Below are 144179 nucleotides of genomic sequence, written 5' to 3'. Positions count from 1 at the left end.
GACTGCCCCAGTAATCACAGGAAACTGGTAGCAGGAGTGCTTTGGTTCCAACAGGAAACACCCTCCATTGTTTTTTATGGCAGTTAACTCCTGGCCTCACATTAAAAAGCAATTTTGTTCTTCTGGGTTTTAAAGCCCACATCTCAACATATGCCCCCCTGTGTGATGTGTTGGGTATTTTTGGCCATATAAAAGGATTTTGAAACTTGTTTAATAGTTGCAGTTTTTTGTTTTTTTTACAAAATAAATAAAACAGATATTGAAATAGTCAAACACATCTGAAGGTTGTTGAAAGATGATAAAGCTTCAGGATGACAGCTACAAATTAGACGTGGGTCCAACTAAATTTATCATGCCTTGCCTAGATTCAGGCTCTAAAAGGTCAAGACTTGACTTAGACTAGTGGCGTAGGACTCTTATTATTAGGTCTTATTAACAATCTTTATCTCATGTAATCAAAGATGTCTCTTCAACAAACACTGTGTTGTAATTAATTCAATTCAATTCAGTTTATTTATATTGCGCCAATTCACAACACATGTTGTCTCAAGGCACTTCACAAAAGTCAGGTACATACATTCCAATTAATCCTAATCATTGAACAGTGCAGTCAGATTCAGTTATTTATTCAAATTGGATAAAAAAAATTTATATCTAAGGATTTACTTATAATTATGATTATATTATTCAATATTCAAAATTGTTGTTCGGTGAATACCAGCCCAATAAGGTGGTGGTATTAGGACAATAGAGAAAAGGGTGAATCACGCTCTGGCATTACTGAACAGCAAAACTCCACACACACTTGGAATAAATTCACACAATTTCGTAAAATACAAGAATATATTTACAAAAACTACTCAAAGTCTTTCTACTTCACTATGTTTGTGTTATGTTTTTCAAATATTTATCTTTGTCCAATCTCATCAAATATTTTGTGTATGTGTTTCTTTGATATATTCCTTATATGTTTCTGTTTTAGTAAAGAAATACTTTGAGACAACGAATTATCTTTTTTTTTTTTTTACCGTGTCCTGTCCGGCAGAGTATCGCTCAGAATTGTTGTCTGAGTGCCAAGAAATTGCCAACAGATTTACTTTCACAAGCAGAGCATCAGAGCTAATGCTTTAAAGCTCTGCTTGATATTTATAAAAGAAACTTTATTATAAACTTCTTTGGGAATATTTCAATTGTTACGGACATGGAGACTGAAATGAAAAGGAAAAAAGAAGCTCAAAAAAGAGAGAGATGGGGGGAAAAAGGGGAGAAAAGGAGGAAAGAGTGGAGGAGAGAAAGAAGGATGAAGAGAATACAAGATTACACCCTGCTTGACTACACCAGCAGCTGTTTTTTTTTTTTGGCTTTTTTTAACCAAATACAGGTCCTTCTCAAAAAATTAGCATATTGTGATAAAGTTCATTATTTTCCATAATGTCATGATGAAAATTTAACATTGATATATTTTAGATTCATTGCACACAAACTGAAATATTTCAGGTCTTTTATTGTCTGAATACGGATGATTTTGGCATACAGCTCATGAAAACCCAAAATTCCTATCTCACAAAATTAGCATATCATTAAAAGGGTCTCTAAACGAGCTATGAACCTAATCATCTGAATCAACGAGTTAACTCTAAACACCTGCAAAAGATTCCTGAGGCCTTTAAAACTCCCAGCCTGGTTCATCACTCAAAACCCCAATCATGGGTAAGACTGCCAACCTGACTGCTGTCCAGAAGGCCACTATTGACACCCTCAAGCAAGAGGGTAAGACACAGAAAGACATTTCTGAACGAAAAGGCTGTTCCCAGAGTGCTGTATCAAGGCACTTCAGTGGGAAGTCTGTGGGAAGGAAAAAGTGTGGCAGAAAACGCTGCACAACGAGAAGAGGTGACCGGACCCTAAGGAAGATTGTGGAGAAGGGCCGATTCCAGACCTTGGGGGACCTGCGGAAGCAGTGGACTGAGTCTGGAGTAGAAACATCCAGAGCCACCGTGCACAAGCGTGTGCAGGAAATGGGCTACAGGTGCTGCATTCCCCAGACCTGGGCTACAGAGAAGCAGCACTGGACTGTTGCTCAGTGGTCCAAAGTACTTTTTTCGGATGAAAGCAAATTCTGCATGTCATTCGGAAATCAAGGTGCCAGAGTCTGGAGGAAGACTGGGGAGAAGGAAATGCCAAAATGCCAGAAGTCCAGTGTCAAGTACCCACAGTCAGTGATGGTCTGGGGTGCCGTGTCAGCTGCTGGTGTTGGTCCAATGTGTTTTATCAAGGGCAGGGTCAATGCAGCTAGCTATCAGGAGATTTTGGAGCACTTCATGCTTCCATCTGCTGAAAAGCTTTATGGAGATGAAGATTTCATTTTTCAGCACGACCTGGCACCTGCTCACAGTGCCAAAACCACTGGTAAATGGTTTACTGACCATGGTATCACTGTGCTCAATTGGCCTGCCAACTCTCCTGACCTGAACCCCATAGAGAATCTGTGGGATATTGTGAAGAGAGCGTTGAGAGACTCAAGACCCAACACTCTGGATGAGCTAAAGGCCGCTATCGAAGCATCCTGGGCCTCCATAAGACCTCAGCAGTGCCACAGGCTGATTGCCTCCATGCCACGCCGCATTGAAGCAGTAATTTCTGCAAAAGGATTCCCGACCAAGTATTGAGTGCATAACTGTACATGATGGTTGACGTTTTTTGTATTAAAAACACTTTTCTTTTATTGGTCGGATGAAATATGCTAATTTTGTGAGATAGGAATTTTGGGTTTTCATGAGCTGTATGCCAAAATCATCCGTATTAAGACAATAAAAGACCTGAAATATTTCAGTTAGTGTGCAATGAATCTAAAATATATGAATGTTAAATTTTCATCATGACATTATGGAAAATAATGAACTTTATCACAATATGCTAATATTTTGAGAAGGACCTGTAGTACATGGTAATTCTGAATGTAAAATGTACTTAGTGAGAGGTGCAGCCCAATATAGAACATCTGTGTATCTGTCAACACCTGAAGCTTAACACCTGTGAGTATGAGTGTGGACGCGCTTTTGTATACAAGGTTTCTCCACAAAAATATGCAACAGCGAGTGTGGACCCACAGGCCTGCCCCATGGTCCCTGGACGGACACTGAGGAGGTCCGAGCCACAGACATCCAAAGGCCCCCCAAAGCACAGGAACCCTGGGAGAACCACCGCCGGGACTACCGCAACCCCCCCAGAGAAGAGCAGTGGAGAGTCCCAGGGGAACCACCCAGCAGTGCAGAAACCCCAGGGAGCCGCAGCGACGAGCCCACAGGCCCCGCCGGCAGCCGTCCATGCCCAAGCAGATCCAGCCATGGACCCAGAGGCCCAAGACCCCGGGACACACAACTCCCCAAGCAGAGGCCCAACAGAGCCCAGGGGGCCAGGCCCCGGCAAGCAGCCACCGGGAGAGAGCCAGCACACACCAAAACACCCGGTCCCGGACACCGAGAACCACAAGTACACCAGCGGGCAGAGACTCCAACCACCGGCAGGTAGTGTGGCGGGGAGGAAATAGGCCCCCCATAATATGGGGTGCCTATTTGATCCAGGAGAGGGAGCAGTCCAAGACCCAACCAGGAGAGGGAGCAGTCCAAGACCAAACCAGGAGAGGGAGCAGTCCAAAACCCAACCTGTCGCAAAAAAAAAAAAAAAACAGACACACACAGTCACAATCACCCACTCCCACCCTCATGCATGCACAAAAAATCACATCCAACGTAAAGATAAACAACAATGGACGTCATACACTCACTCACACTCCCCATGCATACTCTATACTCACAGGTCCAGGCGCTGGTACCCCCTAGGGGCAACCAGCCCCCGGACCCAGGAGGTGGTCCCCTTCCCTCCTGGGGCAGAGGCAGGCAGACAGCGCCGGCACCGCCCAGACCCGGCTGACCCCAGCCTGGCTCTCACCCCCCCGCCCCGAACCCAGTCCCCAACAACCCCCATCCACCTCCGGAGAGGGGGCTATGTATAAAAGAGGGGTCGACATGGCTCAAAGCAGCCCGCCAACCGGAGCAGCCCCAGGACGGAGCAGTCCCGACCCCCCGACGAGCTCCAATCCCAACCCCATGAGTCTCCCACCCCCAGTGAACCCCAACAAGATCCTCCCCACAGGGCTACCCCCAACAAGGACACCGATATCGAACACATCCCCCCGAACCCAAACGCCACGAATCCCCTCCCCCACAGGGGCACACCCCCACAGGTGAACTCCATGGCCGAGAAGCCGATGAAGCCACATCCACACAGCGCAAGCTCCACACACAGCCCCGCTCTAAGAATGGATTATCTTATTCTGCAAGAACTTCTATTTTATGAAACCAACAGTAAAAACAAGATAATTGGTGCACAATGGGTTTTAAAATCATTGCTATTGAAACTGTAGGGGTTGAAATATACAAATTATTTAATAATATATATCTTTAATTTTGTCATTCTCTATGAATTACTTTCAGATTACATTAGATTTAATTAAAAAGAGGACTCCAAAGCAGAACCTTCTTCTTATATAATTGTGAAGCTTAGTGATAGTAATAAAAGGGGGGTTTGGCAAGCAGTAGCAATTAAGCAAACGTATAGACTTGATATGTAACCTTTTTTTTTCAAACACAGATGCAATGCCATCCCTATTACCTTTGCCTTCTAGTATTTTGATTGCTTTCTGTTGCAAAAGAACAGTGCCACAATGTTATCATTGAAGACCAGTTTACCTGGCATAAAATTATGGTAGTTTATTGGTTATATCTCCTGATTAAACAGCACTAATCTCTGAGATAATATGTAGTCCAGAGCTTTTAGGTCAGCACCAAAATGGTTTCCCATAGCAGATTCCGACTTTACCGTTTTGTCTTGCATAGCTCTCTGTCATTCTATCAATATTTTACCAGGCTTCTGCTGTGGACAAATGATTTACAAAGTGAGGAGGGAGGGCATCAATGATTATGTAACTGATACTTCTTTGCTAAGCAGAATGTTCAACGACAGCAAGTGTCACACCTTGGAGCATCGTCCATTAAACAGAAGCTTGTTTAATAGAAAATAACATGGACGTCAAGATGATGCCACCTGTGAGCGGAGAATGTTACCATTAGAGAAAAATGAATTTACTGACATCTTTAAACATTTTTAGATTACCTGAGGTTTGTGCCATTGCGTGTGTTATTCTGCTGGAAGTAGCCATCAGAACATGGGTACACTGTGGAAAATGGTCATATTCAGCAACAATAGTTTTATTTCATCCCTGCTGACCGCCAGAGGGCGGTGATGAAAGCACTGAATGTTCCCTTCACGCATACGCAGTTTGAGTAATTATACCAACAGAGTCACACCTGTGACACCGGATGACCACAGAGGCTATATAAGCCTTCGTCATCCAAGGCTCTGTTCCTACAGAATTTTCTCACGGAAGCAAGGATTCTGAGTGACAGAGAATCTCTGGCGGTCATCCGGGATTCATAGAACCGTAGTTACATACGTAACTTTCGTTTTAGTTAGACTGTGTTCATTACATTTATTCTCTCTTGCTCTATGTTTAGTCATTCACTAATATTCCATAATCTGTATTGTGTTTAGTTGTTTTGTTTTGTAAAGTCAGTTCCATTGTACATACTTAAAACATATGTATAATGGGTTATATTAATGAAACATGTTCAGGACAAAATGAGTGTAAGCAAGAAAACTAACCAGATTTGAAGCACAGTCTCAAACAAGATAGCATGAGCACCCTGATTAGCAAAAAAACATGTTTTTCAAATCAATAGGAAAACATTTGCTGGGTGCTGAAGGTCCTGGAGGAAGGACTACACAGGTTGTGATAATTTTGTCTATAGAAGTCTTAGTTCTTAATCTCATGAAAGCCGAAGAGTGTCTGGTATCTGGTGCAGGAAAACATGGTCTATAGGGGTATAATGGGAGGTCTTGCTTTGACACCGTGGGATAGCTAACTTTGTTCTTACTTATCTCCCCACTCTGAAGCTAACCCCTACATGCTGCTCCCTTGTGATGTCTAGGTGTAAGATAGCAGACTATGAAAACACTGCTCATTTGAAATTGAAGCAACATGCTTCTCAAGGCCAGGCTTCTAAAAGCTGTGCAGCTTACCTGTAGTAGCTGCTGAGCTGTGAATTACTCTGACAGTCAATTAAATGTGTTCCCATAGAACAGGAAAAGATTTAACAGGTACTCTAGTCTGAGAAAAAACAATAGAATCAGAATCAGAATCAGAAAAGCTTTATTGCCAAGTACGTTTTTGGACATACAAGGAATTTGTTTTGGCGTAGTCGGTGCTATACAGTACAAATTAAACAGTATAAACATATCTACAATATAATATAAATATATGTGCACAGTTTTAAGTGAGTGAGAGTAAATATAGAGCACTATAAGATGCAAGAGCAATACAACAGTGCAGGTGATCATTGTGCAAGTAAAGCAGTGCAAGTAAAGCAGGAGTCCAAGCTGAGCGTTAATGTAACGCATAGAGTTGCAGGTTACAGGTGTCCTGTCAGCAAAAAAAGGGGGGGTGTGGGGGAAAGGGAGAGTGTCAAGGTGGTTTCCGGGCTTTGTTAACCAGGCTGGTGGCAGATGGGAAAAAACTGTTCTTGTGGCGTGAGGTTTTGGTCTGGATGGACCGCAGCCTCCTGCCAGAGGGGAGAGTTTCAAAGAGTCTGTGACCAGGGTGGGAGGGATCAGCCAGAATCTTCCCGGCCCGCTTCAGGGTCCTGGAGGTGTACAGTTCCTGGAGCGACAGTAGACTGCAGCCAATCACCTTCTCAGCAGACCGAATGAAACGCTGCAGCCTGCCCTTATCCTTGGCTGTAGCAGCGGCGTACCAGATGGTGATGGAGGAGGTGAGGATGGACTCAATGATGGCTGTGTAGAAGTGCACCATCATAGTCTTTGGCAGGTTGAATTTCTTCAGCTGCCGCAGGAAGAACATCCTCTGCTGGGCTTTCTTGATGAGGGAGCTGATGTTTGGCTCCCACTTGAGATCCTGGGAGATGATGGTTCCCAGGAAGCGGAAAGATTCCACAGTGTCAATTGTGGAGTCACAGAGGGTGATGGGGGCAGGTGGGGCTGGGTTCTGCCTGAAGTTCACAACCATCTCCACTGTCTTTAGAGCGTTGAGCTCAAGGTTGTTCTGGCTGCACCAGTCCAACAGATGGTCCACCTCCCATCTGTACGCAGACTCATCACCATCAGAGATGAGTCCGATCAGGGTGGTGTCGTCCGCAAACTTCAGAAGCTTGACAGACTGGTGACTGGAGGTGCAGCTGTTGGTGTACAGGGAGAAGAGCAGAGGAGAGAGAACACAGCCTTGGGGGGAACCGGTGCTGATGGTCAGGGAGTCAGAGACGTGCTTCCCCAGCCTCACGCGCTGCTTCCTGTCAGACAGGAAGTCAGTGATCCACCTGCAGGTGGAGTCGGGCACACTCAGCTGGGAGAGCTTCTCCTGTAGCAGAACTGGGACAATGGTGTTGAAGGCAGAGCTGAAATCCACAAACAGGATCCTGGCGTAGGTTCCTGTGGAGTCCAGGTGCCGGAGGATGAAGTGAAGGGCTAGGTTGACTGCATCATCTACAGACCTGTTGGCTCTGTAGGCAAACTGCAGGGGGTCCAGGAGGGGGTCGGTGATGTCTTTTAGGTGTGAGAGCACAAGGCGCTCAAAGGACTTCATCACCACAGAGGTCAGGGCGACGGGTCTGAAGTCATTAAGCCCTGTGGTCCTTGGCTTCTTGGGAACAGGGACGATGGTGGAGGACTTGAAGCAGGCTGGCACATGACATGTCTCCAGTGAGGTGTTAAAAATGTCTGTGAAGACTGGAGACAGCTGATCAGCGCAGTGCTTCAGGCTGGCTGGTGAGACAGAATCCGGACCAGCAGCTTTCCGGGGGTTCTGTCTCCTGAAGAGTTTGTTGACGTCCCTCTCCTGGATGGAAAGAGCCGTCCTCGGCGTGGGTAGGGGGCTGGTGGGGGGGAACTTCAGGGTGGGGGTTGGAGGTGCCAAGGCCCCTCTTGAGGTTGGAGAGATGGGGATGGTGGATTGTGGCTGCAGCTGTTGGGGGGCGTCGTGGGAGATGGTTGCAGGACTGTCCCTTTGTCTTTCAAAGCGGCAGTAGAACTCGTTCAGGTCGTTGGCGAGGCGTCGGTCGTTGATGGATAAGGTACAAATCCAACTTGTTAGAGATTTAACAGAGGTATATAAAACAAGTAAATAATAAATTCCATAGCTAAGAGTGAGTCTGACCCAGATAGTCAACAATGCATGCTATCCACATTCACATTTTGTCACATTGCAACATCAAATTACAATGTATTTTGGGAAGATTTTATGTCACAGATCAACACAACGTAGTATATAATTGGGAAGTTTCACAAATGTTGGTGTACATTTGTCATAGTGTGGTTTGCGGGCGGACCAAAGTGCAGACAAAAGCTGGGCAGCAACATGTTGTAAAAGGTTTTCAGCTTTATTTCCAGAGGTTTTCAAAGAAACCAAACAAGGCACTGCAGATACAAACAAAGTCCTGATCCAAAACTTACAAGAGGTTCTGCAGGCACATGGAAAAAACTCAGCACAAATATGTGGGTTGAGAACAGGGTATGACAAACACAAGGAACCAGCAACAAACAAAGACACAAAACCAACTTATATACTGTGAGATAACAAAGGCAGATAATCAACGGAACAGGGAACAGGTGCAACAAGGAGGCAGGGAAGCAGAAGGAACAGGTGAAACAAATACAAAGGCTGAGGATGGGCAAAGTAACTAATAAACAATAAACAGAAACACAGACCAAGCAAACCTATAGACAAAGATAAATAATCAAATGGGGAATAAGAAAACTAGAATAATCATGACTAAAGTAAACAGAGAAACTAGAGGGAACATAGGAACAACAATAATAACCTGAGAACAAACAAAGAACCCATAAAGAAAACCTGAATACAAACCTAACCACACTGACTGAATTAACTGGAAAGGAAACAGAAAATAAACTAGTAAACAAGAAGAGTGCAAAGGAACAAATAATAAAACACAATTAAACATAAAGATACTAAAGAGAAATAAAACTAGAGAATCCAGGGAAGACCAAGAACTATAATAATTACAATAATAACAATAATAATAATAATAATAAACCATACAAAGTAATAAGAAAACAACCATAAAAGAACTTAAGAAGTAAACACTAGGAGGCGGAAGAGGGAGAAAAGAAAACATGATACAAAAACCAAAATAGAAACATCTAAGCAAAAGGTAAACAAACACAAAGCCACAAACAAAGTCCAAAAATGTCACTCCGTGACAGCATTTCTGTTCAGCCACTTTACTCTGACAACCCTAAATATCCAGCATGATCAATTTACTTCAGAACTCACCTAATTAGTAAATACAGTCAACCTGAGTTCCATTTCAGTATTAATCCAAAAAAAAAAAGATTGTGATAGTTTATGCTAAGTTAGAATTTTTTTAATAAAAATGTTTAATTTTGGTTTGTGAAGTTTGTAATTCTTTAGAACAAAGTTGTCGAGCTAGATACATTTAACATGTTCCTTTGTCTTCCTCTGAGGAGTATCTGGAAGAAGCTCAGAACCTGTTTGATTTTTAATAAATCCCACTTGATCCATGCGGTCCATATTTTTATTTACAGCATAATGCAGTGATGATGTATTGCTTCAATACTGAAATTTTAAGACCTTGTACCTATCTATTACAGTCATTTCTGCCCAATTTTTGTTGCAAGGGTTCCCTCTTCCTTCTTATGGGCACCAAACAGTCCCGGGATGTATTATTTTGCAAAAAGCCCATGTGACTTTTTTAAGCAGAGCTCAAGATTGTATTTCAGCCCGCGGCTCTGGAGTAGCCATACATCTTAGGAGAGTGAGAATTGGCTTCACAGGGGAAAAGCCAAACAAGTAAACCACTGAGCAGTTCTGCTTCTAATCCTATTGAATAGCAAAAAGAGGTGAGAAACTCTATCGCACATAAAAAGAAAGAGGCTTCATTTTACACACACTGCTCTTAAATCCCAGCTTTACACACCAGTCTTTAACAGGAATTCACAGATTTGTAGCTTTCTGCATCATACTTCGGATCAGAGCTCTGCAAGCAATCCATAAGTGTTAAAGATGAAGAATTTCCAGCATCTTTTACTGACAGCACTTAGAAAAGGATTAGTTCCAAACCTGCAAGTTTGAGGATGTTTTTTGTACATAACTCACAGAGGGCACAATGCTTTTAAAGTGTTCCCCCACCATGATAGGTTCTTAGTTGCCTTACTCAGATTTTCCTCCTTTTTCCACAAAAGGACCACAAGACATTACTGTACAAAGCTATTAGTCAGGAGAAGAAAATTAAAAGCATTATTAAATAGTGTGGCGCAATGAAGACAGTCATCAATGATTGGAGAAAATATGGGTTAGCACTAAGATTATAAAAACTGCCAGTTTCTTAAAAATGAAAAGACAATATAGAAATTGAACAGGAAGGCTGGCAAGAAGCAACACTGAAGTATGAACAGGAAGTTCCAACAGGGACAGATTTTGTTCTAAATGTAACAACAAGCTCCTCTATTCTCCACATATCAAGGGTAGGGAGTACAGTTGTGAAATAGAAGTCTTTTTCTTTCAAAGACAACATCCTGGTCTGCCTGAAATATCCTAAAGCCATATAGAAGATTGTGTAATGGTCCAATGAAGCTAAACTTTAAGTGTCTGACCATAATTTCAAAATATGATATTTTGAAATGTTTGGCACCGCAGTAGGCTAAGCATTATCAAGAGATGGGCAAACCCAAAGTGAAACATGGTGGTAGAAGTGTCATGTTCTGGGGTTACTTTTCTTCAGAAGGAACTGGTGTTATTCTCAAATTCGATTAAATATGAACAGTTCCAAATAACAGTCAGTTTTGACCCAAATTCTTCAGGTGTCTGCTAGAAGATGAGTTGTGAACAAGAGATGTCCACACAACATGAAATATTTGAATAACTTTAGCAGGATTTATCATCACAACCTATCATTTTAACAAGGATGTGTACACTTTTGAAAGATTGTTTTCAATTGCACTAATTTGCCATGATTATCAGTCATTCTGCAGGAAATGTGGATGCTCCCCGGCAAGGAAATAAACTAATTATGGAAGAAGATAAGGTATCTCCAGGAACATCTCAGAAAGAAAAACTATTTATGGAACAGCTGTACTTTCTTTTTCTTAGGTCTTCATGGAGGCATATTTAGTCATCTTTGGGCCCATGGCAAAACACAAGCATGAGGCCCCCCAACTCCCCTTCATTGTTGTAATTTCTTAATTCTTATTAATTTAAGACCTACTTATACCGCATTATTGCTTGTTGGTAAAAATATCTGCTATATGTTTCATAGTTTATAGACTTCATATAAATGTTTAGTTTTCTAGTTGTTTGCTGCTTTTTTGAACAGCAAGACTACTTTTCTTCTTAGACAAAGCTGGAAGTGCATACCTGAGCTGAATGTTACATACAAATCTGTGTTTCACAATTATTAACTTTGCTCTTGAATGCATCTGCTTTTGAGTGCATTTGTCTAAACATAACATAACATAATATTCCTGCTAGTCATTTTTAATGGCATTTTAAGAACAAATTATTGAAATAGATATGTATTAACGATACTCAGAAGTTAATTCTGTTAAGTCAAAGGTATTCGTAAGAGGCACCAAAACATCTATAGAAGATGTATCCGTATTCAGTGTTTGAGATCACTCAAGCATCAACATTTTTCATGTCATGGGTTTTTAAACACTTGCCTTCTCAGGAATCTTGTGGCAGCTGTTGATTGGATCCTCTTTCTGCCACATCCAGGTGGTGAATTTTCTGACACCACATCTGGTTCACAGATGTAATCCGTCATGAAAAATTCTATTCAGGGGACTGAATATTATTGGGACAGCAGTAGTCAATGAAAGTAGAATTTAGTGTTAGATTTGGGTTAAATCGTTGCAACAGAATTAGTTTTATTACACTGTTTAAACTGTTTTTGTGTTATTTGTTTAGTGCAATCACCTGAACACTATTGAATTTTGCCATTAAATCAATAAATAATTTGTAGTGAACTCTACAGAGAAGCAGAAACAACTGACTTTGTCCATATATCTGTTATATTTGTTCACAGAACATTGCATCTTTCTGTTAAGTCATGTGTGTAATATAAGTCGTGAAATTGCCTAAGAGATGGTAGTTCTCCACTTTGATGAGTCGGTGCTACTCAAGGATATGAAAGCTTGATGCAGTGCGCCTTCATTATGCACGACTGGCACAATCAAACGGTACCCAGGAGCTTGTTACTTCTGGTTTATTAGCAACCTGAGAAAGTGCATGCAGTTCTTGTTCTAATAAATTGATACTAAGTGGTGGGATTAAGTCAACGCTATCGTGACAAATTAGTTTTGGCCTTGTCTTTTGTTCAACTGTGTTATCCACAAATAAACTTTGAAAAGCAGACAGTACGTTGAGTGAACATTTGAGGCAGATTTTTCCCATGAGGCACATGAACAGCTTTGTATGCTTCAACACGTGTTTTATCAATCAGGTTGGAATCAACCCAGGCAAATTAGAGCTGTGCATGTTGAGACAAAGTCATGATTCCTGATTTGCCTTTGGGGAGGAATCATTTTATGACCGATGCTAGCTAAGAGGGCGTTTCTTCACCTTCCTTCACAGCAGCTTTCAGGCCTTTAAAAGTTTACCTCACTCCTGAGTGCCAGGGGAGTAACGCAACTTTGCCAACACTTCATCGTCTAATCAACGTATGGTGTGCAGCTTTGCAGCCAAAAGGTGTTGTTTTCTCTCTGCAGAAGTATGTAATTTGTTGCAGCGCAAGGGCACTTTAAAAGACAGTGCTGGGAGCACTCAGCAAAAAAGGGTCCTCTAATAGTACGTTTCCACAACCTTTGCATTGTTCTTTGCTGTTACCCAAATGTTGTTTTCTCAATACATGCTTTAGATCCCATTGCTAAAAAAACCCCTAAAAACACATTTTCCCCCCTCTGTGGCAATTACCACAGTTTTTCTGGTTCTGAGATTGGCAAATTTGGGATCATCGAGAGACACACAAAGGACATAAATATGAAAACCCTACAGCTTTTAAGTCAGCCAAAAACAAGTTTCACCTAAACCCAACTGCACACCAGCAACCTCCTTGCCATCAATAATCTGATCATGTCCTGTGAACACATAGACAGAGATTCAAGCAGGTATTTAAGTATGCGTGACTTTATCTCACTGTTAAAATTACCTTGAGGCTTTCTATGCAGTAAATCCCTTCACATCTTAGTAGCCTTTTTTTTTCTCCCACATTATGAAAGAATATTTTAGTGGGTTTAGCTGACATTGGAGGAGTTTTTTTTCACACAAAGAATTTCTCATCTTGGTTTTGAGCAGCTGTTCAGATTTTTTCAAGATGTACCATATCAAGAATGTGTTGGGATTATGAATCAGAGAATATTATTTAATATTTAATATTAATATTTTAATATTTTATCAAATAATATTTCGGTCTGTTAAGGGTTATCCTGTGAATACCAGCCCAGTAAGGCGATGGTATTAGGACAAAATAGAAAGGTGTGAGATGAGCTCTGACATTATTGAACAGCATAAACTCTGCACACATGGAATGAATTCATACAATTTCTTAAAATACAAGAACTTATTTACAAAAATAAGCCAACTCAAAGTCAAAAATATTTCAATCAGCAAAACAATCCAATTAAACTACCAAGTAGAATTAAAGAATAGGGAAAACTAATGGCTATGTAAAATATAAACAAGTTGATTAAAGATGGTTGAAAATCATGACCAAAAGAGTGATGCAACCTTACCGTGCAATGTTTATGTTTGAAAACCAAGGATTATCTTGAAGAATCTGGAAGTGACGAGAAGTTAGTCTTGGAACCAACTTAGGCAATAATCAGCAACATTTAGACAATCCTTCACAATGCAAGATCAGATAAAATATCATTCTAATAAAATAATGTTTTAAGAATGATCTGCTGAATAAAACCAACCTTCTGGATGAAGAAATATTATTAAAGGAAATGGTAAAACATTTAAGGGAATATTTTGGAAAAGAGCCAAATCTTTCTGGAGAAATTGGGCTTAATGGTGTTTACTTATTTATCAAATTTAGTACAATGATATTAGGGACACATTATTTACTGGATTGAAAACTAAACCTTTCTGGGTAAATATTATTTGGCAGCAAAAACGTGTCCTTATCTGTTAGCAGTTGAAGCTAACAAAGGAAGCTGATAGCTTAGCACCAGAATCAAACACATACCTTTAAAAATACCATCAATAACAGGGTTAAAATGCATAAGCGCGGATGGCGCGTTATGGCCGATCTTCTGTGTTTAAAATCACCCTTTAAATAAAGTTTGTCTTAACTTTAAAAACACACAAACAAAGAACACAAGCTGAACATGTGTGCTGCAGATATTCTGCTAGCACCAAGATAGCTGAGTTCAACACAAACAAAACCAAACTTCATGAAATGAAAAACGTTTAGATCATTTTAATCTAAATCACCTCTATATTATTCTGCCCAAACACTTAACTTCATGAACTGTGGTGAGGAACGTTGTCCAGGGTGGCAAAGTTTGAAGAAACGTCCACAGTCTTTAAACGGTTAGCTACAGCTAACCTCCATAGCTGTGGGGAGTGGCGGCTGTTCTGTCGGACGGCCAAACTGCACTTTACCGTTACCACGGTGATGCGGCTCCTGTTGTCCTTCTCTCAGGCAGGGAAAACCGCTTCACTCAGCTTGTAGAGACAGTGTCTCTACTGGGGACTTCTCTGGGACAGTTTGCTTCTGCAGGTCTCAGAGAGAAAGTAAGCAATGCTTATACCTTCATTTCCCCTTTTTATGAATGAATAGATGATCGCGTGATCTTATGTCACCCTTGGATCCAGTTTGAAGAGTTTATGTCTTTTCGCCAGCAAAGAGACACTAGCGCGCTGTCTCTCCGGCCAGTCTCTCAGCGGAGTCCGGGTGATAGTGAAAGACTTGTGGGGGAAGTGGGGGTTTTGTGTGGACAGTGGCATCATGGGAAGTTCACTGTTACCCCCAATTCCTAAGTTATGCCAGAAGTAGGTTAATGCAATTTATTTTGAAAGTTCCAGAAAAGTCCATACCGCATTTTCGTTTTGTAACTCATGGCTGTTTGTCCCAACAAATGGCTGAAGAAAATGTGTAACAGTAAAGCAAATTTAGTAAGCCTTTCTTTGGCAGTATACAGCATAAAACATGATAGTCATGGAAACAATTAATTACCCCCGTGCAGCTCCCTTTAAGAGGGATCGTAACAGCCTGGTGCTGATAATCTAATTTACTTGATTAAGTGACCAAGTGTGACGACCTTTATAAAAGCAGGGTCCTGGAAACTTGCTGGTCAGCAGTTTATAGGTGTGTGACAGTGGCAATGTCGGCTCAGACATATAAGATTTAAACCAGCCTTGTGCTGTTCCCTTCATCCCCACAGCATGTTCCAGGCTTTCTAAGAGAATATTGTGATCGTCTGTATGAAATGCAGCACTGAGATCTAACAGGACAAGGATCATTAGTGACTTTCACTAGTGCTGTTTCAGTGCTATGATGAGCTCTGATCAGCTCTTGAAGGTTCAGATAAAGCTAATATTTTTGATAACTCAGGAAGCTCCACTGGATCAAAGCAGTCCAGACCCAGATCAGGTTCGACAGTTACTTCCAATGCTGTTTCACTTGCTGAAGATAAGGTAATCATGTTTGCGAGTACGCCAATAATTTTCCTTTTAACAGAATCAATTTCATTTATAAAGAATCTCATAAAGTAATTACTGCTAAGGGAATATATGGTTCAACAGAGCTATTACTTTGTCTAAGTTTGGCAACCGACTAAAAAGAGATAATAATATTAATGATAAAATATAGGCTGTTCAAGCTCGGTGAACAAGAGATTGTTTTTCCAGATTGAGAAGAATCCTCTATGTGGACCACCATTTTCTCTCCAGTTTCATAGTGTTGGGCTTTAAAATACACAGCTCTCAATTAAACTAGAGAACCTGCCTCCTATATCTAATAACTTTAAATCACTGAGTTAATCATTACCTGCTCCATCCAGCAGTGTATCACTAGAGTCGTATTTGAGGCAGTCTGTCCAACAGATGACCCATGGCTAATACATGTATATAAAACACAACAATGACCTTAAACAAAGCAAAAACTCTACAAAAATGCGTCACTGGTCTCACTTAATTGTCCTTAGGTGTGAATGAGTGTGTGCATGGTAGTTTGCCCTGATTGTCTCTGTGTTGCCCTGCAATGGACTGGCAACCTGTCCTGGGTGTATCCTGCCTCTTGACCATTCAGCACTGGAGATAGGCACCAGCTCCCCTAAAACCCTGTACAGAAAAAGTGGGTATAGAAAATGGATGGATGGAAGGGATGTTGCAATGGCCCAGTCAACCTAACAAAAACCTTGGCTAAACCTTAAAAGAAAATATCCACAAACTGAAGCAAAGTTGCAAAGAAGACTGGGCCAGAATTCGTTCAAGTGAGAGATTGATCATCATACAGTGGTTTTCCTCATCAAGTTACTGCTGCTAAATGAGATTCCACAACACATTAATTCAATGTACTTGCGAGCATTTTTTCTTTGTCACTGAATTGTTTCTTTCTACCAAGGTTTGTCTTCATATCTTATTTTATTGCATTTGCACTGTAACAATGTTGGAAAACAACTACATTTTACATATAGCAAGTCTACTGCAGCTTTATGTATTCATGGAGGCTTATTTCAGGTGAAACGATCCAGGTTCAGGCATAGTCTAAAGCCATTGAATGTTTGCATAAGCCTTTAAGTAGTAAGCATCTCCCAGTGAAAATTATTTTTAAATCACTATAAAAGATAATAAAATTCCATGTGTCATATAGTTCATTCTTGTAACGCAGGTGAGCTGGCAAGCAGTGCAGTGCATATTTTTGCTGAGTCCAGTTCCAGTTTAATCACTGCCTGGTTACATTGTTTTAACAAATCTAGTCCAATAATGACGTGGCATTGAGACAAAATGCTGATCATCACTCCTTGCAGGTGCATGTCCATCCTTATAAACGCTGTGATTACCTCTGAGCAGCAATCAGGCATTGTGTTTGGACAGATATTAGGTTAATTAAAGCACACAGATGTGGGTTATGCAACAGGTTTCTGCTAATCTGCTTAATTATTAGCTAGAGACCAGGCAGGAGAGGAAACACTTTATGTGATTACATTGTAATTCTCAGTGTGTGTCAGAGATGAAAGGGCATTAATTCACTATTTTGCCAGAGTCTCTGCAGGTGCTATTTGTGACATAAATTGCACCCATTGATAGATACTATTAAGAAACGCCCATTTAAAGGCTCAGCACAGGGGTAAAACACGCAGCCCATCGACGCAGCCCATCGCGGGTTTGACTCCCGGCCCAGGCAACCTTTGCTGCATGTCTTCTCCCTCTCTGCACCCCTTTCCTGTCAACTTACTTTCGAAGAACTGACAAAAATAAAGCCCACTAGTGCCACAAAAAACATTTTTTAAATAAAAACAAACAAAGGAGGTCCAATAATTAACTCGTTACTAATCTTGGTTTACCACACACTAAGTGTATTAGCCATTTGGGTTAGCTAGCTTAGTGCTAGGTGACAATGTTACTGTGCTGTTTTTGTGTATTTTGACCAAAAAGAAAATAGTAGAATGGTACATGGTCTGAACATGTCTGAACATATAGCAATTTATTAAGTCCCCAGAGACCCCAAAGTGCTTTACACTTCAATCAGTCATTCACCCGCTGAAAGTGGTAAGCTGTATTTTAGCCACAGCTGCCCTGTGGCAGACTGACAGAGGTGACGCAGCCATACTCACCACTGACCACCATCAGCAGGCAAGTCAGGTGAAGTGTCTTGGCCAAACACACACCAACTGAGACAGACAGAGCGGGGGTTCGAACCGGCAACCTACCAGTTACCCGAGATGTTGTTGTCTGGACACATGGGGTGGTGTATAAAAAAAGAAACTGGGAGATTGTGATGACTGAGGAGCTGACTGAGCAGCTGTCCTCTAGCAATTGGCGTTGTTTGTAATAATTTTGGTTATTATATGAGGTGAGATGAGATGAGATGAGATGAGCGTTTTTGCAGGGAAATGCATTTTCTGTGGTACCTTTATGTTTGGAGGCTTCATCATTGTTTTAATGCTAAGACTTGTGAATGTAAATATACAACACGTTCTCCACCGTAGTGGCAGTGGTATAGCATGTATGAACTTTTCTACACCTTTCAGTGTCACACTAACTTGTGCCTAACCAAGCCCAAGAAGAGGAGGAATCATAGATGACTCCCCGTGATGTCACTGTTTACATAAAAACGCAGTGTTCCAACATGGCGGCCCCTACCATACGGATTTCCAGCAGGAGAACCAGACGTAGCGACACAACGCGCAAATGTCTTATTCCAGCTGCAAACAGCAGCTAATGGAGGGACCAGACCACTCGTCAGCTGAAGTTGACTAGGTGCTCAGCTAATGGGAACAAATGGTTAATTGAAGCTAATTATGTGTTCTTTATTGTGGTTAAAGTTAAGACAACTTTATTTAAAGGATGGTTTTTAAAAACAGATCGGCCATAATGGGCCGTCAATCCTTATGCATTTTTATCCTTTTATTATTGGTATTTTAAAGGTACATGTATGACTTTAAAGGAATGGTATCAAGCTATAAGTTTCCTGTTAGCTCCAACCACTAACAGCTAAGGTAACATGTGACTCGCCGCCATCTTATGAGCCCGTAGGCTTTGTCATCACCAGGTTAAGAATCATTTATCCAGGAAGGTTGGTAGTTTCCAATATGAAGCTTCAGCAACAGGGACTACACACACCCTTGACTTCAATTCCCTTGGCTAATGTCTGCTCCCTTACTAACAAAATGGAAAAACTTCTACTGATAAACTTGGACATTCATGGATCTGCTCCCCACTATTTCACCAAACTTTGGTTTGGTGAGCACACCGCAGACTGTGCCTTACAGATGTCACAATTCCAGTTTTTCAGAACAAATCACTGCACGAAACTTTCAGGAAAAAAAGGATTTGGAATCTGCTTTTATGTAAACAAAGGTTGGTGTAATGATGTCCCAGTATTGCAGAAGACATGCAGTCCTCACCTGGAGTTCTTTGTTGTAAACAGTGAACCAAATGAGTTCTCCTCATTTGTTTTGCTGGTGTTTACATCCCAACACAAGCCTGGAATATCAGAAGCTGAAAAACAGATCGCTGTGCTAATAACAGATATGTAGACTCAGACTCTCTCATCACTATTTTTGGGCATTTTAGCAGCGGAAACCTTTCAGATAAACTTCCAAAATACAGACAACACATTAAGTATCCCACCAGGTGTAACAACACACTGGACCACTGCTACAAAATGCATATCAGGCTGTCACCGGTGCTGCATTTGAACTTTTTGATCCCTGTCTGCTTCATCTCATCCCAACCTACAGGCAGAAATTAAAAACATCTAAGTCTGTAGTTAGGTGTGTTAGGAAATGGACTTGTGAGTCAAAGCAGATATTACAGGGCTGCACTGATTGCACAAATTTAAGTCTTATTGAAGCATCATTCACTGATCTGAACAAACTTGCTGTCACTGTGACATCATTCATCAGTTTTTGTGAGAACATGTGTGTGCAGACTAATACCTTTTGCACACACAACAATGAACCATGGTTCACTTCAAATCTAAGGATGCTGTATAGGAACAAGGAAGAGGCTTACAGCAGTGGGGACAAGGTCCTGTGTAAACTGGCAAAGAACAAACTTATCAAGGAGATCAGGGCAGCTAAAAGAAGCTAAAGCGTGAAACTAAAAACAGCATCTCAGGTAATGACCAAGCAGCAGTTTGGATTAGTCTGCAAAACATCACCAACTACAGTAGCCCATGCCCCCACACTAAGCAAAACCCTTGTTTGAAAGACAAACGTAACAGCTCCTACTCTAGGTTTCACAAGCAGACATTTACAACTCCCGCCAATTTGTCCATATCTCACTCTGACACAAAAGCTCCCCATGCACCAACCACCCTCCTCTCCTCAGACCCCCTGCCTGCACTAAAGATCTCTGAGGAAGATGTAAATAGGCTCTTTTATCATCAGAAGACCAGGGAAGCTCCAGGACCTGATAATGTGTCCCCCTCCTTCCTGAGAGCTTGCACTGCCCAACTGTCCCCTGTCTTCACTTAGATCTTCAACGAGGCTCTTGGGGGTGTGCACTCTACCATCATCCTGGTCCCCAAGAAATGCACCATCACTGGATTAAATGACTACTGGCCTGCCACCCTGAAGTCTGTTGTCATATCTTTTGAGCGACTTGTGCTGAAGCATCTAAAGGACATCACACCCCTGCTGGACTCCTGGTAGTTTGCTTACCGGGCCAGCAGATGATCTACTTGAGACCTCACTTCATCCTGCACCATGTAAACTATCCAGGAAAGTATGCCATGGACTTCAGCTCTGACTTGGATTCCATCAACGCTCACATGCTGCACCAGAAGCTCAACCGACTCACAGTGCCAGCCTCCACCTGTTTATACAGGGGTTGGACAATGAAACTGAAACACCTTTCATTTTAGTGTGGGAGGTTTCATGGCTAAATTGGACCGGCCTGGTAGCCAGTCTTTATTGATTGCACATTGCACCAGTAAGAGCAGAGTGTGAAGGTTCAATTAGCAGGATAAGAGCACAGTTTTGCTCAAAATATTGAAATGCACACAACATTATGGGTGACATACCAGAGTTCAAAAGAGGACAAATTGTTGGTGCACGTCTTGCTGGCGCATCTGTGACCAAGACAGCAAGTCTTTGTGATGTATCAAGAGCCACGGTATCCAGGGTAATGTCAGCATACCACCAAGAAGGACGAACAACATCCAACAGGATTAACTGTGGACGCAAGAGGAAGCTGTCTGAAAGGGATGTTCGGGTGCTAACCCGGATTGTATCCAAAAAACATAAAACCACGGCTGCCCAAATTACACCAGAATTAAATGTGCACCTCAACTCTCCTGTTTCATCTAGAACTGTCCGTCGGGAGCTCCACAGGGTCAATATACATGGCCGGGCTGCTATAGCCAAACCTTTAGTCACTCATGCCAATGCCAAACGTCGGTTTCAATGGTGCAAGGAGCGCAAATCTTGAGCTGTGGACAATGTGAAACATGTATTGTTCTCTGATGAGTCCACCTTTACTGTTTTCCCCACATCCGGGAGAGTTACGGTGTGGAGAAGCCCCAAAGAAGCGTACCACCCAGACTGTTGCATGCCCAGAGTGAAGCATGGAGGTGGATCAGTGATGGTTTGGGCTGCCATATCATGGCATTCCTTTTGCCCAATACTTGTGCTAGATGGGCACGTCACTGCCAAGGACTACCGAACCATTCTTGAGGACCTTGTGCATCCAATGGTTCAAACATTGTATCCTGAAGGCGGTGCCGTGTATCAGGATGACAATGCACCAATACACACAGCAAGACTGGTGAAAGATTGGTTTGATGAACATGAAAGTGAAGTTGAACATCTCCCATGGCCTGCACAGTCACCAGATCTAAATATTATTGAGCCACTTTGGGGTGTTTTGGAGGAGCGAGTCAGGAAACGTTTTCCTCCACCAGTATCACGTAGTGACCTGGCCACTATCCTGCAAGAAGAATGGCTTAAAATCCCTCTGACCACTGTGCAGGACTTGTATATGTCATTCCCAAGACGAATTGACGCTGTATTGGCCACAAAAGGAGGCCCTACACCATACTAATAAATGATTCTGGTGTAAAACCAGGTGTTTCAGTTTCATTGTCCAACCCCTGTATATATCAGAGGAAAACAACAAAAAAGCTTAACATTTTAATTTCCCAACAATATTTTATATACTCATATTTAAAATGTCTATACATTAAGAGCAAAGTGGAACTAAAGTCAATTTCATTTTTTGTGAGCACATATATGGCCAATAAAGTTGATTCTATATCTCATTCTGGTATCTGCCTCAGAAGGTCAGTGGAAAGATTTGCTCTACCTTATAATCCAAGATGGCCCCCCTGTGTCAAAAAAACATTATTGCATTCATAAAGCATTTCTTAGCACTTGTGTAGGTTTGTTTCTCACTAAATTTGGCATACACAAATGTAAAATACTGCTATAGAGTTTTTAAATGCAAAATGCCCATTGGTCCAGCTGATGGGCATTCTTCCAGCCAACTTAGATTTGATATTTTCCTTAGCTTGACGTCAGCCATTTCAGGCAAATGAAATACAGTTTTCCAAAATTATAACTGACAGACAGCTTCAGCTTGTTTTCTTCTGTTTTGCTAGCATTCTATCCAAGTGGACAGCTGATGTACTGAAAAGCCATTGACTACATACAATTAGAGGGAAAACATAATTTGTCAGATAACTCAAATTGAATGAATCTAGAAGTAAATGTTCTTTTTTCTTTAAAATAGTGTGACCCTACAAGTTAATCCTCCATCTGTATCTCTGAGTATATATTGTTATTATGTGAATTTCTAAGAGGATTTAGCAAAAGTAGTGCAAGCTTTCCTTAGTAAGACAAATAAAAAGTTGCCTGACAGATTGGAAAAAATAAAAATAAAACAGCCGAGTTTTAAATTTGTCTACTCTTTGAACTGTAATATTTCAGCTCCAGTGACAGTTTAAAATGTTTAACCTTTTTATAAGTGCATGTCCTATGATTATAGCAGAAAATAAAAACATATTTAATCTGTGATCCTCATTTCAAACAGTGCTAACAAGTTGTGTGTTATAGAGTGTTACAGGCTTTACTGTCTCTGAATTTCTCTGCAGGTGTTTATAGATTTGTTTTGGCTGCACCTTTCAGTCCCTGAAATGCACCTCAGATGTCGTGGAATAACAAGGTCAGCCAGAGGACCCTGGGATGAGATATATATCACATAAACCACTTTTGCCCTCCTTTCCCATCACCACCTTCTCTTTCGCTCTGTCACTATGTTTCAATAGCTACCTCTGAACACTTTCCAAGAGGTTTATATAACAGCTCCATAAATCTGTCACAGACTGAAATGAAAGAGAGCTAGCAATTGGGCAACAATGTGCATATTTACAGAATATTGCTTTTTCTCTGTATATCATTTTTTGCCTGTCCACTTCTGCACAAAGGGAGCTACTAAATCTGTTTTCACTTTCTCCAATCTCTGTGCTATACTTTTGACTACCATTGTGAAGATATTACAATCACTAGAGTATATGATGTACAGTTTATTTGGGTAGCTAAACAGCACATATTTAAAGATCCAAATTAACACTCTTTCTCAACTAGTTTATAAATTCCTTTGTCCAAAATTTTGTCAGTGTGTTTATTTAAAAAAAGAAAAAGTTACGATACAACAAAAGATAAGTTGCTCATAGATGAAGAAAATTATGCATTCGTCTGACGACCAAAAGAAACTGATAAGTGAGCTTTACAGATACACCATTCAAGCTTTTACTGTCAGATTTCTGATTTTCGTTTGAGGTCAAACTTTCCAGTTCCAATTTTGATGACCACAAAAAACAATATTGTACTTCAGGTTCTTCGCTACAAGCAGTAGATTTGCTTTTAATACAAACTTAAGGGATTACAAGACTATTCTTCTTTATTTGCTGTGGTGTGAAAATGTTTTTGCCCCCTTCCTGATGTTTGTCTAACTTAAGTGTTTCTGATCATCAAAAAAATTTAAATATTGCTCAAAGGCAACACAAGTAAAAAACAAGTAAAATGCCAAACCTCCATGGCCTTGTGGAAAAAGGGATTTCCCCCTAAATCTAATAACTGGTTGGGCTGCACTATACTTGAATGATCAAAGCTGAACTGGAATAAGAACAAAACATTAAGATTCCTATTTTTTATTACAAACACCCTTGTCATGTGGATGTATTTTTACACTCCTTTGTCAAACAGTTTTACACAGATGCAACATGCATGGTCTTTTATTGTGGTTTGGTGAGTTGCAACTCATCAAACAGCACACAGATGATACTTTTTATGGTTCTACCACTTGGGACAGTACAGAATTTAGTTAACTTTGTGCTTTTGTTTGTAAATTTTAGGTGGAGACAATCCGTCAGCTGAAGGGATTTCTCTAAAGCCACAGCTGTCTGACTCAAGGTCTGAAATAATAGACTGAGACTGTTCTTGAATATGTATGAACCTTGTTACAAATGTAGTGTGCATAACATATTTTGATTGCCATGGTGCATTTAACAAAGATGAGCTGTATCATCTCTGCAGAATATCACCAGGAGCTTCCGATGAACCTACAAAGGCAACAAGAGTCATCAGTCACACAGTAAGTCATAGTTCAGCCACAAGTGATTTTTTGATACACTTTCACCAGAGAACCCTAATGAAACTTTGTTTTTCCTTTGTATTTACAGATTGTTTTTTAAAACGATATGATATAAGTTAGATAGACTGCAGGCATGTCTAGAAGACATAAAAACCTAATTCAATTCATTTCAATTTAGTTTTATTTAAATAGCACCAATTCACAACACATGTCATCTCAAGGCACTACATTCCAATTAATCCTAACTATCAAACAGTGCAGACAGATTCAGTTATTTATTCAAATTGGTTAAAAAGTTTTTCCATCTAAGGAAACCCAGCAGATTGCATCAAGCCAGTGACTTGCAGCATTCACTCCTCCTGGATGACCATGTAGTGACAGTAGACAGTCACTGGCGTTGACTTTGCAACAATCTCTCATACTGAGCATGCAAGTAGATGACTGTAAATTTTCTGCTTCTAAATTCAGACAAGACAGAAGTTGTCGTCTTTGAAAAAAAACTGCTTAATCATTCAATTAATGTGGACAGCAATAAATTGACCTCCGGTAATAAAGTAAAAAAAACTTTGGTGTTATTTTTGACCAGGACATGTCATTTAAATCCCATATTAAACAGGTTTCTAGGATTTCCTTCTTTCACCTCCGGAACATTGCCAAAAGTTAGAAAAATCCTATCCAGGAGTGACGCTGAAACACTAGTCCATGCATTTGTTACTTCAAGGCTGGACTATTGTAATTCTTTACTATCAGGATGTCCACAAAATGCAGTTAAAAGCCTTCATCTGATTCAAGTAAGAGTTCTGATGAAAATTAAAAAGAGAGATCATATTTCTCCTATTTTAGCTTCCCTTCATTGGCTCCCTGTTAAATCCAGAATAGAATTTAAAATTCTCCTCCTCACATATAAAGCCCTTAATGATCTAGCTCCATCATACATCAGAGATCTGATTGTTCCATAAGTTCCTAACAGAGCACTTCGTTCTCAGACTGCAGGTTTACTAGTGGTTTCTAGAGTCTCTAGAAGTAGAATGGGAGGCAGATCCTTTAGTTATCAGGCTCCTCTCCTGTGGAACCAGCTCCCAGTTTTAGTCCGTGAGGCAGACACCCTGTCTACTTTTAAGGCTAGGCTTAAAACTTTCCTTTTTGATAAAGCTTATAGCCAGAGTGGCTTAGGTTATCCTGCGCTATTCTCTGTAGTTATGCTGCTATAGGCTACTGGGGGACATAATGACCACTTTCACTCTCTCTGCTACATTCTCATACTACTCTCCAATTTTGCGATGTTTGCTGGTATTTCTTCTCTCTCCGTTTTTTCTCTTCCTAGAAGCTACATTTGACGTGGCTCTGTGTTTAGCTGTGGCACCTTCCTGGAGGGGGACATCGGCTGAGCTGCTGCTGTCAACAGCTTAATGCTTATCTTATACAGATGATACATTTGGCCCTGTCTTTCAGTGTTCTGCTAGACATAGATGCTGACTGAGCTTCTATTTTGACTAAATGTATGTGCTCTCTTTCATCCTCTAGACTTGAAAACTGGCTCAGAATTTATCTGCTTAGCTGTCTTTCTCTCATAGATGAAGCCGCTAAAGGAGCTATAACCATTAATGTTACACTTTTCTTTCCTATAGAAAGTACTCCTGGATCTGTGCTTCTGTGTTCTTTTTGTGTCTCTGTTCTGTTCTCTCAAACCCCCAGTCGGTCGTGGCAGATGGCCGCTCACACAGTGTGGTTCTGCTGGAGGTTTCTTCCTGTTAAAAGGGACTTTTCCTCTCCACTGTTGCTACATGCATGCTCAGTATGAGGGATTGCTACAAAGTCAACACCAGTGACTGTCCACTGTCTCTACATGCTCATCCAGGAGGAGTGAATGCTACAAGTCACTGACTCGATGCAATCTGCTGGGTTTCCTTGGATAGAAAAACTTTTAACCAATCTGAATAATAAACTAAATTCATCTGCACTGTATGATAGTTAGGATTAATTGGAATGTATGTACCTGACTTGAAATCTCTATGGTTCAAATGAATTAAATTTATAAAGTGTCTTGAGACGACATGTGTTGTGAATAAGCGCTATATAAATAAACTGAATTGAATTGAATTAAGTTACTGCCACAGTTTTTAGATATGCTCTGCCATCCGTTCAACAGCACATCCTGTGTTATGGAAATTTCATCATCTATACCCACTCACTGAGGGCCGGTAAAACTCTCTGCGAACGTCCGCATGTAGCCCAATTGTTCTGAGAGCAATGACTGTATGTCCCAACAGCATCAATAATACTCCCATTCAAAGGGTGGTACCACACACCTAGCAGTTATATGAAAATGACGAGTCAAATCACAAACAGAAAAAGAAAAGAAAAACAACATTGCTTTTTTTTAAGAAATGCAGTGAGGAGATATCTGATTATTTTTGATTTGTTTATTTGAATCATATATCTCTTAGGGCCAACAAAAGTATCTTCTTTATACCTTAGTACACATGGTGCACATTATCACTCTCTATACTGGTGTTAGTTCTGATTTTTGGAAGCCAACACGCACTTGTAGTTCATGGTCTTGCAAAACCTTTACTATGTTTAGGCTGATTTATGTTGGAATTTTGATAAAGAGATTAAATATTTTTGAAACAGTAAGTGAAATGATTCTGGTGCTTTTACACTTAGCAGAGAGATAATTTTAGCATCAAAGATTTTTTATACCTGCCTGGTGCAGTCATCACACAAGAGGCGAGGTACACCGTGGACAGGTCACCAGTCCATCACAAGGCAAGACAGAGATGAACAAAACAACCAAGCACACATACAAATACATGAGAACAATTTAGAAAGAAAAATTACCTAACATGCGTATTGTTGGATAATGGGAGAAAGCCAGTTTACATGGAGAGAACCCAACCTTGATGCAGAAAAGCCCTGGCTGGGATTCGAACCCAGGACCTTCTTACTACAGCACAACAATCGTAATAAGTGCACCACTGTACAAAGGTAAACTCCTCTAGTGTGTGGCTGTGACATGGGTGTGAGCTGCAGCACTCATGCAGTGTCATTTTTTGACATGCCAAGAAACATTTCGTTGTCAGTTTTCAAACTATGCAGAAAGTAGAAAAAAAGTATTTGGTTGTTTCCAGTTCTTAAGAGAAATTACTGTTGGTTAGGATTGGTGTCACATGACTTTATAAAATCAGAGTTCTGCCTCAAAATTCTTACTTACCAGCATTCAATTAAATTCAGTTTTATTTATATAGCACCAACTCACAACACATGTCATCTCAAGGCACTTTACAAAGTCAATTCAATCAAATCATACAGATTTCCATCCGTGTACATACATTCCAATTATTCTTATAGAACCTTATACACATGTTATATTGCGACATATATATATATTTATATATATATTACTGTCTGAAGCCCTTCTTTCCAACCCATTCTGTGCTTGCCATCCAAGCTCAAAACAAGGACACTTAATCTGTCACCTCACTTGAGTTTTCTGGTTCATGTATTGTTAGCTTTGGCATTCTTCACATTACTCAGACCTCAAAAGCCTCAGAAGTATTTACCTCTGGACCGCTTTTTGGCTATATATTACCTCACTTGGTTACCTTAAGTGTGCTTTTCAGTAGCCACCTTCACGGGCTAAACCTCCACAGTCGTGGAGCATTTCTGTTGACTGCAAGAGGAGAATATTTTTTGTTTCAACATCAAGGGTTGGCTGTCCTTGTATGCACTTTAGACAGATTCAGCACATCTATCTGCTTTTTGCCTCTCCTCAGTAGTATGAGAGCATTTAGTGGGTTTGAAGAGCGTATTCATCCCACCCCGAGGCGACAGACCTCATTCCTTACAAACTGAAAAGAAGCAGTGAAAGCAGAGGGTGAGTGTTCAAGCCTTCCTACCCACACAGTCTCCCCAAGGCTTCCTTACAGTTGTGGCTGTTAAATCTGTTTCAAAAAGCTTACATAACCCAAGCCCTGGCCAGGGTGCCAAGTCCCATCTAAGCTCCTGGGGTGTGAATAAAAGAAAGGAGATGGTGAATATGTTTGACCTTTAGCGAGGCGAATGGTGAGCCTGCCTCCTGAGTTCTCTGGGGCATTAACTTTATCTTAGAGTTGCATAATAGTCAATAGAATGATGCCCATATCTATTCTGCAGCTAAATGTTTAATGGCGGTTGTCTGTTTTGTTTCCATTGCAGCATGTAGCTCTGTACAGCTCCATAAAAGCAGAATAAGTGTCCAAACTTTGGTCCCTAAATCTGATACTGTGGATTTCATGAGGCCAAAAAAGGCTATTTTTATGCTTTACCTCTTCTGTTATGCTGCAGTGGCACCACCTGGAGGGGCATGGCTGCCCCTATGGAATTGACCTATCACCTAACAGCCCCCTTTACCACCAATGCATGCATTTCACAAAGGAAACAACAATGCTTAATTGTTGGGGCTCTATAGTGCCTCTGTTTGGCTCCACTTTTAAATATTACCACAATAACATATTTAGGTCAAAAACTGGGGGAGTTCATGTATTTTGAAATACTGGACACAACATTTTGCAGGGGCAAAAGAAAAAAGAGAACATACTGAATCAGTTCATTTTTGATATATAGGTAGTTAACAAACACAAATCTAATGAGGATCAACATTTTTTATTTGTTTGCTTGTTTTTTTTTAATTAGACCTAAATTTGTTAGACCTTAGGACCATTTAGTAATAATAATTTCCGGTTTTGTGGTGCTGCCATTCACACTACTAGTCTGGTCCAGGAATCAGTCTGAGAAGCGGTCCAGGTATTGGTAAAATTGAAAAGATTCTTATAACCCAAAGAGAACTACAGGAGGTTTGACTCTACTACAAAGGCTGATGATCGGCTGATGGCTGGTTGTCCAAAAGCTCTTTAAATCCCTGGCAGTCTGATGATGGCAATTGAAGAATCTCACAGAAACTCACAACCACACATCAGGATCATGACACAGTCAAGAGGAGGGATTGCTGCAAAGCCACTGACTCAATGCAGTTGGCTGGGTTTCCTTAGAGAGAAAATGCTTTACCAACTGTCATTATAAACTAACCCTGACTGCATTTAGTAACAGGATAGAACTGGAATATCTGTAAATTGGATTGAAATGTATGTTTCTGTATACAGTATGAAATTGATGTGTTTGTCTTGTAAAACGCTTTGAGAATTGGTGTTATATAAATAAATGTAATTGACTCGAATTTTAAGACTGTCCATGCCTTACTCGCCATTAGCTGCAGCCTTCAAACCAACTAATCTATACAAAATGAAGACGGTAAGAACGTTATCTACTGTGAATAAAATATGAACTGCTTATGATTCACTTCAAGAATCCTGAACTATTCCTTTTTTGAGACCAAGTTAAACAGAGTAAACTGTTTATGGACTGAACTAGGCTAGGCATTATTTTATGTTTTGCTTACTTGTTTTGAATTTGCTATTCTTTTAATATTGATTTCAAATTAAATTTTCTTTTTAGGGTCATTTTAGTATTTTACATGATGAATAGAAAACATCTAAAAACTGTTTAGGCAGTCCTGTTTTTCAAATTGAATCCATTAATCTGATTTGTGACCCAGCGCACAGTTATCACAAACAAATCCATACAGCTGGCATTAGACATACACCTTTTCTGGTAAAAACAAAAAAAAACACAAACCTCTTGTAAACAGTGAGACTAATGACAACTGTTGTGTTATTGACAAAACCAGGTCCAACCTTTCAGTTCATACATTTATTCACTTGAACTTTGTTCAAGTGAATAAATAATTTGTGTGTTTAATTTGTGTGTTTTTTTCAAAGTAATTGATGCATTGTCACTGATGCATATAAAATGAAAGTGTTAAGTATATTAAACCATCACTGATGATGAAACTGGCCATACACATGAATCTTTGCCAGACCTGTAGGACCCCAGCTGCAGCTCTGGTCTCTAGAGGGTTCTCTTGTGCGAACAGAAAGCAGTCCATTACAATTCAACTGGTGCTTCAGGAAATTATTGCAGGGCTCTTCTGATAAGGCAGAAACGAAGATTATCGAATCAGTAGTACAAATCATTTTTGAGAAAAATAGGATGTACATGACACAGATGTATGATTTATTAACATTTTCTTTATTGCTTATAACATGCAGGAAGAAATCATTATTGTCTTATAAATGCATGAATCAAATGTACATAACAGAAACTAAAAAACAAACTTTTTCAGCTTTTGTTGGACATTTAGGTTTTCCTTTTGAATTGTAACCTTTCAAGCTATAAAATCATATACAGCAATATTAGTATGTCTCCACTGCCATATTAATATCTGCATACTGCATATTTTAGATGTGTCGTTGCTCAAACAAACCTGATTCCTCCTCTTCCTCGTCTTCCACTTGATTTAAATGCCTAATTATCCCGAGTATGTCAACAAGTGCAGCAGAGGCCTGGCACTCATACTTGAATTTATTTGATTCAAGTGTGCCAGACCAACAAAACAACTAAAATATGCAAGACCACAAAATGATATTGAACACCACTGGCTTAAGAGATACCTGTCAGTCCATTGATCCTATTTAAAATGTGGTTTATTTGTATATCAGAATCATGCAGCTGTAATACTAAAGCAGGGGCCACAAAACATGATTTTCTTGCCTGATTTTACCCATGATTCCTAGTCAGGGAATGTCTGCGGCACTCTGCAGTAGTTGTGGTCAGCCGACAGGGCGAGATGGCATTAAAATCAGTTAATGTGAGATGGGGGAAGATTGGAGCTTGCAAGTGTGAGAGGGGAACCGATCTACTGTAGCCTCAGTCACAGTCAGATAAACATGTTTTAAATGAATTTGATCACAGAACAAACTGTTGCCATCAGCCAATGAAAAAGAGGTTGCAAGATGGCTGTTTTTAAACTTTATTTGTAACTATACAACATTATGAACATAAATGCACAACAGCACAGGGTATAATACAAACTATCCACTAACTAATTACAATCACGTAGAGATAATAAATTACCACAGAGAGATACCCAAATATTCAAGAATAAAACTCAGTAAATAATGAAGGGTTTTTCAGTCATGAAACAAAAACCAGTCAGTTAGTGTGAAAACCCGATCTTTACAAATCTGTGATGAGTGTTAAAGTTGTGCAATGTGGCCCAAGCTTAACACCTGCAGGGCCATACCCAACAGAGAGCTCACGAACCCTTTTGCAGTGAAGACCTAAGTCAGGCAAAGTTGTGTCATGTCATGACACACTTTCTTATCATTATGAAAAAGCAACTGTGAACCCCAAAATGGAAACTGAGTGGATCCTTACTCAGCAATGGGAGGATGTTGACTTTCCAGATAGCATCTGCTTTCTGTCCCACAAGCATCTTCAAGCAAAGGTGACAGGACTCTTTGTAGACAAAAAACATAAACCTAAGGGTCAGTACCAATAAAACACAGGTCATAAAAATTAATATGAACCAGGAAGTCTCATTAAAACTGAAAGGAGGGAAGATCAAAAAGATGAATTACGTTTCTTACCTTAGATTCTTAGTCAGTAAAATTGGTGACACAGAAAATGTGAGAAATGGTAAATGGACTGAATTTATATAGCACCTTTCCAGTCATACAGACCGCTCAAAGCGCTTTACACTAGAGCCACATTCACCCAATCGCACTCACTAACGCTGACACATTCATACACCAATACGCAGATCGGTAGGCAACTTGAGGTTAAGTGCCTTGCCCAGGGGCACATCGACACATGGCAGGAGGAAGCTGGAATCCACAACCTTCTGATTGCAAGACGACTACTCTTCCTACTGACCCACAGTCGCCTATCATCAGAAGAAGTCTTTTCATAGCAAATATATAAATCCTACACATCAATATGTAGCCAGTCCATTTGTTTGGATTTCAGACATTAAAAGTGACCAATACCATCACTAACAAGCACCAGATGTTAATCAGCAGATATCTTAACCACATCCTCCACATTGGGGGCTCCAAGAAGATCTGAAAAATTGACTTGCGGATGAGAACAAACCAGAACTTGATCAGCCAAGATGTGAAGAAGTAAAAGCTAAGCATGGATGATGCAGATCCTATATAAACCAAATAATATTACAGGACAAGTGCTGAATTAAACCCACAACGAAAAACAAAAGGCTGGGATGAAAAATTGGACCTGGAGACGACCTCTGAAGAAAGAGGCAAAGGAAGTCAATATGTGGGCCCAGCTCAAATGAGAAATCCCAGAATGCCCCAGAAAGTATGTGTGGTGGATGTATTTTAGCAGAAAATAAACTTCAGCGTACTGAGTTTTGTAGAAATCTCTTTATGGACACCATAAAATTTAAATGTTAATATCAAATGTATTTGTCTCATGCTGATTTGATTTATTAAGGGAAATAAAAGCTATCCAAACCAATCTGGCCCTGTGTGAAAACGTTTTTCTCCCATTTTAATCATTTATGACCAATCATTAATTACTTGTTCAACTACTATAATGACAACAGAAGAGAAACAAAGTTATTGACTGGAAATGGTTACAAAACCATTTCTATGACCTCAGGACTCTACCAACTACAGTGAGAGCCATTATCCACAAGTGTAGAACAGTGGTGAGCTTTCCTCAGAGTGAACCTTCCCAAAATTACTTCAAGACAACTCATCCAGGAGGCCACATAGACCCAGAACAACATCTAAAGCACTGCCTCAGTTTAGGTCAGTCTTCAGGATTTAATCAATGGACAAAAACGGCATCCATAGTAGGGTTCTAAGGCTGAAACCACTGTTGGCCAAAAAGTTATCCCATTTGCCAAAATCCATTGTGATTTTGGGAAAATGTTCTGAGGACTGGTGGATGTAATGTGATGGTCTGGGGCTGCTTTGCTGCTTCAGGACATGGTCAGCTTCCCAGAACTGATGGAAGCCTGGGTTCCATTTTGTCTTAAAGATCATCAAGAATTGTATCATCATAGCCATTTTGCCCAGTCCCTTTCTTGTTGTTTAATTATGAAAACTGACCCTAACAGAGGTAGGTGAGGCCTACAATACTTTAGATGTTCTGGGTGACCTCTTGGCAGAGTTGTCAGTGCATTCCTGAGTGATTTTGATATGTTGAACACACTGTTTACCACTGTTTACCACTGTTCCAGGTTTTCTTCATTTGTGGAAAATGGCTGTCAGTGTGGTTTGCTGGAATTCCAAAGCAATACAAAAGGCTTTGTAATTCTTTTCATGCAAAGAGTACTCTTAACAGATGAGAACTTCGTGGATTTTAACAAAAATATTCTAACATGACTTCTCAAATACTGGAACAGCTTTAAATTCATTTGATAATTTAATTGGTTATCATTACAACACAGGGATCACATCAGTCCCTTGAGTCTCGGGATATCAGACAGGGGCAATTTAAGAGTTAGCATCTTTCTCAATGCCATGTGGAGGGTTGCAAATGACACCAACCTATTAAAACTTCTCATTTTACTTAGTTCAAATAGTTTCTGTAGTTTCTGCCTATATTTCCTGTAAAATTGGTTTTCAATAACTTGGAATCCCCCATGACACCCCCCCCCCCCCCCCCCCCCCCCCCACACACACACACACTTTTCAAGCTTTCCTTGAATAAACATAAAAAATTATATTCATCAAATCATTTTGCTTCACTTCATTTTTCCTCCTTTTCCAGCACTCAGGCATTGCCCCCATTTTGTTCATCTGGCTTGAAGATCCACCATGAAAGTAACTCACCCAAGAACATTGGTGATTCATCTTAACCTATTTTCCTGTACATTACAGATACATACATTAAAGCTGGAGAACAAGAGTGCTATAAGGAGATGTCAAAGTAATTCAGTCAAATACGTCACATCATAAATGATCACATTACATTTCTTTCAGTTTCTTAGATTTTGTCTGATATGTGATCAACACTTAGATTTATTATTTTATTAGTTTTCAGTTTATTTAACAGCAAAAATCCATACCTTTTGGATATTATTATAAACAATGGAAGTGGCCTTTTTGGACAAAAAGAGCAACCAATTCATTGTAATGTATTTTAAAGTATTGCCACCTAACTAAGCTGGGCTCTTTGACCTAAAAGGTTGACACATCTTGGTTTAACAAGCTACAGGGATTGAACAATGAAACTGAAACACCTGTCATTTTAGTGTGGGAGGTTTCATGACTAAATTGGACCAGCCTGGTAGCCAGTCTTCATTGATTGCACATTGCACCAGTAAGAGCAGAGTGTGAAGGTTCAATTATCAGGGTAAGAGCACAGTTTTGCTCAAAATATTGAAATTCACACAACATTATGGGTGACATACTAGAGTTCAAAAGAGGACAAATTGTTGGTGCACGTCTTGCTGGCGCATCTGTGACCAAGACAGCAAGTCTTTGTGATGTATCAAGAGCCACGGTATCCAGGGTAATGTCAGCATACCACCAAGAAGGACCAACCACATCCAACAGGATTAACTGTGGACGCAAGAGGAAGCTGTCTGAAAGGGATGTTCGGGTGCTAACCTGGATTGTATCCAAAAAACAGTCCACCTTTACTGTTTTCCCCACATCCGGGAGAGTTACGGTGTGGAGAAACCCCAAAGAAGCGTACCACCCAGACTGTTGCATGCCCAGAGTGAAGCATGGGGGTGGATCAGTGATGGTTTGGGCTGCCATATCATGGCATTCCCTTGGCCCAATACTTGTGCTAGATGGGCGCGTCACTGCCAAGGACTACCGAACCATTCTTGAGGACCATGTGCATCCAATGGTTCAAACATTGTATCCCGAAGGCGGTGCCGTGTATCAGGATGACAATGCACCAATACACACAGCAAGACTGGTGAAAGATTGGTTTGATGAACATGAAAGTGAAGTTGAACATCTCCCATGGCCTGCACAGTCACCAGATCTAAATATTATTGAGCCACTTTGGGGTGTTTTGGAAGAGCGAGTCAGGAAACGTTTTCCTCCACCAGTATCACATAGTGACCTGGTCACTATCCTGCAAGAAGAATGGCTTAAAATCCCTCTGACCACTGTGCAGGACTTGTATATGTCATTCCCAAGACAAATTGATGCTGTATTGGCCGCAAAAGGAGGTCCTACACCATACTAATACATTATTGTGGTCTAAAACCAGGTGTTTCAGTTTCATTGTCCAACCCCTGTAGCATGCAAAACTACAAGCTTTCAGTCACTAGGCGCACACTGCTGCTGACGCCCTGGACATGATAGCAGAACAAGATGCAGTTAGGTGCTTGGGAGTCCTTAAACAAATCCTAGATGGTACAGGATACCTACAGGTTGCATACAGTCCTTTGCTTTCCCTTTTCTTTCAAGATACCCAAAGGGAAACCTATGGGTTATAAAAACTTTAAAGGTACTTACAGTTCATACTGGATTTTTATTGGGAAACTTTTGGGAATCTAGAAGATAGTTAGTGGAAACTATGATGTACCTGTGGTGTCTACGGAGTACCTACAAGGAGCTTAAGAGGCCAGAGAAATAGAATTGGGGAAAAAAAATAGTTATCACAGTTAATTCATGATTTAAAATGATCTGATAATTTAATTTTTCACATAGAACCAGGAAGGCTTGTTTCCCTCATTCAATAAAATTATTATTAGAAAACTGCTTTTTGTATTTACTCAGGTTATCTTTGTCTGGTATTAAGATTTGTTTCATGAGACATTAAAGCATGACAAAATAGCAAAAACAGAAAACAATATGTGAGTGACAATCGTAACCACAGTGCGAGGGTTTGCTCTGTTGGGTATTAGAGAAAAACAATTCAGCTAATTCAGCTATTTGTTTCCCATTTGTGGCAAAATAGTGTAAATCTCACCTTGTATACCTCTGTTTGAGTTGGTAAGTCAGAAGAAAATGTGATTTCTCACCATCCTTGGATCTCATCTTAGGTGTGGCCCACCTGACAGGCTGACTGATCTCTTTAATACTACTTCCTCATCTGTGCTTTACAGTTGGCCTGAGATTTTATTCCTAGGAATGCTTTATGTGGTTTAAGCCAAACATGTCCTCTGTTGGTGTCCAGACACTTTAGTTTAAAACTCTGAACCTGTCCAAAGAATATTATTCTAAAAGTTCTGGTTTTTCTCTGCATACAAAGATTGTTGTGGAGTGCTATTTTTTAATGACTTTATACTGTGTATGTAGAGTTACTAGCCATGTTCGCCAAAGTGAGGAGTCCATGTTGCAGTTCACTACCAGCTCTTTCTACAAACACCCAGCCATTACTGACACTCTTTGCCTTAGTTCTGATGATGACTCTGATTCGTCTTTCCTTTTATTCTCAGCTCCACTCCCTGAGCACTAATCATAACATGAGAGTTCTGTCATCTTCCATGTTCTCTGATGAAAGAATTGAGAGAGAATAGTGTTCAGCTCCACCTGGTACCTTTTCTTTTGCCTTTAAGTGCTTTTAGTGGTACCTGTGGCATGCTTGTTTCAGGGAGATTTCAGAGAAGAGAAAAGAAAAGAAATGGCAGAACACCTGCCCTCAAACTCAAGTGTTGTGAGTCTCTTCAGGATTACCAGAGTTCTAGGAAAAAAAATCATGGAATGGCAGATATTTTCAGGTACAATGTTGCTGTATACCTCCAAAACAGGACCTTCCTTTTGCTACATTCTGCTGTACTTAGAATGACAAAACATTGAGACTGTTCTCACAAAGATTGCTCTTTATGATTTAGCTATGTGCTACAGAAATGACCTTATTATTGACAAACATGGATCAAATACTAACTCTAGCTAATACCTTGCTCTGCCAGGTACTTGCCTGTTTTTTGTTTCTGTGTTATCACATGCTGCCATCTAGTGGAATCAATGCTAACTTCATCTGCACATTTCTGCACAAACTATGTTTTGACTATTTTACCCATGTTAATCCCATGTTACTCTCTAAATATATAATCACTCATTTATGATAAATTAACGGTTTAAAATTAACTGCACAGACAATTCAGCAAATAAACTTTGGAGCCAGGAATGACCCTGCACAGGCAGACCCTGCCTGTGCTTCCATATGTATTTATGGCATATGTGACCTACCTGCAGCTGTAAAGCAAACACAGTGGTGTCAGATATATGGGCCACTGTTGGGTTGCTGCCTAGCCTGGCTGCAGTTTGGTTTGGCTGCCACACAGCAGAAGCCATTTTCCTCCTGTCAGTTTTCATGTGGCGCACACATTCATCTGCATGGAGGCAACAGGATTACAGCCTGGTGAATGCCGTCTCTCTGTGGTCCGATCTAAACGAATGAAAAGTGCAGCTTTTTATTTTCCAGACTCTGCTTTTATGAAATTATTCTTTGATGTTTTGCCCCTGAAGAGATTGTGACACATAAAGTAAAACTGCTTCTTTGCCGGAGAGCAAAGCAGTTTTCTGACACATCAAATCAACACGCAGCCACAGGATGCTTTAGTTCATCTTTTTATAAAAGAAATATAAGCAAGTATAAATCACATCTAAACCAAGATAGCATCAAAGTATCTCGTCTCTAAGTAACAGGCCCATACAGTCCTAAATAAAAATATTTAAACCCTTCTTTCACCTTTTTTTTACTTTACAATATGGAACTTCAGTTTGTTTTATTACAATTTTATGTAATAAACCAGCTCAGAGTTGTGGATAATTGTGAGGTGGAAAGAAAAAGATACATGTTTTGTTCAAAATGATTGTAAATAAAAGTATAAAAAAGAGCTGTAGTTAGAGATGACTTCATTTTTCGTTTTTTTTTTCTGCTGAAACGTAAACCTCCTCCTCGGTCTCAAGTGTTTTGCAGCCTCTTACCGTCACAGTTCTGGGTTGTTCGGGTTTGTTGAGGTTTTGTTTCATGTTTCCCTCTCTCTTTGATGCTTCTGGGTGTGGTTTCCCTGCTAACTGCTATTTCATACCTGAGGATCATCTCCTCATCAGCTCACCTGCTTCAAAGACCTAAAGAGACATTATTTCTTTACTGAATAATCAGTGGTAATCCCTGTTTCTAGTGTTCCAAAACCTTTTCTTTAAAAAACTCAATTTCAAAATCTGACCAAGAACAAAGAAACCTGAAGTATTCACCTCCATGATGACCTTCTCCCAGCCTTACCTCTGGTACCTACCTGCTGCCTGTGGACCTTTTGCGCTGCTGTTCCCTGCACTACATGACTATCCACCCACTGCCACCTGGCAACCTCGGCTCCCCTCCAGCCAGCTAAAGATCGACCTCCCAGCAAGGGAGGTCGATGCAGACCTGTTCTCTTCCAGAATTTCTAGGTTTTTAGTTTTATCCAACTGTCCCATTAGCTCTGACCAGCTTTCCTGTCTCTGCTGAAGATCAGCATCCCCACAGCATGATCCTGCCGCCACAATGTTTCATGGTGGGGATGGTGTAGTTGGAGTGCTAGTTTTCTGCCACACAGCATTTTGTCTTCAGGAGACAGAGTTCGGTTTTGCTCAAATCTGACTAAACACCTTAAATGTTTGTTTTGTGGCTTTCATATTGACTCTATTCCATTAGGGCCTGATTTTTTGGAGTGCACAACTAAATGTTGAAACTACTTCGTTCACCCGAGCTCTAGGTCTCTGCTTCTCCTCTTGGCTGCTTCTCTGATTTTTCCTCTCCTTGCCTGGCCTGTCAGACTGCCATCTTGGTACATTTATACTTGTGCAATACTCTGTACATTTTCATACTTTCTGACTATTTTGTCTAAAAAATGTATCATCACTGTAGTAGGTTTTCTACTACTGGAGAGGATTAAACAGCTGCATGGCTATATGACAAACTGAATTACTGCTTGTATGCAAACCCAAGAGGGCGCCACATCCTACTGACCTGATGCAGAGTCCCTGTGCTACTAACTCTTTTGTATGATATTGAAATGGTTGCAACAGTCACATAAGCCATTGTAGTCTTTCTCAAGGAAACCTGTACGCTTCCCTTATGGAGATCAGTCTGATGAAATCAGCCTACCAGGTCATGCAAAAATGTGTTAATTTTTATTGATTCAGCTCCAGCAAATGATTCAGTTCTTATAAAAGTTAATTAACTCTCTTAAATCTTAAAAACCTGCTCAAAAAATACTTTGGGGGGCACACACTGACCAAGTCTTTCTCAACATCCAGAATGGTGTGAAGCTCATACAGAGAGAGACGTAGGTGAAGACACAGAGAAAGTGACTCAGTTAAAAAAATTGTCCCAACAAAGAAAACAGTCAAAGTAATCCCGCTTCAGGAGTCCAGAGGCAGTTTTCTGTGCAGCAGTAGCTGTGTGTCTCCATCAGTCCACTGTAACTACAAACCAGCTTTAACCACAGCCGGAGAGCAATGCTGCTGCTCCAGGAAGGCAAAGCATCAAGAGCCAAGACAAAATGAGAAAATACGTGAAAGGGTGAATTATTTTGACTGCTCAGATATCCACTACAATTTTCTTAAAAAAAGGAACATTAGATTTTTTTTTGTTTTATATCAACCAGTAAAAAGTGGTATCAGAGCACCACCTACATACAGTGCCTATTAAAACTGTTCATACTTGAACTATTCCACATTTTTCACATTAAAACAACAAACTTCAATGTATTTTATTAGGATTTTGTGTGACAGACCAACACAAAGTAGACCAAAATTGTAAAGTGCAAAAAAATGATACATGTTTTCCAAAATGTTTTTAGAAATAAATATCAGAAAATTGCATATTTAGCTTTCTTTCCTCTGATAACCCGAAATACCATTCAGTCCTACTTTCCTTCAGAAATCACCCATTTATTATAAGAATCTCAATATAAACCCTTCTGTTCTGTTCTGTTCTGTTCTGTGGTTTTTTTTAGAAAACTTTAGTGAACAGTTTTTGAAGACCAGGGAACACAGCAGAAAGGTCAGGAATAATGTGAAGAAGTTACAAGCAGGGTTAAGTTATAAACAATATCCCAAGTTTTGAACATCTCACAGAGCTCTGTTCAGTTTATCATCTGGAAATGGAAAGACTGTGTTAAACCTACCAAAAAATGGCCATCCATCTAAACTAACAGGTCAGGCGAGGAGAGGATTAATCACAGAAGCTGTCAGGAGGCCTTGGAAACTGGAGGAGCTGTAGGGTTTTACTGCTCAGGGGGAGAACATGTTGACTAGACAACTATTGAGCCTTTATGAAAGAGTGGTCCAAAAATAAACTATAATGTTGAATGTTAAAGTAACCCATAAGAAGATCCTTTCGCAGTTTTCCACAAGCAATTTAGGGGACACTGCAAAGATGGAAGAAGGTGCTTGGGTCAGCTGACACCAAAATGTAATGTTTTGGTCTTTATCCAAATTACTGTGAGCCATTAAAAAACTACACATCACCCTAAACACATGACTCACAAAGTGAAACAAGGTGGTGGCAGCATCATGTTGTGGGGAAACTTTTCCTAAGCAGGGAGAGGAAAGCTGGTTAAGGTTGATGGATGGAGCTAAATATATTACAATCCTAGAAGATTACCTGCTAGACGATGCAAAACACAATGATCTTAGACATACAGCCAGAGCTACGATGCATGTTTATGTTAGAATGACCCTATTAAAGTTCAGACCTGAATCCAAGCGAGAATTTGTGACAAGACGAAGACATTGTGCACAGACTTACTAAAGACGAATTGACGCTGTATTGGCCGTAAAAGGAGGCCCTACACCATACTAATAAATTATTGTGGTGTAAAATTTCAGTTTCATTGTCCAACCCCTGTATATTCTCACATGCTTTCATGAAAGCAACAACTGGCAAGGATGCACACTAAGTTCAGTTCCACCATCTCTGGTAACTGAACACCCCCTCTCCTTCCACGACTGACAGCCTGCAGTAGAAATCCAGATCCAGTCCCGGCTCTTCCTAATTGGATTTGTGAGGCATCCTGCCACAGGCCTCTAATAGGCCTTTTGTTAAACCCCCTCAGGCCTGTTGCGGACCACTTCCTCCACGCATGGGGACTAAGGGACACACTGAAAGGCATTTTTGGCTGCTTATACCCTGACTCCTTGGGGCTATTAGACACTTGTAGATTCTGAAGAGCTTTGACAACAACAGGACATGACCTTAAAGAGTGCAAAGAGATAAACGAAGTACGTGCAAGGGTTTATCATTTTAATGGCTGATCAACTGCACAGTCATGTTATATGTGTATGTATAAGGCCCCTCAACTTGTTGAAGCTAACTTTGACTTTACATTTAAACAAGGAATTGTAAAAACTGCTCTACCGAACTGGTAATGTAGTGCGCTGTGTAATGTTTCAAATGTTAAAGAGAGGAGTGAAAAAGGAAAAACAGCTTTGCAATGAAGAATGTTGCACAAACATTTGTGTTAAAACACTGACTGATCTGTTTTATATAATTACTGTTTCAAGGTGCAAGATCTCTGAGATCTGAGAAATACAGGAAATGAAAAGAGGATGGGAATATGATTAGCGGTCAAATGGCCAACTAAAACATTGTTGAAACAAGAGAAATTTACATAATTCGTAGCAATCACCCAAAGGTGAGGAGAGCCCTTCAAAACTTTGCCTACACAGTTCAAGAAAGATAAACCCCAAGTGTACAAAAACACATCACAGATTCCACCCTGTCAATATTCATTAAAAGATAATGAAGCCAAAATGGAAATGCAGCAGGGATTTCAAATACATATTTTATTTTTGTCTTGCAGCTGCCAAAACAGAAGAGGCTCATCACCTTTGCTGTTAAAGGTAAAACAGAACCCATAAGATTAATTTGGTTCTGATCCATGTTTGGCCCACCTGACTCATAGTAATTTTACTGCTGACAGGTATATTTTATGGGAGAAATAAAACAAAGAATAGAACAGTATGAGAAGACTACAGACTACAGTCATGGTGGGTCCAAATTGTCCCACTGGCTAACTGTGAACCTATTACACTAAAGCAGGTGCACTAAAGTTGGCACCTGCTTTAGAGCTTACAATTGGCACAAATGGACAGTTCACAGTTCTTTACATGAGTTTGGAGTTCATCTGATCATCTCTAGGTCAAAATATAACGGAAAACTTAAACTGGGTATTTCTACACCAAATGTAGCTTCTTTAATGTACAATTTAAGACTTTAAACCATTTAAAATCTTTATTCTGTTTGTGAGGACACCAAAAAGTGCACTATAAATGGTTTATTGGCATTAGGACCACAAGAGAAATAGACTAGCATGAAAACTGCAATATATGGACTCGTGATATATACTTGGACTGATCAGGGTCTTTATAAGAGGCTGTGATTTGTAAAAGCTCTATTCTGTTTTTGAAGACCAAAAAACAGGGATTCTTCCTTTAATCAAAATGCTGTTGAAATCTCTTCTTGTTCTCCTTAACACAAACGTTTTTCAGCTGAATGCATCATTACGCCCCCACTAATTGAATGTCTGACCCATGATAACTTAGCGTTTTACATCTAAATCCTCGGCATTCTGTGGGACCTCAGCATGTTTCAGCTTTTGGTTACATTCTCAACATCAATTCTCTAGTTTTGCGTACATAATTTAGTTTTTCTAAGCAAATAAAAGAGGATCCTAAATCTGATAGCTTATTTAGGTTTGTTGTTCATAAATTTGTCTTTGCCAAAGTGGAAAGAAGTCTGATAATAAATGGCTATTTAATAAAAGTGAAATGGTCGGGGAACAGAGAAAGGGAGAAGGCTTGTGAGAAATAGCTGCTTTCATAGCTGCAGGGCCCATTCCAGAGCAGAGGAAGAAGAGGAACATCAGTGTTGAATGATTAGAATAACAACAGTGGGCAGACGGCGAGTGTAGATCTCCTCTGTGGAACATACGTGACCGTCGACACCATTTTTCAGCCTCCTGCCAGCAGGACGTTTGATCTACCTCTATTTCTTCTTGCAAATGGCCATGTATGTGTGTGTGTGTGTGTGTGTGTGTGTGTGTGTGTGTGTGTGTGTGTGTGTGTGTGTGTGTGTGTGGGTGTGTGTGTATGTGCGTGTGTGTGTGTGCTTACTCAGAGGACTGTCCTCCCACACGTGAAGTTGTACTGGGAATAGGGAGGTAGAGGAGGGAATCTCTTGTATTAATGGCCACGGTTAACCTGGAGGGGTCAAACCCATTGGAGCTGTTGATGGATCTGGTCTGCAGGAGCTCTAACTCTTTGCCTTTCTCTTACACACAATCAAACACACACTGCAAACCTAGCTGTACAATCACTCTCTAACCAGTCGGACTGTGATGATCACCGCCTTGCAGAGATAAAGGATGATGCAGAGGGGCAAGGAGCAGAAATGAAGACATGATGCATTGAGTAGAAGATCAGGCTGGACTTTAAGATACAGGTCTGTTTTTTAGAAGGTCGAAGAGGAAGAAATGATATCGATGGAGTGTGTACATGTCTAAGGTTACCGTAGGGAAAATATAGCCAAGTTTTGCTGTTTTAGTTTGAGGTGCTTTGTGAGGAACCAGAACTAAATTCACAGACAGACGGACGGACGGAGGGATGGATAGATACCCTCTGATGTGCTAGTTGGAAAGAATTTTTTAGTCACCTCCTCATCCTTAACTGCACTCACAAATAACTCCTGCTGTACAGGTTACTGTCAACTGTGAAACCTCTTCAACAGGTTAACAAGAAATGTCTGATATTTCTTAGCTCTTTCTGGCATGTGCAGTTCATAAACAACTTTACTCACTTGTTTGGTGATCTCTTATGATCCATGCCATGTTGTCAGCAGCTTGTTATCGCTGGTTGGAAGTAGTAACAGTACCTTCTGCCCTGGAAGGAAGACCCTGTCTCTGGCCTTCTAATCATACCAGGTCTTTTGATGTCGTTGAGCTGCCTTCATGTTGTCCTGTGCAAATGACGCCATTTCCTGCAGTCTCTCCCTCATGTTGATGACATATGTTGCAATGTTTTCACCCTCTCGCTTGGGGTCTTCCCAGCAGTCCTTCAGCAGATCCAGTGGGTCTCTCACTTGGCACCCATACAATAGTTCAAAGGGTTAGAAGCCTGTGGAAACCTGCGGAACAAGCAAATAAGAGGTAAGGCAGCTGTTGTTCCCAGTCGGCCCCTGTGTCAGACACTTGCACAGCATATTTTTGGGAGTCTGGTTATATCTTTCCACTAGCTCATCCATTTGGGGGTGATAATGGGTGGTCATAAGTCCCTTAATCCCTAACAACTTGTACACCTGCTGTAATAATTTGAACAAAAAGATTGTCCCACAATCTGTAAGAATTTCTCTTAGTATTCCTACTCTAGAGAAAAACTGCAGGACACAGTTAGCAACATGGTGGGCTTTAATGGATCTAAGTGGAAAGGCCTCAGGGTACCGTGTAGCGTAATCACATATTACCAATATGTGATGATAACCTGTTAGAAAGCTAGAAATCTTGCTGGGATAAGAAGAGCAGGAGATTTACTTTACCGATGGAAGGCGTGTCTGTAGCGCATTACACTAGTAAGAGGTTTTCCAAGGAGACAATTTTTCCTCTGTTTTTGTTCCAGTCGACTGTCAACGGTTATTTTCCCCTTTTGTCGAAGTTGAACAAGTTGACCTTTCTTGAGTTTGTCACAGATGCGTGACAAACTGGTCCCAAGAAGACAACAACATAGTAATTTCATTTTATTTGTTTTTTTTGTTGGTACTGTAGAAATAGCCTGGACAGTAAAAAGTAGGATACTTCAGAGTGATTTAGAATCGCCATTCATTTAACCCAAGGTGTTTTTAAATTGTATGTTAAATGCAAAGTTTATGCCAAACTGTGATTGCTTTTGAATATTGTTGGACTGCGAAGCGCGGCTGCGCAGCGAAGTTGAGTGCTGGTGTGTGTACTGTGTTTTGATCAACTGAGCGCTGACTCAGTTGGAGTTAAAATGGACTTTAAAGCAGAATGGATGCGAACTGAGCCTCGTGTTCATCTCCATTGTTTCACAGTTTATGGCCTTTTGTGTTTTTCCACTGGGTTCCCGCCTCAGAGTTTTCGGACCCTTTCTTTCTGTACTAGTCCGCTATCAGCTGTTAGTGGCTAAGGGGCTGGCTGCTAGGTGCTTCGCCATGTCTGAACTGACCTGGCTCTACCGTATAACAGCTGACAGCCGCTATCTAGACACATCAACTGACCAAAGAGGACTTTACCGTTTATTATTTCTGCTCCACTTTCTGAGTCAACCCAAATTGTTATTTTATTCCCATTCTGTCCATAAACTGCTGGTTTGATCTTCATCTACACTTAGTACACATTTTCATTTTTGGTTTTTCATTTACTCCCTTATGTAGAATAGTGCAAGCTTGATTAGGTGAAGGTTGTTGGACCAGAATAGTGAATTGTAATAATGGACTATTGGTTTAATACATTTTCACATGGATAAAGAGACAGCGTTTGCATTTATTTTGTGCAAGAGCGATTTGTCTATCAACTAAGGTTAGTGTTCCACACCATTCAGTAAAACGGTTGATAACACAGTGACATTCAGCATGGTTTTGGTTAATAATTATTAATGACAATTAACTAATTGTCATTATTAAGTGCTGTGTGCCCAATAATCATAACACCAGAGTTTATCTCTGATTTCTATTCATAATAAATTATTTTTGGTTAGAATTTATTTCTTCTGAATTCTGATTTTTAATTACAATTTTTGATAAATATTTATCATCAATTATCATAATCCCTTACAACGCTCTGTAACAAAACAGGAATGGCATGGTTCTAGCGAGTCAGTCCCACCAATTCTGGACCCAGTTCAGCACAAAGATTCAAGAGCAATGCTCTAAGGAGTCTAAATCGACATATTAGCCATTCATTGTCATGGGCCAGGAAACGATGGTGATCCCTGAAAACACGTTCCCTCATAATTCTCCCATTTGCAAGGTCTTCCAGCAGTGCCAATGCATCCATCACACAGCATTATGTACGAGTGTCTCAATGGTTTTTTAAAGTTAACAGCAATCAGTGTTATTTCCTGACACCTTGTCACAATTTATGTGTTAATCTGTGGTCCACATCATCCGGGTGATCATCAGGGAGTGGAATGTGATGGTGAGAAAACGTTAATGAAATGTTGTGCAAACTTTGATTTAAGATTAAGTTGGCTTATGGGCTTTTTTATTTATTTATGTGAAAGGGCTTTATGTATAGTTATGACTCACCAGCGCAAGCATAAATAACCCTGCGGTTTTGCTTATGATCATGTCGCTCTATGATTAAAGTTTGCATCGCCAGTTTCCCCTGTCTCCAAAACGAGCGTGCATTTGGGTCAGAGTCTGCCTGAGGGACCGCACTTGCTCAACCAAGTTTGTTTTTTATAGATTACAACCTTTGCTTGGAAAGTGATGTACACCAGTTTCAGGTACCATTTTCTGCACATGCCACATTTATGAATGAGACCTCAGGTGATGTCCTAGGAGCTCTAAGCTAAAAACGTTTCATAAAGTAGGTGATTAACTGAATGATTATGCACCACTGAGGTCCTGTGCAAGTTCTTTGCTGGAAATATTTTTAATTACAGTGCCTTGAAATGTTTCACATTTTATTATGCTACAACCACAAACTGCTTGAGCTATCAACAGTAAAAGGAAAGTGAAAGGACAACTACAAAGGTCCTAGGACATGACAGGCCACCTAAACTGATAGGCTGGGCCAGGAGAGCATTAATTAGAGGCCAAGAGGCCCAGGGTAACTCAGGTGAGAGAATATGTTAACAGTGCAAATATTAGGTGTGCACACCTCAAAATCTGGCCTTTAAGAAGAGTGGCATGAAAAAAAACACAGATGAAAGGAAGCCAGAATGATCAAAAACATACAACCGGAGCTACAATGGATTCGTTTAAATCCGAGCATGTTCATGTGTTAGGGTGTCCCAGTCAAAGTCCATGCCTTAATTCAGTATAGATTTTGTGGAACAAATTATGTTCTCAGATGCTCCCCATCCAATGACTAAGCATAAGTTAACATTTTCTGTAGATGTGTAAAGACATATCCACAAAGACATTGGTTTTACAAAGTATAGACAAGTGGAACTGAATGCCACACTTTTCAGATGTGTATTTGTAAAAAAGTGCTCACAAAGAATTTGTAACAAACAGCGAGACACGTCATTCAGTTTCCTGATTATCTTCATGATTATTACTTTGTGTTGGTCTGCCACATCAACTCCTAATAAAATCCACCAAAGTCTGTGGTTGCAATGTGAAAAAATGTCACAAAATACTGTTGCAAGGTACTTAGAGACATTACTTTGGGACAGTGTTGTACCTAGTCCAATAAAGTAAAAAGCTCCTAGACCCTCAGGATATTTCCTACAAAAAGAAAACTGAGTAAAAGAACAAAAATGTTTTATTTTGTGTTGAAGACAAGACAGACAAGACAAGACAGAAGCATGACACTCAAAGCTTTTTGTTGCTCCAGAATGAAAAAAACACTCTTACACATGTACTATAGATACCTTTTGAAAATGATTTCCTTTAACATTTATCCTTTTCATAGATTTCAATAAACGTCTGTGCCTGAAAACCTGTATAAATTGCTCAGAATCAATTATGATTGAAAGAAATGTTAATAATGACTGGGAAAACTGAAGCTCAGTTCATGATGTCCATTGTAATACTCGGATTTCTGTTGCATTGGACTTCCAGCTCGTATTGAATATCCCTGTATAAAATACATCAGTATAAAACTTTCTGGCCGGTTTTCACAAAAACCTACCCATCAAAGCCTGAGTGTTTTGATGCGTGCAGATGGAGCGCCTAGTGTTGCAGTTTCAAATGGCAGCAAGCAGGAAGAACCTAAGGAAACAAGGTTGTTTCCAATCCAAAGCATCTGACCCGAGTTAGGGCACTAATTAAATCAAGCACACTGCTTCAGACAGGGTTTCCCTGATAGTGTTTTCCTCTAACTGAAACAAAAGTATGACGTCAGAGAAGAGAGAAAGGTAGACGTGCTCCAAACTATACGACAGTGTGATCAGCTAAAGAACCTCAAGAGCAGTTATTACAAGAAAGATAAAGAGAAGATGCCTCATGCTGTTCATAAGATTAACTGTTTCAATGAGCTGACCATATGGGGGATCTAGAGGGGTCAGTGGCATGGGTGACAACTACCACCATAAATCAATGCCCTCTCAGCTTCAAGCCTAGATGGAACCTTTAAATCTAATGATATTAACTTATTGCACATCTGGGGGAAGAAATCCCAGCCTCACTGTGTGTGAAAGTCATGTGACATGAAGCAGAACTGGTCCTCATACACTTGGTAAGATCTTTCACCTGTGGTCACACCGCTAGTGACCATAGGTGAGGGAGCGGCGCAGTGTAGATGTAGGAAAAGGCCAATTCTTTTTCCATTAAGAAACGTGAATGGTAAGCAAAGTAAAATGGAGCTGTGATGCTGACTTCCCACATCCTTAGAACATCAACTCCAATATGTCGGATTTATGATCCGTGTAACTTAGAACCTCTCATCGTTTCATCTGTGCTCATATGTTACAGGGGTTGGACAATGAAACTGAAACACCTGTCATTTTAGTGTGGGAGGTTTCATGGCTAAATTGGACCAGCCTGGTAGCCAGTCTTCATTGATTGCACATTGCACCAGTAAGAGCAGAGTGTGAAGGTTCAATTAGCAGGGTAAGAGCACAGTTTTGCTCAAAATATTGAAATGCACACAACATTATGGGTGACATACCAGAGTTCAAAAGAGGAAAATTGTTGGTGCACGTCTTGCTGGCGCATCTGTGACCAAGACAGCAAGTCTTTGTGATGTATCAAGAGCCACGGTATCCAGGGTAATGTCAGCATACCACCAAGAAGGACAAACACATCCAACAGGATTAACTGTGGACGCAAGAGGAAGCTGTCTGAAAGGGATGTTCGGGTGCTAACCCGGATTGTATCCAAAAAACATAAAACCACGGCTGCCCAAATCACAGCAGAATTAAACGTGCACCTCAACTCTCCTGTTTCCACCAGAACTGTCCGTCAGGAGCTCCACAGGGTCAATATACACGGCCGGGCTGCTATAGCCAAACCTTTGGTCACTCATGCCAATGCCAAACGTCGGTTTCAATGGTGCAAGGAGCTCAAATCTTGGGCTGTGGACAATGTGAAACATGTATTGTTCTCTGATGAGTCCACCTTTACTGTTTTCCCCACATCCGGGAGAGTTACGGTGTGGAGAAGCCCCAAAGAAGTGTACCACCCAGACTGTTGCATGCCCAGAGTGAAGCATGGGGGTGGATCAGTGATGGTTTGGGCTGCCATATCATGGCATTCCCTTAGCCCAATACTTGTGCTAGATGGGCGTATCACTGCCAAGGACTACCCAACCATTCTTGAGGACCATGTGCATCCAATTGTTCAAACATTGTATCCTGAAGGTGGTGCCGTGTATCAGGATGACAATGCACCAATACACACAGCAAGACTGGTGAAAGATTGGTTTGATGAACATGAAAGTGAAGTTGAACATCTCCCATGGCCTGCACAGTCACCAGATCTAAATATTATTGAGCCACTTTGGGGTGTTTTGGAGGAGCGAGTCAGGAAACGTTTTCCTTCATCAGTTTCATTGTCCAACCCCTGTAGGCACATCTTAAAAAATGTAAATATTGCGTTAAAGTGCAATATTTTTTGCCAGTCATCTCAGACAGTGAAACCCATCTATCATATAGAATCATTACACATAGAATGATAGATTCCAAGCCTTTGTTTCTTGTAATTTTGATAATTATGGCTTACAAGTAAAGTCTCGGGAAATTCTAATATTGTGAAATAATTCTTTATTGGAAACTCATAGTATCACAACCTGATCAGCTAATTAACTCAAAACACCTGCAAAGGTTTCCTGAGCCTTTAAACTGTTTCTCACTCTGAGTCGTAGGCTATAGAATCATGGGGAAGACTGCCGACTTGACAGATGTCCAGAAGACAGTCATCACCACCCTTCACAAGGAGAGTGAGCCACATAAGGTCATTGCTGAAGAAGCTGGTCTTTCACAGAGGTTTGTATCCAAGTATATCAACAGAAAACTGAGTGGAAGGAAGAAATGTTCAATGACCATGGTGTTACAGTGCTTGACTGGCCAGCAAACGGGTCTGACCTGAACTCCATAGAAAATGTATGGGCTGTTGTCAAGAGAAGGATGAGAGACCCCAGACCCAACAAGGCAGATGACCTGAAGGCAGCTATTAAAGACACCTGGGCTTCCATTACAGTGCAGATTCACAGGCTGATCGCCTCTTTGCTACGCTGCATTGATGCGATAGTTCATGCAAGAGGAGGTGCAACCAAGTATTGAGTGCATAGAAATGGGCATACCTTTTAGAAGCCTGGCATTGGTGCTTAAAACATACTTTTTTGATTGGCCTAATGTGACATTCTAATTTTCTGAGACACTTAATTTTGGGTTTTCTTTACCTGTAAGCCATAGTCATCAAAATGACAAGGAATAAAACCTTGAAAAATTTTGCTCTATGTGGAATGAATGAATCTAAAATTACTATCACTTTCTGAAATGACTGGTAGAAATATTGCACTTTCGCGCAATATTAAAATTTTTGGAGATGTACCTGTATGATGCCAATGAGATATTGGAAATAATTGATTTTTAACAGTAAACCAGGCATATTTTGGTTTCAGTAAACTTCACTGAGGTGGCTGGAATGCCTCAGTTTGAACAGAAACTCCAAACACTGGAAGTCTAATGTCATCTGTTTTAAAACGTTTAATGTGAGCCAATCATTCTGGCTGTTTAGCACAGAGAAAGACGTTGGGCTTATTTAGCCTTTTTTGTGTTGTGGATGTTTCATGAAACAGAATTTCTGGAGCTTGATCTTTCTCCTTGAAATAAATAAACAATTCCAGAATGAAGTGACATTCGTTTATTACACCTCCACAAACCTATTAAAACAAAAAAACACTTCCAGAACCTGCCTGCACAGCCTGCACTGTGTGATGCAGTTTGAAGGCAGACAATAGAGATTCAGAGCTTTGCTACAAAGCACACAGACATGTTAGTAAGTCAAGTCAGTTTGTTTTACTCTCAGTCCAGACCTTGGAGTGAAACACGAACAGCTTGGAACGTTTTTCAGTCCAGGACCCCTCCTTTTGGGATCCAAAAGCAGCCGCACTGTGCACAAATTCTTAAAAGAGCCTTTGGTTTTTACTGCCTCCTGTCGTCCTTCTTTACGTCTCAGTCACCAGGAAGTGGTGACTTCCTGACCTCCACAGAAGACTGAAGACTTCATTGCGGATCTCACCTCCACAGATAGTAAAAGGTCAAGAAATGTTTGTTCTGACTAGAGGGATGGGCAAGTCAAACATGCACATGTCATTAATATGAAAATCTAGCTGACATATATGGTTCCTTGCAAACATATTCATGCCTGTTGAACTCTTTCACATTTTGTCACAATGCATCCACAAATATCAACGTTTTTTACTGGGATTTTATGTGCTAGACCAACACAAAGTGGTTCGTTATTGTGAAGTGGAAAGAAAATGACGCATGGGTTTCCTAATGTTTTACAAATAAACATCTAAAAGGGTTTGTGTATTAAAATTCTGCCCCTTTAATCCGATACACCTAAATAAAATCTAGTGCAACCAACTGCATTCAGAAGGCATCTAATTAGTAAGGGGCATCCAATTGTGTTTATACTGAACTCAGTATAAGTCCAGCTGTTCTATGAAGGTCTCAGCGGTTTGTTTAGAGAACATTGGGGAATAAACAGCATCATGGAGAACAAGCAACACAGCAGACAGTTCAGGGATAAGGTAGTAGAAAAATTTAAAGCAGAGTTAGGTTAAGTCCATAATCTTAAATGGAAAGTGTATGGCACAAGTAGAAACCTACCAAAACATCACTGTTTATCTAAATGAACTGGCTGGGCAAAAAGAGCATTCATCAAAGAAGCACCCAAGAGAGCCTTAGTAACCCTGGAGGAGCTGCAGAGATCCCCAGCTCAGGTGAAAGGAATAGGTCTAACTATTAATTATTCATGCTATAAATCTGGCGTTAATGGAAGAGTGGCAAGAAGAAAGCTATAACAAGACCTGGTTGTAGTTTGCCACAAGCCTTGTAGGGGATGCAGTAATATGTGAAGGAGGGTGCTATGGTAAAATAAACCAAAAACGGACCTTTCTGGCCTACTTGCAAAACGTAAAAAACAGTGATCCTTGAAAGTTGCAACTAAGGCATTATTTGCAAAACGTTCTTTTCAACAACAAAGAATGTTTTCTAATATTATTTCAGACATTTTATCGTTTATGGCAGTATAGCTTTATAGACATAACTCAGCATGGTTCCCTTCTGGTCAGCTACATATCAGCCCAATGTTTTCATACCGTCAGAGCCCAGGTAGGCACAGTTCTCTCTGCCTTCGCCTGCCATGTTATCCTATGGATTTATCTGAGCTCAAGCAAACTGTTGATGTACAATAAAATGTACGCAAAAAGGCAACTTTTTCACACTGACCTGCTTTGTGATGTAAACGTTCAGGTAAAAAGTAGGTTTGCTAAAGAGGACGGACAGCTAAAGTTTTTTAAAGTTCAAGGACAGAATAGTGTTGACAGTACGGAGTTCATTTTTAAAGTAAGAAAAGCTCTTATATATCATGGCATCCCTCACAAAAAGCCCAGATTTACGTGGTTTAATGATACGTAAATGTTTTTGTTTGCTGATAGCTATGGCGAAATTATATATATATGTATATATATATATATGGCAGATATAAACACTCAGTGGCCCAACTTCACTTCTGTCACTGCTTTCCTGAACCCAGATCCCTGCTGAATACATATGCCTGCCAAATTTTGAAAATGATATTTTGACAAACCATGTATCCTTTTCTCTCCACAGAATGATGCATTATGATACAGAATCCAAGTAAAATACAGTGGAGTTTGAGGTTGCAAAGGCACAAAATGTGAAAAAGATCAGGAACTGTGATTAGATTTACAAGGCTGTGTTTTGATGACTTTGGCTCTGTCCAAAGCTGTCCTGTGAGCACGTTGCAGGACACTTTTTAATGACAGAACTGTTCTTCGGTCCTCTGCCAACAACCTTCCTGATTGTCACAAAGTTGAAGCCATTTTCTTTTGTCCAAGCTTGAGCTTAATTTTCTTCAGAAGATGTAGGGACCCATCAGTTAAGCCATACTTTTCACATTTACATACTCATCTTCTCCAGGAAACTGGAAGCTCTAGAGACATTTAGCATCCTGCCTCTCCAGACGTACAGACGCAGGATCCCTGATCACATGGCCCAGGATATGTTGGCCGTGTGCTCCTTGGCCTTCATGCGCAGCACAGCGATGCTGGATGAGCGCCTCTCAAACTCAGGCTTGGCCTCGAATGCCGGGTGGCTGTTGCCGGCTGGTGTGAGGAGGGAGTCGGCACTGAAGAAGTTGTTGAGGGAGACGTGGCCAAACTGGTTCTGCTGGCCAGGGAAGCCCACATAGCCGTGGTCAGCTGCAGAGGCAGCTGCGCGTGGGGAGTGTGAGTAGGAGGTAACGCATGGAGGGGAGCCTCGGGGCAGCATGCAGGAGGACATAACAGACCCGCCGGGAGCCGGGCTGGGCCACAGGTTGTTGGGGATCTGAGGAGAACATTTAAATTTGAATTTTAACAGACTAATCATTTCTCTTTTTCTAAGGAAAACTTACAAGCCTAATGTGGGAAATTTATAGCTTTTCAAACACTTAAAATCTCAAAGACACAAGAAAAATGTTTCTTTTAATTTGTGGTCTTTAAATAAAAAATCCATACTGCAATGAAAAGTGTCAAATGATGTAGTGTGTGTCTATTGTTGTAAATGCACCGTAAAAAACTGTAAAATAGGAATTCATTATGAGAGTGGCTTAAAGTAGAAAGGCTGCATTTTGAAAAATCTGCCTAAATCTGGTCGTTTCATCTAAGACATATGCTGACTTTCTTCAATTTTATTCGACATTTTTTCAATACAAAAAGGAAAATTATCAATAGATTTTAAGAATGATATTTGTTTATTTACTTTTTCCACGATAAATGTGTGAATTAACAAGAGCAATACTGTTTAAGGGGGGAAAAAACGTAAATAAAAAGGTTTTTTAAATATAGCTGTTAAGGACAAGGAGGATGAACTCTAAGAAGATGAGATCTCAAAACCTGAAAAGTTCAAACCAGTAAAAACAGATTTATTTGTTTATTTGCACATCCGTCAAAGATGTGCAAATAAATATAAAGATACCTCATCCCCTGAGGTATAAATATAACACTGAGGGCTGTTAGTACTAGCCACGCTTTAAAATGGGAAATATAGGAGAACATGCCACCAAAGACAGGAACATGAATACATTAATTTTGATCTTCATAAATCAGGAAACGGCTGTAAGGAAATAGCTACTCACCTGAATTTGAGGATATAGGAGCAGTGATTAAAAACAACTGGTAGATGTTCCCTGATTTGGCCATTTCTACTTTTACCAGAACAGAGAGGACAAAGAAGACATTTGGAAAGAGCTTAGCTTAGCTTTAAGGCAAGATCTTTGACTTTGCTGATATGGCTAGGATATAATTATATGACGTTACTCATTTTGGGACAGTTTACTCGGTCTGTTCTGCCAAGGTCAAAATGAGAAACAAGCATGCAGATTCATTTCTCCCCACTTACATACAGTCAAAATAAGTTCCTTTAAATTTGCATCATATTTTTTTACAGTGCAGATGAAAACTTGTAATAGTAATAGTCTTAAATAAAAGCAATCCCTACAAAAACAATGCCTGAAGGCCGGTATGTAGAAACTGAAGACTATCTGTTTAGCTCCTTCTTCCAAAGAGAATCTCTCTGAAAACAGAGGCAAAGAACACAAACTAACCATTGTTTGAGAAAGAACAAAAGTCCACTTTGACAGTGAAACAAACTTCTTTTTACAGCAAGAATATGTGTTTGCACCAGAAGAATAATCTAGGCAACTCAGACATCTTCTAAAGTGCCCTGTTTATAACATGTCACAGATGTTGACAACTTTAAATCGTACATAAAAAGTCCCAACAGCGAGCATCAGAAGGACAACCTAGTGTTTAGAGGCTACAAGAACCCGGTCCTCGTCCAGTGTGTTGAAACAGGCACGGTTCTTTAAAAGCAGATCCATAATTGGGTTCAGCTGTATGAACTGGTAAGCCTGGTATGTAAAAGAGCCCTTCAGGAACATTTACAAAGAAAATGCAAGGCAGCTCGAGCAGATTTCTGAGCAGGACATAGCAAAGCTCTGACTTGTCTTCTTTTTTTCTTTCATTTCAGAGCATCTCCTCCATTTAAAAACCTCAACACTGATCCATGCATGGAGCTTTTATCTCTTTCTTAGAAAAAAGGAAAGAAGCTCCACAACATTTGGCGACCTGGTGTCAGTTTGTGAGAGGGGAACGCCTAAGAAAAGGACAGAATGACATCCCGCATCTCCTCTCACCTCATCTTGTACCTGACCTTTGCTCAAACTGCAAGATTAATGGTCAGCCAAGATGAAATCTGATATAAGGTCATTCATTCCTACATGACACGTCACTGTGGCTCTAATCAGCGAGGTTCTTATCTGAAGATGGCTTTCACTGTAAATGATTCATGGCAAGCGGATTGTTAATGTAAGTTTTTTTGTAAAAGTGAGTATTTGAGAAAAAAAAAAAGGACTAATGAAAGATTGCAGGCCAACTTGGAGGGTTATACAAAAATAGGTCCAGTATGTACACTGAAAAAAAGAGTTTTGGAGGTTTTAACCATTACGTTTTTTTTTTTATTATTATTTTGATCAAGCATATTAGTTTGTATATTTAATGGTCACTAAAAACTGGAATTGTGTCTTTTTGCCTACATATCTAGATTTAATGAAAAATGTTGGCTCAGACAACCATCATATTCCTGCTCGCTGTCCAGCAGAGAACATAAACGTTAGAATATTTGGAATTGTTCTATTAGGAATTAATATATCAAGGTAAAAATGCTAAGAACTGTCATAAGTCTTGTGGTAAAGAACGTTTCTGAGCTGGAGCAAGAGTTTAGGTTTATACCCAGCTTTAGCTAATTTAAACTTGCTACTAAGCATAGTTTAAACCCCCGATGCAACTGATTAGGTTAACATGCCACCTTGTTAGGGTTAAATTTAAAAATTTTATCTGCATTTACTTTTATGCTCTTAATCACAAACAACTTCTCATTTTATTATTTTCTGAGCATGGGTGGACAAATCAAATAAGCGTAAGAGTAATACTTAGTTCAAATCCATCAAATTTTGTATATATTTACAAATTGGTTGGAATTTAAATCCTTTATTAAATGTATTTTAGCTGTTAAATTGTCAGATTAAAATCTACCCAGATAAAATGTTTGCAAATTCCTACTGCCGTTTTATTGGATAAATTCTGGAAGTTGGTTTTATCAAAGCAGCTGACAGTATTTCTTTCATTTTCAGTCTGATGGAGGAGATTCATTAAGAAAAAACCCATCTGAATTATGAGCGAGCTGCAGTAAAAAAAACTCGCCTGTGTGTAGCTGTCGGTCCGGGGTAACATTGATAAGTCGTAGGTGGCAGCGAAGTGACTTTTGGCCTGCTGGATCTGGCCATAGCGCTCTCTTTTCCTCCACTTTGCCCGTCTGTTCTGGAACCACACCTGGTTGGAAGAAACGAAATAGTTCAAATATAACGCAAATTAAATTAAACAACAAAACAGTCAGTTTAAAAAAAATGTGTGGTTGAAATTATACCTATAACTTCCATTTTTTTACGCGCCTAGCAGCATATCATAATTAAAAAAATATTGCTCATTATAAAATAGCTGAAAGCAAGATAGGTTGCACCGTACCTGGACCCTGGCCTCCGTTAGCTCCGTCCTCATGGCCAGCTGCTCCCTCACATAAACATCTGGATAGTGGGTTTTCTGGAACACCTTCTCCAGCTCCTCCAGCTGTGCGCTGGTGAAGGTAGTCCGGTGCCTCCTCTTCTTGCTGCTGGACACGTTGCTGTCGCACTTGTCCCCCACGTCGTCCAGCTCGGTCTTGTCCGGGCCGCTCGGCACCGGAGACCCCCGCAGAGAGCAACAGCTGTCGATGGACCTCGCGAGATCCGAGCGCAGAGAGTCCTCGTCCGTTTTCGGAACACCGTAACTGGCTGATAGGTGACAAATTCAAATTCTATTATATTATATGTTTAGTTTTTAAATGTTAGATGAATCCAATAATTAAATAAAAGCAAGAAAAATATGGACATTGAATCTTTGAAAGGGGAAATATATCACTCTAACATGCGCACAGATGCAGACCAAGCCGTTCACAGGAGCGCAAAAAAGTTGCGACTTACCGCTCTGATCTCCGCAGGGCGAGGAGCGGTGCTCGCCGCCCTGCAGTCCGAAGGCCTGCGCACACTTCGGGGACGGCTTGTTGAAGTACTGCGCGCTGTCCAGGCTCTCCATAACTTGGTCCATGTAGTACTCGCTGGCTTTCATCGCCTGGCTTTTCAAGGCAAACTTATCCTCTATGTACTCCATCATGATTGCAATAAAGTGTTCCCTCTAATTAAATGTCAGCATCTATAAATATAAAATGTGGAGAAAAAACGCAAACAGAGGAATGGAGAGATGTCCTGTAATGCAATAATGCGCCAATGGAGTTTTAATTTGCTGTGAGGTGAAGTCCCAACTCTTATTGCTCCAAAGAGTAGCTATGGGAGCCTTAAAGATCCTGAAGCTGCCCTCCTCCTTCTGGATACACTGATAAAACAAGCGGTTAGAATTTCACCAATAAATTTGGCCAACCAATTTGCAAACAACCAATCTGCAAACAATGCATTTGGATAGAGTTTAATCAGTATTTCTGAGCAGAAATTATAACAGTTTATCAGCTAAAAAGTACTTAATCAGTTAATTAAAAAACATTGCCAACCAAATTAGCTAAATTATAACATATTTTTGAGATTATTTTGCTCATCTGGTTGGTTCTCCCATGTTAAACAATAGAAGCTGTTTCTGAATAAGGCATAAAATAGAGAAATAGCGTTAAACTGTTTAAACATATTCTAACAAGGTGTCTTGTAAACTTTTTTCTTGACAACCATATCTACAACTGATTGCATTGTTAAAAAGCTCAGGTGGTTGGCAAGTTTGACTTTAGCATTGGTGCTATTAAGGCTGGATTCCAATTTTAAATACTTGTTCCAACACTGACATTTTCTCAATCACAAGTCTAGGGCAGTTCTTATGATTTTAAGTTGATATATTCACTCATCATACAACAGACCTAAACATATGAGCTGACTGGTTTATCCTCCAGTGACAAAAATATTGCAATCGAGATTGATTTAGCATTAGCGCTGTAGCTAACCTAGCTGAAGATGGGTCCAAGCTTAAATTCCTGTTTTACTATAGAAAACACCTCAACCCCAAGACTTCTGACAGTTCTTAACTTTTAATTAAGTTTATATAGTGGTTCATATTTCAGCTCATACAAACATATCAACCTTACTGCTCTCTGCTGGACAGCGAAAATGACAAATCAGAATAACAAAAACCTACATCTACTGTTAAGTGCTGATTTAAAATATCTAGCTCACAAACTGTTGTTTTAGAATTCAGACATTATTGAAGATTACATTTACAAATTATGCTTGATTAAAATTCTAATGACTAAAATTTACCACCCTCCAGAATTCCTTTTTGCAGTGTAGAAAACAGCAGGCAGCTCCTCCTACGGCCTGACTCCAAAGCAAACAGCAGTTTGATGTGACTGCAGACCCGCTCCGAGGAAGCAATCAAAAGTGACTTTAATTTACAACATGTTTAGACAACCGGAATGGGACAATAATTCATCCAACGCTACAAGTTGCGCTAGAAAATGAGGCTCAGTCTGGACCCAGCCGCCCAGGAGCTCGCTGATCCCTGCTATTAATTCGTTTCACGTCGGAGGATTGAAACTCAAATAAGTCTAGCCGTCAGGAAAATGTTCTGATTAATATGAAGATGTGTGGGACATAAGCCTGCATGTAGAGGCTGTTTTATCCTTGTCAGAGAGATTTATTAAGCCTTTTTTTTTTTTAAAAGGGGGGTGTCAAATGATAAAATAACTCCTGAAAAAAAATGTAATTTTACATTAACATCTGTCGAATAAATCCACTGTTTCAGTGCATGTTGTTTGCTTGAACTGTTGATCATTACATAAAATAAAGAATAAAAACGCGCTCTTCTTTTACTTGTTTTTAGCCCTGAACCTTAAAGTTTTTTTGTGTCACGACATAATCAAACCGCTTTAAATGAGGTCGGATTTAATGTAACGACCTTTATGTTATTTGTATTTACTGAAGCATTAGCAGCATTACATCCCGCCTGAAAACTGCGTTTCTGGGCTCCGGCCCGTTGCAGTTCAGCCTGAGCCACATTAGGTTTGTTTTCATTTTATTAAACTATGTTTTTTCCTGCTTGCTTTTAATGACTTTGTAACGCGTGTTGGCCGACCTCAGTGCTAATAGAAAAATACCTATTTTATACCAATCAACTAAAACAAAAATGACAATTATTTATAAAAAAAAAAAAGAAATCGTCCTGTGTGCTTTAAATATATAATTTATTGTGTACATCGAAAAGGATAGATCCAAACCACTTAATGTATTTCTTTTAATTAATTACAATAATAATGATTATCAATAAAGAGCAATTTACAAGAACGCAAAAGTTCTTATAATTTCCGCATTTAATTCAACTTCAACATAGCTACTTTTTTAATTTTGAATATATCTGTCTATCCATTACTTTTTTTTTTTTGGCTTTATGTATAAATCCTGCATTTTGAGTTTAATGACTACGATAATAAGCAGTGGCTGAGCGAATTGTGATAAGCCTAAAACAATTAAACAAAAGCACACTGCCAAATTTGCTCTGTGGAAAAGCTTTCTTTTCAGAGCAAAGTGCTGCACATGGCATCAAATTCAGATTAAACCTGAAATTCAACAGTTCCATAAATTAAAGAGCAAACATCCTCCTTACTGTTGCAGAAAAGTTGGATTCCACTGAACCCTGCAGGAGCAGACACTCTGGGTTCTGCAGGGAGTTGTTGAAAAAGAATCCATCTAAATTCTCTCCATATTAGAAGAGTTGTGTTACTGCTGCCCAAAGTCTATCTCCCAGCTCCATGTCTCCACCCTGAGCCTCACCACCTGCGAAGCACAGCGGGAGCAGCTTTGGTTCGCAGTGGGGTCAGTGGCAGTTACCTGGGGCTGCTTGGTGCCACAGAAGATTTCAAAATAAATAGAGGTGCTCTTAAGTAGCAGGAGGGATCTGTCATATTGGCCTTCTAAGGTGACCTGCACACTCACCCATGCTAAGGAGAAAATGTGAAAAGTTCATTGTGATTAGTTTGTTCAGACACAGGGTTCTTCAGTCCTGTGTCTGAAGAACCCAGCCATAATAGTGAGGAAGTCTGTGGTTGGCATGTGCATCACAGGTTTGACTAATTCTTTAGGTGCTTTATGTTCTGTGAGCCACCTGAGAAGTCCTCCAGCTGCACTTAAGCAAAAATAAAAACGACAACACTTGCTGAGTTCTGCAGCACTCATCATCATGCTCCAAATAATGACTGAACTGAACACTGTCAGTTCTGATATGACTGAACATAGTCCAGCACAACCAAACCCCAGCCTGAGAGACAGCTCAAACATGACATCACTGTGCCCAAATCCACTCTTAGGTCTAATTGAATCTTCTGAAATGTCTTCAAAGGTTGGCTCGCCACAAAAACACAAAAAGGAACCAGAGTTTTGTTTTGCCCAAAAGCCCAAACTGTGCAGAGTTTACAAATTCTGTTTGAGGCTGCAGAGCATTTGGCTCCAAGAGATGGATTTTAGAAAGTGAAAGCTTTGGTGCTTTGAACGCTTTCTTTTATTTTGTTTGTTTGTCTGCCGTTCTTCCAGGAAGCAAACATTCCAGAGCAGAGCCAAGATTTATCTCTTGGTCCTTTGCTCTCATGTCATCTGCGTTAGCGTTAACACACAGCACAGGTCACAGAAAACTGGCTAAACCCAGGGCAAAGGAGTCAGCAAGCCTATGATGACATCCTTTATGTTCACAAATTCTGGATGGAAATATTCAAAAGATCACCCATTAACAAAAATAAATGATTAGCGCTGCACTGGTTGGCATCATCCAATATTTCAATCAAATGCATGCAACTGAAGCATTTTTTTAAATCCGGTGATCAGAGAATCTTCGTTTCATTAGAAATCCATCACTTTCTGTTTCCCTTTGTGTATCCATTGACTTAGAAACTTAATTTTCTTCGCCACTATTCAAAATAGGAAAGACAAGGACACACAGCATTCAGGTAAGGCAGATGTGTGTTGATCCACGTAAGTCAGGAAAAGGCTGACGAAAATGAATACTTGACTAAACCTGCTCCCATCGACAGTCAGGGGAACAACTCAGACGTTTAAAACACCTGGAATTGTGACAGACGAGGCTAAATGAGGACCAATATATTTTCCATCCTGCACCCAGAGGAGGATGGTAAGGCAGGCAAGAGAAAGTTTGACTGTAAGAAAACTCTTCTAGCAGCTGCATCTTGGAGACAGTAAAGCTGGGCCTAACGTGAAACAATTGGATGAATATATGGAAATGAAACACACTCCCATGGTTAAGCATGGTGGAGGTTATGTGGTGCTGTGGGCCATTTTCTCTTCCAAAGGCCCTGGGAACCTTGTCACCACCATGACTTTTGAAATACCAGAAACCTTAAATCGGTCATGTTTACATCTGTCATCAGAATCATGGCCTAAAAAAGGAAAAGTCCCCCTTCTTCAATCTAAGTCCCCAAGACTAAATCCTTTAGAAAACCTGTGGTATGAGCTGAATTGGAGCGGGCATATGCTCCAACCTTGGAAAATATTATTAGGGTGCTCAGTGCTCTTCTATTGGCGACAGGGGGGTTTACAAAGCATTAGCAGGAGTGCCGATGGTGTTTCTATGAACGATTTCAAATAAAACACCACTGAATGAATGCGCTGAAATTAAAAGTAGGATAAAACATTAAAATGAATTACTTGTAAGGTTTATTACTCTTACTTTAGCCAATAAATGTGGAGGATGCTGTAAATCTCTTCACTCTAAAACATTCCTCAGCAAAGATCTGGTGCATTTATGTTAATTTTCTGAGCAGCAGAAAATTCTAGGCAGTAAGGAGCATACACTCATGTTAATGCATTTTATGTATGTGTAAATATGTTTTTTTTTTTTTGTTACTCTTTAGAGATACGTTAAATGCATGGAACATCTGCTGATGAGACTTTCATTGTAGGTTAATATTTCCAGAGTTGCATATTCCCCTCAATGTCCAATTTTTTATTCTTTTGATAAAGGACCAGATTCTGATGTCAAGAGCCAAAAATAATAAGAACACCTCCAAGTGAGTTACTTTTTGCATCAATAAGAGTCTTACCTTTTTAAAGCTTTCCTTGTTATTCTAAAACTAAATAAATCTGCAATAATAAAATGTAAAGAAAATATGCTGCATGAAAAGGTTTTATATCTATCCCTAATAATGAAACCATCCTTAATACTGAAATTATATATTCTTATGTCATGTGTAATTCTGTATGTACATAGAGTTGTCTATTTCTCAACACAATATACTTGTCATTCACCAACAGTGTGATTACATAAAATAGACGTGAACAGAATTACTTTAACATCTGTAAGTACATAAATTAGCAAGTTGTTTTGAAAGTCAAAAGATTTATTTCAGGGTTGTTTCTAAGAATTTCTGCCTTGGTTCATCAAAAACAGATTCGTATTAAAACGTATTAGCATACAAGGATAAAACACAGGTTTCAAATAAAAACATTGCAGTTCCCAGAACTATACGGCATCGCTAGAAATTCTTTGGGAGAGGAAAATTAAAGAAAACACTAATTTGCAACTCAGCTTGAGATCACACTGAGGGGTATTTATGCATTTAGAGGTGTAACTTTGAGTCAACAGGTCAGGGTTACGTTTTGTGGTGGATGATGGACTCAGGATATAATTCTGGGAGGAGAAATCACAGACAGAAACAGCAAAAACCATAGTAATTCTGAGCTGGCGCAAAACAAAATGTTTGAGACATGATGTTAACATAAACTAATTTTATATCTGCTCTCTTCTTTCACTAATCTGCTATGTTTTGTAGAAATATATCCAAAACCAGTACAACAACATGTGAAGACAGCTCAGGACTTCAATTCCATTCTCCCCCAGATAAAAGACATAGCTCTTATGTTTCAAAACAGGACCACCACATCTTTGACGTGCGCCGTCCTCCGAGATGAAAATCCCCTCCAGCTCACAGTCAACACCCACCCTGCAGACGCGAGTAAGTGAAAGATAGAAGGAAAATAAGCAGACAAGCACGCATTTCCTGCCAGGGAGCCACTCTGAAGAGCTCACTATTTGTTTTGACGTGCATTAACTTATGATTTTCAGACAGCGGGTCGGCGAGGAACCTGAACGCCTAAGGTGAGCCGCCTACAGCAGGGCAGCATGCGTTTGGAACAAACACACACACACAGACTGATTATGATCCACCAAAATTCATGTCCAAATAAAACACAGAGATAGTTTTATTAAAGTAAATTCTTCAGAGACTAAAGGGAAAAGCTTTCTTCTCTTCTGCAGTCTGTATTTATAAAACATCACGGGAACTACAAAATAATAATAATCCAGCATTCTGAAATGCATAAACCCACAGGTACTGAAGATCCTGGTTCCTATTTCCTGCCATCATCTGCATGTGAAGCGAGTAATTTCCCCAAGTTTTCTGGCTTTCCTCCATGTGTTTTGATGCGAGTTGGCTGCCATTGAGTCCAGGCACTGATAGTTCTGGAAATGCCTCAAGATATTTGGGCTGCTTCAGGTCCTGTCCGTCTTAATTTTTAAGAGGCCCCATTACTTTCTGTTTGAGTTAGGGAATAAAAAACTATTTTATAACAGCAGAATCTGAATGAACAGGCCATTTTCTACCAATTTATTCTAATGTAAAATGACATCATCTAAAATCTCAACATCTGTCAATCTTAGAGCATTAAATACATTTAAAAATGTGAGGGAGAAAGGGATATTTTATGCCATTTACCTGGGCAGTCTTTCCCTCTTCTTGCCTCCCCCCCAGCCACTACTTAGCTGGACGGGGTTGTCCCGGAAAGAGATGCCCTCCTTTTTTAACACAGGAGATGTGACTCGTTTACCTGAGGAAAAGTGGAAAAGGAATGCATCAACTTTTTCACAAGAAAAACAAGTAAAAAAAAAACATTTGATTTTAAAGGTATTTGAAAATAACTATTTGGTACCCAACATTTTTTTGTAACGAGTCATTTTGTAATTTATTTCCTCATCTTTGTGAAGAGGTGTGATCAATAAAATAATAGTCCTAAAAATGAATGATTAATAAAACAAAAAGTCACTAAAGGGAACTCTATAATTTACAGAAGCTTAAAAAACATTAGAGAACCTGACACCCCAGTGTGTGCAGGTAAGATTCAGTGTTTTTGTTCTTGGTCCTGCAGAAGCTCTGTAAAGCTGTATCAGAGGCCGTTCTATTTCAGCCCAAAGCTTTTCATACACACAGAACAAAGCAGAGATTCTTACAGCGTATGATGTGTTCCACGTGTAGAGCTCAGGCCCGAGGTCTCCACAGTTTCCCCACACAGGGAGACAAACATTTGGGGGGAATTGGGGTCATACTTAGGTGGGGGGCCTCAAAGGGATGCATTGCAAGAATTGATCCAACTCCAAAAGCAAGGAATGAAATATCCATCTGCTCACAAGTCAAACCCAGTAAAACCTCTTTGGTATGTTTGTGTCAGCTTGGTGTTCGAAGACTTCACACCTTGTTTAAAATAGTTTAAAGGAATACCACTCGTCTGAGCTGAGACCTGGCAACAGCAAGGCTGGCTGGGAATAACTTGTTAAAGACTCTCATTGCATTAAATAATGTCTAAAAATGTGGTTTCAATTAATACACATTGTTTCAATGAAACAAATCCTACTGTAGGTGTTCCTAAAAGTTAGCTTGGAAGGGGCCTGCCGCCCGAAACCCCATAAAGCCAATCAAACAGTATCCCACTCGGGGTGTTCGGATCAGCCCACACTACAGCCCACAACCCACATCTCCACTCCATGCAGAACTGGCTTACTGAACAAACCGGCGCGTATAAATTGGTCTTCTATTAAACGCACACAAATTAAATGACCAGTTTGACCAAACAAATTATTTTAAATATTAATGTCCCAATCCAGTCCCACGGACTGTCTGTCCAGGGTCTAGGTATTTTTTTAATAATCCACATCTGTGTCTGTGACAACACCTAACCCTTGATACCTGCTGTAAATCTACTGCATGTAATTTGTTCAGCTACACCCCAGTGAGCCCATTTTAAACAAGGCCTGTTTTAATTGCACATTACTTTGTTAATCTGACGAACTTGGGTCTATACAAGAACTGTGAAAAAACTAAAAGTGAAAGAGAGACTGTATTGGCAGAGGCTCCTTTTCTGTCTGTCATTTGACCTGCTGTACACTGTGCTCAGCTTTGTGTACTCCAGACAGTAAAGGAGAGAGAGTTTGGCAGATAACAGCTGAAACAGCTATCATTAAAATTTATAACATTCAAACCAAAACATTAAGTTTATGACGTTTTTCTGTAGGTTTTGGCCAAAGATAATGAAATATTTTGCCAACCAAATTATCAAAGAGTTTTATAAAAACAGAGTAAACATACTAGTATTCCCTCGCAGTAAAGCAAACTACTCTGCATGAAACATCGTCAGCTGGAGAAGGGCAGCAGTTCACAGAAGACAGTAGCTTTACACGTGTAAGAATTTATTTAGAAACAAAATATAAAACTGTATATTACATAAGCATTTACTTAGCTATTCTGGCATGTACATTTGAGTTGCAGGAGCATTCTGACGCTGGCCTACAGAAACTCCAGCTTGGACAAACTAGTTGTTGCTCTCAAGAAAAACAGATAGAAGAACGGCAGAATCCAAAATGCCATTGGTCAGTAAGTGTAACACAGATGAAGATAAGTAGTATTATTATTCTACACTTAACGGACTCAGTGCCTCATGTCAATGACTCAGATCTTTTTTTAAGCATTTGAGTGTAAAATGGGGGACAGAATGTAGCAAGACCAAAGCTGCAACCTAAATGGCTTCCTCTGTTTAAAATGAAGATATGTTGAGAGCCCCAAAAACCCATTTTTACGATACCGTCCCCGCAAGCAGAGGGGATCACATTGCAGCGAGCTACTGAGAAGGTTTCAGAGTATTTATGTAGTCTTTACCGCTCCAGCAAACTAGGTGAACCTTTTCAAGTTCACTAAGATTTTTGTTTGCAGCAACAGAGTGAAAAGGCCACATAAACATTTGGTAAGTAAAACGTCTTTACTTCAGTTTAGTGTTTCTTGAGCGTTCACATGAAAGAAGCTGCATTCTTATCATCTCCCTGATGTCTCTTAGGTTCACCCTGATATGAATGTTTACTGACACAATAAGTCCAAGTCATGCCCTTTTCAAAGTTTATGAAATAAGTAATTGGTTTTTAGAGAAATGCTATTTCCTTACACATACATTCATATTTCAATTTACCCTCGACAGTTTCTGTAAGGGCTTTTTTATCGGTTCGGACAAAGAGGCTTTCTTTCTTCCAGCTGCGCTCCTGCAGGGAACAACAGCTCTGTCTGCTTAGCACGCCGCTGCACCTCGTGGATATCATTCTGAAATCATCACCCCAATTCAATTTGGATTCGTTAAAGGGGACAAGGCTGTCCTTCACTTAAATTCCTGGGCTTGTTTAAAGTGGTCATCTGCTGTCAATCTGTCAGTAGCATCTTTGTCACTCCAGCTCCTGAGCCCTCACTTGTCTTGATATAAGGGCTAGTCATTTTTCACTGAAAGGACTGTTTTTTTCCTCTCTCTGCCCACTTCCTCTCAGGACAGATTTCACGGGACCCTGTCCCCAGCCCGACCCTGTGGCTTCCCCTCTCCAGCTGTAGCAGTCAACCATCGCAGTCACTTTACACTGAGCAAACCTAATCTGTAGTGCTTTATGCCTAGGTCTGTGGGATAAAAGATTCATGAGCGCAAGAATGCCAACTTAAAAACATCCCTACATATATGGAAAAACAGCAGAGCTGCAAGTTTCTATTTAGCTTCAATAAACCTGCCTTTATTAAACTAGCTTAAAATGGGTAATATGTATTTTTAAAAGAAAAAGCTCAGTTTATATAGTTTATTTTTGTCACTTTTAGCACACAAACCTGAATATCACTGGTTACAATTTATATAATCATGTCCCATCTGTTTATTTTTTAATTAACTATATGTCTTATGCTTCTACACAACCCACAGTCCCAAGATAAAAGCTCAGTAAATGGTCTACAGACTGAAATTCATCTAATCTTTTCTGTAGGTGAGTAGTTTAAAATGTAAAACCTGTCAGTGCACATGTGATGAATAGATATACACTAACTGTGGCCCTGTGTTAATAAGCTTATAAATGTTAATATGGCCAATGACTGAGTTTATATTGTTCAAATTTTTAATGACATTATTTTAAAAATAAATGTATCCCCTCATTTTCTTTTTCTGTTTGTTTCTTGTGTATCTTTCTTCTTCAGGGTATATTTTAATGTGCATCTTGCTAAAAAAAAAATAAACAAACATATCTTTTTGAAAAGTAACAGTTTTAAACTGTGTTGACTGTACTTTTTATCCCCTTATTTTATAATGTGCCTGACTTAAAAATAATTTATAAAGAAATGAATAGTTTTTCAAAATTAATTTTCTTAAAAAAATAACAGTTTGAAAATATTCATAGCTTGTCTATGGATACCAAGAACTGATTTATTTTTGCCACTTTTAGGTGTTTCTTTATCTTATTTTTAGCTCCCATTGACCAAATTTCCTGAAATCCTAATTAACTACCATTTCTTTTGCCGGGTTTGTGTTTGGGTTGTTGTAAAGACAGAAATTACACTATTTATGGCCAAAGAAAGCTTTTGGTTCCCAGTCTAACGGCTACCTCAAGCTCTCAGAGCAAAGACAGGTCAGATTATCACTTCTCAAAACAGGTTTGACTGAAAGTTTTATTCTTAGATACATTTGAGTCTTCTGCATTCTGCATTTAGATGATACTAATAATTCTAGCCACAATTTATAGCATGTGTTGAACTTGTGTAAATTACTAGAAATCTGCACGGCGTAATACAGCAGCCAGCTTGGACTGCTTAGTGTACAATACAACTGTCAAACATTGGCTCTATAAACCCTTGACCTCATTCTTGCTCCTTTCTTTCATGTTTCACTTAAGTTAAAATGTTTAAAACCAGAGCTCCCCAACAAATTAACCTGGAAGCATTGGGGTTTTTTTTGGGGGGGTACTGAACATTTATATATTTTGACAATCTCTGCCAAATTTAGACCTTCAAATCTTTGATGGGAATCATAGTGGTGGGGCAGGGCATCTAGGTTGGAAAATTTATAACAAATCACCTTTAAAATGAACACTTTATTCATCTCTGTTGAAGTAATAATTAAGAGTTCCCTCTGATACATCATGAAAGACAAAAATATGTTCAAGACTAACTTGTATGAGTCAAGTTGCTTCTGCAGGAATAAGTGTTCACTTTGCCAAGCTGGGCAGTCAAACTGTTGTTGGAGGACAGTCCTGTAGTGCTGGGGGGATCTGCATATGCCAGGTCAGCCTGCAAACAGCATACAAAATCTAACTAATGACATGCTCCTTGCAAGATTTCAAACACCACAGAAAAATTGAAAGCAAGGATTATCTCCACAAGCCACAACGATTGTCTCTGTTTCAGACCCAAGAAACCTAAGGAGAATCAGTGCTGGTCAAGCATACAGGAGGCAGGATGCAACAATACTCACCACAAGTTGAACTCTACCTCTGCTCAGAATGGATGACTTTATCTCTGGTAAAAAGTGTCCTCTGAGGCTGAAAAGCAACAGAAGTTTAGATTATTCATCGGATCACTTCGATGATTTCTCTCTAGTTCCAACTATAGCCCCTACTGCAAACAGACCACAAATTACACAAAGGATTTTTAGTTGAATCGTAAAAATGTCTTGAATTTGTAACTGATTTGTATTTTATTCTTAGTCGGTTCTTGCAATTCTGTAGCCATCTGGAAGTGCAGAACTCCCAAATCCAAAATATCTGAGTTAATTCTTAAAAAATTCCTAGTTCTTTCTTAGATAGCATGAATGATTCCCAATTGATTTGTAGGCACTCCTATGTTTTCTTAACTCAATCAGAGATTCGTGAAGCAGTGTCTTGACCGCTCAGGGCCATTGGAGCCCCTAAAACTGCCCAGATCTCTCTTCTGCTCTTGAAAATAAAGGAAATTAGGAAAATAATATACTAAAAGAAAGAAGAAGAATATTAAAAGAAAGTTAAAAAACAAAATAATGTGTTTTTAATTAATAAGAAATATAAAACAAATTAACATTTCATTTCTATTTGGTTTCTTTTTACTTTATGTCCAAAAGCATTCACTTCACTTGAAAACATTTTAACTTCTAAATATTAACAGTCGTCATTCAAATAACATTCACTCCTGCTAGTCCCTCATCACTTTTTATTATATCTTGATGGAGAATCCCATGAACTGCCAAGAATAGTAATGAATTCAAGTTTAATCCTACCTGATTCTTAGATGTATTTGGCATTTTGTTAACTGATTCCAAATGTTCCTTCGTGATTCTAAATACATTCTTATAAATCGTACTGAATTCTTGACTATTCTTGTGTCATAACAGAATTTTACGGCGTTAGATTAGACCCGAATATTTGCAAAATTCCAAGAATCATCGCAAATCCTTCAAATTTCGCCATTCTTGCTTATTCGTGTTATTTGCAGTCTGTGTGGATTAGGGGCTGTAGCAGCAGCGCAGAAATATACAGTATGAAAGACATGGTAGGACAGTGGTAGCTCCTCATCCAGTTGTTGAAAAATTGAAATATTTTGAAAAAGTTGAACAAGTTAGATTTTTTTGGGAGAAATGTTTAGGGATACTAATAAGTACAGCACTAGTGATTTTGAAAAACAAAAAAAAAACAATACATTCCTAGCTTGGGACAAAGGTGAATGTGTTTTAACTCTACTACACATATTTACCAGCAACGTAAAGCCCCTCACCTCTCTGAGTGCCAGTCAGGCAGAGCGACCTGTGTCTGCAGTTCTTGCTGAGCTTGTTGCCACCTCATCTGATCCATTTGCTCTGCTGGCTGAAGACCGAACTGGGCCTCGCCAACTGCACACAACAGAACCCAGAAAAGCAATGTGAGAAGTTTGTACTTTTTTTTAACCTGTTTAAGTGATATGGAAACTTTTATAGACAGCGCAGGCTTATCATTGGAAATCTAATAACAGCCAGGTTTGTCCACACAGGCAAAGATCTGTGAAAACTTTCACTCGTTCTATTGGTTTTGGTACATTTGTTCAGAAGGTTATGTGATATATTTAAACTGTCCAAATGATTCTAAAGAAAGTCTCTACAGTTTTGTAAGGCCTTGTAGCTCTTCGTGAAAGCAAATCAAAGAAACATGTCACAAGTTTGTTCCAAAGAGAAATCTGACAGTCTGCTGATTTACGAGTTCTGCTGAAATCCTATAATAAGGCCATAATTCAAAGACAACATTTACGTTGCAGTGACAGTACAGCTGCTGTGGATGGGTGTAAACTGATAATGAATTTTGACAGCCCGGTGCTGGAACAAATGATGCATTTATTTAAGCGATTAACTTGCTTTTGTGGAGCTGTAAAAAGGAGAGAAAGGCTTTACAGTTTTCATAGATTAATTGAAAGGCCCCACTAAAAATGTCAAGTGATGGATTCCTCCCCTCGGGGCAACAAAGGCCAGGAAATAGCTAGATGCACTTCCAAGAGTTGAGAGAGACATTTGCAGCCCAAATTGCTACAGATGTTTCTGCAGTTACTTTCTCTTAAACTGGACATTAAAGTAATTAAATAATTACCATTGACCAACTGATTGACTTTATTTATATGGATAGTTTTAAAGCAGCTAACGATACTTTACAATCAATATGAATCTCAGTGTGTGTAAGTAATCCATGATGAATTCTGTGAAATACACTCTGCATTAATGCTTCCTTCCTGTAGCATGTTGGTCCCCACCCCAGCTCCCGACCTGTCTCTTTTTCTCTTCTCCCTTCAGAAGCCACAAAACTCATTCCTGACCTCCTCCAACCTCCCGAATCCCCCTCCAGTGCCCCTGCAGGACATCAAGATAGGGCCTGTAGGAGTCACGGCTATTTAACGGGGCTCTTAAGCACATTAAGTGATCTACTGCCTACTGACAAGGAAAGAACTCTCAATCAGAAAGCTGTGGAGGAGGAAGAGAAGGACATCAAGAGGTTTTGGCCCACGGTTGACCAAAAAAGATTAACTAACAAGTTAGATACCATTGAGCATTGTCCGTTTTATTTTCACTGTAGAAACCAATGCTGGGACAAATGGATCAGAGGCAGTTCAGTAAATACAGTAGAGATGAACCAATTCGTGGGCCAGAGGTCAGAATCAGACTATTTTTCCTTGATTTGCTCTGATCACTGATCAGAGGCCAGAAGATCAGATACTAAAAATGATTAATTTCCTATATTTATGTTGAAAAAAATCCTTTTTCCTGTTAATTAAATTAATCAAAAGATTTCGCACCATTTTTGGTCTATAAAAACATCTATCAACAGCATGTAGTAGCAAGCATTCATTTGTTTAAAAATAAAAATAAAATGCTGACGGATCATCTTGTGTAATTCTGTTAGATGCCAAACTATTAATTCTATTAAAGAACCTTCAAAAAATGTGTTCCTCTTTAATGTTTTATAGTTCTTATAATAAGAAAGAAGCAGAATATGTCAGGATCAGCATGGGCAGGTCCAACCTTGGTTATCTCCTGGGGAAAATGTGATCTTTGCACTTCTAAGTAACAGCAAATTGAATGCTGCTATAGAGTTACTTTTGAGTTATATTGTGATTGCTGACATTATGAAGCCGTTGTCATTTTAAAAAAAGATCAAATTAACAGAAAATTGTATGTACTTCCAATTTATGCATTTGGATATCTAAAGTACAGTTACACATTGTAAAACCAAGTTATACTTAATCCCTACCTGTCAGCGTTCTGAAATGATTTAGATCTTATGCCAACTGTATAAAAGCACACAACTGATTCCACAGTGAAAGACTTTTCCCCTTGGGTTAGTAGCTTTTGTTAGTTCAGTTCCACTCATGTTAATTAGTCTCCCCGCTCAGCTTCCCTGCTTTCCTTCTACAATAGCTGTTCCACATTTTCTCTAATTAGCTCATTTTGTTTCTTTGTCATCTTCCACCTCTACCTCAGTATTTAAGCCCTTGACATTTTTCTGTTTACTGCTGGATTCTTCTGTTACTCTCTTTCTCTCTGTTATTATGTCTGTTGCTCTGCAGCTCATTCCGTGCCCGTTCCATTTCATGTCTGTTATCCCTGTGCAAGACCATTGTGTAAGTTCATGTTTATTTTTATTATTAAAGTAGTCAGCTTCACCTCAGTATATATCTACATTTGAGTCCTTCACAAAGCCAAATCATGACAGAGAAATAATTAAATTCAAGTGTGGCATCTAAGGCCTCAACTAGCAGGTGAAATACTGATCAGAAAAAAACTGATGTATGCCTTTTTTGAATGTTCCATTAAAAGAAACCCAATTCCTTCACAAAAGAACACGGTGGTATGACTTAGGTTAGCAAAGTTGCATCTTGACAAACAATAAAGCTGTTGATACCATGTCCTTTGGAAAGATGAAATCAATTCAATTCAGTTTATTTATATAGCGCCAATTCACAACACAGGTTGTCAGTTCAATCAAATCATAAAGATTCCAAGTCAAGTAAATGCACTCCAATTGATCCCAGTTATCAAACAATGAATTCAGATTTAGTTTATTATTCAAATTGGAAACCCAGCAGGTTGCATCAAGTCAGTGACTTGCAGCATTCACTCCTCCTGGATGAGCGTGTAGTGACATTGGACAATCGCTTGCACTGTCGTTAACTTTGCAGCAATCCCTCATACCGGGCATGCATGTTGCGACAGTGGAAAGGAAACCTCCTCTTTAACAGAAAGAAACCTCCAGCAGAACCGGGCTCAGTGTGAGCTGCCATCTGTCAGGACCGACTCGGCGTTTAAGAAAACAGCATATGTACAAAAGAACAGAGAAGCACTGATCCAGGAGTATTTTCTGAAAGAAAAGTAAAACGTTAAATGCAATAATGGCTCCTTTAGTGGCTTCATCTCGGAGAGAAACACTGCTAAGCAGATAAGCTCTGAGTCAGTTTTCATGTCTATAGGAGGAAAGACCACATACAGTTAGTCACAGCAAAAGCTCAGCCAATACCTACAGGTCCTTCTCAAAAAATTAGCATATTGTGATAAAGTTCATTATTTTCCATAATGTCATGATGAAAATTTTACATTCATATATTTTAGATTCATTGCACACTAACTGAAATATTTCAGGTCTTTTATTGTCTTAATACAGATGATTTTGGCATACAGCTCATGAAAACCCAAAATTCCTATCTCACAAAATTAGCATATCATTAAAAGGGTCTCTAAACGAGCTATGAACCTAATCATCTGAATCAACGAGTTAACTCTAAACACCTGCAAAAGATTCCTGAGGCCTTTAAAACTCCCAGCCTGGTTCATCACTCAAAACCCCAATCATGGGTAAGACTGCCGACCTGACTGCTGTCCAGAAGGCCACTATTAACACCCTCAAGCAAGAGGGTAAGACACAGAAAGAAATTTCTGAACAAATAGGCTGTTCCCAGAGTGCTGTATCAAGGCACCTCAGTGGGAAGTCTGTGGGAAGGAAAAAGTGTGGCAGAAAACGCTGCACAACGAGAAGAGGTGACCGGACCCTGAGGAAGATTGTGGAGAAGGGCCGATTCCAGACCTTGGGGGACCTGCGGAAGCAGTGGACTGAGTCTGGAGTAGAAACATCCAGAGCCACAGTGCACAGGCGTGTGCAGGAAATGGGCTACAGGTGCCGCATTCCCCAGACCTGGGCTACAGAGAAGCAGCACTGGACTGTTGCTCAGTGGTCCAAAGTACTTTTTTCGGATGAAAGCAAATTCTGCATGTCATTCGGAAATCAAGGTACCAGAGTCTGGAGGAAGACTGGGGAGAAGGAAATGCCAAAATGCCAGAAGTCCAGTGTCAAGTACCCACAGTCAGTGATGGTCTGGGGTGCCGTGTCAGCTGCTGGTGTTGGTCCACTGTGTTTTATCAAGGGCAGGGTCAATGCAGCTAGCTATCAGGAGATTTTGGAGCACTTCATGCTTCCATCTGCTGAAAAGCTTTATGGAGATGAAGATTTCATTTTTCAGCACGACCTGGCACCTGCTCACAGTGCCAAAACCACTGGTAAATAGTTTACTGACCATGGTATCACTGTGCTCAATTGGCCTGCCAACTCTCCTGACCTGAACCCCATAGAGAATCTGTGGGATATTGTGAAGAGAACGTTGAGAGACTCAAGACCCAACACTCTGGATGAGCTAAAGGCCGCTATCGAAGCATCCTGGGCCTCCATAAGACCTCAGCAGTGCCACAGGCTGATTGCCTCCATGCCGCGCCGCATTGAAGCAGTCATTTCTGCAAAAGGATTCCCGACCAAGTATTGAGTGCATAACTGTACATGATTATTTGAAGGTTGACGTTTTTTGTATTAAAAATACTTTTCTTTTATTGGTCGGATGAAATATGCTAATTTTGTGAGATAGGAATTTTGGGTTTTCATGAGCTGTATGCCAAAATCATCCGTATTAAGACAATAAAAGACCTGAAATATTTCAGTTAGTGTGCAATGAATCTGAAATATATGAATGTTAAATTTTCATCATGACATTATGGAAAATAATGAACTTTATCACAATATGCTAATTTTTTGAGAAGGACCTGTATGTCTAGGAGAAAGACAGGGTTAAACACTAAAAGACAAGGCCAAGTGTATCATCCATAGAAGGAGAACAATAAGTTGTTGGCAGCAGTAGCCCAGCCAATGCCCTCTTCCAGGAAGGTGTAACAGCTAAAACACAGAGCTAGCCAGGTGTAGTTTCTAGGAACAGAAAAAACAGAGAGATAAAATACAGTTAAAAGCTGAAATAACAGCAAATGATGCAAAATTGGAGAGCAGTAGGAGAATGTAGCAGTGATGGAAAGTGGTCATTATGTCCTCAAGCCGCTTAAACCTATAGCAGCATAACTACAAAGATAGGCCAGGAAAACCTAAGCCACTCTAAATATAAGCTTTATCAAAAAGGAAAGTTCTAAGCCTATCTTAAAAGTTGACAGGGCATCTGCCTCATGGACTAAAACTGGGAGCTGGTTCCACAGGAGAGGAGCCTGAAAACTAAAATATCTGCCTCCCATTCTATTTTTTGAAACTATAGGAACCAGCAGTAAACCTGTAGTCTGAGAATGAAGTGCTCTGTTAGGGACATATGGAACAATTGTATGTCTGATGTATGACGAAGCTTGATTATTAAGGGCTTTATATGTAAGAAGGATAATTTTAAATTATCTTCTGGATTTAACAGAGCTAATAAAGGGAAGCTAAAATAGGAGAAATACAGGGGTTGGACAATGAAACTGAAACACCTGGTTTTAGACCACAATAATTTATTAATATTGTGTAGGGCCTCCTTTTGCGGCCAATACAGCGTCAATTCGTCTTGGGAATGACATATACAAGTTCTGCACAGAGGTCAGAGGGATTTTAAGCTATTCTTCTTGCAGGATAGTGGCCAGGTCACTACGTGATACTGGTGGAGGAAAATGTTTCCTGACTCGCTCTTCCAAAACACCCCAAAGTGGCTCAATAATATTTAGATCTGGTGACTGTGCAGCCCATGGGAGATGTTCAACTTCACTTTCATGTTCATCAAACCAATCTTTCACCAGTCTTGCTGTGTGTATTGGTGCATTGTCATCCTGATACACGGTATTGCCTTCAGGATACAATGTTTGAACCATTGGATGCACATGGTCCTCAAGAATGGTTCGGTAGTCCTTGGCAGTGACACGCCCATCTAGCACAAGTATTGGGCCAAGGGAATGCCATGATATGGCAGCCCAAACCATCACTGATCCACCCCCATGCTTCACTCTGGGCATGCAACAGTCTGGGTGGTACGCTTCTTTGGGGCTTCTCCACACCGTAACTCTCCCGGATGTGGGGAAAACAGTAAAGGTGGACTCATCAGAGAACAATACATGTTTCACATTGTCCACAGCCCAAGATTTGCGCTCCTTGCACCACTGAAACCGACGTTTGGCATTGGCATGAGTGACCAAAGGTTTGGCTATAGCAGCCCGGCCGTGTATATTGACCCTGTGGAGCTCCTGACGGACAGTTCTGGTGGAAACAGGAGAGTTGAGGTGCACATTTAATTCTGCCATGATTTGGGCAGCCGTGGTTTTATGTCTTTTTGGATACAATCCGGGTTAGCACCCGAACATCCCTTTCAGACAGCTTCCTCTTGCGTCCACAGTTAATCCTGTTGGATGTGGTACGTCTTCTTGGTGGTATGCTGACATTACCCTGGATACCGTGGCTCTTGATACATCACAAAGACTTGCTGTCTTGGTCACAGATGCGCCAGCAAGACGTGCACCAACAATTTATCCTCTTTTGAACTCTGGTATGTCACCCATAATGTTGTGTGCATTTCAATATTTTGAGCAAACCTGTGCTCTTACCCTGCTAATTGAACCTTCACACTCTGTTCTTACTGGTGCAATGTGCAATCAATGAAGACTGGCTACCAGGCTGGTCCAGTTTAGCCATGAAACCTCCCACACTAAAGTGACAGGTGTTTCAGTTTCATTGTCCAACCCCTGTATGGTCTCTCTTTTTAATTTTCATCAGAACTCCTGCTGCAGTATTTTGGATAAGATGAAGGCTTTTAACTGCATTTTGTGGACATGCAGATAATAAAGAATTACAATAGTCTAGCCTTTAAGTAACAAATGCATGGAGCAGTTTCTCAGGTTCACCCCTGGACAGGATACTTCTAATTTTTTCCGGCGGTAGAAGAAGGAAATCCTACAAACCTGTTTAACATGGGATTTAAATGACACGTCCTGGTCAAAAATAACACCAAGGTTTTTTACTTTATTACCAGAGGCCAATTTAAAGCCAACCACATGAATTGATTGACTAAGTTTCTTTTTCAAAGACTCGGGTCCAAAGACGACAACTTCTGTCTTCTTTCCTTTTTGATAAAGCTTATAGTTAAAGTGGCTTAGTTTACCAGGGAGGGAGCCTTCCTCCGTCCCTGTTGGTTGGAGTAAGGGGGAGTCAGGTTTAGCCTAAATCCGGCTCAGTTATGGTTGAGGTGCAAACACACCCTCCATTTCTGCTACCTGTGTGACCCCTTCTCTTTTCTGATGGTTGTGATCAGTCTGACAGAGAGAGGTATCCCAATCATTGTGGTTTTTAGTATAACAATGACCATCAGTGGGACACTTTGTGAGGTTCCTTGAGACGACATTGTTGTAAATAAGCGCCGTTTAACTAAATAATCTGAACTGAAACTATCTGTGTAGTTATGCTGCTATAGGTTTAGGCTGCTGGAGGACATAATGACCACTTTCACCCTCTTCGCTACATTCTCACACTACTCTCCAATTTTGCATTATTTACTGTTATTTCAGCTTTTAACCTTGTTCTCTCTTTTCTCTTCCTAGAAGCTACACCTGGCCTGGCTCTGTGTCTACCTGTGACACCTTTCTGGAGAGGGGAATCGTCCGAGCTTCTGCTGACAACAACTTAATGCTCACCCTCTACCAATGATCCACATGGCCCTGTCTTTTAGTGTTTAACCCTTTCTCTCTCCTAGACATGGAAATTGACTGAGCTTTTACTGTAACTAATTATATGTGCTCTCTTTCAGATTCTAACCTTGAAAACTGGCTCAGAGTTTATCTGTTCTTTCTTTCTAGGTGAAACGACTAAAGGAGCTACATCCATTAACATCTACTTTTCCTTCCCATAGAAAGTACTTCTGGATCAGTGCTTCTGTGTTCTTTTTGTGTCTCTGCTCTGTTCTCTCTAACCCCCAGTCGGTCGTGGCAGATGGCCGCTCATACTGAGCCTGGTTCTGCTGGAGGTTTCTTCCTGTTAAAAGGGAGTTTTTCCTCTCCACTGTCGCTACATGCATGCTCAGTATGAGGGATTGCTGCAAAGTCAACGCCAGTGACTGTCCACTGTCTCTACATGCTCATCCAGGAGGAGGGAATGCTGCAAGTCACTGACTGGATGCAATCTGCTGGGTTTCCTTAGATAGAAAAACCTTTTATCCAATTTGAATAAAAATCTAACTCTGACTGCACTGTTCAATTGTTAGGATTAATTGGAATGTATTAACCTGACTGTTGTGAAGTGCCTTGAGACAACATGTGTTGTGAATTGGCGCTATATAAATAAAACTGAATTGAATTGAACTGGAGCATGGGAGGGTCCACCTGGACACCCTTTTCAGAGAACTCAGGGACTAAAGCAGCCTGAGGCCAAAAGCGGGGACTGGTCCTCGGGGGCAGCATGACGCAGGCTCTGGTGCAGGGAGACAGTGAGGAGCAGGCTCTGAGGCCTTGAGGCGCAGTGAAACAGGCTCCGGGACAGCAAACAAAATATCTGGCTCAGCCACTGACTCCACAGCCAAATAAGCTGGATCATCCACCAAAAGCCTACACTAGAGCTGGGGAGCAGGCTGTGGTCGTGCCTGTGTAGGTGTGAAGTGTCGGGCTCCGAGGGAGGCTGTGAGGTGCGGCATGTATTTCGGAGACCCTGGCGTGGAGATGGTGGTCTGCTCTGTGGAAACAGAGAGGAACTGTTGCATCGCAGGCCGCTTCAAGGTGGTGGAATCGTCAGCCTTGAGCACCAGGACCGGTGCACCAGAACTTCTCTGCCTCACGGAAATACTCAAAAAGAGTAATTACCTCTACTCCTGTTGCTTGTTCCTTCTTCTGGCTGGATTTCTATGTCAATATTGAGGTTTGTGGAGGATCAAAGCAGCAACTGGACCATGGCAGACGCATGGTGAGGCAACTGTGGCTCAGTCGGAAGAGTAGTTGTCTTGCAATCAGAAGGTAGTGGGTTTGATTCCAGCTTCCTCCTGCCATATGTCAATGTCGATGCCCCTGAGCAAGGCACTTGACCTCAAGTTGCCTACCGATCTGTGTATCGGTGTATGATTGTGAGAGCGTTAGTGAATGTGATTGGGTGAATGTGGCTCTAGTGTAAAGCGCTTTGAGTGGTCTGTATGACTGGAAATGCACTCTATAAGTTCAGTCCATTTACCATATTCAAATAAGGAGATGATAAACTTACAAATGTACAAACTTAGGGAGCAGGCACCAGAGGAGCAGTACAACAGAAGAATCCAGCAACAAGGAAACAGAAACCCAGAACTTAAATACAGTTGAAACGTGAAGAGAAACAAAAGCAGGTGCAGATCCTGACAGGCTCCTTTAAATCAGGACTGTAAACATTACTGTTTTTGCAGCTTTCTAACAAAGAATCTCAGGTATGAACGGTTTGCCTGATATTAAATAAGTGAGTGATGTGTGAGATTAATAAACAGCCAGTGATGGTCTTGCAGTGTATAACAATCCATGGATAGTGATTTTAAATATTTTTTAGCTATTTATGTGATTTATAATTAAATTTTAACATTTGTTTCGTTTAATGCAGCACTTTTAAGTGTTTGATATTTTCAGCCCTCTATTTAAATTCAAAGTTTTTGATATTTTAATGTCTTTTATTTGATTTTCTGTAAGAATTGTTGATTGTCTTGTGTATGAATGGTGATATACAAATAACCTTGCTTTGCCTTATCCTTTGGCATTTTGAAGTTGGACTTGCAAACCAATTACTTGTCACTGTTTTCCCAGTCAAAAAAGATTTTAATCAGGAATGTGTATGTCCTAGAATTACCTATTTGGCATCCAGACAAAAATCTAATTAAGAATCAGTGGAGAAATTGATGTTCACAGACACTTGTTGTGACCTAGCCATGGGATGAAATAGGGACTGAACTGTACACAAACAAAGAAACCCGGTTAAAAAACACTGAATCCCTAAATCCACTGCATTTACCTAATTTTAATACAGCCTATGAAGGAGTGGTCACAGCTGGAATCCCCATGATCTCATGGAACCACCAACAAAACACCTTTTCTTTTAGCCGCAGCAGCGCAGTTTTCCTCATTGTTTATCTTTTTTTTTTTTTTTGCTTTTTGCTTGGAAGTTTTTAGTTGGATTGTTTTTAGCCTAGTTAAAGATTTTGTTAATTGAACTATTTTAACTTGTAATTAGGGTTATTAACTTGTTATTAGGGTAATTAACTTGTAATCTTCATGAGACTGTCCTCCAACAACAGAGTGTCTTCAGTCAGAGGCTTCTTCAGATGTGCTGCAAGACAGACCACTACAGGAGATCCTTCCTACCCACAACCATCAGCATCTACAACAGCTCTTTGAAGAAACCTTCATAATATGAGCCACAACAACATTTAATTTCACTTTGGGATTAATGAAGTATTTTTCAATTAAATTTGAATTGAATTGTTATATTTTGGAGAGATGTTTGATGTTTTGTTTTGAGAATGACATTGCTCAAATTTGGCAGACTGAATGTTGTTTGGTTAAATATTAAATAACCAAAATGAAATATATTATTGCACAACACACTCTTCATCCCGTCTGACTGAGCTTGAGCTATCTTGTAAAGAAAAATGAACAGAAATTTTAGTCTCTAGATGTGCAACGCTGGTAGATGCAAGTCTTGGTCTTGCAGTAATTGCAGAGAGAGGTGAAAAGCAGCGCAAGGTCAGTATTGACTCGGTAAAACTGAATAATGCACACCATACTTTTCAGATTTTTATTCACTTGAAAACTAGGTATCATTTTCTTTCCACTTAACAATACCTTACTTCGTGTTTCTCTATAACATAGAATCCAAACAAAATACATTGAGGTCTGTGGTTGTAACATGACAAATAGTGAAAAAAGTTACATTTTCCAAGGCAATACAATCTCATGGATTCTCATATTTATGCAGTTCTACTCTAAAACTTAGTTCTGACAAAAATACCTTTCAACATCCATACTCTGGGGAAAATTTTACAAAATGGAATCAAAATACAGCACAGACTTGTTTGCAAAATCTTTTTTTTGTACCTTAAGTATGATTGAGATAAACCAGAAAAGCATGACCTCCAACTTCATAAAAAATTTAAATGTGGTCTGCATGCACACCCCATTTATTTAAGAAATTTCAAAGTGCATTACAAGCCCTGTTTTAAGTGTGCATGGCATGTGCAAAGTGGAAGATGAATTAGAGCATGTCTGAGACTTGACTGACTCAGTGTTTTTAGTTGGATGTCTGTCTGTGTTTGTAGCTCATACTGCTCCACTGCTTTAATAGCTCTGCATAAGGCTTAAGTGTGCAAATACGTCTTAAACATAGATTGAGAGGACACGATTTACTCCCTTAGACAGTGTATATAGAAGCTCATGAACTGAATGCACATGAGAGGCAGTAAATGTTATAAGATTGAGGTATTTTGGAGGGCTGGAGATAAACACAGTGGTTGGGTTTCAGTTTGACTTTGTTGATGACATGAAGTGTGAAACTGAGTTAAGTGTTCAAGAGGTAGAGGTCCTGGGCTGGAATAAAAATACAGCTCTGTGAGTTCCTGTGACTTGAGGACAGATGTTTGATGAGGTTGGAGTTTGGATGAAAGAGGGAGGCTGAAACAGGGTGGAAGTGTGTGTCTGCAGGCAATGAATGGAAGGTGTTGGTGGAAAGTAAAAGTGGAAATTATTTGAAACGCTCAGAGGCATGAAACACTCTCCATCAGAAGATGCATTCACACACTGAAAGACACTAATTAAATAAAACAGGGTAATCTATATCTAGGTTTTCTACTCTTAAAAGAAGATTTCTCAAGGCTTTGTACCATCCTGTCTCTCCGTCTGTCTCTTTGCACATGTAAGCCGATACCCATTTCAAGTGGGTTACTCATGTCCAGGACATCCACACAAAGAGCCCGGATAAAATAAACATACCGCGTCAGATATCTTAGAAAGAATCTGTCATGGGTTTGGGGCTAATCATCTCCAGAAGGGGCTTGAGTCAAGACCTGAAACGTTAGCCCGTCGGGGAGTGCTGGCTGGGCCAGGCTGCGTTGGGCTGCCGAGGCCCCGGGCACTGGGGAAGGATCCGGAGGGGGGGATGAGGGGGGGGGGGGGGGGGGGGGGGGGGTGCCTTCCACAGGTCAGAGCAGAGGAGGGTAAGCACGGCACTACATGGGAGTCACACCCCCACTATCACTGCTGTCGCCATTGGTTCAAGGTCAACATGTAAAAAGGCGGCAGGTGTCATCTCTTTTAAAATCAGGCAGGTTAGAGTTACACTCTTTACTGGAATCCACTCAGTCGGATCAGAATAGTGACTGAAATACAGAGTTTGAATCAGAGCACAGATGACCTCCTGGCCCTGAACCCCTTGTTAAATGACCAGCTGATATAGCTTTTTAAATTCAGGCTTGACAACTCTAGTTCTGTTAAATGGCTTGAGAAAACAAGGGTGGAGAGGAGCGACAACAGCTGGAAATATTGCTGTGAAGTAATAGGTCATTCAGATAGAAACATTGTTTTGCTGCCAGTTGGCTGAGACTTTATCAACAGAGGTGTTGTACTCAGACATGATTCCAGTGTCAGCACTGGAAAGCTGATATAATTCAACAAAAGTTCATACTATTGACATAATGAGGCTAGCAGAGTAGAGCTCAAACCAATGGAACATAAATGAACAGTCCTTTGTAGAACAGTAATCAATAAAATATTTGGACATTTTCTGCAATGGCTGGGGAGTTTACTTCTTTAAATTTTGTATGAAAACAACCCACCATCGAGTTTGGCAGCTTACTAGAAAATAAACTTATGTTGCATCAACTACCAAATTGCAAGCTTAGGATTTCCCAAAGTTGGGATCCCTCTGGAGATCGCAGACCTACAAGTGTTGGGTCAATCAAAGTAAATAACGCAACCAATAATTGTAAAAACATAGAATTGTAAAAACATAGTCTTGCTGTGAAATTACAATTGACAAAAACAGTATATTGGTAATTGATTGATGAATGTTTGTATACTCAACTGATTGTCATGAAAATAGAAAAACATATATTAGGAATGAGTTATCCAGCAATAATAACCATGGACTCTTATTGATAATGGCAACCCCTAAAAACTGACAAATGACTGGTATTCTTACTTTTGCTGCATGAACTTTTTTTCTAATGTTGATCATCAATAAAGAGTGCATTTACATTTTGAAACATGATTCAAAACTATTACTCCTCCTTGAACTGCCACCTTAACGTGGTGTTGGGGTTTGAGTGCTCGAATGAACCTAGAGACTATGTTGTCCGAGGCTGAAATGCCCCTAGTAGGGTCTCCCATGACAAACAGGCTCTGGGTGACAGGTCAGACAAAGAGAGGTTTAGAAGCTTTCATGAGGACTACCACAACGAGGCATGTGATGTTGCCTGGTACGGCGGAGCCGTGGTCCCATCCCGGATCCTGGTTTGTGGTCGGGACTCGTCGGCGAGTGTCTGATGGCCGGTTATTCATTGCAGGACCAGGCCAGGCCAAGTCTCAACGAGAGACGCATGGCCATCCCCCAGTGGGCCCACCATCTGCAAGGGGAGCCATGAGGGACCGGTGCAAAGAGGATTATGCAGCGGAAAAAGGTGGAGACCTTGATGATCCGATCTTCAGATGCTTCAACTGGCTCTAGGGACATGGAATTTCACCTTGCTGGGGGTAAAGAGCCTGAGCTTGTCCTGGAGGTCTCAAGATATTGCCTAGAAATAGTCGAGCTCACCTCCACGCACAGCGTGAGCCCTGGAACCCTGCTCCTCAAGAGATCAAGAGAGGTTGGACTCTCTTCTACTCTGGAGTGGCCCGCAGGGAGTGGTGGCTGGCTTGGGTGGGCATGCTTGTCGCCCCACAGCTCAGCTGTCTCGTGTCAGGGTTTACCCCGGTGGTTGAGAGGGTTATATTCCAGCACCTTTGGATCGAGGACAGATCACTGACTGTTGTTTCAGCCTACGGGCCAAGCATAAATGTTCATTAGTACATTTGGCACCAGGACACCCTAGGCAGAATGTCAATAATCAACTTTGTAGTCGTGTCTTCACAACTTCGGCCACGTGTTTTAGACACTCAGGTGAAGAGAGGGGCTGAGCTATTCACCAATCACCACCTGGTGGTGAGTTGGATCCGCTGGAAGAGGAGGAAGCCCAGGACACGCTGGAGGAACCATGTCTCTTGGCTGGCCTGGGAACACCTTGGGAGCTGGAGGAGGTGTCTGGGGAGAGGGAAGTCTGGGTGTCTCTATTAAGTCTGCTGCCCCTACAACCCGGTCCGACCCGGAAGACGACGAGTATGGGTAAAATCAATTATAGTTTCCTGATTGGAGGAACAGTTGCACAACTGCTGAATTTAACGAATTCTTTTCAACATGGATAAAATTAGTTATAGAGCTTTATTTATTTTTATGAGGCTCTGGTTGTGACGCTATGTAGAGATAAATCTGTCACCAAAATCATTTTAAAACTCTTTTTATCACTTTTATTATCATTGCAGTAAATATTGCAATCCAAGTTCACATCGCCCATTCCTTGTCAGAAGCTGCAAAGTTGAGGAATCACTGTGCTAGATTACCATGCTCAAAAAGCAGGGATGGGTGGGTGAACTGTGGTGTAAACGGAAAGAAAAACAGAGACGACCCCTCATGATAAAGTCAGGCTTTCGCCTATCTTCCCTCCAACTCTCCCTCTATTTTAGGTCTGGTTGTGAATGCCACACAGTTCTAAACCATCTTTGCATGTCAGAGCAGAGTGATCAGTCCATAGTGCAAAAATAAACACGGAGGAAGAATTCGTGTTGTTTATCAGACTACTGTACAAGCAACACAGCCTGTACACTATTGAGACAATAAACAAACAAAAAAGATTATATATGATTAACTGAAATAGTTTAGCTGTAATAGACATTTATTATCAAGGTAGAAGGAACTTTGGTTTCTCGTCCTGCAGGGCATTCCCCACCAGGGATTTGTTATATTCTGCATGTGAGAATCATGATATGTTGCATGCAGTTACATGAACCTGCATCTTGTCATACTCTCGGGTACCCTTGATCTGCAAAGTGCTTATTGTGTGTTTTAGATAAATTAGAAAACACTACAGAGCATAAAAAACCTGGGTTGCTGCATGTCTTAAGTCCTACCTTTTAAACAATGTCTGTTGTGTCGTGCAGGCCTGTTCCTTGCCTCCACAGGGCTTATTTGATAATTGCAGTCTCTGAAGGCTGCGTGGACAGAGGGATCTAAGAGGAACAAAAAGAGAGCATCAAGGAAGGACATAGCAGGCTTAAAACCAGAAGCGAAAACAAGATGTAAAAAAACAAGATGAAACATTTAGAAACTATTAGAACAGAGCTCTGGTTTCACTGAGCGACATGCCATTAGGAGTTACAGCCGACATAGACCTGCATGTTGGTGGCACAAGATGACAAGAGAGTTGCAATTTCAGTCATGCATTTGCAATTATGATCAAAGAGCAGCCTCCCTGTAAATGACCAGCATGCACGATATCTGTGTCAGGACCACTGTGTCTTGGAACAGAACAGAGGAGAGGTGAGGTCAACTTTCACTGCAGCTACGCTGAACCATTATGAAGAGGTGGAATGAAAGTCATCACAAGAAGCTTTTCTGACAATTTTTATTATATTTTGCGGGCTTTTAAAAAACGTCCAAAAAGAGTCGCCAGGCCCTGCTTCTGCTGCCTGTTATGGCTCATTAGTGTACATGGGCTGGAAAGGTTCACAGCTGCTGAGGCATGGTTGTACGAAAAACACGAGAATGAAAGGAAGAGACCAAAAAAGTTATGGAGGAATTTGCTTATCATTTTTTATGGATTTTGTTTTATTTTGATAAAGAAAAATATGTTCAAGAAGCAGGTCTTAATCATAACACAAAGGTACTTTTCTCAAGTGCCAACATCAGTTTCTGCAAAGAGTATACAGAACAGGGAATTATTAGTGTTTTGCACATGTAAACAAAAAGGTCCTGTGTCATAGATTCTCAATTGGATTTAGGTCTGGACACCTAACACTTGAATGTGTTGATTTTAACAATTCCATTGCACCACTTGGAAGTTTATTAATGTTGTTCTGCTGAAAGGTGAACCTCCACCCCCAAGGTTAAATGTGAGCAGTTTCTCAGTCCTTGCTGAAAAAAAAAAAAATCACCACAGCATGATGATGACGCCGCCATGTTTTACTGTGGTGGTGTGTTAAGAGTGATGTGCAGTGTCAGTTTTTCCACACCCATCTAGTCCGACAACTTCAGTTTTCATCTCATCATCCCAGAGCACACTTTGCCACAAACCATGTAGGAAGAGCAAATATGTGGAAAACTGCAAACACATTACTGCTTTCTTTCAACATTGTGCAGTGCACAAATCTTGTTGTCCTGTGGATCTCTGCAGCTCTTCCAGAGTTACCATAGTTGCTTCTCTGATTAAGGATGTTCTTACTTGGTCTGTTTGGTTAGGTGGCAGTGATGTCTTGGTAGATTTGCAGTTGTGCCATACTGTTTCTGTTTTTAGATGACATTACAGTGCTGTGCTATTCTTTGTTGGTGTGTGACAAATTGTCCAGATAAAATAAATTTAGAAAAATTAAAGGGATATAAGTATTTTTTCAAGGCACTGTATACAATCATATATTTTATTTTGGCCTGACCACACTCACTTCCATGTTTTTTCTGCTTTCGTTTGGTCGCCTTCATCTTTTGAGCTCTCTTTAGCATTAGAAGAGCTGTGCGGCTGTCATTAAAGCCCCTGCAAACATCAAGACAAAGACAACTATCTAAAAACTCAGTTGCACAGAATCCAGACATGACATTGATAAGAAAATAAAGCAACAGTTGCATTAGATATGATGGTGAGTTACCATTCTTGGAGAATTTTTTCTGATCTTTCAGACAGACCACTGTGTACCAAGGTTGAAGTGGGAGACTTGCTTCTGAAATCATAAAGAACTCCCAATATTTAAAAGATTTCCAAATTAAAATAAAAAATGTTGTTGTCATCACAATAAACTGCATATTTTATACTATTAATATTTTCTCTGCTTCCTTTAACATATCTGGCAGTCTATAGCTGCATTATGCAATAATGTTGAGATTCCCTTAAGTAATCTGTTTACAATAGTATCCTAATTGAGGTTGGAGGTGTGAGGTAATGTTGTTTTAACTATTCTCAAAATGTAGACAATATCAAAATGTGCTATAACTAGTATAGATGCACATGAAAACTAGTTAGGAACTGGAACCCCCAGATTTTTCATATGAGCAGCCCTAAAGGCCCAGCTGGAAGGTAAAAAAAAAAACACTCATGAATGCTACCAGATCATGCATACAATATTACTCGAAATAAAAATAATTACAGTGGGAAGAAGATTCAGTAGCACCGAGTGTTTAAAAAGGAAGTCAGAGAAAGCACAATAACTGAAAACTGTACTTTTTACAGATGTTTCATGTTCCTTTAACCTGCCACCTAATTTAAACATAATGGCTAATGTCAGATAACAGGAAAGCTGCATATTTTGCAGCAAAGTTGATATTTTTAAAAAGTAAAATTCTGTCTATCGATTTGGAAATGTTCACTTTCTATTGGAAACCTCACACTTAAGGGAGGGGTGTACTTACTTTCACTCTTACATAAAGATTGTAGTTTGCATCTAGTCATGCTAACAATAACTATTCACTGAGATGCTGAAGATAGTTTAAAATAACTCTGAAATCATTTTATTTTTTGTTTTGAAATAACAGTAAAATTCAGTTTAACTGCCGAGCTGTGTGACACAGACTGCATTCTCCTCGATTCCAGTTTAGGTAAGTCAAAGCTGGGATTTATTTTCAATGGATCCTTTAAAAAAATTATATCTTGCAATACAGTGCACCTCTATATTTTATAGTGTACAGAAGAAATTGTCAGTTATATTCTCTCATGTAAAAAAGTAAAGGAGATATCTTTAATCCATCTTATTTGGGTTTTATCTACATAAAGTCCTGGGAGGATTTTACTGTAGTCCCTCTCAGATCATCCTTATAGCCCTGATCTACACTGTGGGTCAAACGTTTTAGATACACTTTCTCACTTAATGGGTATCTTCATTTTCATGACTATTTACTTTGTATATTCTCACCAAAGGCAGCAAAACTGTGAATGAACACAGATTGAATTATTTAGCAAACAAAAAGCATGAAAGAGCTCTAAATATTTTTCTATTTTAGATTCTTCCAAATAGCCACCCTTTGCTTTGATTACTGCTTTGCTCTCTTGGCATTCTCTCCACGAGCTTCATGAGGTGGTCACCTAAAATGGTTCTTTCAAGAGCCTTGAAAGAACTTCCCAGAGGTTCATTGAGAGACGGCCAAAGGTTAATATTTCAGTCATCACAGCAAAGGCCGGCTACTTTAAGAAATCTAAAATATAAAACATAATTAAAGTTCATTTTTCGTGGGCTGCATAATTCCATATGTGTTCATTCACTGTGTTGATGCCTTCAGTGAGAATCTCATACAATGTATATGGTAACTAAACAAAAACGTTAAATGAAAAAGTGGTTCTAAAACTTTTGACCGGTAGTGTATATATATATATATTTATATTTTAAAACAAATAACTTAAATATAACCTAAAATTTAATCTAACTAAATGTTTAGTAAAGTGAAAATATACCACAAAAAATGCAGTTCTTTTACAATTTTTGGTTTGCTACATAATTCCATGTGTGTTCATTCACTCTTTTGCGGCCTTCAGTGAGAATCTACATACAATGTAAATAGTCATGAACATAAAGAAAACCAATAAATGAGAAAGTGGTTCTAAAACGTTTGACTGGCAGTGTATATGCATTTATGTTACCTTGCAATCAACAAATCGGTTTTGAAATGGTATGGGGGATTGAAATTGACCTATCAATGTTACGCACCAATCCATCTAGAGAGGTAGTAGTAAACGCGGAACCACAACAAACTGTAAGTGGTACTACGGGATGGCAAAATAAGGGTGACAAGGTACAAAGCAAATACAACAGATGTTGTAAAGTCCATGCTTGCACACTGAGTATGGACAATGATAATCTGATATGAGAAATATGTTGATCACCAAAGCATTGCCACACAGAGCTCAGCACAGAGGAATTATCCTAGGGGAAAATCCTCGTAGGTGTAGAATAACAGCTGTACGGCATGCCCCTTTGAGTTCCGTAATCCCAGCTCCATGATCTGAATGCTCACATGGTCCATGATCTCAGCGGAACTGTATGGTGCTAAAGGACAATGTGATCCATAGTGGTGTGTTCGTGGTGGTGTGTTTACTGTGGAAAATAGGCTGATGTTAATGATGCAGTTTGGTAGCTCTTTAACCTGGTCCTGTTTTAAACAAAATAATAGTTGTTATTTTTTACAATAAGCATAATGCTAAAATTATCATGTTGTAATCCATGTTGTTAATATTGTTTGTTTAATATTGTTGGTAAGTGTCTGCATTTGTGTGTTTATGATTTCAAGTTACTTTGATGTGAAATTAACTTTGGTTTTGTTTGCTTCTTTTGTGCAGCAGGTTTGGATCTCTGTGCCAAGCTCAGTGATGAAAACCTTGTCTTTACCATGAAATGTAGGCAGTTCAACCTAGATAAACAGTTAGGAATTGAACTTCCTTACCTGCTGCAGACCCCTGCTGAATGTCTTGTTGACACATAGTCTCCTTGCTCCTCAGCCAGCCAGGCCTGCTTTGGTTGAAGTAAAACCTGGGAGTGGTCATGACAGAGCATAAAAGGATGACATCCATAAACTGATTACTGTGAGAATACTTTAGCAAATTAATACATTGTCCCTCCTGGGTGCTTGTTGCCAGTAGCCTATGCGGGTCCCCGGATCGCTGCAGTGACCTGGCTCAAGGCTTTGAAGGGTGGGTTCCTGCAGGGCTGGGTTGGGGGGCTTTGGGCCCTGTGTTTGCACATTTGCCTTGGGGGCTCCTGTTCATTTGCTTTGCCATGGGTTCCCCTCTTTTCCCGATGGCAATTCTGTGGATGTAACTGGGATATCTGCAACCCTCAATGGTCCATGCTGCCCGCCCTGAGTTGCTCTTGGGTCCTGAGAGTTCTGGGGCTTTTACCCATTTTGCCACTTTAACCAGGTGTCAAATTCAGACACGTACTTTTACACACACACACACACACACTTTGCGCAATTAATAGATTCTTTTTTAGCAACGTCTCTGCTATTACTGTTGTTGCACTGCCTGACCCTTAACCCCCCGCCCACCAACCCAAATTGTGTTTGTTCTCAGCAACGTCCTCTTTTTTAGGTGTCTGTCAACTTTTAATGTCTGTCTACTTTGGAAGAAACGATAAAACATAAATATTTTTCATAAAGGACATTTTTAAACCATATAACCATTAAATGAAACCCAAATCTAAGGTCAGTTTTTCCATGTTGATCACTGTGTCATTATACTACACCAAGGAAAGATGGATATACCAAGATGGACCAAGTGTTTTTAGATATTTTAAACAGGGCTCCAAATAACTGTGGTGTGTACTGTAATGTACTGCACTGTTATCTGCACATGCAGAAGAACTATCTAGAGTAACTAGGAATAATAAAATATTACATCCAATAATAGGTAATCACATTTAAATCAAGAGTCTGTTTTCATTTTAAATATTTAATGCATACATTTCACCAATGTAAGTCAGATGAAAAACCTAATTACTCTCCAGATCCCATTTTCTCTCCATCCAAGCCCAGAAATGTTCATCATCATCTTTGATGTACACCTTGCTGTCAACAGATTGGAGCTGACCACACCAGCAGCTGCAGCACATCAGTTGACCCAAGTGGACTACCATGATGTACTGTGCTGAGCATTCTCCAAAGAAAAGATCCAGCGAGAGGTAAAAGTAGGGGGGAAAAAAACAGTATGACATTTCAGCCGGTGTGATAAATGACATCTGTTGGTGTTGAGCAACCTTCAGTCCCTCAGGGAAATATTCCTGTTTTTCAAACGAATAAATTTAAAGATCAATCAGAGAGGGGGCGTCTAAGCTTGGAAGGAGGGGCGGGGGGGTTGTTTGGGCTTAGCAAGATGTGAAAGGAAAAGGTCTAGAAAGTAAATTTTAGAAAATGGCCTGGTAAATCACCACTTTTACTTACCACTCAACCCAAAACACAACACAGCTGGCCACTTTCACTATGGTAATAGATTTAAGAACACTCCGGTACTTTACCTTTGGAGATAAGTGTCGCTCTGTCACAGGATAATGCATGGGAGGGGAATCCTTGAAGAAGGTCATTGTCCAGTGTTCTTCTAGCGCTTGCTTTGAGGATAAAATGAAATAGCTATAAATATAAATAATGTGGAATATAACATTAAAATAATCTATATATCTGTAGTGTCTGTCTTTTTAATTAGGGACATTTAAGGAGACTTTAAACCTTTCTTTTGTCAGAGTGGAATTATGATGATTTAACAGACAAAGGATGTTTTCAGCTCACGAATTGAGAATTTAAGATTAAGTGCTGATTTTCTCTAATCTACACACGTTCTAAATACATTTAGTAGCCATCAACAAGCTTATGGTATGAATCTGGCTGGTGTTTGGACCAGTTGCCTCATTTGAATTGTTAGAGCTAATGGTTGTTTTCCTACCAGGGACTGGATTTTTAAGCATAGTCCATAGTCCACCAATTTTCAAATGGGGTTGAGTCAGAGCTATTCCATAAGCTCAGTGTTAGCCTAATTTAGCCTGGGATCATTATCCTTTTGAAACACCCAAATGTGTCAACGTTTCCCTCATCTGACACAAATTCTCACCTTAGGTTGAACGGCATACATAGTGTACATAGTGAAATTTGTTTAGCTTTAACATGGATTAACAGGATGACAACCAAGAAAGAATCAACACCTTCAAGCTGGACATAAAATTGCAGCTGCCCACAGTACCATTGATAAACTGCCTCCTGGAGAAAGGTTTAATGTTTGAATGAGACAAAGACTGAGCCCGTTAGACCACAAGGACAATAAGCATGTTTGGGGGAGTCAAGGTGAGGCTCTTCAATCTAGGAACCCTATACCATCCATCAGGTACAGTGATGGTTGCATCATGTAGTAAGACTGTTTTGCTGTAAGTAGTAATGATGCTTCACACAAAGTGGACTGAATAAAGAAAGAATACCTCCTATAAATTCCAAACAACAGCTAGACTGTTGGCAATTGGACACAACTGGGTCTCTGAACAGGACAACAATCCCAAGCACACATTAAAACTGATTTTAAAAGAAATAAAGCAGGCTAAGATTAAGTTATTATTTTTGCATTTTTACATTTTGAAAGAATGCGTCGCTTTTGTGAGCTCAGTGAAATCCAGCATGATGCTATGGTAGCGTGGCACCTTTACAATAAGGCCAGTTGTAAAATGTCCTTGCTACTAAATATCCCACAGCCAACTATTAGTGGTATTGTAACAAAGTGAAGCCAGTTGGGAAGGACAGCAACCCAGCGACAAATTGGTAGGCCATGTAAAATCACAGAGTGGGGTCAGTGGATCCTGAGACCCATAGCGGAGACGTCACCAACTATCTGCAGAGTCAATAGCTACAGACCTTCACACGTCATTTTGCCTTCAGATACAGTTCATAGAGAGCTTCATGGAATTGGTTTCCATGGCCTTGCAGCTGCATCCAAGCCTTACATCACCAAGTGCAATGCAAAGCATCAGAGGCAGTAGAGTAAAGCTGTGGAGAGGCGTTCTGTAGAGTGTCAAACCATACCTCTGCATCTGCTAACCCAAACAACAAGTCAGGGTTTGACAGCTGCCAGAAGAACTAAATCTGCCTGACTGCATTGTGTCAAGTTTAGGGTTTAATGCAGAGGAGATTATGATGATAGAAAACTGTCTCCCTGGAGTTGGGCTCAGCTCCTTAGGTTGCATGTAAGGCACTCTTAATGCTTCATCACACCCAGACATTTTTGGGCTATTTCAAGCTCCTAACAGTTTGGAGATAGACTGTTCAGTTCCAACATGGCTGTGCAACACTGCACAAAGAAAGGTCCATAAGAATATGAATGAGCAAATTTGGTGCCAAAGAACTTGACTGGACTTCACAGATGGACCTTTTGTCCAAAATCAGTGCCTTATCTTAGAAATGCTCTTCTGGAAGAATGCCCCTATAGACATACTTACTAAACTAGTTGACAGTTGAAAGGGATGAAACTGTTGTAGCAGCAAAGGGTGGGGAAAAGCCACGTTAAAGCCTTTGTATCAAACATTCCATGTCAGTAAAAGTCATGTGTGGTACAGATACTGTACATTATGTAGTGTAAGCACCAAAATGTTTTAAAAGTGATTTGGATTGAGGAGCAGATTCAAAATGGTTTGCAAATGAGCTCCCATGTTTTGTCTGTGGAAATTTGTCTGTAAATCTTGGCATTTTTGTTATTTAAGATATGAACTTGCATGTTTGCAAAGTTCTGTATGAGGATCATACGTTTATCTCTGTTCCTGGACAAACTCAGCTTATTTTGCGCAGTTTTTTACATTGAGGTTAGACGTGACAAACATTCAAACCATAAGAGTGAAGTAAAGACAAACCTGCATACCTCATCCACGACAAATTCCTCCACATCCACCTCCTCGAAGGTGTCCTCATCTCCAGTGTCAGCGTGTGTAAAAGCAGCGAGAGCAGATGCGAGCCTCCTCCTCAGAGCGCAGCCCCTCCAAAACGCCTAGAGGTACGCGTAGAAGGAAATGTCAGAAGACCATCTATGAATCACAGCCCAAACGTAAATACTGCATGTTATCCCATTAGAGAGATAAAACATGTTAGCCCCTTTTTTAATTGCAGAACGTTCTGCTGTCTGAACTCTGCATGACTCCGGGGTGCTCTGAGACAAATGGAGCTCCAGTGTGCCTCTAAATCCTCCAATTCCCAACGGAGCTGGGCTGGGGGGGGGGGGGGGGGGGGGGTCGCACACTACACTTTAAGCTGAGTTTCACAGGAATTCTGGAGCTACTTACTACTGCACTTTTTTGGAATATGATTAATCACTCCATACCCATCCAACACATACACACACACACACACACACACACACGCACCTACATACTGCTCCTTCACTCTCCTACCCCCACTTTCTTCTCTGGAGAATCCTAAAGGACTCATCAAACACTTCTAGTGTCAGGGTGAATATCAGAGAGGTGGCGAGTAGCATGTTTTTCAGAGCAGCAGCTTACACCTCAGTGAAGAGGATTAGCCAAGTATATGTCCAGAACATGCTGGAGGTCTGTAGATTGATGATCAGGGATGTATACGTACAGTTTCATAAATCCAATGTGTGAAAATCACTTTAGGAAAGATCATTAATTACAAATCCACAGGTCTCTTTATACTCTCTTCAAACATTTCAGAAGCTCAACAGTTTGGTTGAGTTTGATTGAAAATATAATGCTTTGCTAAAGTGTCTATGCCCCTAGGACAGCCATAAACTTATTGAACTTTTATTGGAGTTTTATGTAGTAGGCGAGTGAACATCACCCTAACCACACAATTGCTATGGTGAAAAATGGTGCAGCCAACTTTATTCTTTGGGAAGGTTTTTCTTCATCAGGGACAGGGAAATTGATCAGAGCTGGTGGGAAGATGGATGGGAAAGCATACAAGCCAATTCTAGAGGAGAAATTCTTAGAGGCTCCAAAAGACTTGAGACTGTGGTGGAACCTTATACACCTTATAAGAAAACAAGACCCTAAACCTACAACTATAGCTACAATGGAGCTGCTTAAATCAAACATGATTATGTGTTAGAATGGCCCAGTCAAAGTCTAGAGAACAAACAAAGACTTCTGTCACTCTGTGTGCAAATTTACATCTGTAACTTTAGTGAAAGGTGGTTCTACAAAATATTTTGTTACTAGTGCTGAGTACAAATGCACATCACACTTTTTGGACTTGTATATTAAACATTTTTGAAGTCATGTACCCATTTTCCCTCTACTTCACAATTATGCATAACCTTGTGTTGTTGTAACGTGACAAAATGCTTAAAAGCTGAAAGGGTATGAACATTTATGCATGGTACTGCTAACTATCTCAAACCATGAGGGTGACATGAGGTTTGGCTTTTGATCCTATAGTTTAGAAACTGTTCAATGCAACCGCACTTTGCATCTTGGACAAGCAGCCAAGTAAACCAAATTGAGAGGAAGGTTTTACCTGTATGACAGTTGCTGCATGGTCTTGACTGGCTTTGCTCCAGTTGTTATTGAAAAGCTCAAACAGAGGCTTTCCTGCATGTCCTCTACTTTCTCTCTCAGAATCTGCAATGAAAGAGACCTCAACATGTCCACGTTTCTGCCTGTATGCCCTCCACATCCTCTGAAGCATGGTGGCTGCTGTGCTGCTCACATGACAAACACACAGACAAATACACAAAGTCAGTAACATCACACTGACAATCTATTAAAACTGGACTTTTTTTTTACAGGCACACATATGGAGTGCAGACCTTTTGAGAGATTAGGCTTGTCCAGAGCTAACCTATATATTAAAAATCTATTACCCTCGCAAAGATAGCAGTGTTAATGATGAGGCGGTGTGTTAAAATGAAGGACATCTTCAACGTCTCTCACTGTAAATCAAATAGAGGAGGCTTCCAATGATGACAAATAGTCTGCAGCAGAAACTAATAAATGGCTCAACTGCTATGAACCAAATGCTAGAAAATGTGGAGCGTTTGCTTTGTTCTGGCTGTTCAGTTTTGTACCATAAAGGTTTATCACATGCAGCCACGGGTAAAATCAGAACACCCTACACCAGTGTGGTTGGCTTTGTTAACATGTTTGAACATACGGCTATTTAATATTGAAAAATAAGTTAAAAATCTCAGTGTGCCCAGGCCTGGCTGTGCAAGCAAGTTCCCCCTGAACCCATTAGATACTAAAAGAGGTCTCCAAAAACTCTCTTGCTACTGTTGATGCAAAAGTGCATGCCTCTCAGGAAGAGACTACACAAGTTTAACTATCATGGGTCTGGTGTGCAAGGTGGAAAACCTTTAAATGAAAAACACAAAGGCCAGACTAATGTTTGACATTGATAACAGACAAAGACCAGGACTACTAGAATGATGTTTTTGGACAGAGAAGTCTAAAACTTTCTTAGATACCAGAGAAGAGAGCACTGGGGTTGAAACAATTATTCGGATTAATTGTGATGAATCAATTATTGAAATAATCATCAACTAATGTAGTAATCAAATAATCATTAACTGGAGTGTACAGACTCTAAAACATGCCATTTGCTGAAAGAAGAAGTAAAATGTACAACAAATATATACATTTTGCATTTAAGATGAAAAACCTTCTGTGTCTGTACATATGCTCTATCCAGAACTCCTAAAGTGGCATAGCTTTAGCTTCAGCTGGTTCAAATTCTTTAAAAATTATCCTATTAAGTACCTTTTGCTATCCAATTATTAACTTAATTATTAATCGATTTATTGAAAATATAGTCGACAGATTAATCAATTAGCTAAATAATCGATAGTTGCAGCCCTAGAGGGCACATTTACTGTAAACCAAACACAACATTCCAGGAAAAGAACACAACACTAACTATAAAGCATGGAGCTGGACGTGTCATGGTTTGGGGATGCTTTGCTAAAGCAGGACCTGGCCAGCTCACCATCATAGAATCCACTATGAAATCTATCAGGTTTCAGAGGGTGTTTGAGGAAAATGTGAGACAATCATCACCAAAAAATATTAACTCGAAGCAGAACTGGACCCTGCACAATTCTTAATAAAGAGCTGATAGGATGTCCTAATTCTTTCAAGTTTGTACATTAAATCAGCTGGTCTTTGGTAAAATACTTAGAATTTCCAGAAACGGAAGTATACATTAAGTGAATTACTTTTTTCGGTCCAGGTTGTCCAGTTCCATGTCCAAACTGGTGGAGGTTCTTTCTCCTTTTGAAGGGAGAAAGTGAATAAGACCTCTGGCAACGTTTGACTCTGTTGTCGACCTCTGACCAGTTGTAACACAGCCAAATGTATCTTGTCGGCTCTTTTCATCTGGTGTGTTCTCAAAATGGAAGTAATTATGTCTGTTCTTGTCCCTGCTTGGGTTGTCAAAAGGTCGTCTGATAGTGGACTCAGTTTTCAGGGAATCTGTGAGCATTCCCAAACTTTTACTATCTATGTCCAGGGTTTTCTCAGGGATTGTTTGGCCAACATCCATGTGTTCCTCAGATACAGCATTGTCACCATATTCATGAGCGAATCTCTGATCCTCAGCTAGTTGCAAAGACATAGTAAACAGATGGCAGCAGCTCTTCATAGCATCCAGAGAAGATGAAGCATTTCTGTAAAAAAAACAACACAACAAAAACAAAAAGACAAACATTTATAATGCAACCTAGGGTATGTTTATTTTGGCATCTCGGAAAAATCATATGAATTTAGTTGAGACCTTTCAGTAAATCCGCCTTGATCTGATTGGGCATATAATTCATTAAAGTGTAAAAAGATGAGCTTATCTGCCATTTATTGCACTCAAAGCACCCAGTCGCTATTTTGATATAGCTCAAGTGTATACCTGAATTAAGTGAAATTAACATTGTTCTCATTAGTATTTCAGCATAACCAATAATCATCTTTATTACTATGATCGCCCACATGTAGGAATCAGTCAGGGCTCACTTTGCTGCCCCCACCTGGTTCAGCTAAACTGGGGCAAGCTTAAACTACCGTTGTCATGCTGTAGCAGTTTCTCTTGTGTTTTTAAGGAGGATGAAGTTAGGAGCTAGCTTTTTATTAACCCAATGCTATTGTGATCCCCAGCTAAGCCGAGATGCAACCAAACATTTGGACAGCCTGTGAAAAAAATTACTGACAGGAGTGTGTCAACTCAGAGACATCACACGTTGCAACAGTGACCTGATAATTACACTCACCGGCCACTTTATTAGGTACACCTGTCCAACGGCTCGTTACAGCAAATTTCTAATCAGCCAATCACATGGCAGCAACTCAATGCATTTAGACATGTAGACATGGTCAAGATGATCTGCTGCAGTTTAAACAGAGCATCAGAATGGGGAAGAATGGTGATTTAAGTGACTTTGAACGTGGCGTGGTTGTTGGTGCCAGACGGGCTGGTCTGAATATTTCAGAAACTGTTGATCTACTGGGATTTTCACGCGCTACCATCTCTAGGGTTTACAGAGAATGGTCCAAAAAAGAGAAAATATCCAGTGAACGGCAGTTCTGTGGACACAAATGCCTTGTTGATGCCAGAGGTCAGAGAAGAATGGCCAGACTTGTTCGAGCTGATAGAAGGGCAACAGTAACTCAAATAACCACTCGTTACAACCAAGGCATGCAGAAGAGCATCTCTGAACGCACAACATGGCGAACCTTCAGGCGGATGGGCTACAGCAGCAGAAGACCACACCGGGTGCCACTCTTGTCAGCTAAGAATAGGAAACCGAGGCTACAATTCACACAGGCTCACCAAAATTGGACAATAGAAGATTGGAAAAAACGTTGCCTGGTCTGATGAGTCTTGATTTCTGGTGCGACATTCAGATGGTAGGGTTAGAATTTGGCGTCAACAACATGAAAGCATGGATCCATCCTGCCTTGTATCAACGGTTCAGGCTGGTGGTGGTGGTGTAATGGTGTGGGAGATATTTTCTTGGCACACTTTGGATCCCTTAATACCAATTGAGCATCGTGTCAACACCACAGCCTACCTGAGTATTGCTGCTGACCATGTCCATCCCTTTATGACCACAGTGTACCCATCTTCTGATGGTTACTCCCAGCAGGATAACGTGCCATGTCATAAAGCACAAATAATCTCAGACTGGTTTCTTGAACATGACAGTGAGTTCACTGTACTCCAATGGCCTCCAGAGTCACCAGATCTCAATCCAATAGACCACCTTTTGGATGTGGTGGAACGGGAGATTTGCATCATGGATGTGCAGCCGACAAATCTGCAGCATCTCTGTGATGCTGTCATATCAATATGGACCAAACTCTCTGAGGAATGTTTCCAGTACCTTGTTGAATCTATGCCATGAAGGATTAAGGCAGTTCTAAAGGCAAAGGAGGATCCAACCCGGTACTAGCAAGGTGTACCCATAAAAGTGTCCGGTGAGTATATGTGCTACATCACTCTTTCTGCGCTAATGAAGATCCATTCATCTCAGCATACTAAATTTATAAAGTGGCTCCACAGGAGGGCAGTCCAACGTATCTTTAGATTTTTTCAGCTAATAATTAAGACTGAAGATAAGATCTCTCTCTTCAAAGACTGCTAGTTAATGACTTGATTTGTAACAATCAGATTGATTTATTTTGCCTCACAGAAACCTGGCTGCAGCAAGAAGATTATGTTACTATAAATGAGTCAACTCCTACTAATTATTTAAATTTTGACATACCTCGAAATACTGGGCGAGGAGGAGTAGCGACCATCTTTCAGTCTGATTTATTGATTAGTCCCAGACCAATCAATAGCTACAAGTCTTTTGAATATTTAATCCTTAGTTTTAAAATCACTTCTGTTTGTTGTTTTGTACCGTCCACCAGGCCCTTACTCTCAATTTTTAGATCAGTTTTCAGACCTTTTATCTGATTTAGTGTTAAATAAGGATAAGGTTATTATAGTGGGGAATTTTAACATTCATGTTGACACTGAAAGTGATAGCCTAAATATTGCCTTTAATGCTATCTTAGACTCAATTGGTTTTGCTAAAACAAACCTACCCACCTTTGTCTTCATTCTCTGGACCTTGTGCTGACATATGACATATGGAGTGTAAAGAAATAATATTTCCTCATAACCCTGTCCTGTCTGACCATTTTTAATAACCTTTGAGTTTCATTTTACCGAGTACTCCACACCTGAAAGAAAATTTAATTATAGTAGATCATTATCACACAATGCTGTAACAACCCTCAAAGAATCGGTTCCACTTTAAATTTCCTCACAGAAAAACACAGTGAAGGGCAATAATTTTGTTTCTTCCCCTTCACAAATTGATTCTCTTGTTCATAGCGTTACTTCATCATTGTGTGGGGCATTAAACAATGCAGCCCCCTTGAAAAAGAAGGTAATTATTCATAGGAGGCAGGCTCCCTGGTTTAATTCAGAGCAGTTTACTTTAAAGCACAATGTTAGAAAATTGAAGAGAAAATGGCGCTCTACACACCTAGAGGATTCCTACTTAAAATGGAAAAATAGCCTAGTGTTGTATAAAAAGACACTTCACCAAGCCAGAACAGCTTATTTATCATCATTAATAGAAGAGAACAAGGATATCCCTAGGTTTCTCTTTAATACAGTTGCTAAACTTACACAGAGTCATAGCTCTAATGAATCATCCATTCCCTTAGCTCTCAGCAGTCACAACTTTATGGGATTCTTTTTCATTTAAATTGATTCTATTAAAAATACAATTTTTGACACTCTCCCGAAGATGATTACTTCATCCTCAGCAAGTGAGACAACATTGGAAGTAACTGTAGAACCTGATCTGTGTTTGGACTGTTTTGATCCGGTGGAGCTTCCTGAGTTATCAAAAATATTAGCTTCATCTAAGCCTTCAACTTGTATTCAACCAAATTATTTAAGGAAGTGTTCCCTCTAATTACCAGCCCCATTTTTGATATGGTTAATCTATCCTTAGTAAATTGATATATACCACAAGCTTTTAAGGTAGCTGTAATTACACCTTTACTTAAGTGTCTGGTCTGGCAGAGAAGCAATTGTTGTCTGAGTTCCAGGAAAAAGCCCAACAGATTTACTTTCACAAGTGGAGCATTACAGCTAACGCTTTACAGCTCTGCTGAAAGTCACTAATGATATTCTCCTAGCCTCAGATAATGGACTTGTGTGTGTACTTGTTCTGTTAGATGTCAGTGCTGCATTTGATACAGTCGATCCCAATACTCTTAAAAAGGCTGGAATATGCTATAGGGATCCAGGGAACAGCACTAGGCTGGTTTAAATCTTATTTGTCTGACAGATTCCAGTTTGTTCATGAAAATGATAAATCATCTTTAAACTCCAGGGTTAATTGTGGAGTACCTGTTTGGCAGAGTGCAGCATAGGACCCCAGAATGCAGACGAGCAGGCAGCATGATGGTAAGTGCAAAAGATTTAATATTTAAAAGAAAACAAAAACTCACTCAAAAGAGGACGCAGGAACAAAACAATAAACAGGCAGGCGAGACAGCATGGCATGATCTGAACACAAGGAGGCATGATCCGAAAAACAAGACATGAACAGAGATGGTGACATGATCTGAAATGTTTCTGCGATGTGTAACTAAACAGGTGTGTGTTTATGGAGCGTGAACAAGGTGGAGCAAGAAGACAGATTAGCTTGGACCAGGTGAACTGAATAAAGTTAATTAACAGACAGGAGAGAAGAAACGTGACGAAACTCTTGAATACAAACTAATAGAAACTAGAAAAACATGAAACTAAAGCATAACCAGATCCAAAAACCAAACTTGACAAAACATGAACTAGAAGACAAAAACTAAAGCATGACCAGGAAAATAACAAACAGAAGCATGATTCAAAAACTGTGAGAAACATATAAGAAAAAAACAGAAACCAAACAACCCCAAATCATAACAGTACCACAGAGTTCAGTGCTTGTGCCAATTCTCTTCTCTCTCTCCACTGATACTCAGCTTTATTTATTTAGATAGACTACAAGCATGTCTTGAAGATATAAAAACTTGGATGACTTTACATTTTCTGCTTCTAAATTCAGACAAGACAGAAGTTGTCGTCTTTGGACAGGAGTCTTTGGAACAGAAACTGCTTAGTCAATCACTTAACCTGGATGGCATTAAATTGGCCTCCGGTAATAAAGTTAAAAGACCTTGGTGTTATTCTTAACCAGGACGTGTTATTTAAATCCCATATTAAACAGGTTTCTAGGATTTTCTTTTTTCACCTCCGGAACATTGCCAAAATTAGAAATGCTAGTCTCTAGAAGTAAAATTGGAGGCAGATCCTTTAGTTATCAGGCTCCTCTCCTGTGGATCCAGCTCCCAGTTTTAGTCCGTGAGGCAGACACCCTGTCTACTTTTAAGGCTAGGCTTAAAACTTTCCTTTTTGATAAAGCTTACAATTAGAGTGGCTTAGGTTATCCTGAGCTATTCTCTGTAGTTATGCTGCTATAGGCTTAGGCTGCTGGAGGACATAATGACCACTTTCACTCTCTCCACTACATTCTCATACTACTCTCCAATTTTGCATTATTTGCTGTTATTTCAGCTTTTAACTTTATGTTCTCTCTCTTTTCTCGTCCTAGAAGCTACACCTGGCCTGACTCTGTGTCTACCTGTGGCACCATCTGGAGAGGGGCATCGTCAAAGCTTCTGCTGGCAACAACTTAATGCTCACCTTCTACCGATGATACCCTTGGCCCTGTCTTTCAGTGTTTAACCCTACTTTTCTCCTAGACATGGCTACTGACTGAGCTTTTACTGTGACTAACTGTATGTGCTCTCTTTCATACTCTAACCTTGAAAACTGGCTAAGAGTTTATCTGTTTTTTCTTCCTAGATGAAATGACTAAAGGAGCTACATCCAATAACAGGTACTTTTTCTTCCCATAGAAAGTACTCCTGGATCAGTGATTCTGTGTTCTTTTTCCTTCTCTGCTCTGTTCTTTCAAACCCCCAGTTGGTCGTGGCAGATGGCCGCGCACACTAAGCCTGGTTCTGCTGGAGGTTTCTTACTGTTAAAAGGACTTTTCCTCTCCACTGTCGCTACATGCATGCTCAGTATGAGGGATTGCTGCAAAGTCAACGCCAGTGACTGTCCACTGTCTCTACATGCTCATCCAGGAGGAGTGACTGCTACAACTCACTGACTCCATGCAATCTCCTGGGGTTCCGTAGATAGAAAAACTTTTTAACCAATTTGAATAAACAACTGAATCGGACTGCATTGTTCAATGGTTAGGATTAACTGGAATGTATGTACCCGACTATATGATTTGATTGAATTAACTTAGCCTATTTTAAAGTTACCCACCTTTCACACAATGCAACAGGAAACAACGCTCTCCAATTACTTCTACTTCTGACTTCCTCCGTCCCTGTTGGATGGAGTAAGGGGCAGTTATGGTTGAGGTGCCAACACACCCTCCATTTCTGCTACCTGTGTGACCCCTTCTCAATGGTTATAATCAGTCTGACAGAGACAGGTACCCCCAACGCTTGTGGTTTTTAGTATAACAATGGCCACCAGTGGGCTCTAGATGGACAAACTTGATCAGTTTATTATTTTACTTAGTATCCCTACACATGGCCCATTCTAAAATGGCCAAACTAACACTCAGTAGTTTATTCTAACCTCCCCAACAACCCTACACCATTCCAAACCATTTGTGAAGTGCCTTGAGACGACATGTGTTGTGAATTGGTGCTATATAAATAAAACTGAATTTAATTTAATTTAATTATTTAATCATGTGGAGCACTCATAGACTGTATGTAGGGAACAGAACTTTCATTCTGACAAGATAAAGTGATTACAAATTCCGTAAAAAAACAAGCAGGTAAAATTACAGCAAAAGTCTCTTAACCTGTCCTTATGCAGTTGCAAAGTATACATTTTACACCCTTTTTTTTTCTACCGCTACACCATGCCCTGCGCCCAAATAAAAGCTTTTTAAAAGGTATTGATATCAGAAATGTTAGGAAAGCATTAACAACTGGCTTATACATTCACTTTGAAATTTAGTCTGCTTGATGAAGTCAGTAGATACCTGCACTTTACAAAGATTAGAATGTCCAAGATGCTAAAGCTCACAAAGACTGTTGGAAACACATATGAGTAAAAGACCGAGGAAAATGTTGATTTAATGTAATAATTACCTATAATATCACATTTGCATGATTTTGTGCAGCCCTAACTCCAACCTACATAACTAGATCAGAAATTCAGCTTTGCAATTCAAGTATCAAACTATATTTACACAAATATCCCAGATTTTCTGATCAATTATATTCTCACAGAATCAGTGATATCTCCTGATATCCAATTGAGTCCTTCCAACTGTCTTCAAAGTATTCTTTGTGTCAAACTTGTCCTAATAAATTTATTACTTTTTTTTTCACTGCAGTCTCGTAAAAATCAATCAAAATCTCTTTTAAAAATGGCTATTAACACTGTTAAGAAAGCTGCGTTCACCAGTAATGTAAGGTTAAGTGTGTGATTATGCATAGGTAAGTGTGGGTGTATATCAGAGAAGACAAAAGACTTGTCTGCCTGCCCAGTTAAAATGTCTCTTTCATTAAGGGGATAAACCCTCTACAAAGCCTCCTCAATGGAATCATAATGAATCTATTAGCAATGCTTTGCTCTGTTGCACTGCTCCCCTACCCTGACTTCAACCCTGAGGGGGCAGACACACACTCAGTCTGTCTGTCTGTCTGCCTGTCTGGAAGGCTGGTAGTTTTAAGGAGAATAGATTCTTCTCAACAAAGGTCCAGCTCTTCATTCTCAGTGGGACAAGCGAGAAAGGAGTAATGGGGTGACAGAAGACTGTGACCCCCATGATCCTTCTTCCTTGTACCTGCTGGTTCACTCCAAGGTCACCATAAAATTGCACAACATTGACATAAGAAAGCAGAAAACTGTTGTAAATTAAAGAATGTGTCCTCTAATTTACCCTGTGGGTATACAGAAATCCTTTCTGGCAACCTGTTATTGCAAATCAATTACAGTGCCTTCCAAAATATTCATACCCCTATTCCACATTTGTGTCACAATACAAAGTAAACTTCCATTACTTTCTAAGGATGTTATGTTTTAGAACAACACAAAGCATGGAATGTAAGAAAAATAATACACGGTTGTGTTTTTTTTTTTAGACTAAAGAAATCTGAAAAAGTAACCTAATTAGTAAACAGAGTCACCTGTGAGTAATTTAATCTCATCATATATTCAGCTGTTCTGTAAGACCTTAGAGGTTAAATTATGAAATAAATGAATGCAGACCAAGGAACACAGCAGACATGTGAGACAGAAGTTTAAGTAGGGTTACATTTGAAAACTAAGTTGAATCTGATGACAGGTCTGTTGTTAAGAAGACCACCATTTATGACAGATGTCACAAATCTAGCAGTTATGGTCAATGTTAGGCCAAAACTAAAGTTGAAAGAAAGCAACACACTTAAATCCCCCTGAACCCACCACTCCCAACTTGAAAAAGAGTGGAGGCAGCATCATGGTCCGTGGTTGTTTTCCTCCAACAGGGACAGAGAACTAAAATAAATACAGGGCTATCCTGGAAAAAACCCAGTATGGTCAAGAAGACATATCTCTCTGATGGGGAAGACCATGCATTCACAGTTTAATTCACTAAATCCTGGAGATGAGGTACTTTTTGTAAGCTTTAGTTGAACCTTGAAAATAATCCTGTCACATTATATCTGCACTATTTTAATTGTGAATTACAGAACGAAATATTGCTCAGCTACATCAGCTATTAGAGACAACACCCAACATTTAACCTGGTGCTGTAATGCAAGCTGTAAACAATACATCTAAGATAAACCACAGTTTCATGCCTTAGAGTCACCAGTGAAATGGCGTGTGGCACCCCTCTCACCTCCCCTAAACTTCAGTTTGACACGAGGTCAGGCCAGGGGTTAAATGGCTTTGTCGGCTCCTGCAAAGCCCCCCAAAATGGCTCATTGTCCAGAGGCCAGAGGGATAGAGGGTACACAGTGAGGGGTGAAACGAGGGGAGCACCACATTACCCCCCAAGCAATAGGAGTCCTCCGTGTGACCCGTTCAAGTGGCCGCCGCCACGTTTCATCTTTTGTGCAGCGTAATTCAGAAAGGTCAGGAAGATAAGCAGAAAGTTGACCACCGCTTTAAGCGCTGGTGGTCCTCCTTGCATAGGAGTATATACGTGTGCAGGGTTCAGTGACACTGAAGGACTTGTGAAAATAGATGGACGTTGTCTTTAGGCTCACTGCGCCTTGTGCATCAGACATAACAAGGGAATAGCAAGCATTCCTCACCGCTTGGTGTCAGGCGGGTTGATCAGCTCAAGATAAAAGAAATGCCTGTCAGCAGACAGGAAAACCTTTATCCTGTTCTGTAATGGCTTTTATTGTTTTCTATTTAGGATATGACAAATCAAACCCACAGTTCTGGTTGATAGACCTTATTTTCTTATCTGAAGCTGAAAGAAATATTAACTATTTGGCATGGAAAATTGAGAGGTCAGATGAAAAATAGGATATGCTGCATTTGGTCCTGGGACTACAAGAGAGCTTAATTTATTTCAAATATAATTAGAAAAAAATAAGAAATTCTTTGTTTGGTCCATTATTTCTTAACTGTATTAATGCCTCTTGGTGATACATTTTATACTATTGGTAAATCTGTTTATTTTCCCTTACATGATGAAACATTTGCAAGAAAAATGCATTTGAAGGTTGAGAAACAGAGTTGCATGTGTAGGCTGAGTATGAAAAACTTGCCAAATCCTCTGCCAATGCTAAAGAGTTTTCAGAATAACTTTTTATAGTAACAACTTTAAGGAGTTTCTACTGTTTTCACTGAAATGTTAAGCTAAAAATTCCCGCATCAAAAAACCAAAATGATAACAGGGAAAAACATGGCTGACATCACATGGTCGGTGTCACATTTGTGTTAAACACTCAGTTCTACTCTTACCGGAGCTTCCTGCTGAGACGCTGTTGTAGATCCTGAGTCTGCTGAATCTGCACCTGACAAAGCATTAGGAAACTGTCTGGGGCCCAGCAGAGCTGCCCAGAAGCCAGAGAAGAGAGAAAGGAGGCTGTCTTCTGGCTGTCAATGGCCTGTAGGCCAGGCACTGCCTTCTGCAATTTGGATCTGAAAGAGAAAAACTAAATCAAATTGTCAGCTATATTCTCGATTCTGTTTGAGCTGCTTTCAACCTCACGTTTATCAGGACATAACATTTTATGTTGGAATGGTCAGACCTCACTGATCAACAAACAATTCAATAAATGTGAAATATATATTGTTGGATTTTGTTCTATTTGCTATTTCAAGCCAATCAATGAAGAACTGCTCAAAGATAGCTTATATTTCAATGCATTTCTCTTGCTGAATTTAGAAAACAATCTAAATGACGTGTTAGGTGGCATAGGCCTTTAACTAGAGGGGGTCTATAAGTAGCTGAGAGTCTTTAGGAGAGCTAACTGTTGCCTGAGGCTGAAGATATGCAGGCAGAAGAAATGTGTAGAATCAACCCCAAAAGCAGACTCAGAGCTCGAAGCAACTGAAAACTGACCAAATGTGGTCAGTGATCAGTGGGAAAATACAGAGCCGGGAACTCTACAGGACACCAGGGAATGCAACAATAAAACCTCCAAAAAATGCATGCTTTGGTGCCACTAAAACAAATGGAGCCTTTGCCAAAATGATTCTCTAAATCACCACAGGGTTTTGAATCTTGCCTGGGTTCTCAACAAAAGGAGGACAGAAAACTTGAGCTACATGTTCAGATGGTTATGTAGATGGTCTACTTTATGATTTCAACTGTCCCAATCCTAAAAACATTGTAACAGTTTCAGGGAGCACTACTTTATTGATTTATTTCACCGCCTTACTTATATTTCACTCTTACTCTGACATACGTAATATGTTTTATTCTCAGTAGGGGTTTCACACAGGATGATTAGTGGTGGCGCATCGCCTACTACCTCTGTTTCCTATTAAAATAATGTCGGGCAGCCATGTAAGTGTTTATAAAATAGCATTGAAATAAAACAATATGACATTTCTGGGACTGGGTCTGTTTAAAAATGGTAGAAATGCGCTTTAGTCATAGTTCCTCTCAGAGTAGTTAGCTTCAGCCTCCAGGATCAACTAATCTGGACACTAATCTGGTTCTACTAAACCAAGATGCCGAAAGAGCTTCTGACTGCAGGTAACATATTAACTACCCCATTGCATTTTCAAAGTGTGTATGAGCATATAGGCTCTATACCATACTCCCTGGTTGATTTAGATTTTAAATTGTTTGTATTTAACCAAGAAGTTTGTTTCTGATAGGAAATGAGACAGTTAAAGCAATGTAAAATAAGTATCTGTAATGGCTTTTTAGTTACATTTTTAAATCAAAAATAGCATGTTGAACATGTTTTATATCCTTATCAACATTTGATAAAAAACAATCTTTATTGGGATTACAGAAATCAAACTTTTCTTGAAACTGCTGACCAGCGTTTCACATGTTTCCACTGGTATTATAACAATTTATCTTTGGTGATGAGCTCCAACCCTTGCCAGGTTTTTGTGTCTTTGAGTCTTTGTCAGGTTCAAGTCAGGACTCTGGCTGGGCCATTCCAGTCAGCAGAAATATGCTGGCAAAAGCAAAAGACTAGTTTAAACCTAAATCTGCCAGGGGTTAAATAAGTTTGGGCCTAACTGTAGTGTACTTCAGAAGATATTCTACGATCTTGACATTTTAAGCTCAACCATAGACAGTTAACATGTAGTGTTTCTGCAACCCTCCCACGGCTCTGACAGATAGGCGCGACCACAGAAGACAAGATCTGTGTACTGTCAGGGAGTTTCAGTATAGATGAGGTCCACTAGGTCTCTCTTGGCAAAAACGGGGATTAGATTTCACCCCTGTGGGCATGTGATCTGGCCCACTGTCGTCACATGAAGCCCCAAACCCAAATAGGACCATTTTAGTTGTTGCATGACCTCACTGAGGGGGGGAGTGTAATTTGATCAGAAATGCACACCTCTGTTTCACACTGGTGAGAAACTTTTGTAAGACAATTGATCTAATAAGTTCTTGATGTGATGAACATCCTGCTTAGAAACTCTTCAGTTAAAAGAAATGTAAACTAGTGATTTGTCAATGCTGTGCCCATATTTCAGAAGCTTCACACCTTTTCCAGTGACTCTATATTTCCCTATATATATATTTCACCATTCACGTTTTACTATATTTAACTCCAGACTTGAAAATCTGTTGCCTTCTGAAAATAAATTAATTCAAGTTTGTGAAAGCAACAACGCAGTTTTTTCTCATTCCTTAATGGTCCTTCCCAAGCCCATATGGGCACAAGGTCGTACTTCATTCAGTAAAGACTTTCTCCACTTTTATTCGCTGTTTTCATCATCTACATCTCCTGCACTCTGAGCTGCCAACAGGGTCTGACATGACATTGTCTCATTTAGTCTGCCAATAACACTGCATTGCTGTAGGCTAGGTGTTTAAACCCTACAGAATACTGTTTGTCTTTAGGCCTAATTTACCACATGAATGTTATATTTTAACATGCAAAAGGTATCATGAGGTGCTTTAAATTATTGATGATGTGTAATATAAATACACATCATCAACCTTGAACCGCCACCTTCACGTGGTGGAGGGGTTTGAGTGCTCGAATTATCCTAGAGGCTATGTTGTCTGGGGCTTAAATGCCCCTGGTAGGGTCTCCCATGGCAAACAGTCTCTAGGTGATGGGTCAGACAAAGAGCCGTTCAAGAACCCCTCATGACGACTACAAAATCGAGGCACGTGACGTTGCCCGGTACGGCGGAGCCGGGGTCCCACCCTGGAGCCAGGCCTGGGGTCGGGACTCTTCGGAGAGCGCCTGGTGGCTGGGTTGCTCCTCGCGGGACCCGGTCGGGCCAAGCCCGAACAAGAGACGCAAGACCATCCCCCAGTGGGCCCACCGCCTGCAGGGGGAACCGCGAGGGACCGGTGCAAAGAGGATTGGGCGGCGGACGAAGGTGGAGACCTCGGCGGCCTGATCCCCGGATGCTTAGGCTGGCTCTATGGAGGTGGACTGTCACCTCGCTGGGGGGGAAGGAGCCTGAGCTTGTGCGGGAGGTTGAGAGATATCAACTAGAAATAGTCGGGCTTGCCTCCACGCACAGCGTGGGCTCTGGAACCCATCTCCTCGAGAGGAGCTGGACTCTCTTCTACTCTGGAGTGGCCCACGGGGAGAGGCACCCCCCAGCTCAGCTCTAGTGTTGGGGTTTACCCCAGTGGATGAGAGGGTCGCATCCCTGCGCCTTCGGGTTGGGGAGAGGTCTCTGACTATCATTTCAGCCTACGGGCCGAGTGATAGTGCGGAGTACCCGGCCTTCTTGGCGTCCCTGTCGGGGGTGCTGGATAGTGCCCCTCCCGGGGACTCCATTATTCTGCTGGGGGACTTCAACGCCCACGTGGGGAACGACAGTGACACCTGGAGAGGCGTGATTGGGAGGAATGGCCTCCCTGATCTGAATCCGAGTGGTGTTTTGTTATTGGACTGTGCTAGTCACGGATTGTCCATAATGAACACCATGTTCAAACATAAGGGTGTCCATCAGTGCACTTGGCACCAGGATACCCTAGGCAGGAAGTCAATGATCGACTTTGTTGTTGTATCATCAGACCTTCGGCCGCATGTTTTGGACACTCGGGTGAAGAGAGGGGCTGAGCTGTCCACTGATCACCACCTGGTGGTGAGTTGGATCCGTTGGGGGAGGAGAAAGCCAGACAGACTTGGCAGGCCCAAGTGCATAGTGAGGGTCTGCTGGGAACGTCTGGCGGACCCCTTGGCCAGGGATGTATTCAACTCTCACCTTCGGGAGAGCTTTGACCAGATTCCGAGGGATGTTGGAGACATAGAGTCCGAGTGGACCATCTTCTCCGCATCTATTGTCGATGCTGCCGCCCCTAGTTGCGGCCGTAAGGTCTACGGTGCCTGTCGCGGCAGCAATCCCCGAACCCGATGGTGGACACCGGCAGTAAGGGACACTGTCAAGCTGAAGAAGGAGTCCTATCGGCTGTGGTTGGCTTGTGGGACTCCTGAGGCGGCTGACAGGTACAGTGGGGCCAAGCGTGCCGCGGCCAGGGCGGTGGCAGAGGCAAAAACTCGGACCTGGGAGGAGTTCGGCGAGGCCATGGAGAAGGACTACCGATTGGCCCCGAAGCGATTCTGGCAAACCGTCCGGCGGCTCAGGAGGGGGAAGCAGTGCTTCGCCAACACTGTTTACAGTGGGGGTGGGGAGCTGCTGACCTCAACTGGCGGTGGAAGGAGTATGTCGAGGATTTCCTCGATCCTGCCATCACGCATTCCCTGGTGGAAACAGAGGCTGGGGACTCGGGGTTGGACTCTTTCATCACCCGGGCTAAAGTCACCGAGGTGGTTAAAAAGCTCCGCGGTGGCAGGGCTTCGGGGTTGGATGAGATCCGCTCTGAGTACCTCGAGTGTTTGGATGTTGTGGGGCTGTCATGGTTGACACGCATCTTCAACATTGCGTGGCGGATGGGGACAGTGCCTTTGGATTGGCCGACTGGGGTGGTGGTCCCCCTACATAAGAAGGGTGACTGGAGGGTGTGTTCCAACTACAGGGGGATCACACTCCTCAGCCGGAGTTTGGTTCGCATTGCCGGCACTAAGTCGGACCTGTTCCTGGTGCATGTTGGACTCCGGCAGGGCTGCCCTTTGTCGCCGGTCCTGTTCATAACTCTTATGGAAAAGATTTCTAGGCGCAGCCAAGGGCCAGAGGGGGTCTGGTTTGAGGACCAGTGGATTTCATCTCTTCTTTTTGCAGATGACGTCATCCTGCTGGCCCCCTATAGCCAAGACCCACAGCATGCACTGGGGCGGTCCGCAGCCGAGTGTGAAGCGGCTGGGATGAAGATCAGCTCCTCCAAGTCCGAGGCCATGGTTCTCGACCGGAAAAGGGTGCCTTGTCCTCTTCAGGTTGGAAGGGAGTTCCTGCCTCAAGTGGAGGAGTTTAGGTATCTCGGGGTCTTGTTCACGAGTGAGGGAAGAATGGAGCGGGAAATCGACAGACGGATCGGTGAGGCTGCCGCAGTAATGGGGTCACTGTGCCGGTCCGTTGTGGGGAAGAGAGAGCTGAGCCGAAAAGCGAAGCTCACGATTTACCGGTCGGTCTACGTTCCTACCCTCACCTATGGCCATGAACTTTGAGTCATGACCGAAAGAACAAGATCCCGGATACAAGCAGCTGAAATGAGCTTCCTCCGTAGGGTGGCCTGGCACTCCCTTAGAGAGGTGAGGAGGGTGAGGAGCTCCGCCATCCGGGAGGGCCTCGGAGTAGAGCCGCTGCTCTTCCATATCGAGAGGAGCCAGTTGAGGTGGCTTAGGCATCTATACCGGATGCCTCCTGGACGCCTTCCTCAGGAGGTGTTCCAGGCATGTCCCACCGGGAGGAGGCTCAGGGGACGACCCAGGACACGCTGGAGGGACTATGTCACTCTGCTGGCCTGGGAACGACCTTGTAATGAAGCAGCTGGCCAAGCAACGAGAAAACAAGATGGAGGTATGTGAAATTTACTTTGTTCTGAAATGATCGGAAGGCATGAAATGCAGCATTTAGATGAGAAGCATCTATCTACTCATTATTATGAAGCTACAGCTAACATGAATAAATTGTCAAAAAGCATTACAAGCCAGCAGTCCGCAAACATCACTGGCTACTAAATCAAGCACACCATGTCACAATAAAACATGCATGCAGCACGCCATCTGCAGCCTGTGGCTTACATATCAATTTATGTTAATCCAGACTACAGTCATATTCAATAAATTAGAATATGTGTTCCGATGACGATTGTTGTCAGATTAAGAGTATTTTTGAAAATAACAACCTTTAGGCACGTATAAAACATAACTTTCAAAAGCCCATATTTCTGTATTTAAAAAGTTGGTTTTTATTGGTCTGATGTAATATTCCAATCTTAAATGCTATGTTTTCATTGGCTGTAAGCAGAAAATCCTTAAAATTAACAGAAATAGAGGCTTGAAAACATCAGTTTATGTGCAGCTAATATATATGTGTTTCACTTAATGAACTAAGTTATGGAAACAAATGAACTTTTCAACAATATTCTAATTTATTGAATGAGTCTGTACATGAGATAAAGATTGGTTTTAAGACTCGAGTTGCAGCCCACAAATCTGAGGCAAGTCTTGAGTCTCTCTTGAAAAAGTCTAAGTCAATTGTCAAGACTTTGCATTTCACCATACCTGAAAAAGAGTAGTACTTAATAAATGACTACTGCACAGTTATGATTAAGAATGGGCTGGTTGTGGTATCAAGGATTGCCAGAGTTTAAAATGTTGAGGTTTTAAAACGGCACAACTTTCCATCGTACTCTTTCCATAGTTTCGAGCCCTATTTGTTGAAATTCCAAAAAAAGTAAGTGAGAAAGTTTTTTTCTAAAAGCAAGTAGTGCTACCCCTGCCCCATCTGCTCCGGCACACTGCTGGTCAGGTGGCAAAAGTTTCCCCTATTACAAGAAAGAACACTTTGGCCTTTTGAAAAGATAAAATAACACAGAGTCATCAATTAAACAGTAAAGGAGCCCCACTGATCACTCACTTTAAGGTTTTAAACTAGAGTTAGCAGGCTACATGTAGCATGTTTGTTAAACAGCTCACTGCAGGCGCTACCAGAACAAATAAACTAGCTAATTAACCAGTTGAGATGAGCTTGTTATGCTCATATATATCACATTGGGCACTAAACTCCAAATTGTAAATAAAAATTTCATGTGACTTATTTGTCTCAATAAGATCAAAGTTAATCAAATGCTTAATCAATTTAGCTTATTCAGTTATTTTACATTAACATATTTTCTGTTGTTCTTTCGAAATCATATTTAAGGAAATGTAAGCATAGAAAATATATGAAATTATTCAAATATATGATGAAACTTTAACTTAGCTTTAGCCTAGTCATTTTCCAATTACCCTGTATTTTATTGTTATTTCACTTTTTTATAGAATGAATAAAAAAAAAATACAATGGTCAAGATGCACTTGTGTTCATCACTGGAGAGGACAGTGTGTATGAGGGATGTGAAAGTAGGTCAGACGAAGATCCTAGAGTGTGAAGGTTCAATTAGCAGGGTAAGAGCACAGTTTTGCTCAAAATATTGAAATGCACACAACATTATGGGTGACATACCAGAGTTCAAAAGAGGACAAATTGTTGGTGCACGTCTTGCTGGTGCATCTGTGACCAAGACAGCAACTCTTTGTGATGTATCAAGAGCCACGGTATCCAGGGTAATATCAGCATACCACCAAGAAGGACGAACCACATCCAACAGGATTAACTGTGGACGCAAGAGGAAGCTGTCTGAAAGGGATGTTCGGGTGCTAACCCAGATTGTATCCAAAAAACATAAAACCACGGCTGCCCAAATCATGGCAGAATTAAATGTGCACCTCAACTCTCCTGTTTCCACCAGAACTGTCCATCAGGAGCTCCACAGGGTCAATATACACGGCCGGGCTGCTATAGCCAAACCTTTGGTCACTCGTGCCAATGCCAAACGTCGGTTTCAATGGTGCAAGGAGCGCAAATCTTGGGCTGTGGACAATGTGAAACATGTATTGTTCTCTGATGAGTCCACCTTTACTGTTTTCCCCACATCCGGGAGAGTTACGGTGTGGAGAAGCCCCAAAGAAGCGTACCACCCAGACTGTTGCATGCCCAGAGTGAAGCATGGGGGTGGATCAGTGATGGTTTGGGCTGCCATATCATGGCATTCCCTTGGCCCAATACTTGAGCTAGATGGGCGCGTCACTGCCAAGGACTACCGAACCATTCTTGAGGACCAAGTGCATCCAATGGTTCAAACATTGTATCCTGAAGGCGGTGCCGTGTATCAGGATGACAATGCACCAATACACACAGCAAGACTGGTGACAGATTGGTTTGATGAACATGAAAGTGATGTTGAACATCTCCCATGGCCTGCACAGTCACCAGATCTAAATATTATTGAGCCACTTTGGGGTGTTTTGGAGGAGCGAGTCAGGAAACGTTTTCCTCCACCAGTATCACGTAGTGACCTGGCCACTATCCTGCAAGAAGAATAGCTTAAAATCCCTCTGACCACTGTGCAGGACTTGTATATGTCATTCCCAAGATGAATTGACGCTGTATTGGCCGCAAAAGGAGGCCCTACACCATACTGATAAATTATTGTGGTCTAAAACCAGGTGTTTCAGTTTCATTGTCCAACCCCTGTATGTTGTTGCTAATTTTATGACTACAAAATAAGCAGTGAGCTGCTGTTGAATGTCAGCTTAAAAGGAAAACTAATTTTTATTTTGACTTTTTGGGGGGATTAGTATAATTGGTAATATTCTTATCATTTTGCTGTGTCATTGTGAATAACTGTTGACCCGAATAACTCATTAAAACACTCTTCAAGAGGCATGATGAAAGCAAGAGAGATTAAAGTTCTCAAGTAGGCATATTTTTTCAGATCCACTGTCTGCAACTGTCACAGAATCTGTAAAATATTTAGTAGTTTTAATTGAATACACAAATTAACCATCAAAGATAATTGATCTGTCTTTTGTATCAATGTTTTGTGAATTATACACGCTTGGTGTGGGGCTATGTACAATGGAGATCCTCACATTAATCTAATTGGGTAAGCTGGAAGAGTTAATATTGGCAAGTGAACAGGAAGTCCTATGTTCTCTTGCAATGTTTAGACTATTTCAGCCAACAGGTTAATTTTATTAAGACAACTGGCGTTTCAAAGAACAGGAAGCTGAAACATTTTCTTAAAGTATTTGGGATTTGTATTTTTTTTCAGGTGTTTCATCTGAATGTAAAAACAGCTGCTGCAAAGATAAATGTGACACAGCATACCATGTAAACAGCTGTTTAGTCTGCAAAATTAGCAGTAAAGCAGTGCCTGCTGTGTGCTGAATGTTGCCAAGTACACATTATGTGACATATATAGGCATAAAAAAACAATATCTCTCCGTCTCCCTCCATTAAGACTTCAGCTTACCTCCAGTCACGCTCCTGCTGCAGAGGATTCTCAGTCAGATGGACTTCCTGAAGAAACAGACATCCCTCCAGATTCTCACACACATTTTGTAGCTCTGAGAATGAAACAGGCATTTATATTTTGATAAGCTTCTGCTTTACCTTTTATGCTTTTTAATGTTTTTTCATATAATTAAATACACAGTATGGAGATACACGCATCATTGGAATACATATCCTGTTACTGTCTATTTAAACAGTGATCGCATATTTATAGACGAAGCCTAACTCTGGGTCTGTGCCAGGAAACAACCAATGAAGAAGAGGTGTCCATAGTTATGCCAGGACCCTGATGTTTCCATGTGGTTTATCTTCAACTTGCAAATGTACATATTTAAAACTGTAAATACAGTTTTAATATTTACTGTATGACTTTTTCAGTTTCTTTGAAATAAGCCCAAATCGTCACCGCTCTACCTCCATGCTTAACAGTGGGTAGATGTCTGGTTTTCTCCAAACATGGCGCGGTGCATTGGAAATCTGGATATTCTGCAATTTCCACCCCACATACAATTGTGAAGTGGAAAGAAAAGTATACATGATTCCTTTTTTTTATAAATAAAAAACTGCAGTATTAAGCCCCCTTTACTCTCAGTGCAACCAATTGCTTTCAGAAGTTTCCTGATGATTACTAATGACTAAATAGACTCCACCTGTGTGTAATCTAATCTCAGTAGAAATACAGCTGCTCTGTAATGGCCTCAGAGGTTGGGTAAGAGAACATTGGGGAGCAAACAGCATCATAAGGAAAACAAGAGACAGGTCAGGGATAAAGTTGTGGAGAAGTTTAAAGCAGGCTTATAAAAAGACTTCCCAAGCTTTGAACATCTCACGGAGCACTGTTCAATCAGCTGGAAATGGAAAGAGTATGGCACAACTGTAAACCTAGCAAGACAAGGCGGTTCACCTAAACTTACAGGCCGAACAAGGAGACCACTGATCAGAGACGAAGCCAAGAGGCCCATGGTGACTCTGGATGAACTGCGAAGATCCACAGCTCAGGTAGGGGAATCTGTCCACAGGACAACTATTAGTTGTGCACCGCACAAATGTGGTCTTTATGGAAGAGTGGCAAGAAGAAAGCCATTGTTAAAAGAAAGTCATTAGACCTCCTGTTGCAGTTTGCCAGAAGCCATGTTGGGGTCACAGCAAACATGTGGAAGAAGGTGCTTTGGTCAGACTAGACCAAAATTGAACTTTTTGGCCAAAATGCAAAAAGCTATGTGTGGCGGAGAACTAACACTGCACATCACTCTGAACACACCATCGGTCACCACCATATTTGACAGTGGTCAAATATGGTGGTGACAGCATCATGCTCTGGGGGTGCTTCTCTTCAGCAGGGACAGGGAAGGTGGTCAGAGTTGGTGGGAAGATGGATGGAGCCAAATACAGGGCAATCTTGAAGAAAACCTGTTGGAGTCTGCAAAAGACATGAGACTGGGGCGGAGGTTCAGGTTCCAGCAGGACAACGAGCCTAAACATAAAACCAGGGCTACAATGGAATGGTTTAAAATAAAACATATTAATGTGTTAGAATGGCCCAGTCAAAGTCCAGACCTAAACCCAATCAAGAATCTGTGGCAAGATCTGAAAACTGCTGTTCACAAACCCTCTTCATCTAATCTGACTGAGCTTGAGCTTTTTTGCAAAGAAGAATGGGCAAAAATGTCAGTCACTGTATGTGCAAAGCTGGTTGAGACATACTCTAAACGACCTGCAGCTGTAATTGCAGCAAAAGCTGTTTCCACAAAGTAGTGACTCAGGGGACTGAACAGTTTTGCAATAGATGAGGTTAAATACTGAGGCACTAGTGGAGAAATGACAGAATGCAGTTGTGAGGAATCAGGAGGATGTGTGGATCAGCTGGGGCAGAAGGCAAGCAAGGAGAATGGGAAGCGAGACCAATAAACACGAACAGAGCTCATCTGGGACACAAAGGGATAAAAGAAACAGAGATGTAACAGAATAAATACTACAAGTATGAGAATTAACTAAAAATAAAGGAATGACTAATATGTCAAGAATATAAAACATAATGGACAACAGGAAAACAAAAACCTAACACCCTATGGTCATAAAAAGATGGAGTTAAATATGGGGCAATACTGGAAGATAAATGCAAAAGACCTGAGACTCAGGAAGATGGTCACCTTCCAGCAGGACAATAACCTTAAACATACAACCAGAGCCACAATTTGATAGTTTAGATCAGATTCATGCATTAAAATGGTCCAGTCAAAGTCAAGACCCGAGTCTAATTGAGGATCTTGTGGCAAGACTTCATAAATGATGTCCAAAGGTGCTTCCACCCAATGTGAACAAACTTGACCTATTTTGCAAAGAAGAATGGGCAAAAGTGTCTCTCTAGATGTGCAAAGCTGGAAGACCTACACCAGAGGACCACAACACAACCAATACAACGTACTGCTACAGTTGTACTTAAACAGATGATGTAAAAGATGCTAAGACGAGAGGGCTACCAAATTCAATCAATTTGATCAAACACAAGAGAAGTCAACTCAAAAATAAGCAGACATTATGAAAACACCAACGACTGCAATGCTAGCAGATCTGTGCCAAACAGGAGAAACTACCCCAAAGGTCACATGTCAATAGGGTCAAAGGAATGAGAAGGATCCTTCCAAAGCAAGTGGATCTAAGTGTTGGATCTAAGTGTAATGCTTAACTTAAAAAATATATTGAATCAGGACAATAACCAAAATAAAAAATAAGCAACACACTTAATTTTTTTCCCATAAAAACATTTTACCTGACAGGCAGTTGGATCTCAGATGCAAAGTTTTAAGAGATACATAGTCAGTCATGGAGGGCAGCTGGGTTATTCTGACAAACAAAGAGAACAAATGCAATAGTTTTACATTGTTTGCATGAATCTTTGTATCGTTAAACTCTTTACATCCAGGATTGATCTTATATAAAAGGAGTGGCTCATATATATACATATATACATATATATATATATATATATGTATATACGAATATGAGTTAGAAATAGAGAAAATAACTGTAAACCTGTTTTGTGCGACAGAAAGATGTTGCAGCAGAGGAAGCCAGCAGGCAGCGAGGCTTTGGAGGGAAGAGATGCTGTTATCGTCCAGAAGCAGCTCTCTGAGGAGAACTTGGTTCTTTAGACTGGGGGGCTGATAGAGAAACAAGCTGTCAACTCACACCAGCCAAACTGCGAGGTTAGACTAACTTTGCACTGCTGCTGCTGGTCGAGCAGTGGCTAGCTGACCCCATCCATCAATGTCAGTTGCTTTAGTCCTGCTGTGGTTACTGTCATGAGCCTTGGCTGCAAGCGAGGCTCTCAGGGTCTCAGTCTTGCATTATAATAAGCTGAAAAGCAGACTAGATCTTTATTTTCACATTTTCATTTGGATGCATTATTTTTCTTTATTTGCCTTAGATTTAATTTCATTGACAAAGGTTCATGTAAATTCCTATACAGACAGCCGAGAAATGGTCGATTTTGACGAGGAGCAGAGGCAGGTTGCCACTGTCTAGTAGAGAGTAATGACGAGAACAAAAAACTCAACTGTTTCTTGTGTACTGAAAGATTTCCCATGCCTAATTTGCATGTACAGCCAATCGGATACAGTACTATCCCTGAGGTGTGCATACAGTAAAAATCTTAATGTACACCACAGGTGCCTGATGACACTAAAATTGGTGTCTGGTTTTCCGCTTATCATTTAGTGCTTAGTTTAAGGCATATTTCTGAGAAATGACAAAGGCGCCAATTTGGTGTGGAGGAACTTAATTGTTCTGCATAGAATTATGTATGAAATGCATGGCTTTTCATCAGCTTTCGACGCTGTGACCACACCATTCTAACTAACAGACTTCATAGTTTAGTGGCAATCTCTGGTACTGTTCTGGACTGGTTCTTATTTTTCAAATAGGGGCATCAGTGTCTTTACTGATCTAATATGAGGGGTAGCTCAAGGCTCTGTTTTGGGGCTGCTTTTTTCTCAAATATATTTACCCACTTGGCCAGATCATTTATAAATTTCAAAATATCTTGCATCACTTTTATGCAGATGACATTCAGCTGTACTGCTTTATCAAAGATTCTGAGTTTTTTAAACTGTCTCAATGACATCAGTGCCTAAAATAAATAAACTAGCTAAAAAAGAACTCACTTCAACTGAACTCTGAAAAGAGTCTGACCAATCCCCTGAAGAACATGGTTCCTCTGATAAACCAACCGATTGGACTTTTGAACTCCCCTATCAAGCCAAATTTAAGGAATTTTTGTTTTGTTTTTGAACGATCAGTGTCTCTTAAAAGTCACTGAAAACAAATTTTCCAACAGTCTTTATCATTTAAGAAATATTTCCAAATTTGGGGGCTGGTGTCAACAGCAACTTGACATGGTGATTTATGCTTTTATTTCCTATCCTCTATTCTACAGTAATCCCCTTTTACATCTATCAACCCATAATCATAAACAAAAGAGCCAGTCGCTCATGTTTTTATGTATTTGCAATATTTACCTTTTATTTTAGAATGAATTTTAAAATCCTGACTCTAACTTTCCGTTGTCTGCAAGGTCAGCCATATACTCCCACTCAGGTCCTCGGGTCTTCAAACTAAAATGTACTTATAGTCCCAAGGGCCAGGTTTAAACTCCAGGATCCCTCTTTTCAGACTGGTACACCTCGACTGTGTTTTTAAAGATCTTTTTAAATATTGTATTTGTTTCAATAAATGTTTAATACTCTCTTTTTTAAGTGGTTTGTGATTTTTATCTGTGAAGGTTGCAATATAAATAAACCTTACTTACATAAAAGCACTTAATTACAACACTTATTTTCATCAGCAGGCTTTTTTTGTACCTCAGTAAGGCTGTTGGACCTTAGATCCAGAGTGTGGAGAAGAGCACTGTTCTCCAAGCCCTCAACCTTTGCCAGGTGGTTGTGAGAACAGTCCAGGTGGAGGAGAGTATATACATCCATAAGCCCTTTGGTACTAATCAGCTGGTTGTGGTCCACTGAAAGCCTCTGCAGCCTCCTCAGAGACTCCAGGCCAGCTAGAAAGAATGAAGAAAATTAGAAGCTAATTGTTCACACAGAAAAACAGCTCAGGAATTGTACTGTTCACCAAATATACCCGAAGTTCCCTAGTGTAAGGCAGTGCAACCTGCTGGGCCATAATGGGGTCTAAAATTCAGTTCACATTGTAAATGAAAAGGCTGCAGAATGCAGAAAGGAAGGGAGATCCTGCCCTCTTGTGAAAATTTGAGTGCCAACAAGTTTCTAGTTCTTTTGTTCTCACCAATGCGAGTGATTGAGTTATGAGAAAGGTCGAGAACGTCCAAACTATCAGTGCCACGTAAACCGTGGATAGATGTCAGCTTGTTGTGGGCAAGTCGGAGAACTCTCAAACTGCTCATATTTTCACAGTCCAAGAACGAGATGTCATTTTCCTGCAACATCATATTGTCAAACACAATCTGTTACAAAAAAGGCTCACTGATTAAGTGTGAACTGTGATGTCTGGATTCTACATTCACCCCTAAATCCACGTAGCAGAGCTCCTGCAGCTGGCTGATGCCCTCCAAAGACCTGAGGCCACAACGTCTGAGGGTGAGGGACTGCAGTCGATTACACTGGGCAAGAGTAGACAGGCTGCAGGCCGTCGAGTCTTCTAATGTGACTGTGGTGATCTGGCAGGGAGGATGAGAGGTTTCAGGGTTTAAGGATTCAGCTAGCATGAACTAATTTTAGATTTCATTCCGAAATTTTCTTTCAATATCTAATATCAATCTCTTATATAAGATTGGTAAACAGAACAGGTAAATTTGATGATTATGTTTTACAGCTGATGAAAACCAAAAGACAATTGGATGGAGATCATTGTGCAAAGAAGGATTTTTCATGAAATTAAGAACATTATGGGAGAACCCTGAGCATCCTTCTCATGAGACTGTCAACAGTGTCTTCAGTCAGAGGCTTCTTCAGATCTGCTGTAACACAGATGGCTACAGGAGATCCTTCCTGCCCACAGCCATCAGCATCTACAACAACTCTTCGAAGAAACCTTCATAATATGAGCTACAACAACATTTAATTTCCCTTTGGGATAAATGAAATATTTTTTAATTAAATTGAACTGAACCGAATTAAATGACAGCAATAAAAATTATTTTACATTATGACCTACACAATCATCAGGAAGAATGCTGACATGACAGCCGTCAAGCAGACAGTAAGGGTGGGTGTCAGTCTCCCACTTCATTCTCCCCTCACTTGTGAACAAGACCCCAAGATGCTTGAACTCCTCCACTTGAGGCAGGAACTTCCCTCCAACCTGAAGAGGACAAACCACCCTTTTCCAGGCGAGAACCATGGCCTTAGAGGAGCTGATCTTCATCCCAGTCGCTTCACACTGGGCTGCGCACCGCCCCAGTGCATGCTGTAGGTCTTGGCTAGAGGGCTTGGCAGCTCCCCAACCCCACTGTAAACAGAGTTGGCAAAGCACTGTTCCCCCTCCTGAGGCGCCTTTGCCAAAATTGCTTAGAGGCCAACAGGTAGTCCTTCTCCATGACCTCACCGAACTCCTGCTAGGCCTGAGTTTTTGCTCTGGCACAGCCCGGGACGCGGGCAGTATTTAGTGTTACTGGAAAGATGTCATATTCTTTATTGTTAATTGTCTGAGAAAATAAATTTGGGTTTTCATTAGCTATAAGCCATAATCATCAAAACAACTTAAATAAATTTAACTGTGAATTAGGATCTACACTATGTATGAGTTTTTAAAAGGAATTATTGAAATAAATAAACTTTTAATTTATTTTTATTTTTAATTTATTGAGACATAAATTAAATATGCATATGCAAATGGATTCGAATCAGAACCTGTGTACTGGATTCTGTACATTTAGATTGAACTTGATTGCATATATTTGGATGTAAATTGGTCCTGTTGGTCAGGTGAAGTGCTTTCTAATGGCATTTTCAAGATATAAATCAGCTAAAAGGAATTAACGGAATTGTTTGCATCAACATATCAGCATCACTGTTACCTCCTGCAGCGATTTTCTCCCTGTGGACTCAAGCAGAATGCATGGGCAAAGGGGGGCCAGACGGCTAACTCCAGCCGCCCTCCTCGGCCTCCTCTGGCTCTGGAAGGAACCTTTCTGCTTCATCTTGTTCTGGTGGGACAATTCAGACCAGTACATGCAACATCCCATCCAAGACAACCTCTTTTGCTCTGTGTGTTCATGAAGGGAAGCAGGCAGAGAGTAGGAAGAGGTGGAATGCTTTGACTCAGAATCTATTTGGCCAACAGTCTGAAATGCAGAGGTGTCAGAGATGTTTTTGTCTCGAAGGTGTTGTGTAGTTTCACAGATACTGAGGTTTGTTGTGACCTTACTGATTGATGGATCAGACATTAGAGAGGCACAATGTCCAGTTCTGTCATTTTCTCTCTTGTTCTCTTTCAGATCATTACTGTCATTCAGCTCCACCTCCTTTTTTGCGTTGTTCTCCCCCGCTATGCCTTCTCTATCTTCTTCTGCTCCTTTTTCAAACATTTCTATCTGTTCTCCTTTCTCAGCTTTCATCTTGTCCACTGCACCGTTTGTACCATCATCTTTTATCTGGTTGTCTTCTTTCTCTTCAAGATCCTTCCATTCTTTCTGTCTCCTCTTTTCATCCTCTGTTTCTTCCAAATCTTCTATTTCTTTATTCTCTCCTCCAAAAGCTTTGCTGCCTTTCCTTTCTTGCCTAACTTTGGTTTCTTCTGTATTTCTTTGTTCTACTTCTTCTTCTTTCTGTCTAACTTCTATGTTCTGGGTCTCTAACTTCTGTCCTTCCATCTCTTTGCCTCTTCTCTGGACCTCTTGCTTTCGTAAAAGACATTTATTCATATCTGTCTTGCTCTTCTCTTCACATTCTTTGTGTTGCATTTCCATCTCTAATGTCTTTCTCTCTGATTGTACCTCTTCTCTTTCCTCTTCTTTCTCTTCCTTCTTCATCTCTTCGTGGTTCACTCTAACCTTACTAAGGGAACCAATTCTTAAATATTCATTTTCTTCATCATCCCTCTCTTCCATTGTTTTGAGTTGATTCTTAAGCTTTACCTCTTCCTTTTTTTTCTCTTCACTGTCCATCTTCATCATCTTTTCAGTTACCATAAAGCATCTCTTCTTCTTGTTCTCCCTTTTTGTTTTCTCATCTTCTCTTTTCACCTCTTCCTTGTTTTTCCTCTCTTCCTGTTCCTCTACCTGTCTTCTCATTCCTTCCCTCTCCCTCCTTATTTCATCTTCTCTGATGTTTTTTTCCTCTTTGCGTTTTCTCCTTTCATCTTCTTTTTTCCTCATCTCTTCAGCCATTCTACACTCGCTTTCTTTTTTAAGTCTCACTTCTATGGCTTTTTGGTTTTCCTCTTTGTCCTCTTGTCTTTTCCTTTGGTCCTCCTCTTCTTTTTTTTTCTTCTCTTCCTTCTCCTTTATCTTGACTTCCTCCAATTTTCTTCTCCTTTTCTCCTCTTCAATCATCATCCTCTCTTGCTTCACTTGCTTTTTGAAGTTACCAATGAGCTCCTAGCAAAGAAGCAGCGGTTATTTGATATGCAAAGTTAATAGTGCAATTCATTGGTTTATCATGTTACTACTGATCTACAATATGAAGAGACACAATAACTGCTAATAAAAAGAGCGGAAGATTTCAGAAACAACTCATATACAGTCATATTCACTAAATTATAATATTATTGAAAATTTCATTTATTTCAGTAACTCAATTCATGTAAAACAATTTGTATTGACTATTTACACTGATGTTTTAAAGCCTGTATTTCCAGTAATGATGATTTTTAGCTGACAGCTAATGACAACAAGACATTTAAGATTAGAATATTACATAAGACCAATAATTTAAAAAAATGTATGCAGAAATGTGGGTTTCATGAAATGTATGTCTAATACCTGCTAAAGGCTTGTTATTTCAGAAAGGTACTTCGCATATTCTAATTTATTGAATATGACTGTATACCCCTTGTCATGATCAACCTGTGTTTTGAGTTTTGAGTTCTGTTTATTTCTCTTCACTGCCAGGTTCTGCACTTGCTGTATTCTAGTTCATTCAGGTTTGTTAGATTTATTCTGTTGTTTAGGTGTTTGTTAGGTCCCTGGTTAGATGTATTAGTTTATATATTCCGTATAGATCTTGCTCCTTATGTCATATAACACTCAGTTTGGGTTGGACCAATGTGCTGAGAAGAACGCAGATGGGATATAGCAGTTAGAATGTTTGCTTACCGTATTTTCCGCACTATAAGGCGCACTTAAAAACCTTTAATTTTTTCAAAAAATGACAGTGCGCCTTGTAATCCGGAGCGCCTTATATATGGATCAATTGGTTAATTGGTTGATCCATACTGGTTGTACACGGCGCTCTGTCAAAATGTTTCAGTACGACTGGTAAACTACAAAGCCGCACCGCTTGCAGCATTACGGCTACCGTAGTCAGGGGTGTCGCCGAAGTAATAGCGGTAAACACCTGTACTGTGCTTACTCCTAGTCCAACACCATTTGTGTGTGTATAACGTTTGAATGTACTGTTGCAGGAATTGCCTGAACTATATGTGATTAGAAGCTCAGTGTGTGGGGTGTATGTTTCGTGTGTGTATGGAAGATGTTGACATTACTCCTCCGGACAGAGGTGGCGCTGTGTGCTGCCGTAGCTGAGAATCAAGAGTGAAGGAGTGACGTCGGTATTATTGTGTGTGTGGGGTGGGTAGAGACGGCGACCGGAGCAGCGGTGTATGAGTCTGTAAGCCCTGTGTTTTTACGTGCTGCAAAGTCATTAAAAAGAACCCCGAATCCCGTCAACAACTCAGTGTTTTGATGCTGTTTCTTCATGCTCAACTCAGCAACGTATGAGTGAGGGAGTTAACCCCGAGGAAACTAGTAACTTCGGCCCTGGAGAAAGCGTCTCCCCTGTGTCATCAGACTACGGTCAGGGGACAGAAACAGGAAAGGTTAACAGTACTAACGTTTGATTTAGTGCATCAAACTGTTTCTTTTACGTGTTTACTGAATCAGGGAACAGTTCCCTTTCACGTTTTAACTAACGTTTGATTTCAACTTCAACTTCATAGACTCCAATGCATTTTTAACGTGCGGTTGGCTCTATTCAATAGAATTCTATGTAGAGGAGACCTTACCATGAGAGTGAATGGAGTTATCAGAACGCTGGTTTGTAGTGTATTAATAAAGTTTGACTGACTGACTTATCTGACTGTTTTGTTGACATTCTCTTTAGCACAGCTCCATCTAGTGGATGCATAACGCAACCCCAGTCAAATGTTTGACTGCAGTAGCTTCTATTCTATGCGCCTTATAATCCGGTGCGCCCTATATATGAAAACAGTTCTAAAATAGGCCATTCATTGAAGGTGCGCCTTATAATCCGGTGCGCCTTATAGTGCGGAAAATACAGTAATTAAAAAGGCAAACTTACAGCACAACAGGGCATGGGACAGAGGCAATGACATGGAGCGGGTAGAAGCCAGGGTAGTGTACAGGGTTGATATTGAGAAGGAACCAGTCAAGAAATGGACCAAGCAGACAGAGCCTCGAAGATGTGCCACTGGATTCAGCAGCAGGAGGGAGAGATGAGATGCAGAAATGAGGAGGACATTGAGATCTTGCCCTCTCCCCTGTTGCTGGAAGAAACAGAAGAGACTTTTGGAGGTTCCAGGCTGGTGCTGGCGCCACAAGGTTATGGACCAGGCCAGAACAGCTCCTCTCTGCCTCCTCCATCTCCAGACTCAGCACCGCCGTCTGCAGACCCGGCTGATGTTTCCCGCCAGCCTACCACGTACCTTCTGTGAGCCTTCCACCTCCGCGGTAGATCCTTCCAGTCCTCAAGATTAAGTGAACAGTGGATTTAAAAAGGCTCAGGTCATCATGGCACTGTATCTCCACCTCCTGGATTCGCCTAGTTCACCTTGGACCAACCAGCAAACCAACTGAAGGACTGGTTGGAGGAATATGGGAGTTCATTCTCTCAGAGCACCTTGACTCCGGAGATCGTTGAGGCTGAGCATCAGAGAGCTCTGGCGGAAATTTTCTCTCCTGTCTTCAAAGGTCCTGCTGCCGCCTCTGCGTCCTTCTCTGAGGATCTGACCGCTACATCTGCCCCAATCTCCGTGAGTCAGGTTGACATCTCTGTTCCAGCCAAGGTTACGGATGGCACCCCCATTCCACCTGCTACCGCACCTCCTGTTTGCTCCTTTTCCCGTCGAAGGCGACGCCATCGACAAGACGTGCCTGTTTCGGAAACTTCGGCCAGCACCTCCTTTGTTTCTCCGGAGGGTCACACGAAAGCATTCCTTCCTGTTTGGTCAGACAAGCGCGTCCTCACCTCTTCCAGAGAGTCTGATCGGCCCTTCCCTATTTTGCCCAGTCTCCAACCTCACTTCCAGCTTCAGCTTGCGAGGCAAGCTCCGCGTCTCAGCTTCACACTCAGTGTCCCCAAGGCCAGGATTCTCCGCCGTTCTACATCACTCCTTCAGCACCCTCCAGTGGTCCTCAGCAGGAAATTGCTGCGACTGTTCCTCTTGATCAGTCACCTTCAACATCAAAATCATTATCACCCTCACCAGGTGTCCAAAGCACTGTAGCACAGACCGTCTCTGTCTCTTCCCGATGCCACGGGTGCAGTTATAAGAACACTTCAGCTCCTGAGTCCGAGGGTCAGCCTGACGTCCCAGCTCCAGTCGTCCAGCCATCTTCATCTTCAGCACTGCTTCGTGCTCCTGTCCTTCGCGACGAGGGCGTCCAGGTGGCTCTATCTCCAGAGTCCTGTAGAGGGTTCCAGTGGTTTCTGCAACTCTCTCCGGAGCCTTGTCGAGACTTCCAGCAGTTCCTGCACTGTTCTTCAGAGCTCCACTGCAGGTGCAATTGGCTTCCACACCATTCTTCAGAGCTCTACCATGGGGGCAACCAGCTTCCACGCTGTTCTTCCGAGCTCCTACATGGGTTCAAGTCTCCCGAGGTCCTCCGTGGGTGCAAGTGTCCCGAGCAACCATGTGGCCAACCTCCAAAAAGGATTCCCAGACTGTCCTCTACGCTTCGTGGCCAGCTTCCTCGAGGCCGACCTCCAGACAGGGTTCCCCAAGGGTCTTCTACGCGCCGTCAACCTCCAAGGCACCTTCTCAGCAACCGTCAACCTCCAAGACTCCTTCTCAGCTGGCTTCCAGGTCCTCGTCATCACCGCCGTCGCTGGCCGCCAAGGTCTCAACAACTCTTGCCACCTGAAATCTGTGCCTCTTCGGAATTACGTCCCGGTCATCTAACTGAACTCTGCGCCTCTTTGAGACTACCCCCGTCAACCTTAGCTATATTGTTTTATGGTCTTAGGGTTGACATCGAGAAGGAACCAGTCAAGAAAAGGACTAGGCAGACAGAGCCTTGAAGATGTGCCAATAGATCCAGCACCGGCCTCTGCATACCCGGCTGATGTTTTCTGCTGGCCTACCGCTGCTTCTTCCTTGCAAGGTAGATGCCACTGTTGTGAGCCTTCCACGTCCACAGCATATCCTCCCAGTCCTCAGGACCGAGTGGACAGGGGATTTAAGAAGGGTCAGGTCATCATGGCACTTTATCTCCACCTCCTACATTCTCCTAGTTAATCTTGGACCAACCAGCAAACCAGCTGAAGGACTGGCTGGAGGAATGGGGGAGTGTATTCCCTCAGAGCACCTTGACTCTGGAGATCATTGAGGCTGAGCATCTGAGAGCTCTGGCGGAAATCTTCTCTCCTATCTCCAAGGGTCTGGCTGCCGCCTCTGCTTCCTTCTTTGAGGATCTGACCACTACATCCGCCCCAATCTCCGCTAAACAACGCCTCCCTACTTTGCCCGAGTCCCGACCTCACTTCCAGCAGACAAGCGCCATGTCTCAGCTTCACACTCAGTGTCCCCAAGCCCAGTACTCTCCGCCGCTCTACATCATTCCTTCAGCGCCCTCCAGTGGTCCTCAGCTGTAAATGGCTGCATCTGTTCCTCCTGATCAGTAACCTTCAACATCACAATCATCATCATCCTCACCAGGTCTCCAGAGTGATGCAACCCAGCCAGCTCCAGGTCTCCGAAGTGCTACAGCACAACCCATCTCTTTCTGTTATCGACACCACAGATGGCGTCATAAGAACGCTTCAGCTCCTGGGTCTGAGGGTGAGCCAGACGTCCCAGCTCCTGACGTCCAGCCATCATCATCCCCTTCACCACTATCTGCTCCTTCTGAACAGCCATTTACACTCTTGGCTCAGTCTTCATCGCCTGCTTCCTACCCAATGTCAACCCTGTACACTACCCTGGCTTCTTCTATTATGTCATTACTCCTGCTCCATGCCCTGCTGTGCTGTAAGTTTGCCTTTATTTAATTAAACAGAGATTCTACTCACCCATTATGTCCCATCTGCGCTCTTGTTTGCACATTGGTCCGACCTAAACGTGTTATATGACACTCCTGGTATATAATTGTAAAAAATCATCCGGAGATCACCATGGGGGAAGGTTGATTGCGTGTCTGACAAACCATTTCTGCGTTGCTTTGGTTAAAGGTGACCTATTATACTTCCTTTTAAACATTTGGGATAGGTCTATGGGCTATACAAAAACATTCTCAGATAATGAGATTTCACCTCCTCAGTTTCCCCTTTTTCAAACTCCTTTCAGAATGAGCTGTTTTAGGGCTCTGTCACTTTTTGCAAATAAGCTGTATCTGTCTGTGCCCCCAACCAGCACTTCGTACACGTGAAAATAAAACCTAAACTTATAAGACACAACAATAAGTACTTACATTTCTGCCATCTGCAGATTTGCCATGGACAGTAGGGGCTGAGTTTTTCTTCAGTATAAGTCTTTCTGCAAGTCCTGACGTGTATTGATGTGAGTGTTCATAGCAGTGCGTGGTGAAGTGATTCGCGCAAACTACTTCTGTCTTCGGCAATGTGACTGGAACATTGACGCCAAAAATGAAATTAAGCCACAAATCTCTGTCATCCGACAGCGGGAGAATGTGCATGGACAGATGTGGGTCTTTGCAGCTAAACAGAACATCTGGCTTTGAGGGCAGCCACTGTAAAGCGCATGTAAGATAAAACCAGCCAGCGAGACGTGATCGATCCTCTGCTGAGAATCAAGTGGGTGGAGCTCCGCTTCAGTTCCTAGTCAGGGGCGGGACTCAGGTAACGTTGCTAGGTGCCAGTGTAATTATGACATCACAATTACACAGCTTTTGAAACCGTGCGTTTTCTAGAAAAAATAAAACATTCATTTATAGCCAAAAAACGGCTGAATGTTTCTTTTGTGTTTGGACTGTAGAAGCATTAGAGACCCAAATGGAAGTATAAAAAAAATGACCAAAAAGTGAATTTTCCATAATAGGTCCCCTCAAAATGTTTTGAATCATTATCCTGTTCAATGACCCAATGATGACCCATTTTCAGTTTACTAGTAGAGTCCAACTATCTTTACATTCAGTTTCCTGGTATGAACTGGATTTTGATCCCTGACAGTTCAAAAAGTTCCCAAAGCCTTTTTGGCCCACATGATTACAGATTACAGACATTACAGATCCTCCACTCCCATATTATTTTCCAGGATGTTTGTAACTGAAAAGCTCAAGCTCAGCCTCATCTGGGCAATGCACAGTGACATGGAAACCAAGCTCTTTGTCTAAAGTTTCTTTGAGCAAGTTGACAGTCATGATAATTCTATGTTGCTGAAGAGAAAAAATTATAAATTATCACTTATTATTTTATAATCTAGATATTTTTTTAAAAGTGTCCAATAGCAAAGGTTTTCCAGGCTTCCAAAAGTTCCATCAGTGGGAAAATTGAGATTTTTTATTGAGGATATAACTATAAAAAGGGACCTAAAATCAAAGTTTATTGTTGCCATAGCAACGTAGACCATTTACCACATAAAATAATGTTCTACTACAATGGTAGCATCTGCAGCATGTCACTTCTAAGAAAATGAAACCTACCTGCCGAAGCAGCAGCTCCTGTTCAAGTTTTTCCTGAGCGTTTCTCTGTTTGAGCTCAAGTTCCATCTGATGAAGCTTGGATTAGAAGATTTTATATCAAAATATTTAGAACATCCATTTGCTCATAAACCAACACGTCAGGTTACAGATTTTACAATGATACAGTTACTAAAATGGGTTTTTCTCTCTGCTATATCCCCTGCATGATCAGACTGAAACTGAGCAGTTCAGGAACGACTTACTTTTTCTGCCTCCATGATCCTCTTCAGCTCTTCCTGGAAGTCCATCTCTCTCTGTTGCCTTTGCTCTTTTTTCTGCTCCTGCTCACAGTGAGTTTCCCCTCGCTCTGTGTGAGGGTCACTGATGTTCAGCGCAAAATCATTCTCATTCTCTGGATTATCATCTGTGAAAAGTACATTAAATGTTGTAAAAAACAGTTTGCATCCTAACAGATTTTTATCATTCTCATTCTCTGGATTATCATCTGTGAAAAGTACATTAAATGTTGTAAAAAACAGTTTGCATCCTAACAGATTTTTATCATTCTCATTCTCTGGATTATCATCTGTGAAAAGTACATTAAATGTTGTAAAAAACAGTTTGCATCCTAACAGATTTTTATCATTCTCATTCTCTGGATTATCATCTGTGAAAAGTACATTAAATGTTGTAAAAAACAGTTTGCATCCTAACAGATTTTTATCATTCTCATTCTCTGGATTATCATCTGTGAAAAGTACATTAAATGTTGTAAAAAACAGTTTGCATCCTAACAGATTTTTATCATTCTCATTCTCTGGATTATCATCTGTGAAAAGTACATTAAATGTTGTAAAAAACAGTTTGCATCCTAACAGATTTTTATCATTCTCATTCTCTGGATTATCATCTGTGAAAAGTACATTAAATGTTGTAAAAAACAGTTTGCATCCTAACAGATTTTTATCATTCTCATTCTCTGGATTATCATCTGTGAAAAGTACATTAAATGTTGTAAAAAACAGTTTGCATCCTAACAGATTTTTATCATTCTCATTCTCTGGATTATCATCTGTGAAAAGTACATTAAATGTTGTAAAAAACAATTTGCATCCTAACAGATTTTTATCAATTTTTGGGGTTTGTTTTGTTACCTGTACATATTTCAGTTGATAAAACACATTTTTATACCAATAACGTTAACAAGAAAATCCCTGCATAATCTGCAAAATCAAATGGCTGGCCTTGTCTGAAAACATTTATTGCCCTCTAAACTTAATTCCTGGCTTTGCCATCCTTAGCAACAACAACTGACACAATCATTTGCAATAATTAGTCATTTCTACACACTCTTCTTTGCAGAATAGTTTTAAATCAGCACCATTGGAGGGTTTTTGGGTAGACAGACGCAAAACCTTAGAAAAAGCTTGATAATCATTTCATTTTGTCAATGACTTTATTTCTCATCTGTTCTTGAATTTCTACAAATATGTTGCTTTATGAGGTATTTTAGCCTACTTGTTGTCTGAGGCTGTATTTACGTGCTCTCCTGGTTCTACAGGTGTGGCAGCAATCAGAACAGTAGGATCAGTAATCTGGCTGGTAAAACATGTTTCCCGTTTCAATTTATATGAGAATTGATTCATCCAGAGGATCAAATCAATCAGGTAACTTTTCACATAGGACCAAGATGGTTTGTATTGTTTTTTAATTATCTAAAAAGTAGGACAACAACAAAGATAGAAGCACTCTGTACTGGGACAAGCACGTTTTTGCCGCTGTGAGAGACTTTCTACAGAGGAGAAAAGGCACATGTGCATTTACAGTATGTAATCTCCTTTCATTGCAATTTTCCTTTAAATCAACACATAGAGGAATATACGCCTCATCTGCCATGATTTAATCAGGCATTGTTTCCAGTGGTGTCAAACTCCAGCCCTCGAGGGCTGGTGTCCGGCAACATTTAGATGTGTCCCTGGTCCAACACACCTAAATCAAATGGCTAAATTTCCTCCTCAGTATGTAGTCAAATTCTTCCTGATAATTAACTAATTATTTGATTCAGGTGTGTTGAAGCAGAGACGCATCTAAAAGTTGCAGGACGCCCTCAAGGACTGAAGTTAAACACCACCTGTGGTTTAGGCTGATAACCAGCAAGGTATAGCACTGCACTGTATCCAGCTGTGCAAAATGTTGGCTGGCTGCAGATGGTATAGAGCAAAGGTTTTCTCATCAGCTCATATTTCTATAACATTTGGTTTCTCTGGTAAAGATTCAATCTTCTTTTTAGCCCTTCTGATTCTACACATCTTGTCTGCCATCTTAAAGCTACATAAAAATAAGAGATTAGTGACCTCTTGTGGACAATTGTGTTAATTGTTCACAAGACTACCAACTGCAGCAAAGGCTGTACTATATGATGCTTGCCAGCCCCTGAACAATAAAACGGTGAAATGTCTTGCTATGTACAAACTGCATCCAGTTTATATTTTGTGGCAAGGGAAAGGGCCCAGAATTTCACCAGGAATAAGAGCTTTTCAGTATTCTAGCTTGTCCAGACTGTGACGCCTCATCTGAAACATACTGAACTGAAAGAGTGCTTTAAAATACAAAACAAAGCTTAGTTACTTTTGGTTACCTTTCTTGGTTTTAAAGTTGTAATGTTCAGTTCTGTGTCACACATTCCCATTTCATTTTTCCCACCACACACTCTACCTTCAACCTACCATCAATGTCATTCTTGTCCTCTGCTGTCTCACTAGTAATCTGCATCAAAAAACAAGCTTCGTTAAGTCATGTTTTTCAATCCTTTGGATATCATACTCTTCAGCTTAATTATTAAGGTGGCACTTACCCTTTTCTTTGATTTCCCTGTGCCATTATTTAGTTCAGTTTGCAGTTTCATCAAACCAGCATTTGAGTCTTCGGGTTCCTCGAGGATCTGTTTCTCAAAGGCTGCTGCTCGGCTTTTTGAAGTCTCAAAGTAGCTGACTAAAGAAGGAGGAATATCCAAGGTCTGGAAACAAACACTTTATTGGTCTGATGTCTTCTCTTCCCAACCTGCATATCTAATCAGGTTCAAAGTCAACCTGAGAGATATTTTTTTTAAACTGTTTTCAGTTAAAAACTCCTGCACTACTTGTGCACTAATTTTACATCTTCTTTTATCCCAGTTTAAATGTATCTGACACATAATAATGAAGTGAAAGTAACATAATGCAAGGTTTAGTGTTTAGTTTTTTTTTGTTGGGTTTTTTTTTTTACAAATAAAGATCTGAAAAGTGTGGTGTTTAAATTTTCTGCCACTAGGGATTGGCTGTTATCACACCATTAACTGTTATCATTAAATTAGTTTTATCGTAATAAAAATTTGGATTTATCCTGACAATAATAACCTTTACAGTGTGAAGTTTGCTACCCCCGTAAACTAAAAGTATTGTTGGGATTACTACTTTTGATATTTTTTCCACTGTTAGTTCTAAGAGAGCAGCAATAACTACCAATATCTTTAAAAATATGATTCAATGCAATTATTTTATGCTATGTGGTAATAAAACTGTTAGTCATCACTTTAATGTTAACACAATAAATACCACAAAATATTGTGATTAACTTCTAAGTCTATATCGCCTATCCCTATCTGCCACACACAGCATTTTGATTTTAGTCCATTCATATGCCATTCATTCTAACCTGATTCCCTGATCCAGCTGAGGAAGAGCCTCCCCTCATCATGACATTATCACTAACTAGCATGTTTCACAACGGTAATTGTGTTCAATAGAAGGTTTTAGTTTGCTGCATCCCAGAGACCTTTCTTTTCTTCAGTGGCTTTCTTCTTGCTACTCTTCCATAAAGGCCAAATTCGTGGAGTGAACAACCAATAGATGATTCATAAACTGATTCTCCCAGCTGAGCTGTGAATCCCAACAGCTCCTCCAGAGTTACCCCAGGCCTACTACGCAGTTCCCTTAAATTCCTTCCTTGTCCAGCATGTTTAGGAGGACGGTCATGTCTAGGTCGGGTTACTCTTGTGCCATATTCATGTTAACATTTGGGATAATAGCTTATCATCTAAAATTGCTTTACCCAACTCCATCTCTGACCTGTCTGGTCCTCAGACACGTGGACTCTACTTGTTAGGTGAGCTCTGAAGGCAATTAGTTGCATTACATTTTATTTAGGGGTGTGACTGATAAAAAGGGCTTAAGATAAGACTGCATTTCTCACATTTTTATTTGAGAAGTATATTGAAAATGGTGTTACATTTTCACCTCATCTCTTGCACTACTTTGTGTTGGTCTATCACATAAAATCCCAATAAAAGTTGTAATGTAACAAAACGAAAAAGATTTCAATGAGTTTTTTTATTTATTTATTAGGTTTATTTGATAGGGACAGCCACACAGTAACATAGACAAACTAAAACAGCAGTCCCATGACTGTATCATGGTGCTTATACCATAAGCTAGTTTGCGGCTGCAAACTCATGATGGGTGTGAATACTTTTTGCGAGGGTCTGTGCTTTGTTAATATCATGTTGGCGACAACTGGCTTGTATAGGTTTTAATTAGACTTACCATTTCGCTGCTGTCCTGGTTTCTTTTACTTTCCTCCATATCACAGAGTATTGAGCTCCAGTAAGAGAGCTTCACGTCTCCTTCCTCTCCGTCAGAGCAACAAAACGGCAGCCATTAATTAATTAGTTCATTACCACTTGTCGTACGTGAGCTATCTTCAGTGGTAAGTTGTCGATAATTGGTCTTAATTACATTATGAACAGCTTAGCTTAATGAACGCTTAACATAACTGCTGCGTTTGGTGGTGAGGCGGTTTCCATGGAAACGACGCTGCGAGCTACGTCATTTCACGTTACCGTCCAAAACGTAACGTGAAACAGTTTGGGGGGAGATTTACTTGTCCTTTAGCAAATATCCGAGCTGCAAAGATTACTTAAATGTGACAATTAAAATTTAAATTACACACAAAATATTTAAAGGTATATATTTTGATAGAGAGAGAGAGAGAGATAGATAGATAGATAGATAGATAGATAGATAGATAGATAGATAGATAGATAGATAGATAGATAGATAGATAGATAGATAGATAGATAGATAGATAGATAGATAGATAGATAGATAGATAGATAGATAGATAGATAGATAGATAGATAGATAGATAGATAGATAGATAGATAGATAGATAGATTGAGTGAAAAAATTAGACAGTATTTTCACTCAATTATACATATACATGCCTTTGGACCATGGGAACTGGAGTACATGAATATGTTACCATTTACTTTATTTTTATTTTTTCACTTAATTACTAATCTCCAGAAGGAGATGATAATAACCCCAGAAGCCACAGGCGAAGTTATGCTGTAGCTGAATTTCTCTTTATTTGTTTTCCAGGTGAAGGTGTGAGACGTCAGAGGGTGGACAAGGCAGGCGAACTTGATGTAGGTGATTGAGAGAAGATGCTCCCACTTCCGTGATGGAGGTAGGTTCCAGGAACGGGAAGGAGACTCACAGCTGGGTCAGCACAGCAAAGTGTTTCCAACCAACCACAGAGAAAGGATCGGAGCGTCAAGAAAGAAACCCAGGCTTGGATCTCCTGTAGATTTTCACGCTGGGCGAGTTCACAATCTGGCGTCTCCTTCAAGGTCCCTGCAGCTTTTGAACTCTTCACTGATTAGCCTTGAGGTACTCCAGCTGCGGAGCTGCACCTCCCTGTCACAACCATGCAGAGGAGAGGTGAGAGAGAAAGTACAGCACAACACAACACCTGCCTGCACTCTCTTTGGCATGACACATGGGTTATTAGATTACTACTTGGTCACAAGAATTACTGTTTTACAAAAGTCTTCATTTGCTTTGAGCTGTTATATTTTTGGGTATTAAACTGCCAAGGCTTGACAATTTTATTATTTAATGTTGGTTTTTGAATTTCATGTGTGGACCTATCTTCATTGAGGGCCCTGAAAGTCTCACTTAGTTTATCACCACTAGAGGGCTGTATATACAGCCACAAACCTCGCATTAACTTTAATTTGTTTTCATTGCCATTTTTAATCAAATCAGCAAGTGATAACTCTTGACAATTTGATAGTGTTTTCCTGTAATCCGTGAAAACAAAATGTCTTTAGCTTGTGAAGAACTTCAGTGTTTCACTGTCACTTTAGTGAGAAAACGCTCTGATAAAATTACATGTTCCAGAGCTACACACAAGAGAGAACGCGGTTAGTGGGAACTGGACTAAAGCCATTGATTACACACTGATTATATTTATTATATCTAGATCAGGTTCTCACAACAGTACTTCAGCTTGGTTTGTCTTTATTTTATGTATGTTGATCATTTAAGACATGAGGCATATTAAGATTCAAGTCTTTTAAACAAGAAGCTCATTGTCAGAAGCGTCCTGGAATTATTGCTCAGTTTTCACCCTCCATCCGTGATAAAGATGTTTAGAAACCCCTAAAATAACCTTTCACTGTAGTAGAATTATCTCATAGCGAACATTTAAAAAAAAAACTTTTACTTGGATTTTTTTACCAGATGGTTAAAAATCTCAGGTTAGTACCCAGTTGACTCTGTTAAAATCACTGATGTCACACTTTGTGTCACTCCAGCTATACTTTGAGCGTACAACGTCCTTTTGCCAGTAGAACAGCTGCTTTCTATGAAGTTTGAGCACACAGAGAGAGGGATCTTTGTCCGTTCCTTGTCTCACAATCTCTCTGGATCATTCAGTCCGCCAGGTTCTCTCTAATGTTCTCTTCTCTGCAGCTCACCCCACAGATTTAGGTCTGAAGCTAATAGCCATGGCAGAAAGTTGACAGTGTGTGTGCTCATGTGTTCATTTGGTCATGTTTTGGATCAGTATCCAGATAAAAATCCCAATGTTGACCCTTTCTTATTAAATAAACAGAGGTCATGCAAGTTTTGTTTAGTTCATGATGCCATGTAACACAATTCCCTGCATCACAGATCCTCTCTCAATACTTAACAGTGCACATGAGGTGTTTTTCCACATATTCGTTCACTATTATGTAGTGTTATTCAGTAAACTTCACATGATTATATTTGTGATGGTAGGACAAAAGTGCTTTTTTTCTGGCATGCTTCCCACACAATATCTTGGTATGTAGATAGTGTCTATTGGTTGTTATGGGGACTCTGTGACCCCAAGATGGTATTCTTTGCTGTAGTTCAGTAAGCATATATATTTTTCCATCTCTTACCATCGTGTTTCTCACAGTTCCAATTGTTTTATACTTCATTGTTATGACTCTTAATATTGACAGGTTAGGTCTTGCAGTCATCTCCTGTCATATAAACTAAAGGTTGGATTTTTCTCGATATTACTACATGACAATATGCAATTGCAATAAAAGAGGAATACATTTGTTTTTGGGCGAGGGCTTTATTTTAGAAAAACAAGAAATGTGAAATGACAGAGTTAATTAATGAAGATAGAATGCAGTGTCCGTGAGTTATGTGGGCATTTTTGTGAGATTAAAGCAGGGTCAGAGAGGCTGAGTCTTTGTGGGAGAATTGCAGGAATAGAAGAACAAAAATCCACTATAGTGGGAACAATGCACATTTTTTCCACGGTGTTTGTGATCACAAAGACCTGTTGCTCTCCTGTGGTGAGAGCTCTGCACTGGTACTCTACTCCTTCACTTTGAGGAGATTCCAGTGGCCCACACAGGTTATACAGTTGTTGGGGCTCTCCAAAAGAGGCTCAGTCTCCTTCCTCAGAGTTTCGAAAAAGAACAGCTTGTTCTATACAAAGTGTTTGGTCCAGAAACACACAAAGCCTGTTCCTTAGGCTCATGACATTTGTGGACAAAAACAACACAACAGAAGAGAGCCAGCTAAAACTCGGTTTTGCTTTCAGTTTCTGACTTAAATTTCTCTATGACAACAAGAGGAACATTTACAGTCTGTATGTGCCCCAATGTCAACACCTTCAGAGTCTTCAAAGGTTCAGCGAAGGCATATTTTTCTTAAAGGGCAGTACGGGTCAAAGCACAACTTCTGTCCTGCAGTTGATGGGCAGATACAGGACAGTTCAGTGCTGCTGCTGTTGTTGGAGTCCAACTGTGTGTCTCTTATGTTTCATTAGATCCTCTAAGAATTATTGAACAAGTTCAATTGCCTAAAAAGCCTCCATCAGCAAGCCTTGTCTACTCCAATTAGAGCCAGGCCCTTTGTCGGTGGGCAAGGTGTTGCTCGCTTTTGTCCAAGTGCACAGAACCCAGACAGCAGCCAGACAGGGCCAAACTGCAGATTTACACAGCAGATTACACCAGTCAATGGCTCCTTGAGCCAAAACACAGCAGCAGCTTGGACAGCAGCCGTGTGTTGACTCTACCAAGGATTTTCTGTTACTCATCTGTAGCCACTATCATAGGGCATATTAAGCCCATCATTTCCATCTGGAGGGTTTGACGAAAGAGGAGATTAGGGGTTAAATTTTACCAGAATGAACCTCAAGCATTAAGATTCTGCTTAATGTGGAGTACTTTGAATAGTAATTGCAAAGTGTGCAAATTTCAATGACCCATAAAAGTAATTAGCAAAAATTTAATGCCTTAACATCTACAGTGCCTTGAATGCTTTCAAAGTTTTGTCACACTACAACTGCAAACTTCAATGTATTTCACTGGAATTTTATGTGATAACTAACACAAACTAGTGCCTAATTTTTAAGTAAAAAAATGATTCATGGTTTTTTTTAAAACTAAAGCTGAAAAGTGTGGTATGCTTGTGTATGCATCCACTTTTAATCTGATCCCTCTAAATAATGTCCAGTACAACCAACTCCTTTTAGAAGTCACATAATTAGTAAACATGGTCTACATGTGTGAAATTCAATCTCAGTACAATTCTAGGTGGTGTGTAAAGACCTCAGCAGAAACGTCACTCAAAGCATGGTTTAATCCATTTTTTCAAGAATGGAAGCAACATGTCCTCTACCTGGCCAACAATACAGATGAGCTGCTCCTTCTTAGCACAAGATCTGCTATCCTCTGCTTCACCGAAAGCTGGCTTGGTGAACACCTCTTCGGAGGCCATGCATCTGATGCCAGGCTTCCAGATGTCTCGAGCGTACCAAAGTGCTGAGCTCTTGGGGGGGAAAAAGTGGAGGTGGAATCTGCTTTTATGTAAACAAAGGTTGGTGTACCAACGTCATAGTATTATAGAGGACAAATATCCCTCACCTGGAGTAATTTTGAAAACTGTAAACCCTTTTATCCACCGAAAAGGTTCTACTTTGTTTGCCCATTGGTGTTTACATCCCACCACAAGCCTGCACATCAGACACTGAAACTATTAGCCGTGGAGAAAAATCATTTTAACTCTCTGCTTGTTCTTGAGGATTTTAACAGTGCAAACCTCTCAAATGAACTACCAAAATACAAACAGCATGAAAAATGTCCCACCAGAGAAACAAATGCATTGGACTTCTGTTACTCAAAAGAAGCATAACGTTCAGGTCCCCATGCAGCTTTAGGACTCTCTGAACACTGTCTGCTTCATCTGTTTCCAATTTACAAGTAAAAACTGAAAACCTCTAAACCTGTGGTTTGAACTGTTAGGAAATGGACTGATAAGTCAAAAAGATGTTACAGGGCTGCTTTGACTGTACAGATTGCAGTGTTTTCGAAGCCTCAGACCCTGACCTAAATGAGCTTGCCGAAATGAGCTTGCTGAAACTGTGACATCATAGATCAGTTTTTGTGAGGACATGTGTGTGAAAACCAAGACCTTTCGCACATACAACAACAATTAACCAGGGTTCACTTCACATCTGATGAGGCTGCACGGAACCAGAGAGGAGGCTTACAGCTGTGGGTACCGGGCCCTGTATAAGCAGTCTTTTCCTGCTCTCGGTGGAGGTGGACGATTTTTCTCTGTCTCCCGCACCCCTCCCATATCTGCCCTGCTTCAGCTCTATGTCTTGTCTTTTTTTGGAGCCTCTTTTTGCACATCTTCCAAATTCTTCCAAAATATGGATTTGTTCAGCTGGTCTCTCAATGCAATTGATCAAATTTTCTCGAGGAGAAGACAGGGGTCGGGAGAGCCCACTTGCCCGGACGGGACATTTTTCTCCGGATACACGATGGACTCCTGGCAGAAGTGGAGGATTGTGTGTCTGTCGATAATGTCAGTCGAGGATGTGGAAGATGTGTATATAATTGGATGTTTGATATCAGGATTTCTGCTTTTTGGAGTCAGCGGTTACCTGGCATATCAAGAAATTTGGAGAATGTCAGCAGCTGTTCTGGTCACTGTAAGGCTGCCTGGCATGTATGATGGGATCTTCAGAGCGATCAACACTCAGACTGAGATGTTACGTGAGCTGAATCACAGACTGGATGTGATCCTTACACAGGATCGCAGGCAGGTTGCGGTTCCTGGACTCAGGGGTGAAATGGGATAAATCTTGGAGAAAGTTGTTCACTCAGATCTGGCAGAAAGACCAGGAATTTGACTGTTTGGATTCGCCTTTGAGAAGCACCAGCGAGACTCTCAAGGCTGACGGAAAATTAAGAGTCAGCCTAACCCAAATAATTATTGTTTTTCTGAATCTGGCTCCCCTGCACGGCCTTGATGGCTGGCTATCTTCAACTTCTCCTGGAAGTTATGTAACCATGACGCTCTGCTCCCTCTGCCCCGTCCCTTCCCTGAGGACATCTGTGGACCTGCTCAGAACTTTGTGGCCGGTTGATGAACCTTCCAACGAACCATCAAGGACAATGGCCTCTGTGACAGTGCTTCGTGGACTTACTTACACACACTCACTTGCTCAAGATAAACATATGCACCCCTCACACCACCTTCACCGTTCCCAGCATGATGTTGTTTTGTCAACTTGTTGCTTCTTTGTTCTGAGGTTTTTTACAATCTCAAACTGTATCCTGCTAAGGATAAAGTGTGAAATATGATTTTTTTCCCTCTACTTACCTAATGTGGCCTTTTTTCTCATCTAGCAAGGGCAGCGCTTGTGAGTGGGGAGCAAAGTCTCGGTGACCCGTCCCCCCCTTGTCTTGTGTCATGATGTATGTTTGGATGGGTTGTACTGGAATTATAATTTCCCCTCGGGGATCAATAAAGTATCTTTGAATCTTTGAATCTTTAAAACTGACCAAGGAGATCGGGGCAGCTAAAGGAAGCTAGAGGAAGAAGGTAAAAAGCAGCTTCTCAGCTAATTACCTAGCAGCAGTTTGGAGGAGCCTAAACAACATCATTAACTACAGGAGCCCATCCCCCCACCTTGTGATGACCCCCTCGATGGGCTGACGACCTCAACAGCTTCTTATGCAGGTGGGACCACACTTCATCCTGTACCACCTCAACCACCCAGAGATGTACGCCAGGATCCTGTTTGTGGACTCCAGTTCACCACCAAAGAACTGAAGTCCACCATTTCTTTGGTAGTGGTGAACCAAAGATAAAGACCACCCGAGCAGGTAGGGGCCGGCACTGGAAGCTGGGTGAGTTTTTGGTGGATGATGCCTAGTGGTTGAGCTTCTGGTGGTGGAAGACATTCTCCACCAGAAGCTCACCCAGCTCCCAGTGCCAGCCCCCACCTGTCAGTGGATCACCAGCTACCCCACTGACCAGCAGCAGCAGGTGTGGCTGGGGAGCATTTTATCCTGCACAAGACCCATCAGGACTACTTAAACTAACAGGGCAGGCAATGAGAGCAACATTCGGAGAATCAACCAGTAGGCTCGTAGTAACTATAGGGAAGTTGAGATCCACAGATTAGGTGGAAGAATTTCTTGATAGGTCACTTGATTTTCATGCAAAAGCTGGGGTAGGGTACCTTAAGGGAAATTAATACTTTTGCATACTAGAATACTAGAACTTCAGCTTAAGGTTTGCCACAAGTCACATAGAGGAAGACCAACTGCTCATCACCCAGAACACACCATTACCACTGTAAAGCATGGTGATGATCAAGTTCAGATCCATGCAGAACTGGATGACATGCTGAGGAGGTACCTTAAGTAATGGCCCAGTCAAAGTCTGTACCAGACCTAAATCCAATTGAGACTGTGGAGACTGTGATAACACATGAGAATTAATATTCACAGACACTCTTCTTCTAATCTCTCTGAGCTCTTATGAAAATTAAATATTATATTTCGCCCACTTCATGATATTGCAAAATCCCATTAAAATAATAATAATGTAACTAAATGTGGAACAGTTCAAAGGGCATGAACAGTTCTCTTTTGCAAATTCAGTCTCACTCAGTCAAGTAGGTGATTCTAATTACAAGCTCGCATTATAAATCCCAGAGTTAGAAAAAACTCATCTGAATGCACTGAGCCACATTACATACTTCTAAGAACAAAGGAGATTGTGCATAACTTGATTCACACACATTTTGTGCATGAGATCAGAAGTGCAGAATTTAGGGAAGATGCACATCAATCACATTATTTGTCATTTTTTTACCTGGTGCAATTTAACTTGCATTTTCCTCTGGGCTCTGGTTCCTTCTTTAAACTTTTCAAAGTTTTACCTGCAGCAGTGTCTCCAACTCATACAGTTCATACGGTTCAT

The 144179-nt window shown here is 40.6% G+C and overlaps 2 protein-coding genes across 6 annotated transcripts; both read right to left on the bottom strand.

The window, feature by feature from the left end:
* Positions 1-51274: 51274 nt before the first annotated feature.
* On the bottom strand, positions 51275-62205 carry alx1 (ALX homeobox 1). Its single transcript, XM_047382391.1, has 4 exons — positions 57737-62205; positions 57243-57547; positions 56922-57050; positions 51275-54006 (listed from the first exon to the last, which is right to left on the bottom strand). The coding sequence occupies exons 1-4, from the start codon at positions 57924-57926 to the stop codon at positions 53665-53667; spliced, it is 966 nt and encodes a 321-aa protein (XP_047238347.1). The 5' UTR covers positions 57927-62205; the 3' UTR covers positions 51275-53664.
* A 924-nt stretch (positions 62206-63129) lies between these two features.
* Positions 63130-136419, bottom strand: lrriq1 (leucine-rich repeats and IQ motif containing 1). 5 transcript variants are annotated; one of them, XM_047353312.1, is made up of 26 exons: positions 136167-136419; positions 134441-134602; positions 134313-134352; positions 131850-132010; positions 131608-131682; positions 123628-125148; positions 122116-122268; positions 121878-122028; positions 121439-121632; positions 119613-119740; positions 119350-119423; positions 116539-116632; positions 107418-107597; positions 97597-98046; positions 95901-96084; positions 94288-94413; positions 91916-92005; positions 90348-90433; positions 87569-87640; positions 87368-87456; positions 85841-85939; positions 70612-70726; positions 69341-69407; positions 69039-69156; positions 64525-64636; positions 63130-64344 (listed from the first exon to the last, which is right to left on the bottom strand). In XM_047353312.1, the coding sequence occupies exons 1-26, from the start codon at positions 136203-136205 to the stop codon at positions 64338-64340; spliced, it is 4587 nt and encodes a 1528-aa protein (XP_047209268.1). In that variant the 5' UTR covers positions 136206-136419; the 3' UTR covers positions 63130-64337. The 5 variants fall into 5 exon arrangements, 4 of the variants coding, with proteins under 4 accessions (XP_047209268.1, XP_047209288.1, XP_047209295.1 ...); XM_047353332.1 differs by lacking the exon at positions 121878-122028 and having other exon boundaries at positions 122076-122268; XM_047353339.1 differs by lacking the exon at positions 97597-98046.
* Positions 136420-144179: the final 7760 nt, after the last annotated feature.

The sequence above is a fragment of the Girardinichthys multiradiatus genome, chromosome 2, assembly GCF_021462225.1.
Source record: "Girardinichthys multiradiatus isolate DD_20200921_A chromosome 2, DD_fGirMul_XY1, whole genome shotgun sequence".
NCBI lineage: Eukaryota > Metazoa > Chordata > Actinopteri > Cyprinodontiformes > Goodeidae > Girardinichthys > Girardinichthys multiradiatus.
The sequence above is the reverse complement of the archived record's forward strand: the minus strand, read 5'-3'. Positions and strand labels throughout refer to the sequence as shown.

What these genes read in the sequence shown, in the direction of transcription:
- alx1 (XM_047382391.1), bottom strand. Translation starts at nt 57,926, where the DNA reads ATGATGGAGTACATAGAGGATAAGTTTGCCTTGAAAAGCCAGGCGATG. An exon ending in TAACGGAGGCCAGGGTCCAG is followed by an intron (nt 57,051 to 57,242) that starts GTACGGTGCAAC and finishes TCTTCCAACCAG; the next exon opens with GTGTGGTTCCAGAACAGACG. An exon ending in GGACCGACAGCTACACACAG is followed by an intron (nt 54,007 to 56,921) that starts GCGAGTTTTTTT and finishes TGTTCTCCTCAG; the next exon opens with ATCCCCAACAACCTGTGGCC.
- lrriq1 (XM_047353312.1), bottom strand. Translation starts at nt 136,205, where the DNA reads ATGGAGGAAAGTAAAAGAAACCAGGACAGCAGCGAAATG. An exon ending in GAGATCCAACTGCCTGTCAG is followed by an intron (nt 116,633 to 119,349) that starts GTAAAATGTTTT and finishes TTTCATTCTCAG; the next exon opens with AGCTACAAAATGTGTGTGAG. An exon ending in CAGCAGGAGCGTGACTGGAG is followed by an intron (nt 107,598 to 116,538) that starts GTAAGCTGAAGT and finishes TTTCTCTTTCAG; the next exon opens with ATCCAAATTGCAGAAGGCAG.